This window comes from Hyaena hyaena, unplaced genomic scaffold, assembly GCF_003009895.1.
Source record: "Hyaena hyaena isolate Hyena2069 unplaced genomic scaffold, ASM300989v1 scaffold_239, whole genome shotgun sequence".
NCBI lineage: Eukaryota > Metazoa > Chordata > Mammalia > Carnivora > Hyaenidae > Hyaena > Hyaena hyaena.
In genome coordinates, this window is record NW_024080871.1 from 176,181 (window position 1) to 320,359 (window position 144,179).

At 35.1% G+C, this 144,179-nt stretch overlaps 3 long non-coding RNA genes and 1 pseudogene across 3 annotated transcripts; 2 read left to right on the forward strand and 2 right to left on the reverse strand.

Moving 5' to 3' along the window:
- Positions 1–4,306: 4,306 nt before the first annotated feature.
- On the reverse strand, positions 4,307–57,077 carry LOC120239852. The gene is made up of 3 exons (XR_005530527.1): positions 57,020–57,077; positions 45,458–45,625; positions 4,307–4,380 (listed from the first exon to the last, which is right to left on the reverse strand). It is a non-coding gene; the product is annotated as an uncharacterized LOC120239852 (long non-coding RNA).
- A 246-nt stretch (positions 57,078–57,323) lies between these two features.
- LOC120239851 lies at positions 57,324–64,046 on the forward strand. Its single transcript, XR_005530526.1, has 3 exons — positions 57,324–57,379; positions 58,661–58,773; positions 63,703–64,046. It is a non-coding gene; the product is annotated as an uncharacterized LOC120239851 (long non-coding RNA).
- Positions 64,047–69,773: 5,727 nt separating this feature from the next.
- LOC120239850 lies at positions 69,774–81,418 on the forward strand. Its single transcript, XR_005530525.1, has 4 exons — positions 69,774–69,903; positions 72,508–72,571; positions 77,121–77,219; positions 79,909–81,418. It is a non-coding gene; the product is annotated as an uncharacterized LOC120239850 (long non-coding RNA).
- Positions 81,419–135,779: 54,361 nt separating this feature from the next.
- The window catches only part of LOC120239853, a 22,975-nt pseudogene continuing 14,575 nt past the window's right edge, over positions 135,780–144,179 (reverse strand).

Genomic DNA, 144,179 nt, shown 5'->3' on the forward strand with positions numbered 1-144,179 from the left:
TAATACATGATATATATTTTTTAGCATTTCATAAGGCATTGATCTTATCCAAATAATTAAATTATTTTAATTTTAGCAAATAAAAATAGCATTTAAGAATGAACTGGGTTCATTGATTATGTCTTCACCTTCAAATATCTATACGTTTATCTGTCTTTATCTTCAAATATCTACATAAGAATTAAAGTTAGGGGCATAAAATCAGCATTCACTACTTTATTTAAATATATTTAAAGTAATACAGAATTCCATATCCAAATGCTTGAAATAGGGTGCGATAATTTACAATGCCATCCTATTTCTCCGAGTGTTTGAACCACCTTAAATATATTTGTTAGCACATAAAGAAATTGCTATCGTCCCACTTCTCTGTGTCTATTTGAAACAATGCACAAACCATCCCACTTTCCTTTGCTCATTCCTGAAACACTACATAAATGTACATACATACACCCACTCCTAACAAAGCAGCCAAATGAACTAGGCAACAGATGGGAAACTGAGAGTCCATGTGTTCACATTTCTACTATGCCAATAACTTGCTGGGTGATCTTAGGCAAGCCACATATCTTCAGCTAATTGCCTTCTCTATAAAAGAACAGAGCCATAGGGCCTGAATATTAGCTCTCAGAAGCCAGTAATGAATTTGTCCCATCATCCTTCTTAATGCGGAAAACATATTCAAATAATAAAGAGCTAGAATTGATCTTATTATTATTGTATAATCTCACTAGGTCTTCCCTGTTGTTCTGAAGGCTATAACCAAATGCTGTGCAAAACCCACTTAAATAAAAAAGAGTGTTCTTCACCCCCACTACTGTAAAAATTATTTTTTATACTCACACAAGCAACAAAAGAAAAATAGATATATCTGATTTGTTCAAAGAAAATATACAAACAAGCAATACAAGCATGAAATAAACCTCAATCATTAAGGAAATGGAAATCAAAATCACAATGAGATTTCATTACACAGCCACTAGGATGGCTCTTTAAAAAAAAAAAATATATATATATATATTTTAATGTAAGGATGCTGAAAACTAGAATTTTCATACATTGATAATATGATTGTACATGGTACAGCTACTTTAAACAACTTTGAATATTCTTCAAAATGGTAAATGTGGAGTTACCAGAAACTTCACTATTAGTATATATTTAGGAGCATTGAAAAATGTTTGTCCACATAAAAACATATAAACAAATGCATATAGCAGCAATATTAATAATTGTAAAATCAAAGCAATCCAAATATCTATGAACTGATAAATGGATAAATGAAATGTAGTATATTCATATAATGGAATATTATTCAGCCATAAAGAGAAACGACATACTGAAACATGCTACAACATAGATAATCCTTGAAAACATGCTAAGTGAAAGGAGCCAGTCATAATATGACACATATTATATGATATCACTTATATGAGTGTTCAGAATACGAACATCAACAAAGACAGAAATTAGATTAGCAGTTGACAGAGCCTGGCTGGCTCAACATTGCCCAATGTCACCTCAATTTACCTTATGGACTTTAATAACTGACTGTAAGGATGATATTGGGATGTCCGAGTCTGCTTTTTCTAGATAGAAGAGCCTAAGAAAATGGTTTTGTGCAGGCTGCATTATGGAGCAAATAAACACTGTGGACAACTACCACCCAATCCTAGTGGAAGCACGTGCAACCCTCCATCGTCCATGTCATGATCATGTGAAATGTAATACAAATTATCTGTCGAAGGGAACAAAGAACATAATTTACCTGCCAATAACAATTACCCATTGGTCAACTGAGGCTTTAAAGAAGCTCCTATCCAGAAGCAAGTGATACAGGCTATACTTGAGATTAGGTGCTGTCAAGTTACATGTGCTTTAAACATTATGCAGAATTGGAAAAAGAAAAGATAAATTAAAAGGCTATTATGTCAAGCACGAGGAGCATGTAATACAGAGTTTCTACCTCTTAAATTAACCCAAATATGTGTAGTGGTGTATTAGAGCTGTGTGTACCAACTCGTGAGAGTCTACTGTGTACATCACTTGCTAACTGTGCTTCAGCAACTCCTTTTAGTAGCTTGATATTGACCATGATGAGAGTATTTGAACAACAGAAATGGGCAGACACTAAAATTCAGATTTTAGGGGAACATTAACCTTTTACCACCATTATCTCTTGTCCATTATTCTTCAAAGTTTCTGCTAACTAGACACTGTGTTAGGGAAATCATATATTTATCGATCCTAGAAATAAGAAACTACCACTGCCCTCTTTCTTTGGTCTTACTGAGACAAAGTTAAGGAATTGAAGGGAGGAAGACAATGGAAGTATATATTAACAGCAAGAAAGATGTTGACACATCTGAAGTATGCATTTATATATTATGGATTTTTTTTCTATTGCTACTCTGAATTTAAGACATGTATGTTACAATTTAAAAGTAAATCATATGTACCAAATCAGAGAACTCTAGATGCTGGCGAGGATGTGGAGAAATGGGCACCCTCCTGCACTGTTGGTGGGAATATAAACTGGTACAGCCCCTCTGGAAAACAGTATGGAGATTCCTCAGGAAACTAACAATAGAACTCCCTTATGACCCAGCAAAAGCACTGCTAGGAATTTACCCAAGGGATACAGAAATGCTGATGCATAGGAGCACATGTACCCCAATGTTCACAGCAGCACTCTCAACAACAGCTAAAACATGGAAAGAGCCTAAGTGTCCATCAACGGACGAATGGATCAAGAAGATGTGGTTTATCTATACCATGGAATACTACATGGCAATGAGAAATAATGAAATCTGGCCATGTGTAGCAACATGGATGGACCTTGAGGGTGTTATGCTGAGCGAAATAAGTCAGGCAGAGAAGGACAAATATCATATGTTTGCACCTATAGGAGGATTAGGAGGAACTTAACTGAGGAACAAGGGGGAGAAGAAGGGGGGAAATGGTGGGGGAAAGGGAGAGAGGCAAACCATGAGAGACTCTTGAATGCTGACAAAAACTGAGGACTGACAGATGTGGGGGGGAGGGGAGGGGGAGATGGGCATGGAGGAGGGCACTTGTGGGGATGAGCACTGGGTGTTATGTGGAAACTAATTTGACAATAAACTATTTGTAAAAAACAAAAAAAGTAAATCATATGTATAGAACACTTCATATATACAAAGCACTGTACTAGATTTTTTTTTTTTACTTAAGGTATTTTTTTTGTCCTCATGATGACCCTATTCAATAGGTAATTTTATTATCCCCATTTTGCCAATGAAGAAACTAAGAATCAGAGAGACAGAAAAATTTACACAAGGTGACAGAGTTAGAAGTTATTTCACAACAATTTCAGATTCTGAATATCAGCAATTTTTCTACTATTCTTCAGACTTCACTTTTAAAACATATGATTATCAAGAATTAAGGTAAGGTTTCATTAAAGGAATTATTTTTGTATCTTTTTCTAAGCAATCAAATAGATATTTGCCTACTTTTTTTCCTGGTATGTGATGAACTCCATCAATAAGTTTAATATCAATTTCATTGATATGTGTGAATTATGTTTTGGTCTGGAAGAATAAATTTTTAGAGAGCAAAGCAGTTACTTTTTGTTCCTTCTCCTCATGAGGAAGAACAAACACTGTTATCCATACTCTTTGCTGCTCTTACTGCATTATCACCCAAAAGGTTTTATCTATATTCAGAAGCTAGGACAGCATGAAGAATCATGGTGCCATAAAGGCACGCTGACATTCCTCACTGCTCCGCAACTTCCCTGTTTCCAAATTTGTTGACCCTGTATTTTCTTTTTCTTTTTCTTTTTTTTTTTTTTTTTACTGTCCTAGATATTCCCTCACTGCTGTAATGTCTCCAACATTAATAGTGGGCTAAGCTACTACCAAGTTCAGAACTAAGTATACCAGGCTCAAGGGTCAGGGGATAGGTTCCCTAAGACAACTTACACCCAAAGTGAGCAAAAATATGCTGTTCTTGCTATATGCTTTATAACTGGGGCTGCACATAAGGCTGGCCTTTTCATTTATTGTAGTGGTATAAATTTACCTTTAGTTTGTGGAGTTAAAAATGCAGGGATTCAGGGTACTTGGGTGGCTCAGTCAGTTAGGCATCTGATTCCTAATTTCATCTCAGGTCATGATCTCATGGTTCATGGGTTTGAGCCTCCACATAAGGCTCTGTGCTGACAGTGTGGGACCTGCTTGAGATTCTCTCTCTCTCTCTCTCTCTCTCTCTGCCCCCCTCCACACTCTAGACAAACAAACAAACAAACAAACACACTTTTAAAAATGGAGAGATTCGATGAGTGAAAATAAGTCTTCCTACAGGCCAATGGGCAACTCAATCCAAAGAATTCTCAAACTAGGAGATGGGCAGGGAGGGAATACAGAGGGAAAAGGATTAAAGGTTTGCCAAGCCATTTAAAAAATCATCCTTTGTTTTCCTCTTGACAAGGAAGAAAAAAAACAACAAAGATATATTCCATCTGAACCATGCATATATCACAGGTTGATTTGAAACCATATGAGTGCATTTATAAAGAAGTAAACTGTGAAGCAAAGTTTTGTGAGACAAGCCTAAAGATCTTCATGTGGCAGAGGTGATACCATAAATAACATGTTGTTGCATTATTGATGAAAATATTTTCATCCCAGTAAAGTTCATCTCAGAAAATGCAAATATAGGCAGATTCTGTGACACTGATAAGTAGAATAGTTTTGGGGTTTTGTTTTGTTTTTGTTTGTTTTGCTAACACTTTTAATTTTTCTTACTCAGGTATGTAAAATAAGACTTAAAAATGAAAATAAACAAATAAGAAAAACAAAGATTATTCATACATGATTTTAGGCATACATTAAGATTAAGAGATTGTTCTATAGCATCATGGGGCATGGCCTGCTACATAGTTTTCCTCTATATCTTTGAACAACATTCAAGGCCAAGGAAAGAATTGTCTTAAATCCCTGAGACACTCCTAGAAACTCCTGTGGTCACTTCCCACCTGGCTTTCAAACCAGTTCTGACATCCACCCAGATTATAATTGTCAATTTCAGGAACCCACAGCCTGTGGATGAATCAACATCACAGTGGGATGGATTTGTTCAGTGAACAGAAAATGTGCATGGAGATTTGATACCATGATATACCATACAACTAAGATGAGATAGAGAAAAAAAATCATTGTAATTATTATAAACCCATGGGCTAAGTGATAATTTAAAATTACTGTTCTCATAACACTTTGTCAGTTGGATTTAAGATTGTACAGAGACATAGTGAAGAAAGAAATTAGTTTAAAAAGCAGCTTTTTTTTTTTTAGTCAGAATTGGAACTGTGTTGAAAATGAAAACAAAAGCAAAGGAAAGCAAGTTGATTTAGCAAAAGAAGAGATTTGCTTAGAAAAAGGTGAAAGTCTTAAATAGAAATATATAAAACAGGAAAAAAGAAAGATAATATACCATACTTAACTATTGAAATTAAAACTAGGAAAGTTGAAGCCACACTTGCTTTCTGGATCAGGATTCAAAAAGATTTCATATATAAGAAAGAGTCAAGATGTTAAAGGCAGTAACAAGGTGAAGACATCCATAAGAAGGATTGGAGGCAAAAAAGTATAGAGTTGTATATGATGACTGTCCTTTACTAATTGGAACAACTGCACTAATTTATTGGGTAATATGTGGACACATTTCAAAAAAAAAGTTAGAGAACATTGGGGCACCTAGGTGGTTTAGTCGGTTAAGTGTCCAACTCTTAATTTGCGCTCAGGTCATGATCTCACAGTTTAGAGTTTGAGCCCTACATCAGTCTCTGTGCTGACAGCGTGAAGCCTGCTTGAGATTCTCCCTCTCTCTCTGCCCCTTTCCTACTTGCACTCTCTCTCAAAATAAATAAATAAGTAAATAAATAAATAAATAAAACATTTAATGTAAAAAATTTAAAAAAAGATTTGAGAGTATCAGCATGAATTCAAGCATTTTTTTGAGTTTCTTGATTAAAATAATCCTAAGTGAAGTAAAATAAAAATAGAATAATAAGTAGTAAAGCTAAGAGAACAACAGACTCTAAGTGGGACTTCATGGACGATGAGATGCTTAAGTGAAGCCATATATAAAAAATAAACTAAATCCAGCTTTTTGGGATTCTATACAAGTAGTTGGAAATCTTCCCAGTGGAATTACCCTATTTGGGGAATCAAAAATTTTTTTGAAATAATTGGATGCTTTTATAATCAAAAGACATATAATACAGAATCATGAAGAATATATTAACAAAACAAATGCATGGATTCAAAGCAAACTGAAAGACAAAGAAAAGATAATCCTTCAATATCAAATAGTGTCTTCCTTCACCAGGTAGAGAAGGATGGAGCTAAGTTTGAAAGCAAATTAATTATTAAAAATATTTCCAGGTCTTGCCTTAAAGATATAGGAAACTAACAGAAAGTAAATGAAATACAAAAGCATTCATTTGTAGGTGTAAAAGTGTCCTGCAGCTACCATAACAAAGCAGTACAAACTCAGTGGCTTACACATTACAATTTTTTTGTCTTACACTTTTGGTGACAACTAAAAGTCTGAAATGAAGGTGTCAGCAGGATTGGTTTCTCCTGAGGGCTGTGATGGAGAATCTGCTCCATGACTCTCCTATCTTGTGGTAGCCACAGGCACTCCTTGCCTTATGGATGGCATTCTTCCTGTGTCTCCATATGACCTTCCCTCTACCCATGTCCATCTCAGTGTCCAAATTTCCCTTTTTCATAAGGACATCAGTCACACTGTATTACAGCCCATTCTACTGATCTCATCTTAACTTGATAGTTGCAAAGAACCTATTTCCAAATAAAATTGCATTCATAGGTACTGGGAGTTAGGATTGGACAATTTTTGAGAAAACATAAAACAATCTGTAATGACAGGAAATAATGTAATAGATAGGAATGTTTCTGATGTCTTTGAAATAGCTCAAATTACTCAAGTCTTACCAATTTAAAAAGAAAATACAGAGGAAAAGTAAAGATTTTGTTGTACATATTACAGTACAGCCTACAGAGGTTCTCATCAGGTCTTTGCTTCCTCAAGCTTCTGAAGCCAAGCAGTTTTAATTAGGAACAGCATTGAGGACGATTCTGAAATACAGAAATGATAAGATTAGGAAGAAAATATCTTCGGAAGCAGAATTATGGACCTGGAATTATCTTTTAGGAATCTGCAGCAGACTCATTAACACTGAGATGAAACAGAAGTGTTATGGAATGTTTCCAGAAAAGGAAACAGAGAAAAGGCATGAGAAGGGCATGGAGACTTTGAGGGGTACCACAGTTTTATGTTTCATAGTGGGGCATCTTGGTAGTAGAATTAAATACAGTATGTTTCCCCACAAAATCCTCATACATATTTCAACTGTCCAGTGGCTTGAATTCACAGACTATTTCAAAGTATAGATTTGTAAATACATGAGATGAGAACCAAGAAAATGCCAGAGCCTCAGGGGAACACAGGAGACAAGTATGTCCCTCTAAAAATTCACATTTGGGCAAAAGCACCATTTCAAATGCTAAGAGAGAAATGATGTATGCATGCATGCAAAACTTTTTAAACAAAATGTTATAATTGACATTTTGATGGGTGATTTTCTCCAAGTATAGTATAAATTCAAAACATTGGGCTGGCATTTTGTAAAAGCTGTAGCCTAAATAATTATTTTCTTCTTTCTTATGTTGTCTATACCTACTTTTGAATAACACTGAAACATCACTAGTTTTTTGGAAACATATTATAGTGGTTGCATTGAGGTTAACTTTGGAAGAATGGTTTTGTTGTTTCAGAATTTTTGGAGTGTGAGAGATGTGAAGAACTTTAAGTTGATTTAATTCAAATTTTAAGGTGTTATTCTTAGAAGGACAAAAGCAGAAGAAAGTACCCAGAAATCTCACAAGCACTGAAACAAGACCTCTGTGACTGCCTCATGAAGTGAAGCAAAACAAAACAAAACAAAACAAAACAAAACAAAACAAAACAAAATGGAGAAAAAAAATTTTTGAAGTCTTAACTGCATTAAAAAGGTTAGAGTTAAATGTTGGGAATCAATTAAAATGGGAATATAAGCTTGACATTTTCCACTCAGGTAACGTAGGAGAAGGCAGTTACAATATATGTTTGAAGCATTTTAATTGTTTTATTATATTCACTGGAAAATTTCAAATGAGAAAGTTATCTTCTTAGAATATGACATGCAAATAGAATTGGCTAATCCTTGGCAAAAAATTAAGGTACTGTCTAACTTGGACCCAGGTTCCTATGGGAAACAGGTGAAATATTTGCTACCATGTATTTGGATAATAAACCTACAGTGCTGAGGAAAGAAGTTGAGTATTATTACAAAGGTAGTTTTTATTTTTAATTTTTTTAATTCTTTTAATTTTTTAATTTTTTTTTAATGTTTTATTTCTAGGAGAGAGAGAGAGAGAGAGCGTGAGCAGGGGAGGGTCAGAGCGAGAGGGAGTCACAGACTGAAACAGGCTCCAGGCTCTGAGCTGGCAGTCAGCACAGAGCCCGACGCGGGGCTAGAACCCACAAACCGCGAGATCATGACCAAAGCAAAAGTAAGAAAATAAACCAACTAAGCCACCCAGGCGCCCCTATTTTTATTTTTTTTAATACAGACACTATCTTTCAGTATATTTACATAGTACACTGTGTACACACACAATAGTCTACAAACCTATTCTAACATAAAGATAGTTTCGTATCTTATCATATTTGGTATCTTATTTAGTTTTGTAGCCGATTTCAAATATTTTGATAAACTATAAGCAATAATCTCTTATGACACTTTATTAGAGAAATTTATAGAGGTCTGTAGAAATAACTTACCACTTATGCCTAAGTTAAAAAAGATTGAAGTTTGTGTATTGAGGTTTTTAAAAAATTTTTTTAAAGCTTATTTATTTTTGAGAGAGATAGAGACAGGATGAGACGGGGAGGGATAGAGAAAGGGAGAGAGAAAGAGAGAGAATCCCTAGCAGGCTCCATGCTGCCATCACAGAGCCCCATGGAGGATTTGAATCCACATAACCACGATACCATGACCTGAGCCAAAACCAAGAGTTGGATGCTTAACCGACATGAGCCACCCAGACACCCCTGCATACTGAGCTTTAATTAGGCTATTTGCTTTGACTGTTTTCATCCCCCAAATCATAAAATATTGCATGTATCAGTCAACTATTGCCATATAACAAATGACCCCAGAAGTTACTGGTCTACAATAAGCATTTTTTTTTTCCTGAAAGGTTTATAAGTTAGCTTGCATAATTCTGCTTCAGGCTACAGATAAGCTCTTTTTGGCTTCAATTTTTGGATCAGATTCATGTCAGCTCTGCATGCCTCCACATACCTCTTGCTCTGGCTGCTACCTAGGTGTATTGCCCTTATGGCAAATCTTATGATCATCAGAGTACAGTATAAACCAAATAAGCATGTTTCATCCTCAGCTCTCAAGTCATTGACCTCTGCCACCAGCTGAAGTAATTTATAAGACCAAGCCTAAAGTCAGTGGGACAGAGAAATATACTGATCTACACCATTTCGTCAAATGACACCTATTGCAACTTTAAAAACTTTGTGAAAGTTTTATTTGTGACATATATTATTTTGTTTATGATTTTTAAAACTATAATTTTCTCACCTTAATTCCATATTTATCTCTACAGGTTATTTTTTTTATTTTCAATTACATATATAATAACCAATTTGTTTTACAATCTATAATACTTTACTATCCAGAAATTGCCTCCCATTGTTTTAATTTGTACTTTTATAGGTATCGCTATTTTATGGTTCACAAAGACCCACATCCCATGTTTTTGAGTTTCTATTTCCTGTAATCAAATGCTCTGATTGAAGCTCCCCTCAAGTATCCCTCATTTGTACCTTTTCGTCCATCTTGCTTCTTTTTGTTTTAATGCTTATTTACTTGGGGGTAGAGGGGGCAGAGGGAGACAGAAATTTTATCTGTGAGCTCTGTGCTGACAGCAGACAGCCCAATGAGGGGCTCGAACTCACCAATTGTGAGATCATGACCCGAGCTGAAGTCAGACGCTTAATCAACTGAGCCACCCAGGAGCCTGATTCTTTTAATATCAATATCCTTCCCATCATTCCAGAATCCTTGCTCATGGGAATTCTATTCACTCATCAAAATCTACCACATCAAACTTTCCAACAAGAAATGGCGTCTTCCTCTTTTAAACTCCCACTACATATGTGTTTCGTTTTTTTTTACTTAATGATCATATTTTGCCTTAAAGTATAATATAGGAAAGTTAATTGAGTCTGGGAGTTATGTCTTTAATGACAAAAATCATAATAAATAAGAATTATATATAACAAGCCTTGCCAATTAAAATACTACTTACCAAATTTTTATTATAAGATATTCAATACTTGATTGCATGACTTAGAATATAATCAAGAGACAGATATTTGCATTAATTGGTTTAACAGAATTTACTATAAAGCATTCTAGATACTGCAGGACTGAAAAGGCCAAAGCAGATCACTGAGATATAACAAAAGTAGCAAATTCCAGAAGCAGCTACTGCTCCTAGGGTTGGAAAAGAGAAGAATTTCTGATGATTATTAAAATTTAGAGGCTTGCATGAAGGATACTGTGGAGCTGAAACTCAAACTTGTTGCTTGATTATACCAGTGCCTCTGAGCAGAGACGACGGTGACATGGAGCTACACCAAACCTCAGAGAAAGGGACACTAGCCACCTGGCGCTGATTGCTCTCCGAGGTCACAAGAGTAGTTCTCCGAGGTGGAAAACTGCGAGGTGGAAAACCAGAGTGTAACAAACTGCTGATTTGGGGGTGAAAAAGCAGGATGAGTGACATTCACAAGAATAGGAAGCACAAATAGGAAGAAAATTCCAATGGAAAGAAATCTGTCCCTCTCTCAAGCTTTGCAGTCTTCTTTACAGAACACCTTATTGGAAGAGCCTAGCAGGAAACAAAGTGACAAAGCAGAAATAGAGTTTTCCCAGTTACAGATCTTGTGTCACAACCCCCACTTTAGAAGGAAGATTTGGAATTATTTGATCATTTTTTCCATCTATAAAAATATTCAAATATGAAGAAAGTGCTTAAAATTTGTTTTACCTTAGGGTGTCTGAGTGGCTCAGTAGGTTAAGTGCCTGGCCTTGGCTCAGGTCATGATCTCACGGTTAATGGGTTCAAGCCCCTCAATGGGCTCTGTGCTGACAGCTCAGAGCCTGGAGCCTGCTTCAGATTCTGTGTCTCCCTCTCTGCCTTTTCCCTACTCTCTCTCTCTCCCAAAAATAAACAAATATTTAAAAAATACTCAAAAAATAAGATTTGTTTTATCTGATTTTACATTTTCCAGAAAATATGTAGTCTTCATCACTGTAGGTCTTTGAAAACTAATTATCAACATTTATTAATACTAATGTGATTAACAGTAATAATTTACTGACACTGTTAATAAATAGCATAATAATTACTTATATTTAGGGATGAAGAATATCATTATATCAAGAAGTTGCTGAATCTGTTGAGATGTAAGCCCTCCATATCTCTTAGCTTTCTATAACTTACTGTTAGTTTTCTAACAAGATATAAAGAACAAATAACATTTTATTTTCTCTAGCTTATGTTCTTATAAGAACACAGAATTGACTGTTTATGCAATTTGTAAGGCTTTTGGTCAACAGTGGGTTTTCAGTACTTATGTTTTGGGGAAGTTAATAGTTATACAGTACCCCAGGGGCACCTGGGTGGCTTAGTCGGTTAAGCGTCCGACTTTCACTTAGGTCATGATCTCACGGTTCGTGGGTTCGAGCCCTGAGTCGGGCTCTGTGCTGACTGCCAGCTCAGAGCCTGGAGCCTGTTTCAGTGTGTGTACCTCCCTCTCTCTCCGACCCTCCCCTGCTCATGCTGTCTCTCTCTCTCTCTCTCTCTCTCTCTCTCTCCTAGAAATAAATGAAACATTTAAAAAAATAAAATAAAATAAACATTAAAAAAAATAGTTATACAGTACCCCTAACTACCACATTGTTCTAGAGTTAAATCTACATTATAAATATTGAAGGGTAAGTTTGAAAAATGAAGCAAACAGAAAGCTGATATTGAGAAATGTGTTCATAAATTTAGAAACTCATGGTCGGGCTAGAGATACATAAATAAGAGATAAAAATAGTATTCTGTATTCTTCAAGGTTTTGCTGTTTGTTCCATACATTTCAAAATGGGAGATAGAATTCTTTAAAAATTATTTTAATTCACCATCTTTTATATAGTGTGCTATATATCTTAGGTTCAAAAGAAAAATCATTCATTTATTATCATATATCATTTACTAATTATGGGGAAAATAGTTTATTTGTAAATAAATGAAGAATACCCATGAGTTCCTGGTAGTACTACTCTTTTCCCACCACAATTAGATCATTGTAGGCTCAAAAAAAATTGAAGATATATGTACAGGTTGTTTTGAGCTCATAATTATTAATTTAAGTAAGCTGAAAGTCATGTTTACCGGCATTCAGTTATATGGACAATATGTACCTACCTATAAGTATGAAATGCTTAATGATCTGGTAACCACCTTGGTACATTAAATTTCAAGTACTTATTTAGCTGGCAGAAATCATTAATATTTAAAACTGATGGAATGAATACAAAATATATAAAGGACAATGAATGATAAAATTTTGGATCAAGTCAAGATATTTGAAAATCGTAAGATACATTAATGATTGATGTTTTTAAGTTATAAAATGAACCTGTTGACATCATAAGACTTTTAGAGTTCAAAGGATTTTTTATAATTTTCTATTTACACATTATACCAAACATTTAGTATTATCCAAAAAAAAACTAATGAATGGTTCCAATTATGGAGGAGGTGTTATAATTATCTCAATACTTCAGAGCTGAGAAATAGTAAGCTGAGAATAATTATAAATCTAAAAGTCTTGAATTCACTATAACCCTAAAAGCAAATTCTAAAAGAGCAACAAAAATTCCTAAGAACATATACGTTTCCAGAAGAAGCTAACTGACTTTGGATTCAATTGAAGGTCAGTTCTCTATTACTGATTAAGTCACACTGCTGATTCTGGACCCATAAAAACATTCTTTCACACAAGTAAATAATTACAATATGTTTGGATAAATATTTCAATTCTCACCTACTAGTCAAAATTATTTCATTCAAATAATAACCCTTTTAACTCTTTTTACTTTCCCTTCAACTGTGAAAAATTCTGTAAAAAACATGAATCAGTTTTAAATTAATTTGTAAAATTATTACAAACTATTTTCTAAATAGTTTTGACAGTTCTTTTCTTCATGAAATATCACAGGGGATTAAGGAGAGTGTGCACCATGAGCAAGAGAAGAAAGTATTTACAAATTTGGAAAACCTGAGAATGGAAAAAAGGGATTGAGACCATAGCCAGTTAAAGGATTTAGTATTTTCTTGCCACAAATTAGAATGCATGGTTAGGCACTTGTAACTTTCCCCTCAATATATATTCTGCCATTTACCTTTAGTAAAAGAACTCATATGTTACACTTAGCAATCTAAAACCTGGCTAAATCATTGCACCACACAATCCTCTCTATAGCTAGATATGGCCTTGTGCTCAAGTTATCACAAATGAGATGCTATTGTTCAGTGATATTTGTATCTCTGTGACATCTTAAAAAGATGAGAGTGTCTTCTCTCCTCTTTCTTTGCCATACTTCCTGGAATGTGAATGGAATATCTCAAACAACATCATGAACATAACGTGACCTTGGGGAAAAAAAACAAGAAGAAAAAAGGACCGAGTCCCAGACATGGTAGGGTGGCTTTGATAGCTATCTATGACTGCCTAACTACAATTTTGTTTCTATTTGTTTTGCTTTTGTTTTTTAGAATTTTAGCTTATTTAAGTCCCTACTTTGAGGTCAGTGTTATTTGCAGCAATCCTAATCCTAGGAGTAATTGTGTATCTTTAGGCCAAAATAAAGTGAGAGGGAGAGAATCAGAAATGCGAATAATATACCAAAAACAGGGATAATAAACATCAATAGTATCAGGAATATGTATGTCAAATCTTGGATGTTAAATAAAAATACTAGTCATTAAAAGAAATATTTAAAAAATGAAGCAAGAAGAAACAGAAATAAAGGCCAGTGGCTTAGATCATCACTATATTAAAGATTCATTTGGGAAATTAACTGAAAGAATGAAAATCATTTAGAATAGTCAATGAGGGAGATAAAATATAGAGAGTTAACAGAGGATGAATAAATGGATAGCCATGGAGTGGTGTGGTCTAAATCACTCCTCTTAGGACTCTGTTGACCTTGTCATATTCACTCCACCTTAACTTTTTTTTTCTTTTTTAAAATGCTTAAATAACCCTTCCTATGCAAAAACCTTTCTCTGTAAATAAAAGAAGATTCACATGCACATTTAGCTCCAGTAACTGACTGTCCACTCCTTCAAGACTATATTATCCTCCTTGCTTACCACATTACCATTGAAATAGTAACCCTAAAAATTGATTTTTATATCAACAGGATATTTCCATGTGTCTGTGCAGGAACAAATATATATACATACACACATGCGCACATATACATACACACACACACACACACACATACTTTATGTAGTTTAAAACTATCTAATTTAAGTTAAAATGACTTTATTTGGAAACACACATCAACCATTTTGAGGTCTGTGATTCCAGGCAAATTTCCAAAGTAATGCATGCTCAGTTTTCTTATCTAAAAAATAGGGCTGTACAAACCATCTTGAAGATGTATCGTTATCAGAATTAAATGAATCTTTTTGTTTGAATGTGTACAGTCTTGTATGTAATATAACATCTCATTATAAAGTATGAATTTAGGACACCCACGTAAGAATAATCTGCAGTATTTATTAAAGAAAGAAGATCTTAAATCTTGGTTGAGCACAAATCTGGAATTGTTTTAATAGCATCACAGTCAGTTGTTTTTCACAGTCTATACTGTATGGTACACAGTAATTACACAATAAATGATTACTACTGTGTTTTTTTAATCCCTTTTCTTTGCTTTAAAGTTGATTTATTATGACAACTGATAAAAGATTTAAAATGTCTAGATTGATATAGATATGGATAGCTGTAGCTATATATTTAAACATGAATGTTAAGATTTGTATCATCATTAAGTCAACTAGCATATAACTTAATTTTACATTAAACTTTTACATTGGCCATAATTTTTACATTGATTTAAATTTCACATTTTTCCTGTAACTAGCAAATGATATTAATCATGTAAACATTAAACAGGCAATGTTGTAATTAAATGATCCCAGTTTATTCAGTACTATCCCAAACCAGAAAATTATATGACAGAGAAGAAACATGAAAAGAAAGTGATATACCGTTGATGATTCTGTTATATATAGTTTCTCCTCTAAAATGCTTTTCATTGTGTATCAGATTAAAATAACAATGTATAGATAATGTCCATAGATACACAAATACCATCTGTCAATTTTAGTATGCATATTAAAAATAATGAGTGTAGAAAATTAAAATGTGTCATTAACAATAAAATTTTATAAACATGCACAAAATGGCAGATGGTAGACTTTAAGTAACATTATGCCAAATGGTAGGTCACATTATAGTTACCACTATTACTTATAAATCTAAAATAAATTATATTGTCAATAACAAATATTTCAAAATATAATTGAGCAAGTTAAAAAATAATACCTTCTCTGTATTACCTGCAGTACAATAAATTGAGAATTGAGACAGTTTTGACAAAAATTAAGTATTAGAAAATAAACCACTCAAATAATGATCACATAAAAAGAGAAACAGAAAGTATGAAGCATAGAAAGTGGCAATGAGAGTGAAAAGTTAGTGCAATCATTATCCTGAGGGAAATTCACTATGCTATTTTTTTAACTTCACAAAGATAAGAAGCATTATTACGTTCACTAAGGAATTCATTAGTTTTCATTTATTCTTTTGTTCTTTTCTTCTCCATGCTGTGACAATAATTGTTCACATACCTAGTTAGAATCTGCTACATTAGAGCTTGAAAAGTTGTTTTTTTCAAATAACAAACAAACAAAAAATGTGTGTTTTCTACTATCTGTTGTTTTTAATTGTTTTAATATGCTTGCATGTATACTTTGACATTGAATAAATAGAAATAGGAACTATGGTCAAATTAGCTACCTTGTTCTGACTATATAGAAGAGTAACAAGGATCTAAATGGACTTTTTCAAAGTCCGATGACTAGTAAGTAGTAAATGAGGGTTAAAACAGAAGTGTTTTCACTCAGACAAGTTCTCTTTCCACTGAAACTTAGCATATTTTATTAATAGTAAAACTATAGCTTGTAGGACCACATAGTCTTGAGGGAAAAAAATTTGGAGGTTCTAGGGAATCCATACTGAAAAAAAGGTGAGTTTGAGAAATAAAACAATCACTTATAAGGCTGAATTTAAAATGTCTTCCTAAATCAACTTTCTATAAAATAAGAGTGAGCAATTAACTAGTAAGATATTCCTGATCCAAAAATTATTGAAGGGAATTAATGAAATATACTTCTCTCTCAGTTGATACACATTTAATCTCTTGCTATATCATCTTGGAAAGCTACCCAGTTATCAGATAGCTATCAATCCCAAGGTTAACAGACACACACACACACACACACACACACACACACACACTGGCAAAGAGGCTTTTCTTTGCAGAACAATTGTCACATACCTTAACTTTCCATTGAGGAAATGTCCTGCATTAGAAAAGCACTGGTTTTGCTAAGCATAACACCCATCCATGTTGCTACACATGGCCAGATTTCACTGTTTCTCACTGCCATGTAGTATTCCATGGTATAGATAAACCACATCTTCTTGATCCATTCGTCTGTTGATGGACACTTAGGCTCTTTCCATGTTTTAGCTATTGTGGAGACACGTGCTATTGGGGTACACGTGCTCCTATGCATCAGCATTTCTGTATCCCTTGGGTAAATTCCTAGCAGAATAAGTCAGGCAGAGAAGGACAAATATCATATGTTTGCACGTATAGGAGGATTAGGAGGAACTTAACGGAGGACCATGGGGGAGAAGAAGGGGGGAAATGGTGGGGGAAAGGGAGAGAGGCAAACCATGAGAGACTCTTGAATGCTGAGAAACAAACTGAGGACTGATGGATATGGGGGGGAGGGGGGAGATGGGCATGGAGGAGGGCACTTGTGGGGATGAGCACTGGGTGTTATATGGAAAACAATTTGACAATAAACTATTTGTAAATAAATAAATAAATAAATAATGAAGAAAAAAAGAAAAGCACTGGTTTTGATTTTCAACTTATATATGATATGAGAAAAAGTATGTTATATCATGTTGTTGCTATATACTTGTGTTGCTAATTAAATCACCCCTTCTTCCCATGTGATTGCAATGCTAGGTTATAATTACAAATAATGAATGATTTATTCCCAATACTGATGCTACTTTGAATTTAGTTGGACTTCACAGTCACCTCCCAGACCTGTAGTTACTAGAGGAAAAAATGACAAAGCTTATTACCAAAACTAGCCAATAGGTAAGGAGCAAGGGCGATTTAGAAAGCAGAATTTTCTTCAACAAATTATAAAATTTTGGGTACCTGAGTGGCCCAGTGAATTAAGTGTCTGACTTCGGCTCAGGTCATAACCTCGTGGTTTGTGAGTTCAAGCCCCGCAACAAGCTCTGAGTTGTCAGCACAGAAATGTGCTGAGAGCTCAGAGCCTGGAGCCTGCTTCAGATTTGTGTCTCCCTTTCTGCCCCTCTCCTTCTCGCACTGTCTCTATCTTTCAAAAATCAACACACATTAAAAATTTTTAAATACATAAAAATTAAAAAATTAAGCTATACACATAGGTGCATGCTCTCTTAAGTACACACAAAAGTTTACAAATCACCGGACTCTGGAATTGACATACATATGCTTTCCATCCAGGACAAACTGTGATGGCCTTCGGAATGTAATTAATATGACTAGCAGACATAGCATCAAAAGAACATTTCTCAGGTAAAAAAGCCAATCATCATTAGATCTTCTAATAAAGTCTGTGGAATCCACATGATAATAGGTTTTAAAAAGAGAGAGATAACACTTATGCTTTGAAGGACAACGGTGTGGTTAACTTCATTCTAGCAACACTAAACAGGTAGTGACAGAGATGGCTCTGTGCAATTGAGTCATTAAAATTAAATCTTTAAAATGCCTATAGACTAAGAAAGTCCATTTTTAAAAAGTAACTGCATCTTTTCTTCCACAGCGGATGAGGAAGACTCTGCTACCCTTCTATATTTATATTGTTCTTATTTTCTTTTCCTCAATAAGCTGGACAAGGAGATGTAATTCCCAGTTTTCAGACTGGCATTTATTATTTTCTCATGGGGACTCATTTTGATTGATCTTCAAAATGGAAAAGCAAATTCTGTGCAACTTTAAGGCAACTGCAAGAAACAGGGAGATAATATTTGAAATTATAGATAAAAATACTAATAATATTAATTATGTAACATTTAAGGAACAAACTAGATATAAAGCACTCTGAAAACTTCTGACTTAAAGAATTAAATGCCCGGGGTGACTGAGTGGCTCAATCTGTCGAACATCTGTTTTAGGTTCTGGTTATGATCCCGTGGTTCATGGGTTCAAACCCCACATTGGGATCTCTGCTGTTAGCACAGAGCCCACTTTGGATCCTCTGTCCCCCTCCCCCTGCCCCTCATGCTCTCTGCCCCTTGTGTGCTCTCTCTCAAAAAATAAATTTAAAAAACACACAAAAAATTAAATGCCAGAGCAACTACATGGCTCAGTTGGTTAGGCATCCAACCCTTGGTTCACTCAGGTCATGATCTCAATTTTGTGGTTCAAGAGTTTGAGCCCCACAACAGGCTCCAAGCTTGGGATTCTTCCTCTCTCCCCCTATCTCTCTGACCTTCCCCTGCTTGCACTCTCTCTCTCTCAAAATAAATAAACTTAAAAAAATCAAATGCCAATTGGAGTTAGAATTCTCTGCTTCTAGGATGATGTCTAGTATCCTGATTAAATAGTTCATCAATCTCACTTATGCTTTTATACTTTCATTACTTACATATCTACCCCTACCCAACGTACACTGTTGTTTTACCTATGGTAACATTACATCAATAGTATCCTACTGCATATTCCAGCTCCTTCCCTCTCTTTCCACCAAAGAGAGGAATGCGGGTTAGCACATTTGATATAAAAAATAATCACTCTTATAATTAATATTTCTCTTCTGTATTCTGGTGAATTTTTCTACAGAAATAACTACTTGTTTTAACAATACTTATGGTTTTACCTTGAAAACTAAGTGTATAGCATTGGAAATAAGGGGGTCCCTTTCCATTCAATGATATTCAGATATAGAAAAAAACTTCCATAATTTTAGAAGAAGTTTACAAAATGTTTCAATGATGTACAGATGTGTTCTTTTAGGATGATTCAATGAAGACTACATTAAATTGAAAGAAAGTCTACTGCTAACTGATATGAGCCCCATGAAGAAGATCTCAATGCAAGGCTTCATTGTGGAGAAAGCTGAGATTTAGTCAGTAAGAGGCAAGGCCACATAGATTCCAGTATTTCATGTACAGATGCTGAAAGCAGGTTCCTACACTGGGAACTCAAAGGATTACGGTACCACAAAAACAAAGATCTGTAGCTTTCTCTAGTGGTTGAGTCTAAAGAAGATTGGCCATGGCAAGTCTTGTTACTCTTGATCTGAAGTTCCAGGTATTAATTTGAGATTAAGAAGAATGCAGCATGCTGTTTCTGAAATAAAGGTCCACTAAGGGCTGGATCTAATAATTCAGGTGAATAAATGTATCATTAAACTTGCTAAATGTATTCATATATGTTAGGGCAACTGAACTTATATCTGGTCATAATATCAATAATTTTTCACAGGGTAACCTTTACAAAACAAAAAAAACATACATTTTGGTAGTACCTATGGAAATTAACTGGTGGAAGTCAAAAGAAATACCAATTTCTAAGTAATATGAATTAGCTGTAAAAAGGATTAATAATAAGCACTGACAAACTTCTCCTCATATCATGTCATAAATTCATCAAGTGAAGCCCTCCAGGTGGTACAATCAATACCCCATCTGTGATTGTTTTCACATATTTTAACACCATCAAAAGGGGCAAAGATGAATGGCTTCACATTGTAATACAAATATATATGTATATGTACACCTGTGTGTGTGACAGAGTGGCAGAGACAAATACAGAAAAAGAATATATACTATAGCCCAAACATATGTTCAAATAGTTGTATGTGTATGTATATTTGAGCTAGCTATCATATATTTAATTTTTATTGATCAATAATGTTATAATTACCCTTCTTTTTGTGCTATTGTGCCAGCTTTAGATACGTTTTTATAGAGAATTAATTATATAAAGGAAGGAAATTTAAATAAATTGATTTAAAATAAATAAAAAATTCCCCCTATAAATAAGACCAATAGCATTTATTAGTAGTTTTATTTTTAATATTTTAAGAGTTTATCATTAATAAAAATACTAATATAAATAATGCTTTCTCTATAAAAGGATAAAGTACATTGGTATGCCCCATTTTCCCAAGAAGTATCCTACAAAATGAAATAATATCATTATAGAAAGCATTAACTTCTAAAACTTTTCTCTTTTTTTTTACTATCTAGGTACAAATCACACAATTCTTTTAAACGTGTACTACAAATATTTTTACAAGATCTCCCTCTTCTGGCTACAACAGTTATTTCATTTCCATTTATCCACAGTGGTCAAAGTCAGTTGCAAAGTTTGGACAAACCTAATTTATACTAATCTGGCATCAAAGAGATAAATAGACAGACATTCCTAAAAATGAAAAATATAAAGTTCTTTTCAATATCTCTAATACACATACTGTCCTATTGAAGTCTGTTTATCTAATTTCATTTAAGTTTTCTGCCTCACTGACAGTCTGAGGATTCATATGCCAAGCTTGATAATAAGTTAATAAATGAATTGAATGCTTGAAGTGTTCCAGATGGACTTAAATTGCAAATGCTGTCATTCACAAAAGGGACTGAGTTCATAGAACAAGAAAGCAAGTTTCCAAATGCAGACTCACCTATGCACCTTAAAATAGAGATGAAGATATACATTCCATTTAAATTTCCTTTCAGAACTTAACTTTTCCTCTCGAATTTATAAATTTGATTGAAACAATAAAGTAAATCTGAGGAATATTAATAAATGAAAGATAATAAATGTTTACCATGCAACTTGCAAAACAGTGATATACTAAAATTATTTTAAAAGGGTGTGCTTTTGTCACAATCACATATTTATTAGTCTACTTCAGTCATTACATTTAATTGTGTAAAATTTCAGAAAACCATGCACAAAAAGCTTGGTTAGAGCTATTGTTCCTAAAAAGCATATTGTATTAATGCACTAATATTCCCAGTAGCCATCACTTGATAAGCTCTTCCATTTCTTAAAAAAACATTCCTTATAAAATGTCATTTCAAAATAAATAAAATATACTCAGTACTCTCAAGAAATGCAGATTTGTAAATGACATACCTGTTAAAGGGTAGTATCCAAAATATATAAAGAATTTATAAAACTCAACACCCATAAAGCAAATGATCCAATTAAAAAATGGGCAGAGGACATGAATAGACATTTCTCCAAAGAAGACATGCAGATGGCCAACAGATACATAAAAAGGTGTTCAATATCATTGATTATCAGGGAAATAGAAATCAGAACTAGATTTAGAATGGCTAAAATAAAAAAATGCAAGAAACAAGGGTTGGGACGGATATGAAGAAAAAGGAACCCTTTTGCAATGTTGGTGGGATTGCAAACTGGTGCAGCCACTCTGGAAAACAGTCTGAAGATTCCGCAAAAGTTAAAAATCGAACTATTCTGGGGTGCCTGGGTGGCTCAGTTGATTAAATGTCCAGCTCTTGATTTTGGCTCAGGTCATGATCTCATAGCTTGAGCCCTGTGTCAGGTTCTGTGATGAGTGTACAGAGCCTGCTTGGGATTCACTCGCTCTCTCTCAAAAAAGCAAAACAAAACAAAACCAAAAAACCTACCCTGTGATCCAGCAATCGCCTTACTAGGTATTTACCCAAAGAATACAAAAATAGTAATTCAAAAGTATACATGCAACCTGATGTTTATAGCAGCATTATCTACAATAGCCAAATATCTCTCATTATGGAAGCAGCCCAAGCGTCCATCGACTGATGAATGGATAAAGAAGGGAGTGGAATATTACTCATTCATCAAAAAGAATAAAATTCTGTGATTTGCAATGACATGGATGAAGCTAGAGAGTATTCCGCTAAGCAAAATAAGTCAGAGAAAGACAAATACCATATGATTTCACTCATATGTTGAATTTAAGAAACAAAACAAATGAGCAAAGTGAACAAGAAAGACAGAGAGAGAGAGGAACCAAGAAAAAGACTCTTAACTACAGAAAATGAACTGATGGTTACCATAATGGAGGTGGGTGGGGCAATGGATTAAATACGTGATAAGGATTAAGAAGTGCACATGTTTTGTGATGAACACTGAGTGTTATACAGAAGTGTTGCATCACTATATTGTACACCTGAAACTAATATTATACAGTATGTGATCTAATTGGATTTTAACTAAAAATTATAAAAAGCACTATACATACATATGTATAAGAAAGTATATATATACACGTATATATAATATTTATTTTATATATGTATATATAATACTTATTATATATATATATGTATATGAAAGAAATCTATGATATGGTGCCAACCTTGGATTACACTAACAAGTCAGCAAATGTGGAATCCCTTAAAATTACACTTAACTTGCTATGATACCTATAGTCACTTTTAGGAAAGGGGATTTATTTATAGCTTTCCTAAGATGCTCAGAGATGTCAATGACTTCAAAAATTTAAGAACTGAGTGAGATAAACAAATAATTACAAACTCTGTAACATTTGGTATTTTAAAATACCAGTGTGAACTAAAGTTCAAATAACAACAAACTCTACAGAGGAGCATCAAGAAACATTCCTAAGAAATGGTAGCAGTACGCCCTGAATTTTGAAACTTAAGTAAGGGTTTATCAGGAAGAGAAGAAAGAAAGGAGGACTTGAGAACACCTCTAGAATATGCATAGATACAATGTTGACTGCTAGAGCCGTGGTATGGTCATTGGAGAGAAGTGGGACTAAAGGATGTACATAGTGAAGTTTTTACTATTGCATCCATTGCTGTTTCTTACATTTAGAAAAGTACTTGGTACATACTATGAAGGTCTATAGATGTTTGTTGAAGGAGAAATAGGAATAGGTTTAAATTATAGGATATTGACAGATTATGAAATTTCTTGAGGATGTCATTAAGAACTTTGGCCTTAACAATTTGGCACAAAACTGGTATTAAGTTGGTTGGTGAATGCAGCCAAAATTTTCTAGTCATTAGATGTCATTAGATGAGATAAATTTTAGGTTTTAATCTCATATTATGTACATGAGAAAGAAAACAGGGGAGATTACATAAAGTTCACTGTATTTTCTGTTTTCTGATGTGTTAGAAAGGCTTCTTTTCTTAGACTATCTCCAGCCACTTACACAATGTCAGCAATGTTACCATCAGAGAATTACTACTTTTCTTAAATCCTCTGTAAAAATGCAGATCATACTGGGTTCTTTCTAATAGGTAGTATGGCTTCATATTTAGATGTTTTTTTCTCATACAAGGAATGGATCACTTCAGTGATGCTGAGCCACAGATTCCTCATTTAAGCTTTTGCCTCCTAGTATAGTTTAATGAGATGATAAAGAGATAAAGACTACACTGTCTGGCATATCATTTTAGATATCAGACAGGTAAGTCTCCATACTTCAATTATGTATTGATATATTTCAGTTTCATATACAAGCACACTTATGTATATACGTATGTATGTATGTATGTATGTATGTATGTATGTATGTATATATGTTTTAAAGTGAGAGAGAGCACAAGCAGGGGACAAGGGGAGAGGGAAAGAGAGACAGAATCTTAAACAGGCTCCACACTCAGCACAGTGCCTGATGTAGGATTCAATTCCACAACCACGGGATCATGATCTGAGCCAAAATCAAGAGTTGGATGCTCAACCAACTGAGCCACCCTGGAGCCCCAACAAGCATATTTACTTAATTGGTTATAAAATAGTTTATTATTAGATTTCTGTGAACCATGTGAACTAACAGTTTACTAAAAAAGTGTTTTAAAAGTTATGTTACATTCACCTCACTTGAAAAATAACATAAATAATAGATGATAATCCAGCCTATTTTTGTTCCATTGTAAACATAATATTAAAGTGTTCAGTTAGCTTTCTGTGAGAAACTTAATATTTATACCTTGTGCTGACATAGCCAAATCAACAACACCTTGAATAATTAGGATTGTGGAGTCATGTTAACAATTTATTTTTCTGCAATTGATCAAATTAACTACATTACATTTCAAAAAGCCAAGAAAAAAAAAAACCTGAAATTTCATTCTTTTTATTATGTGGCTTCCACATAAAAATGATAATTCTGTTAAAGCAGCTGGACATTAGGAGGGTGACTGCCCAGTGTAGAAATGCATTAATCCAATAATATCTATTTAGAATTCTTGAGCAGGGATCAATTAGGGGAGAAGACAAAGACAATAATGTTTCCAAGGAATGCAGAATTTCAGTCTATCCCACAGAATTTCAATCTATCCCAGAAGTATGTGAAGTGTGATGCAATAAAATATGCTGAAGTGCTATTTGTTGGTGATTCACTAAACCAGTTGCCCATTTTCATCAAGAATAGCACATTTCCCCAACCCATTTTCCAAGAGAAAGTATCTGACCCACCTTGCCACTTTCCCTGGGATTATATCTCTATTCCATAGTATGCAAAACCAACTTGTTCAAAATAATCTCCCTCTCTGGCATAGCAGTTTTAGGCATTTATTTTGGCCTTTCTAAGGCACTGACCTTCTATAGCCACTGTCTGCATATCACCTAAAGTCTCCATTTGCAATTTTACATCCCTGTACTTGCAGCAGCAATAACAACAACTATAGTTTGATTTTAATACTAACCTTATGGAGTGAGATAATTCAAATGGTCCTACTCCAATAAGGCTGCATTAAGCTATGAACAAAATAAAGCAAAGGGAAAAAATGTGACAAAACTTGGTAAAGACTCTTTTGGTAATGTAAGATTTGAGCAAAATAAAAAGAAGTGAAGGAGCAAGTCATTCAGTATGGGAGAATAATATTCTATATATAGAAACAGTAAAGTTCTTAAAAATTGGGGCATGGAGACTTTTTTTTTCTTTAGAGAGAGAATGAGAGTCCAAGCAGAGGAGAGGGGTAGAGGGAGGGAGAGAGAATTTTAAGCAGAAAGAGGGCTCCATGCTCTGCACAGAGCCTGATATGGGGCTTGATCCCAGACCCTGGAATCATGACCTGAGACAAAACCAAAAGTCGGATGTACAATTGGCTGAGTCAACCCCCTGGAGTATAGGGATTCTTAGGCACGTAAGTATAGTATGGAGCTGGTGAAAGGTTTTAAGCAGGAAAGTGGCACAATCATGTTGATATTTTAAATATATACATAATATATACATAATAAATCATTACCAACTATATTGTAATATTATTATTTGTATTTAATTTTTTATTTTTTGTGTGGGATAACTGATAGCCTATCTTGCATAGAGCACTATATACTGGATATCCCCATCCTCACTGATGTTATAGCATATTAGAAATAGATACGGGGTGGGGGCATGAGGCTGCAGATAAAGGGTCATTATGATGCATGATGAAAAGTCAAAGATAGTAATACACAGATGGTATCAGGAAATTACAGAAGAGAAAACCCCAGCTATGAACATGTGATGCAGACAATATGCATATGATATTAAGGCAATTTAATATTATTGGAGTGTAAAGTGTAAAAGTTTATATATATATATATAAAATGTGATTAAGGAGACTGGGATGCATCCAATAAAAATGGAGAGCCATCAAAGTATTTAAATAATTATTTAAAGTTTCATTTGATATGCGCTCTGTCATAAGTGAGAGGTCAGATGTAAGAAGAACCAATATAGGAGACAAGAGTTGTTTTCTTTTCTTTCTTTTTTTTGCAGTTATGGTAGAATGGGACTCTGTAAGAGGGCCAAGAAGGGTAGAGGATATGGATTGACTGTAAAAATACATGGAGAGTAAAATCAGGGAAGCTGATGATGAATCACAAGAGAAGATAGGGAAAAAATAAGAAGTCATGAATGACTTCTAGGTCTTAGGTTGTGTTAATAGATCACACACAATGCCGCCAGTAGAGAGAGAAAATACAGAAGAAATAGGCCCTGGGAGGAAGAATATTTGTTCAATTTTGACATTTTTGAAGCTCCTCTGTGTTGCCTATGTTTGTAGAGCAAGCAAACAGTTTGATTAATTAATCCTAGACTGCAGAGAGGTCTAGGAGGACAAATACATTTGGAAAAAAGAGGTATATAATTAGTAGTTGGAACAATGTAAATCAATGAAATCACTGAAAGGTAGTATATGAAGAAAGAAAAGCATTGTTCAAGGACCCGAATTTTAGAATGAATAAATAGATCCTCGAGAGAGAAACAGAGAGAACAGAGAGACAAAGAGACAACAACATTATGAACTTGAAAAACTGAAAGAATAATGAAGAGTTTCCTCCATCAGAAAAGCTGAAAGAGTGGAAAATGTTAAGGAAGAGAGATCCTCCAAATTCCACAGTGAGCTTCTTAAGGGCAAAGGTTAATGCCTTTACTTCGATTCCGCCAGATCCTAGCATACATCCTGGAAAATAATGAACTCTAAGTACAAAGTAGATAGAATGAATAAGAAAAAAGAAATAAAAGTAAAGAGATACATTTAAATAATTTTTTTCAAATACAAGAACCACTAGATGGCTGAGAAGATGGAGATTCTAGTAGAGTTTCCTAACACTAACAGGGAAGCTAGGAGAATTATGATCACTTATCCATCTTGAGTCCACTTCATCTATTTTACAACTACCTCTACTCCCTATCAGATTTGCATACCAGAAAAGGAAAACATTTTTGAGGAAAATACAAAAAATTAAAAATTTTATAGATAAAAGCTCATCCCAGTATTTGTCATTCCCAGTTAGAAATAAATTGAGTCAGGGGCGCCTGGGTGGCTTAGTCGGTTAAGCGTCCAACTTTCGCTTAGGTCATGATCTCGGGGTTCGTGGGTTCGACAGCCGGCTCAGAGCCTGGAGCCTATTTCAGAGTCTATATCTCCCTCTCTCTCTGACCCTCCCCTGCTCACGCTGTCTCTCTCTCTCTCTCCTAGAAATAAATAAAAATATTAAAAAAAAGAAAAGAAAAGAAATAAATTGAGTCAAAGAGTAACATTTAAAATCAAGGAAACAAACAGAAGAGTTCAAACTCAGCAACCTTAAAATAGGAATCCATCATGACAAGCTTCACAGGTTGGAGGAGTGTAGCACTTCAGAATTATTCCTTTGTAGAATGGGGAGGGGTCATTAGGCATTTAAGTGTCTGGATTATTATGATTATTATCCAAACTTGAGACTAATACATTCTTACCATGCCACCGTACCAAAATTCAGTTGCACAACATTTTTAAGCGTATTAGGTTCAGCATCTACTTTCTGGATTTTGAGGCCCATCTGAGATCTTCTTGCAGCATAACTAGCCATTTAAAAATAAATTGCTTCTGGGTACCTGGGTGACTCAGTTGGTTAAGTGTCCAGCTTCCCCTCAGGTCATGATCTCATAGCTCCTGGGTTCGAGTCCTGCATCGGGCTCTGTGCTAACAGCTCAGAGCCTAGGGTCTCTTCATATTCTCTCTCTCTCTCTCTCTCTCTCCCTCCCTCCTCTGCTCATGCTCCCTCTCTCAAAAATAAATAAAAACACACACAAACACACATACACACACACACACACAAAGTGCTTTGCTCTGTATAACCTACCTCATTGTTAAAAGAAAGAAAGAAAGAAAGAAAGAAAGAAAGAAAGAAAGAAAGGAAGAAAGGAAGGAAGGAAGGAAGGAAGGAAGGAAGGAAGGAAGGAAGGAAGGAAGGAAGGAAGAAACCCTAGCTTCTGGTATGTTTCACTTCACTGAAACTCCATTTTCCATTTTCTCTCTACCTCTCAAGATTTTCTTAATTTAACAAATACTGCTAAACATGTAGCACCTTCATTTTGCCAGTCAATTCTTCCACCTAAACATGTTTTGACCCAGTAACAATTTTAGCTATCTAAAGATATAAAATACCATTTGTGTAAATACCATTAACACAATGTATCAACAGTATACATATCATGATGGTTTTCTTTAAGGCTTTTTTTTTTTAATTTTAGAGAGAGGGAGTGCAAGCTGGGGCAAGGATCACACACACACACACACACACACACACACACACACACACAGACACACACACAGAATCTTAAGCAGGCTCCTCCATGCTCAGCACAGAGCCCAACGCAAAGCTCAATCCCATGACCCTGGGATCATAACCTGAACAAAAATCAAGAATCAGACATTCAAGCAACTGAGTCACCCAAGCACCCGTACACAAAACATGTTAGACACTACCATAAAATGGATTATAAATAATTTTCTACACATGCCACAAACTGAAGATGCAGTTCAGAATAAGTATACTGAGTCTGACAAAACCGTTTCCATTTTTCCTATATTTAGATCCCCCTGAAACAAAAAACAAACTAATATATTCTACTATCTTTCTCAATTTAACCATAATTTTGTTCTTATTATTGTACATTTTATTTCCCTTAACTTTACATTAAAAATACTATACTGAATATCCACCAGATGTCAGTATATGCGCGCAAATGTTTTACTTTGAAAAACAAGTGCTAGCAGAGTCAAATCTTTTATTAAAACGTACTCTTCTAAGAAATATAAAGTAGGGGTGCCTGGGTGGTTCAGTTGGTTAAGTGTTGGTTAAATTCACCTCAGGCCATGATCTCACGGTCTGTGGGTTCCAGCCCAATGTCGAAGTCTGCAGACAGCTCAGAGCCTGGAGCCTGCTTCCGGTTCTGTGTCTCCCTCTTTTTCTGTCCTTCCCCTGCTCACGCTCTGTCTCCCTCTCTCTCAAAAATAAATAAATATTCAGAGCGCCTGGGTGGCTCAGTCGGTGAAACATCCGACTTTGGCTCAGGTCATGATCTTACGGTTCATGGGTTGGAGCCCCGCATTGGGCTCTGTGCTGACAGCTCAGAGCCTGGAGCCTGCCTCCTGTTCTGTATCTCCTCTTCTCTCTGCCTCTCCCTCGCTCCATTCTGTTTCACTCTGTCTCTCAAAAGTAAATAAATAAAAATAATAATAATAATTAATATTAAAACAATTTTAAAAATATAATGTAAATGCTTTCTCTTTGAAAAATTAAAATTCTTTAATCATCTATACTCTATTCATAGACTGTTGAAAATCATCATTGAAGTTTTTATTCTGGCCAAAAGTAACATATTAGTCAACTTAAAATTTTTTCTGGTACTTTATGAAATATTTACTTTAAGAAACATAGCTAGACAACTATCATTTGAAATTCTTTACAGAAATGAATGCAAAAACTTATAGTTAATAAAATTTTACACCTGGAAAATTACAGAAAATTATTTGAAAACTCAATCAAACAATAAGGTTACCATATAAAATAACCAACTACAAAATTATGAGATAAAATATATTAATTTCCCATATCCTAGTTAAAAACAGAAAATGTCAGAAAGAAAATATTTCATGACACATAGGGGAAATAGCATATGTAAGAGGAAAAATAGAAGAGTATTGTACCCATCTGAGGAATAATTGAAAACTACTTCAAAACATTAAACAGTACTAAAAAAATAATTGTAAGAAAGGATGAGTCACTGTGGGAAAAAAATGTTCTCTCTAGATTAAACTGTGTCTTTAATGGCATACCATTAAGATGTCATTAGATATTATGAGTATTGTTAAATTTCACTAAAATTATATTAACTTCTACTTTAAGAAAAGTTTAACTCTACAGTTACTGAAATTCTTATAAAGCTGTAATTATTTTTGGAAAAAAAGCTTTGAGGAAGAAGCCTCTGAATGGAAATAAGTAATATTCATAAATTTACCTAAAATGATAAAAGTGGTGTGTCAGTGAAGAAAATATTTGTTATTCAACAAATATTCTTAAGATAACTGTCCTGCCATAAAAATTAGTATATAGACAACTAAGCTTCACTAAGAGTAAGTATAAATATAGATACCTGAATTTATATTCTGGAAATATATTCAGGAAAAGTATTGCAATGTTGATTTTTTTAATTTTTTTATGTTTATTTTTTACAGAGAGAGAAATAGAACGTGAGTAGGGGAGGGACAGAAGAATGGGAGACACAGAATCCAAAGCAGGCTCCAGGCTCTGAGCAGTCAGCACAGAGCCCGATGTAGGGCTCAAACTCTTGAACCATGAGTTCAATGTGAGCCAAAGTCAGAAGCTTAACTAAGTCACCCAGGAACCCTACAATGTTGATTATCTAGAGGCTTTTTATCATTTTACAATTTTACATATTAGTTATATAAGCTTAAAATTCAAAGAATTAAAAATGCTATGTTATCTTAGTGAAAACAGAAGTTAGCAAAATAGGATAAATATAATCTTTAAATAATAAATTATAAGATAACATGATAAATATACATGTTAATATAACAGTGAGCAAAGAAATTAATAAACTGGAAGAATGTGAAGAGATCAAGAAAATAAATCCATAGTCATGGGGGAAATAAGAACAGATAATTGGACAAGAAAATACCTTGTCATTATCACAAGAAAAATAAAAAGTCATCCTTTCTGGATTTTATTAGTCAGTTTTGACAAGTTTCAGGCACCATTACCAAAGCAGTAAGATTTTAAGACACTAGAATTTTTCTAACTGAAACTTTTACTATTCACTGTGCAGAAATACCTTAATACACAGTGTGTTATTCAGTCAGTTTTTCATGCAAACTCATATGTTGAGTTCCCACTATGTGTCAAGAATTCTACAAGAAAATTCCATAAATACGTGAGCGCAAAAATAGGCATTTCTGCCTTGGGACTGATGGTATTTATACATGATGTATTCAGACTGAGGAAGTAGTACAGAGAACCAATAACTAAAGCTTTCCCATTCAGAACTTAAACTTTTTTCCAACCTAGGTATTTAACATATTTAAAGGCCATATTTCATAAAATATTTTCCCTAGTCTTCAATCTTCTGACCACCACTCTGTAATGTGCATATGACTTAACCTAGAGTTTTCCAATAGTGCATATCCTCTGTGTTTTTTTACTACCACTTCCTTCAATGTCCACATTCTATATTCCTTTATTGTCTCTTCCTTACCCTCTATGTCAGGAAGAATATGCTTTTTTTGCTAAAGCAGCCATTTTCACATGTACCATAGATACTAACTTATCTCAACACTTCTAAAAAACAGTTCAGTCTGTTATACCCTAGTCCTTTCATTTTCTGTATCTCTCAACGTAAAATAAATCTTCTCAGGGGAGAAAAATACAATAAATTTTCAAATGTAAACACCCATAAATACACATGCATACATGTACATCACTATCCTAGATATACTTTGGAATTAATATATTTTCCTTTTTCATTTTATAATAGCTCCAATAATCTTCATTTTCTTATCTACTATTCATTTCTTAGTGTCCTTCTCCAGTGTTTATGTGATAAACATTTTACATAAAAATGAATCTATTGAATATGATCATTCCATATATAAATATATATATATGTTATTTTTCTGACTGAACAGGTATTTCCATAATCTGTTTATGTACAAAAAGTATATTCAAGAAAAACTGAGGATAAAAACATCATTCAGATTTCCATTAAATAGAAAATCATTGTTTTAGAAAAGTTAAAGATAAACTAGATTTATCTTAATGTACAGTTATTCTTTAATCATTCCTAATATTAGTGAAGGTTTTCTTGTGTGTGTGCGGTCAGGTTTCTCCACTGTAAAATTACTGTTTTTCCACTTATGACTAATAAAGACTTGGATTGAAGGTGATATTTTGAAACTGCAAATACCCTGTTGCTCCTTATATTTGCCCACTAGTTTTAGCACCCATCAGAGGATCACGTCTATTGCAAATGTTACTCTCATGATGATCTAATGGCGGCTTTTTATTTTATCAATTCTTTATATATTCATAATTTTGAATCCTTCTGCACAAAACAGATCTCCTTTCTTTCACATATAGTTTTATTGAATTATTTTTATATCAGTATGGATTCATACACATTGTATTAGTTGATTATAATCCAGTACTATTATTATTTACTTTGTGGGTCAAATTGTTTCAGCTATGGCTTTTGGGGCCTTTTAATTTGCTCCTGTGTCTCTTCAATATAACCCAACTTTCAATTATTTTAAAGCACTTCTTTTCTGTCACTGCTCTGGGCTTATCTTGCATTCTCTATTCCTTGGCAGGAATCATCCACTTCTCCAAGGAATCTGGGTTCACTTTTTTGCAGAGTGGTATTAGAAATCAAGATCTTGATGCCTGATGTGCTCATTATTACTGGGGTGTCACTGAATCTAAGCCCTTTCAGTTGGTAGAGCTAAGAAACACAGGTATGTATGCTAACCCATGTATGCACATCTATATTTCTATATCTAATGTATACTAAAACAGCAACAGTACATTAAAGCATGCGGTCATACTGATATCTGACTCTAATCCAGCGTGAGAGCTCATTCTACACTCTCTGCCCACCCACCTATCCCAGTCCCCTGCACTCCTTATTTATAACTTGTTTCTCCAACAATGAAAAACCTGGAACCCATTATGTATAATATATTTACTCATTTGTTACATCTTCTATATTTATTAATTTTACAGGAGCAATTCGACTATGGCAAAAAATAACTTTTAATAGAGGAAATCTGCATTGACTGAATATGTTATTGTTTCCAGTGAAGTGGAGGACACATGATTTAAGTTATCCAATGTTAGTTATAAAATATGCTGGACAAGTTAAACATTAATTTTGCAATTCTAAGTGAACCTATTTTTGGGGAGAACAATTTAGGTACTTTGTGAAGACTTATTTGGGTAGTGTTTCAATCCAATAAATAATTTAGTTGTTTGTTTGTTTATACTAGAAAGAGCCCAGCAATGAAGAGACTCAGGTGACTGAGGCTGGAGAGAGAGATTTATTTGTCTCTGTGGATGGTTGTTTGGTTAGATTTTTAAGTTGTCATTATAGAGAAAGGACACTAATATTAAAAGGAAAAATTCTGGTATATTTTTGGAGAACTAAGACAAGAGTGTGATCAAGCTTTGCCTCTGGGTATAGATACTTCCAATCAAACATAGTCCAGTTAAGTAGTGAAATTCCCCCCTTAACCATGTGGGATACCTTCTACGACCCCTAGTGTACATTTAAAACAATGTATAGCATTGAACCCTATATATACTATGCTTTTTTTTTCCTATGGTAGCTTTTACATACATACTTATAGTAAAGGTTAGTTTATATTTTAGGCACAGTAAGAGATTAATAATAATAAATAATAACAAAATATAACACCTATAACAGTATATGGTAATAGAAGTCATGTGAATGTGATCTCTTTTTAAAAATATCTTATTATACGATATTTATCCCTCTTATTCTTGTGATGATGTGCTATGATAAAAAGCCCACATGAGAAAATAAAATGAGGTGAATAACATAGGTATTATGATGTAGGTTAGGCTACAATTTACCTTCTGACCTTTCCAGATTATAGGTAACCACAGGAAACTGAAATTGTGCAAAGTGAACTGCAGGTAAGGGGTAATTAATGTAAATTCTCTAGTCTCTTCCTAATGTCTTCTCAATATTTTCCCTTAGTTATTTTTGTATTAACCTCTCAGTAAAATTAAATACATCAAGCATTACATTTTTTCTCAAAAATATAACATAGATAGTAAATCACATGACAGAAGGGTTCTATGTTGTCTGTCATCATTCATAAAGGTCAATTTATTTGGATTAAAAATGTTTTCTTATGGCATAATTTTTTTTCTTTTAAAACTCAGTTCTATAATACTAATGCACAATGACATTGATGCTACAAAACAGAAGAGTAATGAAGAGTATGCATTGGTGGTTTTATAGATAGCTATATTTTTTTAATGTTTTATTTATTTCTGAGAGAGAGAGAGAGAGAGCAAGCGTGAGCAGGGGAGGGTCAGAGAGAGAGGGAGACACAGAATCCAAAACAGGTCCCAGGCTCTGAGCTAGCTGTCAGCACCGAGCCTGAAGCAGGGCTCGAACTCAGGAACCATGAGATCATGACCTGAGCCAAAATCAGACGCGCAACCGACTGAGCTACCCAGATGCCCTAGAAAGCTACTTTTTTGTTAAGCTATCTTAGTGATGGATTGCCTTGCTCAAGAGTAAGGTCTTCAAGTTTGAAAGAGCTCTATGTTTAATTTCATTGTATGTTTCAATTTTTAGTTTTCTAATATTTTAAAGAAAGATAGTTACATATATACATATATCATAAGAACTGAATGAATAATATAAAGTGCACGGTACAAACCATATAGTATTTAATTGATAATTTAATACATGTTATAAAGTATTTTTAATACACAGTAATATATATTTGTTTATATACATTAAGCAAGATGTAAAACAACAGTTTATTCTGGAAAAGTGTTTATTATATATGCATAGTCACATTATAGTTTGCACCAAGAAAATTCTCCATTTATACCTTTAGATGATGTTTTTCTATCATTTTTTTTACCCTTACCTATACTGCTCTCTCACAAACACACATACACACATACACACACACACATACACACACACACACACACACATACATGTTCAGGAATAAGAATTACTCATCAGTTGAATCTATATTTTCTTATCTCTAGATGTATCATCATCTCCATCACAATTTTAATCTCCTTGTCATTTTGTCTTGAAACTTTAGAAGAATGCTTTAGGTTGTTCCTTATATCTCTGAAGTAATTTTCCACATTGTCAAATCTGTTCTTTATAATTCAAATGAGAATGCTCACTGTTACTGCACTGTCATTCCTTTTAGTTCGTTTTCTTGAAGATTTTACCATTTGCCATTATATGTAATCAATTATCTCCTTAAAATTTACTGCTCATTTCATCTTTTTCATGAAAAAACTACTTTATTTTAACTACAGGGAATGCTCAAAAATATTGTCTAGAAATACATACATATTTATGTATTTATGTATATATGCTTATATATACATATACATGTACACACACAAACACACACACACACACACACACACACACACACTTAGGTATATCATGCTAAGAGAAAGTCCTTACCAGTATTAAGGAACACTATTATGGCATTTGGTAGTTGCACTATTATTGCAGTTCTGCTAATCTGAAATGGAAAACCTACTATTGCTACAATTTAGCCAATTTAGGGTTCCGATATTCTGAACTGATACTATACTTATATGACTACAACCCCTGGTACACAGCTATGTCCGGTTTGCAGTCTTGCCTAGATTGTAATATGTGTTTATGTGAATATAGACCATCTTCTGTACTATTTTCTATTTCCTGCACAGTTGCTTTCTAAGAGTTGTATACAAGTGATGGCAGAGCATGGCACCCCAAAGTATGCCACTTCAACAAAGGGTCATTTTGATCTAGAGACACTTGAAAAGCAGTAAATGTAAGAAGCATTATCTGCCCTTTGTTCCCAAAGACAGATAAAATTCCACGTGAAAGGTGTCCTCTCTATACCAGATAGAAAGTAACGTTTTTATCAAGGATGAGAAGTTGAGACCAAGAGAATTCTTCTCAAAAAGATCTTGTTAAAACAGTGTTTATCTTCCCTTATCCTCACCATATTTCCAGTTACTCCAGGTTTTGCCACTTCTTTGGGTTATTCCTTTGGAGGGCTCCTCTGTCATGTAAAACTTAAATTTGTATACTTTTCTCATGCCTTTTGTTATGAAGACGTAAAATGAGCAGACAAATTTGTCCTCCCCTACATTATTCTTCAAATCCACGGAGATGCTTATGACTGAGATACACAGTATCCTGATGAGATGGGCTGAATAGTGTCCTCACAAAGATACCCACACCTTAACCCACAGAACCTATAAATATGTTACCTTAACATGGCAAGGGAACTTATTTGATGTCATTAAATTAATGACCTTAAATCGGGGAGATTATTTTGAATTGTCCAAGAAAGTCCAATACAATCAAAAGGTTCCTTATAATGGACAGAGGGAGGCAGGAGAGTGAGAGATAAATAAATGTTACCACAAAAGCAGAGTTTGAAGTAACATGTAAACACAATTCAAGGAATGCAGGTAGTCTCTAAACACTGAAGAAAGTCAAGAAATGCATTATATCAGGCTTCCAGAAGGTACTGTCTACCTATTTTAGACTTCTGAGTTCCAGAACTAAAATAGTTTCATTCTGTTTTAAACCACTAACTTGGTTTCTAATTTGTTACAGCAGTAACAGGAAATTAATACAGGTGCCGTGAAACACAGCTTTCATATAGCATAAAGAAAAGGTTTTAAAGTCATTTCCTATCTAGTCTGGTTTTACAGTGCTGAAGAAGCTAGTGAACACTGGGTAAGATATGAAATATCTGTGAATGATTTTTTTAAGGTGTGGACAGTCATCATGCTGCTTCTGAGCATTAGTCCATTTACTGTTTCAAAACAGCTGCATTAGCCTGCTAGTTAATGAAAACTGTTATTTCTTTTTTTAATGTTTTATTTATTTCTGAGAGAGAGAGAGAGAGAGAGAGAGAGAGAGAGAGACAGCATGAGAGGGAGACGTTAAAGCTACTTTTGTGTCTTATTTTCACATTAACTGCAGCTTTTTACAGCTTAGTTAAGATTTAACTTTACAGAATCTGAAACAGGCTCCAGGCTCTGAGCTAGCTGTCAGCACAGAGTCTGACATGGGGCTCGAACCCACAAACCGTGAGATCATGACCTGAGGTGAAGTCAGATGCTTAACTGACTGAGCCACCCAGGTGCCCCTAATGAAAACTGTTCTAAGAGTTTACTAACAATTTAAATGTCAATAACTCAAACAAAATTGTGTTGTTTTGTTTTCTTTAGAAGTTTCATCATAGTGTTTATAGCACCCATTTGTGTTTCCTAGTATATTGCTAAAGACCTGTGAGGTTTGTTTATTTTTTATTTTGATGATATTTTAAGTCAAAGGTGTAAAAATTATTGATCTCATCATTTAGGTACCAATAATATTATATTAAATAGCAATTGGATTAAAACAATCATTGCACCTGACTTCGTGGAGTTTACAGTCTCAGTGAGAAGAGAGCCATTGAACAAGTATCTGTGAATTAATTAATATTTCAAAAGGGGAATATACTTGGAGACTTGGAGACTATTGGATAGGGAGAAATTACCTTGTCTAGAAAGGTTCTTGAGAAAGTGAGAGTGGTATAATTTCCTACATGGAATTAGATGCAAAGTGGTCTAGCAATAAAAGCAAAAGTTTCTGAATGTGAGAGATTAACTCCTGGGAGCAATGGGAAGTTATTGAAAAATTTGCAGCAGTAAAGTAGCATAATCAATCCTCATCTTTGAAGAAATTATTCTACTTGCAATCTGAAAAATTAATTGAAGAATAAGAGTGCCTTCTTAATGCACTGCTTTAGTAAACACAAAATATTTAACACAATTCAAGTACTCTTGTGCTTAGGATTGCTATAGTTGATGCAACATTTGTGGTTTTCTTTACTACAACTCGATTAGATGTGAAGGTAAATATTTCTTCTTAAGACTGTTCATGTCTCACTACTGATATGTCTCACAAACCCAACCCTCCTACTCAGTTGCTAACTTTTATCCGGAAAGGCAGCATGTGATACAAATGGGAGCCAGAAAATCAAACTTCTTCACTCGGCTTTATAAATATCATACTAGCTGCTAAATAAAAAAGAAACACTGAAGAGTAAAGCATATGTGCTTTATGAGACTCACTATAATTTTTTGCTCAAACATTACATATATATATTTGTTTTTATTTATTTATTTAATTACTTACTTACTTATTTTGGGAGAGAAATAATGTGAGAGAGAGCTGGGAAGGGACAGAGAGAGAAGGAGACAGAGAATCCCAATCATGGGATGTGGGACTAGAACCCACAAACTGAGAGATCACGACCTGAGTCTAAATTAAGAGTCAGATGCTTAATTGACTGAGCCACCCAGATGCCCCTAAAAGATTATGTTTTTATTTTCTGTATTATGCTTTTTGTGTATTATTGTATATAAAATTGTATATTTTTTCACACCTCCATTAAAATTATAAATTGCTTACTATTTTACTCTGAAACTATTAAGAGGAAAATATTAATAAAGCATTAATATTTTACATATTATTTTCTTCCCATGAAAATGACATGTTAGCTTTTGGGGCTGACTAGGTATGCTAAAAACTAGGTTTCATTATGGAGTGCGAAGTTGTACATCAATTTTAGACTAATACCAAGAAAAAAAAAAAACATTCCAACAAATGGATGACACTAATGCATAAAATTCACTATGGCTTTGAAGATTAAAATAGCCCTCTGGAGGCACCTGGCTGGCTCAGTGGGTACAGCATTGCAACCATTGACCTTGACTTTGTGAGTTCGAGGCCCACATTGGGTGTAGAGATTACTTAAAAGTAAAAATCTTAAAGAAAACAAAATAAAAAACACTTAAAAAAATCATATAAAAGAATACACCATTATGAGATTTTTCTCTCAGCTAAAATGAAATTTCTCAATATTTGTACATTTCTAGGAAAAAGTGAATGGATAAATATCCATTTGTTGCTAATACTTAAGATTGAACACTTTAAATCTTTTTAATATGTATAGTCCAGATAAAGTCAACTTTCTGCCTCATGCTGTTTTCTCTTCTGATAGTAAAGAAATGTGAATTACTTGGCTGTATCTCTGGTGGTTCCTTCTATAAGATATCTGTGAATTAAAAACAACAGCAATAACAACAACAACTTTTGTCTTTCCGGAAGCATGGTCTTCAAAGGGCTTTAGATTATTTAAATTTCCCAGAGTCTTTGGTTCCTCTAGTTTCCTTCCTGGAAAATATTTGTCCTCATTAATCTATCCAGGAAAATCATCTTCTAGTTTGTAACTTTATTTAAGTTATACTGTATTTTAAATGTCACCCCTGAAACAATATTCTCAAACACAGTGTTCCTATTGTCTTTTCTACCCTTAGCATATCGTTATACAGATTATACCACAGCATCTATAAAAGATTTTATTGCATTTGTTTTCATTTCTTTTTCCCTCTATTTAGCATGAAGCTTCTTCAAAGCAGTATCTATATCTCTAATTGTTTTTGCAGCCCTCAAACACGTGGGGCACAGATAAGTCATTAAGTAACATTTAGAACTTGGGTCCACAGTAAACCCTGAAAGTAAACCATGTTGGGGCACCTGGGTGACTCAGTTGGTTCACCATCTGACATCAGCTCCGGTCATGATCTTGCAGTTCATGAGTTCAAGCCTAGCATTGGGCTCTGTGCTAACAGCTCAGATCCTGGAGCCTGCTTTGGATTCTGTGTCTCCCTCTCTCTCTACCCTTTGCTCGCTCACACTCTGTCTTTCTCTCTCCCAAAAATAAATAAACATAAAAAACTTTTTTAGAAAAGAAAGTAAAACATGTTGATCCCAATCTAGATTAGGCAAATCTTCAGTACACATAAAACACTGTAAAGATGCAGTCGATGAACATAAGTGTAACACAAACCATGTTTACCAGTACAAAACAATCTTGTACATCTGAAAACTTTTATACTTTTATCCATAATTATTTAATAAAGCAGTGTATATTATATGTAACCTATAATTAAATAAAAAAACATTTAAAAAATAAAAAAATAGAGGTGCCTGGGTGGCTCAGTCAGTTAAGTGTCTGACTTCAGCTCAGGTCATGATACCACAGTTTGTGGGTTTGAGCCCCACGTCGGGCTCTGTACTGACAGCTAGCTCAGAGCCGGAAGCCTGTTTCAGATTCTGTGTCTCCCTTTCTCTCTGACCTCCCCTGCTCATGCTGTCTCTCTATCTCTCTCAGAAATAAATAAAAAACATTAATTTTTTTTAAAAAATAAGTAACCTATAATTTAAGGAGTATCTTCAACCTTCTCCACATGTCAATAATTATATATATATAATACATAATTTATGTATATTTATAATGAGGAATATATGACTATTATATACTCACATAGAGCTATTATGAATCATTATATATGTATGTTTTATATACTCATATATATTATAGTAGGAGTATATATGGGCATTATAAGTATTTATGTGTTTGTGTGTACATGTATGTTTTATACAATTTTGTTATGAATATCCTCACATTGTACAGGGAGTGTGGACATTTAACTTTATAAGATAATGATAAATAATTTTTCAAAATGGTTTTAGCAATTTACGCTAACAGTAAAATGTAAAACTGACTTTTGCTCCACACCTTCAATAACCCTATCCAAGGAAGTATGTGATCTTCTGTAAAGCAGGCTGGGAAACTGATCATCGCACTCAATGGGTCCAAAGGTCTAGAGTGATAGTGAAAGAAATATTAAAAAGATCATTTTGGTCTCAGGTACAAGCTGCAGTCTCCTATAATGACATACTACAATGGGAAACAACACATCATGTATATTTTTACCTCTCTATCTCATTCTAAATTGACTTCCTACTTGTTTCAAAATGTGGATTATAGGAGTGTAAGCAAAATCATTACCTTCACACTCTAACACATGGGGCCTTGGCAAGGAAACCTTGAGAAACTGGCAAGTGGATCCCTATTTGGGGACCAAAATACTCCATGGTAAGAACCCGCCTCTTGATGCAGCTGTCACAGCAGGTGCGTGCAGACTGGTGAATGTTTATGACAGGTGCAGGTCTGAGCAATGCAAGCTGCAAGGGTCGGGTGAACAGATTGTGTGGACCTTTGTGTCCAACAAACCTCAGCACTTAGCCACAGCTGGTTCTGTAGGTATGGGGGATAGACAAGGCAGCATTTTGATAATTAGAGAAAGAGTCTTTAATGCAAGACAGGCTCACTGTAAAAGGGACAGTTTCAGTGTATAGGAATTTCAAGCATTGTTGGGTTAAACAATTTTTACCAACATCAGTCTTCTCTGTGTCTTCAGCCTGCGTTTGGATTTGAACTACAGCATCAGCTCTGGCCTGGTCTACAGCCTGCCACCCCACCCTGCAGATTGAACTTGGCAGCCTTCAAAACAGCATGAGCCAATTTCTTAAAATAGATCCTTTTATTCACATACACACACACACACACACACACACACACACACACACACACGGAAAAGACTAATATATCCATTATGACAGAATACAGTTGAGTTTGCTTGTACTGAATAAATCTCAAATACCAGGACACAATATTTTGTGAGTGTCAACTTTTTGTTATTGTTTTGCAAACATATTTTATTATTAATGACTGAAAAACATCTATAAACCAGCAGCTGTTAAGTTTGAGTAAAGAGCTAAGTTTAGAAAGAGAGACAATGAGCTAGAGAAAGAAAGAAACAGAGACAGCGAAACAGTGATTTTGAAAAGGAGCCATATAAGCATATGAGAATGTGACACTCATAGCTTAGAGCCTGGATCAGAGTACAAATTCAATAAAAGTAACCTCTATTATCATAACCATTGTCAAGTGCAGTTGTTATTGAATACAGAAAGGAATCATATCAAAAGGGGAAAATTAGACACCCTGTGGCTATGTTGATTAAAAAATATTCAACCATGAGAAAGCTGAACTAAAGTTGCACTTTTCTTTCCTCCTTTATAATTCATCATAATGAATGTGGGGAAGAAAAAATATTCCTCTAAAAATTGATTGGTTTATGCTTCCACTGATTATTATCCCATATACAGAAATAGACCAAAATTGAAACTCTTTCTACTTCATAAAACAGAAGATGCGATAAGCATGGGCAGAAATTTGAAAATAAAACTCTTAATGCTATAATTTGATTCTAAATTTATTTTACTTCATATATATTCAACCTTGAATGACCTAAAAAAATAACCAAGAACCACATATACCATATTACATTTTCTTATAATTCTTATAATTGTTTTCTTTAATCTCTCGGTCTGTTTAAATTAAACTGAAATATGTAAACAACGGTAACCCCAACACTCCATCAGTTAATGCATGTAGCTCAAAGTCAAGAAAATCTAGATAATGAATAGTTCTCTTCACCAAGTCTGGATGTGGCACAAAGATGACATAAGATATAATAGAAAATTATATCAAAATTTCAAACATTAATTATACCTTATTAGAAATTATATTGAATATAAATGTGGTAAAATGTGAGAAACCTATAGAACAGATAATTTAAAACAGATTATTAATAAAACATTATTTAAAACTTATAAACCAGATTATTATTATCCAAATTGTATGCTGTGTATAAGAGACACACTTTACCCTCAAAGCTTCAAATAGGTTGAAAGTGAAAGGATGTGGAAAAAATACCATAAAAACAGTAAATCAAAGAGAGTGGGGCTCCTCAGATACATATAATGTTGCTATGTAGAAATTGTGAAACCAGTACAGCCAAAACTACTGATTCTGAAAGAAAAATCAGAAATGTGCAGTTTTATTTGATGTATTTTAAAATCAAAGGACTCACATTTTTACATTATGTAAAACAAATAAGTGTATGGGCCACATATGACCCCTTGGCTATTAATTTATGACCAACTTATGACTTTAAAAAAACAAATAACTCTAAATAATCCCCTCACCAAATGGAATGAGACTCTCTTAATGTTACTGGAAATGGAGAAAGGATATATGTTATATGAACCTTACAGATGAGAAACAAGCCATTTAATTTCTCTACTATGTGACATTTGTAGATGAGAAACAAGTAATTTAATATCTCTTTCCAGCTCTTCTACCATAGAGACTTAAAACTTAAAACTTTACTTCTTTATTTATCATAACATTTTTTTAAGAAGCAACTTTTGACTGCTCACTTGATAAAAGGAGGAATTTACTGCCTAGCCATTAATGTATTTAGAATTTTTAGTTCTAGATTAGTACTACGACTTGTATATGCCATACAGATCTTTTATAGAACTTCATTGGAAAAGCTGTATTTCCAGATCAGTGTCTAGCATAAAATCAGTATATGCATGGTTCTTAGCCACACATATATCCCACTTTTTAGTGGCACTATTCTAGAGTGCGATGTGAACACTCCCTAGGAAATGTTCAGGTCCTGGAAGGCATTTATCTAAGTCAAGTCCTCTGAAACAAAGTATAGGATCATTGTGCTGCCAGGTTCTCTGGGCATGGTAGTGCCTAAAGATGATTTTATTATTTATTTTGTTTTGTTTACTAGTACAGTAAAAAATAAAAATAATAATCACCAGCTTTTGTTGCTCATTCTGATCATATTGACCTCACCTCCTATATGCTTTTTCACAAATAACTACGGTACATAACATTACAGAATTGGCATTGTCTATTTCCCTCTATCCTCAGTCACATTCAATACCCTTGCACTCTATGAATAGATGCAGAAAAAGAAGAGTTTAGTGAAGGTGAAGAATAAATGGCTGTCATAGGTCATACTCAGCAAAAGACTGAATCTGCATTAAAAGGGGCCAATGGGGCACCTGGGTGGCTCAGTCGGTTAAGCATCCGACTTTGGCTCGGGTCACGATCTCACGGTTCATGGGTTCGAGCCCCACATCGGGCTCTGTGCTGACAGCTAGCTCAGAGCCTGGAGCCTGCTTCTGATTCTGTGTTTCCCTTTCTCTGACCCTCCCCTGCTCACACTGTCTTTCTCTCTCTCAGAAATAAATAAAACATTAAAATGTTTTTTAAAAAAAGGGGCCAATATTACAGTGAGGAAACAATAAATAAAATATTCTTTATATCTTCCTTCCCGTCATCAATGCTGCTTCCCTCCCTCCTTCCCACCACATGGCAAATTAGAGAGGCCATAAATAACTTTCTCAACCATCATAAAGCCTGTCATTCATAATTATTTTTTCTGAAATACACCATCTTATCATTTATCTCAATGATCACTTTTTTGTTTTTGTTTTTGTTTAACTCAATGGTATTTAATTGGAAATTTTAGTGATATTGCATTAACTTTGCAACTACAAAGCATTTATATGAATTTAATGCAGAGAATTCAGTAAATATAGATTAAGAAAAGTCAACCAACTATAGGTTTAAGATGATAAAAATATAGTGACATTTCAGAAGAAAGTATGACAGATACTGGAGGTTGCCTCACTCAACAGAAAATGGCTTTTTACCCTGCCTCCAAAAGAGAGGCCAGAAATCTTTTTTTAAAGCCCTACATTTATTTTAAATCTCTTTGAGCCAAAAAGTGTTCCTCTGACTCACTGCTGAACTGTGAAATGAAAAGAGAGGTCAACTGGCACTAGCTTGATGGATTTTCCTTCTTCCTTTTCTAGAATGCTGGTGATAACTGGGAATATAGTAGCATCAGTAAGGAAAATGTAGCAAAAGATAGAAGGAGACCATTTCCTGTCATCATTGAGGAAGAAGTATCACCAGTAGATTTATTTTTGCATGAGGTAAACAAATCCTTTTTGCTTGAGCTACTGTAATCAAGTCTTTCCTGTGAAATACAATCTTTAACTGATACACAGTAAAAAAAACAAAAACAAAAAACAGATCTTCAAGGACAGAATCATCATGGACTCAAGCATACTATTTTCTCTAATTTCTGGGCCATGTTCAACATTATTTTGAAAATGTCAGCTAGATATATTGCTATCATTTAGAAAAGACAGATTATCCTACAATAATATTTTAGTAATATTTCTGCATTTAGCCCTTATTGCTTGTCATACTGAGTTCTACTCACCCAAACTGTTAGTAATCATTTATGACAATAAACAAAACTTGTCAGTTCTGGCTCTTAGTCTACTCACTGATGTGTGTTCAATTCTTGGTGAGCAAATCACCTCCTCTGACTTTTCCTGAAGTACTGGTATCTCTTGTTAAGTATACCCTTGTACATTATAGACAGACACTCAATTTTTAAAAAGGTCTGAGTCTGGGTGTGATTATAAACCAGAAGTTAAAGAGCTTTCACATTCTTGAATTGAGAAAACACTAGAAACTTCACACTCACCCTGGAAGGTGACTCTCCTGATAGAAAGGGGCTGCTGGTCCATATGACCTTGACCATCAATTGCTGAATGTCTCAATGGGGATCCCTTATTGCATGTCAACACTACACCAGCAGTACTCAGAGAATCAAGCATGGATAAAAACCATCCCATTCTTCTTCCTTGAAGAGCTGAAAAGAAGAGGAAATTTTACAAAAGCTTTATTAAATAATAATAACAATAATACTAATAATACACGTTACCAAGTAACAGATATAAAGCATTTAAAATGCTGGTTTTTAAAGAACAGCTGTGTATCACAGCTAACATATATCTCACTTAAATGATGAAGTTAAAAAATAAAAATGTCCTAGCCTGGGTCCTTCACTTCTTACCTCCCATCCTATCTTTGATATCTTATACAAAGAGAATCAACCTTTACTATAGTCTATTGAGGACATATTTATTCAATTCTAGTCCCTGGTAATAAGATACATGTTGTTTTTGGTAGAAGGATTATACAATTTCAACATTTGGCAAGATACTCAGATCTATTTAAAAAAAAACTATGATTTTTCAATACAGAATGCATTTTCATTACAGAATTCATTACAGAATAATATTATAGATTGATGAAACAAACATTTTTTAGTAAAACAGAAATGAAACATATCAAACAAGTTATAAAATCATTCAAGCCAAAAAAGTAAAAAAACTGCTTAGGAAGTCTTTGTTTTACTTTTTTTAAGTTTTTTAAATTTATTTAAGTAATCTCTCTACCCACTGTGGGGCTCCAATTCATGACCCTGAGATCAAGAGTCGAATGCTCTTCTGACTGAGCCAGCCAGGTACCTCTGTTTAGAAAGTCTTTGTACTTGTACCATCTTGTATGACACTCACTCATTCATTAATTTTTAATACAACAGTATGTTATTATATTAGCAAAAATGTGCCCAACAGTAAGCTTTGTGCTTCAGGGAAATAAAAATGGGTAAATCATTGTACGAATTCCCAACCTATCCAAAAGAGTAAAAACATTAATTGATTAATTAATTCAATAGAATATGTTAGATGAACCTTTAAAATTTATTTATTTATTTTGAGAGAGAGAGCACGTGCATGAGCAGGGAAGTGGCAGAGAGAGAGAGAGAGGGAGGGAGAGATTGAGAATCCCAAGCAGTCTCCATGCTGTCAGCAAGGACTCCTAAACAGGGCTTGCACTCATGAGCCATGAGATCATGAGTTGAACTAAAATCAAGAGTTGGATGCCTAACCCACTGAGTCCAGGCACCCTTATGTTAGATGGATTTTTAAGGTAACCATTTGGTATAGCAATAGCACGTTAGAGTATAGCATCTTCCCTCTGCATGGTAGAGAGAATCAGTAGGGTGCATTTAAATTTGACACTGCAGGGGCACCTGGGTGGCTCAGTTGGTTGACTCTTCATTTCACCTTAGGTCATAATCTTGAGGTTTGTTGGATCAAGTCCTGTGTCAGGCTCTGTGCTGGCAGCACGGAACCTGCTTGGGATTCTCTCTCTTCCCCTCTCTCTTTGCCCCTCTGCTATTCTCACTGTCTTTGTCTCTCCCAAGATAAAGAAATAAACTTTAAAAAATGATATTGGATTTGTGTCTTAAAAACTGAATAAAAATGCATTGTGTTAGAACAAGGAAAGCATTCCAAGCAGAAAACGATCTCATGGTCCCCATCTCAGAGCTAAACAGACCATCAGAACTAATTGAAAGCATGATTGTACCATTTTTTAATTAATGTTTTGGCTTGAAAAATCACCCTAATCTGAAACAAAATCCAAATTTTGGACAAGAAGTAATTTCCATGAGAAATTGTTGGCATTGTAATAGATAAGGAATATCAAAAGAAGAGAATACTCTGTAAGTTCTTGGAAGAGGTGGCAATTTCTTTCTACCTAAAAAGATGACACGTGTTGCATGATAATTTTCTCCAAGGGTAATCTCCATGGACATCTCAAATTTTATTTGTTTTGTTCAATTCTGTATTCCCAGTGTTTAGGACAGCACAGTAAATAAGGTCACACTTGATACAAAGCAATAAACCAGGGCAAACAGGGATCCAAACAATAAGGAGAAAGCCACACATATACTAGAGGAACTCCAGTTATAACTGAGGAATGGAACATATGCAAAACACAACTAAATAATTATCAGTGAAAATTCAGGATGGTCAAAATTAATGTATATAAACAAAATAGGTAAATGGGAAGGATATGAAAGATAGAGGCAATATTAAAGTGGTATTGAGCTAGGGTGCCTGGGTGGCTCTGTCCATTAAGTGTCTGACTCTTGATTTTGGCTCAGGTTATGATCTCAGGGCCGTGACACCACATGGAGCCCTGTGTCAAGCATGGAGCCTGTTTGAAATTCTCTCTCTCTCTCCTTCTCTCTCTTTCTGTCCTCTCCCCCACTCCTATACATGCTTCCTCTCTCTAAATTAAAAAAAAAGTGGTATTGACTTATAACATAAAAGTTTTCCAAAGAGAGTAATATCTTCATTGAAAATTCAAATGAAATCAATTTAATATTTTAATGTTTATTTATTTTTGGGAAAGAGAGACAGAGACAGAGCATGAATGGGGGAGGGGCAGAGAGAGAGGGAGACACAGAATCTGAAGCAGGCTCCAGGCTCTGAGCTGTCAGCACAGAACCTGACACAGGGCTCGAACTTTCAAATCTCAAGATTATGAGCTGAGCCAAAGATGGACACTCAATCTACTGAGCCACCCAGACACCACTCAGATAAAATCGATTTAAAGCAGAAGTTTTGACTTCATATCTTTGATATAATTTTCTAACTAAAATCATTTGCGATGCAAGGATAAAATTGTAGAAGAATATACATATTTTTTTAGTATCTTATTTAATTTTTTGACTTCCGGGACATTTTTATTACAGTTCTTTAATAAGTGAAGATTATATAGACAGACAGACAAATAAATGTATAAAAAGATTATTATTAAAATGTTTGCAGTGTACATACTTTGTAAGCAAATTTCAGCAAAATAAGCTCTTTAGTCCCACTGTGAAAAATACTGAGTCACACAGATATGTACAAACAACTGTATAATCAAAAATTAGAGTCCTTCAGGGGCACCTGGATGGCTCAGTCAGTTGAGTGTCTGACTTCAGATTAGATTATGATCTCACGGCTTGGGAGTTCAAGCTCCACAATGGTCTCTCTGCTGTCACCACAGAATCCGTTGCAGATCTTCCATCCCCTTCTCTCTCTGCCCCTTCCCCGCTTGTGCTAGATTTCTCTCAAAAATAAATAAATCTTTAAAAAAAATTAGAGCCCTTCATACAAAGAAATATATACAGGGAAAGGTAGAGAAGAGAAAATTTAAAAAAAAAGATATCTAAAAATACTTATAAATGTTGAACAATATTGAGCAGCATTTTGTGTATTTATACTTACACAGTATTTATACTGAGTAGAAATACTCGGTATTCATACTGAGCCACAGCTAGCATGAGAAAAGATTAACGTGGCAGATTTGGTTTCACAGTCCTTGCACGTCTCTAGTCACTTGAAACCAAGATTGACTCTTGGCCAAACACTCAAAATATGATTTTGAGAAATCTTTTTATGTTACTTATGTTTCATATACCCAGAAGAATGAGGCATGCCATACCAGATTTTCAGGACATGTGAGAATGATTTTTATGCAAACATTAAGATTAATGATGCACTTGCTTTCCTTGTTAGGATCTTGAGCTTCTTTTATCATTTCTGGTTGTATAGTAGAACATGTCTCTGTTACCAGTAATCCATAAAAATATTTGCACCCTGAGTTTCAAATAGGCTTCCTTGAACTGAGACATGTGGCATGGGTCAACACAGTTCACCACAAGAGAGAAAAATGTGTCCCGTGAGACTTGGTAATGACTTGGAAGCCTCTACCTGACCCCTGTGACCTCCACCCAACGCATTTTTTTTTCATATTGATCTTGTTCTGTACCTTTTGATATAACAAATTTTAGCTACTACTATAATATGCAACTGAATCCTAAGAATCATTCTAGTAAATCAATTAATTTGAAAGTAGTTTTGAGACACCAGAATCATCAAATGCTGCTGTGGCTGGTAAGGAAAGTATATGACATGGCTGCTATGATACAGATGTTGCATATTTAAAATTAGTGTTTTTAGTGGAATGCCTATGCAGGGACAAAAGATGTAAGTATTTAAGATGGAAGCTACCTTTAGGTTGCAAAGGGTAACACAGACCTTCTAAAATACAAGTAATTCAAAATTACAAAAACATAAGGAAGCAATCAACCATAATTTAGAATAATCAGGTATAACAAAAATGTTCAAACCTCCAATGCCTGAAGCTGAAAAATATTATAACATAATAGGAAATGTTTAAAAATGGGTATATATAAAATGATTAATAGATTAAACGATTAGAGCTATAAACAGAATGAGACAATATGAACAAATACAAATAGAGGTGAAATAGAACCAAAATTTAATTTCTATTACAGAAAAATGTAGACATTCAAATGTAAAACTCCTTGGGCCAGTTAATTTAAAAAGATATGCAAAGAAATAAAATTAATAAACTAAAGGACAAAACTAAGGATTTTATAAAATGCAATATGAGGAACTGGAAAGATGAATAATAATTAAAAGAACTTAAGTAACCTAGAATATAAAAGTGTCAATGTATGTACAAAAAGACTTAAAGATTAGTAGTAAGGATGATGAAGCAAATGCAACATTGAAAATAAAATTTTGACAAGAAATTTCTAGAATTGGTAAAAGATATTAAAACAGAATGAAAGTCAGAAAATAAAATATATTTTTAAAATGATCAAGATTTAAAGCAAGTAACAATATTACTGTTTTTGATATCAATACTGGCAATATTGAGATGAAGACACATCCAAATGTGAAAGGTAAAAGGTTTGAGATTTTACTGTACTTGCGACTTAACAAATTAGTCATCCAATTTTTTTAATAGCGGCAGAAGACACATGACTCCTAGGTCAAAGACAAAGAATTTATTACAGCAACAGCAAGAGCAGAGAGTATCAGCATTTGTATAAGTTGCCCAACGCTCAATTCACATCGGATGACATTAAGTAGACTTGGTGACATTGCATATGCAGCACTGTGTTATGGGAAGAGAACACTATACAGTGGAAATCAAGAGATAAGGAAGTCAAAATCAAGGAGCTGCAGTTACCAGAACTGTCCAAACACAACTGCCTCTTCACATTCAGAACACTAGAAAAGAGCACTTGAATAATGGCATAGAAAGACTTGTAAAGCAATCTCTATGTCCAGCCTGGAGCTTAAACTTACAACCCTAGATCAAGAGTCACATGCTCAAGGGCACCTGAGTGGCTCAGTCGGTTAAGCGTCTGACTTTGGCTCAGGTCATGATCTCACAGTTCGTGGGTTTGAGCCCCGCGCTGGGCTTTGTGCTGACAGCTAGCTCAGAGCCTGGAGCCTGCTTCAGATTCTGTGTCTCCCTCTCTCTCTGACCCTCCCCCATTCATGCTCTGTTTCTCTCTGTCTCAATAATAAATAAACATCAAAAAAAAATTTTTTTAAAGTCACATGCTCTACTGACTCAGCCTGTCAGACACCCCAAGCAATACAGTAGTAACTTTAACTAATATTTTCTTTATGTTCTTTATTAGCAGAAAAATAAAATGAACAGGTAGATGATCTTCAATTTACCTCTAACTTACAAATCTCTCATAACTATATCAAATATGGACACCTCAATTTCATATAGAAGCTTCAAAGACTTTTATCTTCTATATGTGAGATGAGGATGGGGGATTCTAGGATGAGTAAGCCAATCCAACATATCATTTTCAGCCATCAAGTCATTATTACTAATCAAATTGTAGAGACAAGTATCATACAAAGTCCTATCTGGATAAAGAGAAATAAATTTCTAAATATATGGTGTTAAAAGTACAGAATATCAAAAACAAAGAGAAAATCTTAGAACTTACTGGAAATAAAAGATTCATTTCACAAAATGGATTAACAAGTTGATTCAAAGTGGGTATTTTTGTAAAAACAGACACCAAATATAAATAATATCTTCAATATGGTGATATAAAATAATCATATTATTACCTTCAAAATATTCTTCAAGATTTTAATTAATTATTGATATCTAATCAAAAAATTCAAGACCATCTATGAAATAATTATTTAAAAACTTTACTTCCAAATTAAATTGAATCCCAAAATAAAGATGAGGCTGCAAGGAACAAGGACACCACATGGTTTTTCATTGCAAATATGTTATTTGTTTGAAAATTTTATAATTTTGAAAAACATTATCAAATAGATCACCTCAATATTAAAAGTATTATATCTTGAATCAATATGATTTAGTAATTGAGATGTGAGCAATTTGTAATCTTATAAAAGGAAAGAAAATGCAAGCTTATTTCATTCATACCATGTAGCTCTCTACTTCCAAAGAGTCTTAAAACAAACAGAGAATTATGGATTTACACCATTTGCTTTAATGTTACTCACATGAAGAATTTTAGCATACTTTTCCTCACCTTTAAGAAAAAAGCCATTGATTTACTTATTTTTATTTTTTTACACCATAGATTGCAAAAATAATTCATTTTAAACATTTCTTATATTCTATTTGGCAGAATGGTAGAAAAACCAGAGTGTAATATAAAATACACACTCTTCTTTTTCTTTGCAGACAAAAATTGTTCTACCAAACATTCAAATAATATGTATCCTTCTCTAACTCTCCCAGAAAATTGAGGAAAAGCTTCCAAACTGATTTTAAAAGACCATATTACCCTGATATCAAAACCAGACAAGGACACCACAAAAAAAGAAAATTACAGGCCAATTTCTCTGATGAATATAGGTGCAAAAATACTCAAAATATTAGCAAACTGAATTAAACAGCACATTAAAAGGACTGCACACCATGATCAAATGGGATTTATTCCAGGGATGCAAGGATGGTTCAACATCTGCAAATCAATCAACATGATACACCATACTAACAAAATGAAATTAAAAATCATATGATCATCTCAATAGACGCAGAATAAAAAAAAAACTGCCAAAGTTCAATATCAATTTATAATAAAAACTCTCAATAAAGTCATTATAGAATGTACCTCAACATAATAAAAGCCTTATATGAAAAACCTACAGCTAATTTCATATTCAATGAAATTAAAAGCTGAAATAAATAAATAAAGCTGAAAGCTTTTCTTCTAAGATCAAGAACAAAACAAAGATGCCACTATCCCTACTTTTATTAAATACAGTACTGAAAATCCTAACAAGAACAATTAGGTAGGAAAAGGAAATAAAAAACATAAAAATTAAAAAGAAAGAGGTAAAACTGTCAGTATTTGTATATAGCATGATACTATCTGTAAAAAGCCCTGAAGATTCCACTATAACACTGTTAGAAGAGACAAATGAATTCAGTAAAGCCACAGGATACAAAATGAATATCCAAAAATCTGTGTTTATTTTTCTATAAACTAATAAGGAACTATCAGAAAGAGAAATTTTAAAAACCTGATTTTCAATCATATCAAAAAGAATAAAATACCTTAAAATAAATTTAACAAAGGAGGTAAAAGATCTGTATGTTGAAAACTATAAGACACTGATGGAAGAAATTGGAAAAGACACAAATAAATGGAAAGATATCCATCCCATGCTCATGGATTGTAAAGATTAATATTATTAAAATGTCCATACTGCCCAAAGCAATCTACAGATTCAATACAATTCCTATCAAAATTCCAATGACATTTTTCATGGACTATAGCAAATAATTCTAAAATTTGCAGGGAGAAACAAAAGACACCAAATAGCCAAAACAATCTTGAGAAAGAAGAACAAAGCCAGACGCATCATACTCCCTAATTTCAAACATTACTACAAAGCTATAATAATCAAAACAATATGATGTCAGCATAAAAACAGACACAAAACAGACACACTGATCAAAGGAAAAGAATACAGAGCCCATAAATAAACCTACACATATATGGTCAAGTAAATACAACATAGGAAGCAAGAATATATAATGGTGAAAAGACAATCTTCATAAAACGTTGCTAGAAAACTGGGAAAGCTCTATGGAAAAGAATGAAACTAGACAACTATGTAACACCATATACAAAAATCAACTCAAAATGGACTAAAGTTTTGAATGTAAAAGCTAAAATCATATAAATCCTAGAAGAGGGACACCTGGCTGACTCAGTCAGTAAAGTATGTGACTCTTGATCTCAGGCTAGTGAGTATGAGCCCCATATTTGGCCTAGAGCCCACTTAAAAAAGATCCTAGAAGAAAACATGCCTAATCAGTTCCTTGACATCAGTCTTAGTGATGTTATTCTGGATCTTACTCCAAAGGCAAAGACAACAAAAGCAAAAATCAATAACTGGGCGTACATCAAACCAAAACTCTTCTGCACAGTGAAGGAAACTCTCAACAAAACAGAAAAGCAACCTACTGAATGGGAGAGAAGATATCTGTATATCCAAAACAGGGTTAATATCCAAAATATATAAAGAATTCACACAACTCAATTACAAAACCAAAAAAAACAAACAAAAACAAAAACAAACAAAAAACAATCCAATTAAAAAATGGGCAAAGGAAAAAAATGGGCAAAGGATCTGAATAGACACTTTTCCAAAGAAGACACATTGATGGCCAACAGGCACATGAAAATATGCTCAACATCACTAAATCATTAAAGAAATGCAAATCAAAACCACAATGAGATATCACCTTACAATTGTCAGAATGGCTATTATCAAAAAGACAAGTGTTGGCAAGGATGTGGAGAAGTAATAGTAACGCAGTGTTAGTTGGAATATAAAATGGGGCAGCCACTATGACAAACAGTATGATGGTTCCTCAAATAAAAAAATTAAAAAAAATAGAGCTACCATACGATCCAAATATGCCACCACTGAGTATCTATCCAAATTTTTTTAAAAAAGTAATTTGAAAATATATAGGAACACCTATGTTCATTGTTGCATTATTTACAATAGCCAAGATATGTAAACGACCTAATTGCCCATCAACAGAAACATGCATAAAAAAAGATGTGGTATATGCACAAAGGAATACTGCTCAGACATAAAAAAAGGATTTTTTTGCAAGAAGGATGGACCCTGAGGATATGCTAAATGAAATAAATCAGACAGAGAAAAATAAATACTACAGGATTTCAGTTATATATGGAATCTAAAAAAACAATCAAACAAACAAAACATAAACAAGCCAGACTCATAGATACAGAGAACAGACTACTGATTGCCATAGTGGAGGGAGGTTGGAAGGGGGGCAAAATAGCTGAAGGAGATTTAGAAGTACAAACTTCTACTTATAAAATAAGTCATGAGGATGTGATATATGGCATGGGTAATGTAGTCAGTAACATGCTATTTTTGTAAGGTTACAGATTATAACTAGACTTATGATCATTTTGCAGTGGATACAAATGTCAAAACACTACATTGTATAAAACTACTATAGTATCCTATGTCAATTATTTCTTGATTTAAAAATAAATAAATTAGTAAAAACAGAGGTACTTCCCTCAAGTACTTTACATCCTGGTGGAGGAGACAAAGACAAAACATTGTTGATTTCTGTGTAATATAATATATGTAAAAAGGCAAATATTCAAAGTGCTTAAAAGAGCAGAAGAGGAACATTTAAACCACCCAGATATTCTTAGAAAGCATTAAGAGCAGAAATGAGCCAAGACTTGAAGAAAAAGAACTATAAATGTTAAAGAAAAATGTGGAGCCGGTACTTCTGTCAAAAGAAACTGTATGAATAAAAGAATAGAACTATGAAATGATATATTGTGTGAAGCACTTTGTACAAAGTTTGTGATGTAAAAGAGCAAGAAATGAGGCAGTATCTATAAAAAGAGACCAATTTATGGAAGGGCTTATGTATCATGCTTAAGGATTTAGACTTAATCTTTTAGGTGACAGGGAGCAATTGAAGACTTTAAACAGGGAAGTGAGTGACATGGACAAATTTTTATTTAAAAATAGATTTCCATACAAAAACAACTTGCCTGGGTAAGTTATCTCAGTCATTTGTTAATGAGAGATATTTAGAAGTTTGCTTAAATCTCTGAATTTAAGATTCTTCATTGCAGAGAGACTTAAATGAGATATATAATAAATCAAAAGATATATGGAATCAACAAATGCACATAATTGCAAGATGCAGTAAGAATTCAGAAATGTGAAAATGGCAGCCTCACATTCTACAAATGAGGAGGTGTGCTGCTATAAGAGTCACAACAGATGATCAAGAGAATGTTCTCAGACTGAAATCCATATGATGATAGAGCTACCATGAAAATATTCAATGAATTCCTTATAGCAACTATGGAACAGGGGGTCAGGAATACCATGCTTAGAGGAGAGACAGAGAAATTTTAAATGATAATAAGGATAATACTGCGATCACAGCTTGGGATATAAAGAAAAACCAGGTAAGATTCTTATGAGCTATAGGGCAAATATCTCAGCATTAAAAAAATAAAAATACAAGCATTTAATTAATGGGGACCGTAAAGCTAAGATCTTAGGAAATTAATCACTAACCATAATAATGACAGGGATCCCTAAGGAGTAATTATTTTAAGAAGAGAACAAGAACTGGAGAAGATGGAGTGAAAAAGAACTTCCTCTTCCATGCCATAACTTGTTAATTCACTCATTCCACACATATTTATAACATTCCCCACTGATACTACAACAGTCTGTAATCACACATCACTTTGCTTCTGAAGTGCAAAATTAGTTGAAGAAAACTCAATAAACATAAAAACATTTAGTGTTATATATGCAATGAAGATAAAAATAATAGATTTTTAGGGGCACCTGGGTGGCTCAGTCAGTTAGAGGTCTTCTACCCTGGAACAACAATTAAATTTGAATCCGACATCTCCCTGGATTTCCAGGCCAAGTATAAATGTCTTTAAAATTCAGAAAAGACATAATTTTTCACTACAGGATGTTACTAAACTCTTAATTAATTCAGAAGACAAAGATATTTCTCTAAAACAAAAGATTAGAGAATAGAATTTCCATGTATCCATTCTAAGAAAGTTTTTTTTTTAATTTTTTTATGTTTTTTTTTTTTTGAGAGACAGAGAGCGAGAGGGGGAGGGGCAGAGAGAGAGGGAGACACAGACTCTGAGGCAGGCTCCAGGCTCTGAGCTGTAAGTACAGAGCCTGATGAGGGGCTCGAACACACGAACTGTGAGATCATGACCTGAGTTAAAGTCGGACACTTAAACGACTGAGCCACCCAGGCGCCCCCAACAAAATTTTTAATATCAATTAAAAATTAAGCCAGTCTACCTTGACTGAAAACTAGGGAAATATTTCATTTCATGTAAATGAAAAGTTCATTTGCATTCAAAGTTCTGGATAAAATGGAAGAAAGGGATAATACAACAGAAAAGAAAAAATCACTGGAGAAAAAAAATAATTGGAAACAAAATAAGACAGTCATTGCTTCATACCACATATCCTGTTTCAAAGAATAGTATAAGCTTTTTGCCCTGACAGTGGGATGATTCCTAGATATTTTTCTGGAAAAACCTTCTTTGCCCACATCGTAGCCCCCCATGCCTCTTGGTTCCGGCCTCTAAAAGGAGTCCCTTATTTAGTGTTATCCATGACCACATCTAAAATGGGAATTGGAAAGAATGCCTATTCTGGGTACTGATTTTCTTCATCATTTCATTCCTGCAGGTTTTTGTGTATATGTCTTCATTTGTGTGTGAGAAGAGCAAGTGTGAATAGGGGATTGATTGCTAAGTGGAAGTTCAAACATAATCTCTTAATCCTATACGCTGGAAAAACAACTCCCTTAAAAGCAGGTATTGTGATGAGCCATGTTTCCTGATTCTAGAGCTAGAACTTGGAGTTATCTGTTTCCTAGCAACAAATCTGTTATATGCTCGCCTCCCTAACTCTTAATTTAATGACCTCCACTGAGGCATCTGCTTTGGACAATTTGAGACAATGGTTCAGGACGGAAAGGCACAGTTAATCTCTACTTCTCCCTGCTATCTGCACTTACACCATAAAACTACTTGTCTCCTGTGTCTGCCTGGTAGTAATATAACAGGAGATTCATGGAAAGGGCCTGTGGGAATCAGGTTCCTCACATAACTCAATCTTACTGCCAATTTTTGTTCTGACTTCCTCAATTCTGCTAACACTAACAAGCTTTTGTTAAATAATTTAGGTTTTTTATCCAAACAAGGCTCCAGGTTATTATATTCTCAGCCATCCTTGGAGGTTGGCCAGAGGCAAAAAGTATGCCTATTCTTTCCCAGGAGTCAGTTTTAACCCAGGTCTGTATCTTTATTACAGGATATTACTAAATCTATAGGAAAGTGAAAAGCTAACAATCCACTCTGACATCTTGAATTTTCCCTATCAAATCTCATAATGCATAATCATGTTAGGTACATGGCTTTACTGCAAAGCATAACAAGCATTTTGTCCATCTGTTTGATAAAAATAAGAATTGCAACTCCCCTACTTAGGATTATTGTGATTCCCACTGCCTCTCAAACTACTTCTTCCTAAGCAACTTCCACTTTGAACTATGCCAAATTTCAGCAGCAGTTTAGGAATGGTACAGACGGTTAATAATTATCCTGAAATGTGATAGTGGTAACTTTTTTACCCACCACACTCCATGTTTCTTAGACATATTGTTTGTTGCTGTTGTAATTTGTTGTATTTAACTACCATTTATCTCGAGTTGTTTCCTGTTCAACCTTAACTTTAACTTAGCCTTCAATTATAGTTTGAGTAAAAGACATTCTACTTTCTATTATAAATATGATAATATACAACAATGAACACTTCAGCTTTTTAGTTCCATTTACAAGGTAGCTTTTTCTAAGGTAAAAGGCTGCAAAGACAATTTCCAAAGCAGGACAGGGAGAGAGACAGAAAGAGAGAGAGAGAGAAATATACATTTTTGTCTGGGCATTTTTGTCCCAGGATAGCCAAAAATAAAGCTGTTGATCAAAACACTCTGAAAATAAACTCTGTAGTCTCTTTATTAAACTCTTAAGTACAAAAGCCTAAGTGATAATAGTGTCACTCTGTCTCTGACCTGCTGAAGTCCATTCCTTCTCCAGACTTTATATCCAAATACCTCAGGGGTTGCGTTCCCAGGACCTGAGAGTCCTCCCTCAGATGAAGAGTGAAGACACCCATCTGGACACCCATCTGGAGACCTCTTAGATAAAATGTAAGAGTATAAAATACTGAGAACATTTAACTTTCATAAACAAAGAGATGATTTAGTCTACAAATAGTAGGCCTATCATTGGAACAAATTTAAAAATGCTTTTGATGCTATTCAATCCTATGCTAAGCTCACCAGATATTGCAGAAGGATACTGTCTTATAATGGTATCTAGAGTAACTCTTGTAAACAATGCTTTCAAATGTTGCAGCTGACACTGAAGTTATTCAATTTGCTCTCTCGGAGACTCAAAATTTCCCGTTTCCTTTAACCTTTCTTCTCCAATTTGTATCACAGTTTAATATAACTGGTGTGATTATGGGTTTGAAGTGAGTACATATTTAAATATTGCTTAATCTCTGTCCCATATCTGTACCAAAGTGACTTTTCTTTTAAAAATTTCAGAAGGTTTGAAATGGAGAGAGTTGCAAAAGGTTTACAAACGAATAAAGAATAACATTAAATATCAGGATTAAAGCTAAATTAAAATTTAAAACCTAAATAATAATAAAAATAGGAAATATAATATCAACCCTATATTTACCATTAAATACATGAAGAGCCATTTAAGCTTGGCTTAAATTATTATGAATTCTAAATTATAGACAATCCCCTAATAACTCATTAGTTACAGACAGACAGCATAGATTCCTGGCACACCATAATTACTCAGTAACTGTTTTTTGAAAAGAATTGGCCTTGTGACCAAAACATTACCATACTTTCTCTATTTGCTGAGTATAAGATATGAACAACAATTATCTAGATCTTTTACTGGACCCTGGCTGTAACGATGCAATCTGAATTCTGGCTATGAAATATAGTACTAAAAACCTGTGTCACTTTCAGATCTGATACATTAAAAACTTCCAGTAATGTCATTCTTTTCCATTTCATTGTGATTTTGAAGACATGTGTTGATTATTTTGGAACAAAACAGGAGAAAGAGCCTGGGTCCCTGAATCTACATTTGGAGAATAGGTTTCCAATCAGGAATACCTGTATTAGACAGTTGCATGAGTGAGACATGCTGCTTGCATCATTTTTAATAATTTACTATTTTTGGATTTGTTACAGCATACATAGTTACTTCATCTAAGTCAGACATTATTAAAAATAATAAGAAACCTTGTTCCACTCTAATAAAAGAAATCAATGATGTCACTCTTTAGAGACAGAAAACACTCACTGTCAACCCTTAGAAACATATGGCACTCTGTGAGTAATGGAGCTCCTACCGCTCTCTCTTTACAAAATCCCTTCCCTAAACACCCTAAACACAATGGTTCTTTTAGGTGTGGGGTATATATTATTATATTATTTTCCTATGGCTACTATAAGAGTGAACTACAAACTGTGTAGGTTAAAACAACATTTACTTTCTAACAGAAGTCCAGATAAAGGACTTATGCTCCTCCTCCTTAAATCTCAAGAGAAGAATCTTTCCTTGCTTCTTCTACGTTATGGCGGCTAAAGGCAATCGTTGATTTTCCTAATGTATCTGTGATTCTATGTCCAAATTTCCCTCTTCTTATAAGGACAACAGTCATACTAATAAGGGCTCACCACAGTTCATTATGACCTAATCAAATTTGATCACATCTGCAAGGACCCATTTTCAAAGGTCACTTTCTAAGGTTCCTATGGACGTGAAGTTTGATGCAACATCAGCCCAGTATGGTGTGGGAGAGAATAAGAAAATGGGTTAGAGGGAGAGTTCTATTGTGGCATAAGTATGTTCATAAAAATCAGGATAAATTTCCCTACATAAATAGTATCATAAAAAGTGCTTATTTTCTGTATTTTGGTAATGTAAATGAAGGGTACACATTGAGACAAAGAGAATGCCAAGAGTTGCCAATACTACACCTGACAATGATTTTATCATATTACATTTTTGAAAAAAATTTCAGGGTCAAGATTGCAGATCTCAACAAATTGATATAAGTCTGACTTTTAACTTGTTGTTCACACTGGATTGGATTTTTGGAATCTAACTTACATTTATTAACTCAAAACACTATTATAACATTAGTTTATACATTCATTAAATTATATAATAACATCAGTTCTTAATTCAAAATAAAAAATAAATGACCAGAAAATATATAATGCCATGCAAAATTTTATCTCAAGATGACTAAGCATAAAATTTAGCTTTGCTTTTTAAACTTGAAAATGAGTCATATAAATATGAATACATGTCACTTTCTCATTTTCCTAACATCTTCATTTGTTCAATGAATAAACAAGTACATTTTCCCTTTGCCAATCTTATTCCGATATTTGACATGTTTTTGAGTGAAGTAAAATAAAAAATTAATCTTCCTTGTGTCAAAAAAGATATTATAAATGTATTCTATAAATACTTAGTCAGTATACACTATGGCCCATGCCTTAGACTAGGTACATGGGATATAAAATTGTCCAGGTATACCTGATGGCTTACTGTCTTCTTCTGTGACTTGCCACACTGTATACACAATTGGCTCTTTCATTATCCCTAAAACTTTCCTCTCAACAAGTAAAGCATGTTAGCTTTCCCAAGGTACACATTTAAATCAGAATTCTACCCTAATATGAAAAGTGAGACTTGCGCTGGCTTAATTTCCTCCTTCAATTTTATGATGTTTAATTAGCTTTTTCAGATTGTTATAATAGTAAACTGGATATAACTGAGTGTTTTGAAAACTAGACCAGCATTAATATGAAGACTAAATTACTCTGATTCTCCTTCTTCCTAAAAATATATAAGTTAAACTCTCAGAATTTGAGACGGTTCCTAATTCTATTTCTGATTTGTACAGATGGGTTTGCATGAATAATTGTCTGTAACAATGTTTCTTAACTTATGTCAGAAACTGATCATAATTTAAAAAGGGATTATCAGGGCACCTCAGTGGCTCAGTGGGTTAAGTATCCGATTCTTGCCTCTTATTTTGAGCTCAGGTAGTGAGATGGAGGCCCATGTCAGCCTCCTCTCTCTCTTCCTCTGCCCCTCTCTCTCTCTCTCATACACATAAATAAATAAATAAATAAATAAATAAATAAATAAATAAATAAAGGATTATCAATTCAAAGCAAATCCAAAGGCTACTGCAACAGGGTGAGGCAGACTTTGACAGTAGAGGAAATACTCTTAACTTAAAACGTCTATAAACCTCTCAAAGGTTTATAGAAATGAGTAAACAAGGCTAGAAAGAACCCCATGGGGGGTGGGATTAACAGGTGGTGTGCTCAGATAGTTGACCAAGAATGTTCTTCTGTAAGTGAGCTAGCTGATTCTCAGGAGGGATTTATGAAGGAGGGACATGGGCCTAGGGAAAACTGACTAAATGTGGATCAAGTCAGGTTACCAAGTATTTTGTCCGTATTTCTCAGTAACATAGTTTATGAGCCATAGCATAGGAATTTGGATAGCCTACCACTAGCCTTATCATTTATAAACAAGAGGGCTACCCATGAATCTTATCTAAGTCACATGGGGATAGTTATTTGCAGTAGAGCATTTCCTAGACACAAAGTGGGGAGGGGCAGGGGATGGGAGTTCCTTAACTGTCATTTTCCAGAAGCACAGGGCTCAGGTAACATTCAACACTGCCAGGGGTTAGTTAAGCCAATACAAATTCAACTAATCTATAAAAATAAGTTTGTACTCCGGGGTGCCTGCGTGGCTCAGTCGGGTAGGCGGCCGACTTCAGCTCAGGTCATGATCTGACGGTTCGTGGGTTCGAACCCTGCAACCGGCTCTGTGCTGACAGCTAGCTCAGAGCCTGGAGCCTGCTTCAGATTTTGTGTCTCCCTCTCTCTCTGACTCTCCCCTGCTCACACTGTCTCTCTCTCTCTCTCTCTCTCAGAAATAAATTTAAAAAATTAAAAAAAATAAGTTTGTACTTTAACTAAAACCTTATTCATCGGATGCTTACACCAAGTCATATATTTCAGAAGGTAAACTGCATTCCATGCAATTAATGCACAAGTAGTTATTAAACACTTCCCTTAAAGTTAAAAATGGAAAACTTTTCTTAGTTTACTTTTTATATACAATCTTCAAGCACATAAACACAAGCTTCTTGTCTGCAAAATTACCATATAAATCATACAGTTAGGCCTAATGCCTTCCTTAGGAAGCAATAATTTTAACAGCAGTTTTATTAAGTAAAAATCCTTCTTCAAATTTTAGATTTTTTGTCAGTTGGTTAGAAATAATTTTATATGCTGTGTGATTAAAACTACTTACAAAACAGTATATGAAATATAGCACATAGCTGAGTTACAATTTAATAATCCTATTTAATCTTTTGAATTTCATATTACTTTCTCCATGAACATGATTTGTTGAAATGGAGTCACTTACATCTTATAGGAAGGTTATATTTAATACACATTAACAAGCATTTAATATATATTTTTTCTCCATGTTGAGTAGGAAATTATGTATTTTTCTATAGTCTTAATATGAAATACATAACAGTTATCTTTATGTGCACTTCATTAGAAATTGTAAAAATCTTAATATATAACTTTAACCATTGAAAAGAGATGCAATTAAGGCTAAAGAAGAATTAAATCAAATCAAACTAGGGGCCGAAGAAGTGCACAAAAGTCAATGGCGGGGTGGTGATTTACCTTACTATTTTGCCTTGGAAACATTCCAGAAAATGGATATTTCATTAATTTTTTCTATGTACCTAGGGTTGTAGAAAGAATATAAGAATCTATTTTCCTTAAATACAAGATTAACTAGACCAAACATACAAAAGATGCTTACTTCCTTACACTTTTGCATGTATAATAAATGCTAACTGGAGATTTAATAGCAATAAGAGAGAGAGAGGTATTTTGTCAAATAAGGTTTGAGAAAGTTTACAGGAATAAATTTGCCTGTGTTGTGACTAACAGAAAATCTTCCATAAATTCTTCACCCTTTAGGCATCCGATGTAACCAATGAAGAATTGTTGCAGTAACCATTTTCCCAAATGCACAGTACATGGGAAGGAAAAAATATTGCAAATACAAGAATCAACACTTTAAACAAAAATCACAAACATAACAGCTGGAGGGGAGAGTAAAAAGAATAATGAGAACTTCATTGTCCATTTAGAAAAAGTCTACTATCTGTCTGGTCATCATTCAAGGCTCTCTGAAGACTTCCCTAATGTCCCTAGGCACTCTATGTTTCTTCCTTCTATGTGTGTTTATTTATATAGGGTTTGCTATTTCTCCTTTATCTGGGAGATGAAAAAGAATGGATGTAATGAAACAAGTAAGCAAAAGCAAGATATGTAGAATATAATTTTTGAACGTGGCAAATAAAACTAAATCTTGCCATATCAGCCCTGCTTCTGTATTAGCTAATAAATAAAGTTAATATTTAGTCTATCTTTCTAGTATAAGTTTTTATCCTTAGGGTATCTCTGACAACATTCTAATCAAGTAATTTATGTACTTTATGGCCTACAACACCTGAAAATTAAGGGAATTGCTCACACTCTTTCTTGCTTTGTGGTGTACAAAATTGGTTAAATATTATGCTTCTGAAAATAGCTTTAAAAATTGAGCATTTCATGCTAAAAGCGGAAAAAATATGAAAGCTGGTATGTCTGTGACACATCTGTGCTGTCATGTTTGTGACATCTCTGTGCTGTATGTCAGCATATGCCCTTTCTGGCCTGTGACACAAGAAATTAAGAAGTTTAATAATCTCAACCAGCTCATAAATAACCAGTTGCTTCAGCAACTGGTTATATTTTCTACATTCTTTTTGGGGTGCCTGACTTAATTCTTTATAGGGGTCCTTGATCAAGGTCTACCTGTAGAAATTATCCAAAGTTTGGAAAGCCTGACATGGTTTACTAAACACATAAAAGATCTTGAATCTCTGTAGATTTCTAAACACGAAGTTACGAATAGAAATTTTCATCAAGTAAGTATAAAAAGCAATCATTACAATTAAAATGGGAAGAAAAAGATTAAAGCCTGAATTTTAGAATCAAATAAAAACAAAAATCAGGGATCACACATTCCCCTTGTGATCCCTGTGAACCAACTTTAGTAATTATAGATTTTAGTTCATTTTGGAAAAAAGTATTATTTTAACAATCCTAACCTTGGGATGATGTGCTACTTGGATATTTTTCAGCAATATGGGCAGAACAATAGAGCATGATTGTTCAACAGTGTTTTATTTATCCAGATATACTTTTTTTTATTATTTAAAATGTTTTATTTATTTCTAGGAGAGAGAGAGAGAGAGACAGTGTGAGCAGGGGAGGGTCAGAGAGAGAGGGAGACACAGACTCTGAAATAGGCTCCAGGCTCTGAGCTGGCAGTCAGCACAGAGCCTGACGCGGGGCTTGAACCCACGAACCGCGAGATCATGACCTAAGTGAAAGTCGGACGCTTAACCGACTAAGCCACCCAGGCGCCCCCACATATACTTTAAAATGTAGAAAACAAATGTGCAGAGTGTCTGTTTATACATATTAAAAATACATATGATATAGGAGTGAAAGAACAGTATTTTATTTCCAGAGTTGAATTGCAAGAAAGATGAACATTTGGACAAAGACTGTCTTAAGTTTGGGGACACTGATTACTCTTTTAAAACATATTTGTTTGTATTCCGTGACCATCAATTGAAAGAATAAAGAAATGCTAAAGAGCAATGCAAGTATCAATTAAGAACTCAAACATTTTACTTGTTTTACACGATCCATACCACTTTGAAAGTGGAGGGTATTTTCCTGTAAAAATGTTTATGCCTTTACATAACTGGATTTCTTTGGTTCTTAGAAAAAAAGAAGCAATGTTGCCAACAAAGTTTGTGTTTTTATTTTTAGTATAAATTTAGACCTATCTGTAGCAAACGTATGTATCCTGCAAAATAGACTTGAGTTTATATTTAAATAATGACTGCCTTAAAACACTTTATAGATTAAAATTTCTGTAACTTTTGATTGTATCATTAGTCTGTGAAGTTGAAAGAGTTTCCCAGAAGACCAGATGTATATTTAAAGTTTTATATCCATATGGTTTGTATAAAATTTGACTTAAAATCTGATTTTCTTTTTCTCTGAGGGAAATATCTCAAATGTAATGTCCTCTACAAAAATGTAGCCTACTAAAACACTGTGGAGTTGCTTTGGAATTTTAATAACCTTTTGGAGCTACCAGACTTATTTAGCAATCTCTAGTAGAAAAGTGCTCTCATTATTTTAATTTGTCATATCCCTTTCTTTGAATAGGAAGGCAGATATGGATAGAAGGGAAAAATAATTAGGATGGTAGAATATTCTTACCACAAAACCAGAGATGCACAAAATATATCTTTGCTGGATAGACAAAGATCTATTAGGTCATAAAAAAGCATTGATATAAGGAAAAAAATTAAAAATTGAACTTTGTCAGAATTAAAAATTTCAGTTAATTAATAAGAATACCATTAAGAAAATGAAGAAAGGAAAGAAAAGGAAAAAATACAGAAGTAAGTCACAGCAAGGGGAAAAAAAAGACTATCTGCCATATATATATATATATATATATATATATATCTGACAAATGACTCATATTCTGAGTATATATATCCACAATATATATGACTCTTAAAAAGCAGCTATAAAAACTGAGAGTAAAGAATACAATAAATATGGGCAAACATTTGAACTAAAACTTCGCAAAACAAGATATAAAATGACTAACAAATACATGAAAAACTCTCAACACCTTTAAGCATCAGAATAATGCAAATGGAAATCACCATGAGCTAGAATGCACAAAGTTCAAAAGTCTGTTGGTGAAGCTGTGGAGTGACTGGAACTCTCACACACTGCTGGTGAGAAAATTCTCCAAATATTTTGGAGAAAACAACTGTCATTTCTTAACAGTGTAACAGAATAACATACCGTTACTACATAAAAATATGGCTTGCACATTTACCTGCTCCATTCTTTCTGGTACTTTCAGGAGATGGAATTGGAAATTCAGTAGGTACTCTGAGTTTTATCTTTTCTACTATGTATTTATCTCCTAATAAAAATGGCTATAGAAGAATAGCTATAAAAGAACTAATAAGTATAAATGATTAAGTATTTACTAAATGCCAGGCATCACAAATTCTTTTGATGAAGTATTTCATTTAATCCAGCAAGTTATTTTTTGAGGTATTATATTTAATTCCATTTTTGCAGATTAGAAACCAGAATATTCATAAAGTTGTTCAATGTCCCACAATACAAAAAATTACAGTGATTGAAAGATAGATTAGATGGATTGTATACCTAATTGCTACCTTTTTTCTTTTCATATAAATATACATATTCCCCAAACTTTATTTTCTAATTATCTAATTTAGTCATCATGCATATCTATTATTAACAGTATTTCTGTGAAAATATATTGTTTCAGTGGCACCTGGGTGGCTCAGTCAGTTAAGCATCGGACTCTTGATCTTGGTTCAAGTCATGATATTGTCTGTTGAGTTCAAGCTCCACATTGGGTTCTGTACTGATGTTGCATAGCCTGCTTGGGATTCTGTCTCTACTTTTCTCTGATCTCCCCACCACAAGCACCATCACACACACACTGTGTTCTTTCTCTTTCCTAAAGTAAATAAACTTCAAAAAATAAAACATATTGCTTTGTCTTTATTGATATTTAATTTATGTTCAATAAAACACACAGAGTTTTAGTGGATAGTTTGATAAGATATGATAAATGTGTATACCCATGTAGCCAACAGCCACTTCAAGATAGAGAACATTTCCATCACACCAGAAATTTGTCATTCTCTTTTCCAGTCAATCACTGCTACTATTACTGCAACTACCACCACCACCAACACCTCTATCACACCAAAGGCAACACTGTTCTAATTTCTCTCACCATAGATCGTTTTTGTCTGGTGTTAATCTTTATATAAATAAAGTCATCTCCTATACACTTTTTTTTTTTTGGTATGGCTTCTTTCAATCAACTCTCCTTCTGTGAGATTCTTTCTCTTGGCTTTATGCATCAAAAATTAATTTCTTTTGGTTTTTTGTTATGTAGTATTCACTTGTACAAATATAACAATTATTTTTATACTCTTGTGACAACTCTGTTTTGCCCATTATGAATAATGTTGCTAGAAAATTCTTGAACAATTCTTTTGTGGACATATGGTTTCATTTCTCTTTGGTGAATACCTTGGCATAGAATTTCTGGGTCACGTCGTGGGTAAACATTTAATAGTATAAGAAACTGCCAAAATTCTATTTCTTTCTCTCTTTTTTTAATGAATGGAATATTTTCTGTAATCTCTCTAAAGATCCTTTAAAATCTGACCAATAGGATTAAACTACTGACTTGAATAACAAAGCTAACTTCATTATTATCCTGGGACATGTTTAACAACTGCCTTCTGGGACTAATCAGGATAAATAATCCCATCATAGCCAATTTCAAGCTACCAACGTCACATCATCCAACTCCCCAAACTCCTGAAAATTTGACAATCAGTCCTTCCAATGGAAGTCAACCTCCGTACCTATTGTACACTGGATCAGGTTATTTTAGGCAATGAAAAATAAGTCAGGCAACTCACTACTAACCTACCTCCTTCCCAAATTTGTCTGAGTGTGGAATAGGTAAATACTAATACTTACTGAATGCTAACCATATGGCAAGTAACACCTTAAATGGCAAGATCTCTGTAAGACACTTAAAATACAATGTTAAGTGCATTTTTATTGATGAGGCACACTTAAATGAAATGCTTTTCCAAATCCCACTCCTAGTACCTCACAGAGCTCGTATTTCACTCCATGCATTCTAGCCGAACTTTATATTGCACAGATGCCATTCTTCTAGAGATAACACAAGATTTTGGTTTTGAACTATTAGTTTGTCACTATTTAAAATTGTAAATTGATATGTAAATTGTTTAATTACATTTTATACAGACGTTATGAATCTGGCTAATATTTTATTTGTGGAAACAATGAGAGATTATAATTATATACAAAGACAAATTTGGTATCTAGAATCAAGCAATCATGAGAAAAGAATGACTTTGTATTGCATTCAAAAATAATTCAAGTTAAATTACCATGATCTTAGGTCAGTTCTAAAAATGTTTTGGAAAACTGGATAAAATACGTATTTGTTTATTCATAAGATATCTGCATACATAACAAATTGTTGCTGTAAATTACATATATATGTAATTACATACACACACACACACACACACACAACTTCTCTATAGAATAACAATTATGTCTCAAGTGCACCAAAGTTCAGCTCATGGAAAAAACTGAAACATCAGCTGTCCTCAGTAAGAACTGATCCCTGAATGTCAAAGCCCCAAGCAAGTCTGACTTGTGCATTCTAGATAAAGGCGGCAAGGAACAGTTAGCCTTGTCAAAAGGCCATCGGCCCCCAAGGTGTTCATAGTAGTACGGAGATACCCTTCTAACCTTTCACTGCTTTGACCCAGACGTCTTGGAAACTTTCCTGCACGAAGGAGGCTTCGAGCAAAAGCAAAATTTCCCGGCACTGACCAGGCCTCTAGGCAGCAAGAAAAAAAAAAAAAAAAAGATTCAGAAAGGATTGAGCGCCTACGGTAGCTGAGGAGGGACATGCGGAGCTGCCCGCTGCACGTTGATGGGATTCTGCGGCCGTTCAGCGGGCCTGAGAAGTTGAGGCCGCTCAGTGGTACAGGGCTTTGTCAGACAAGCAGCGAAATAAGGGGGCTTGACAACTTATGCAGGTCGTTCTAGCTTGCAAGCCCAAGATGTGCGGCTTCCTGGAGTTCGGGGTCCTCAAAATCGTCTGTAAAAGATATGCCGGCCTCTCCCTCTGCTGTGCTCTTATTGGGCGGCGGGGACAATGAACCCCTCATGCTCGAGCCGAGTCAGCGAGATGCCGAGCTCCTGGACAAATACTTCCCCAGCATGTGCGAGATGGACCTCGTGCTTAACTCTGAGACAGTCTGCTTCCTCTAACATGAGAGGGAAGAGGTCCAGGACAGCTTCGAGAAGCGTGTGCTGGAGTCTGTGACTGACGCAGGAGGGGTGGCCGCTCAGCATCGGAGACATCTGGGGTAGTCCCGCAGCTTTCAGAGATGTGGGGAGATGGCGGAGAGGCAGGACGTGAGTGGCTGCTTCTTGTATGTCTCTCCAAGGGCCCTTAAAAAATAATTTATTGGGGGGGGGGAGACAGTATCCCAAGTAGGTTCCTTGCGGCCATCACAGAGCCCCTTCAGGGCTGGATCTCACCAACCCTGAGATCAGGACCTGAGCCAAATTCAAGAATTGGATGCTTACCTGATGGAGTCACCCGGGCACTGCTCCCAGTACTCTTTTCTTGGTGGGACCCAGCTGTCTGTCTTCTGCTGCCTCGCCTTTCAAAGTGAGCTGTGGGCTCAGGACCCTCAAACATTCCCTCCCTCTACTTCCCACTTCTTGTTTCCCCCTTTCCCATTATCGGGAAATTATGACCAAAACAGCTGCTATTTGGCTTTCATTCCCTGACTTTGAAGTGTTATCATCATTCCAAATCTCCTCCCCTCCCGAAACACTGACTACATAAATATGTCAGGTTAAAAGAAAAAGGTTTTAGAGGTTTTCTCTTCTTCTTGGCCAGTATCTTACCTCCACCTCTCCCCTGACTGGAAAGGGGCTTCTGTGAAGTGAGAAGGAATTCCTTTTTCCACATCTGCCTCCCCAACTTCCTTTTTGGATGTAGTGGGGTCTCTGTCCAGTGCCAGGGGAAGAACAATACAGTTAAATTTTTTCTAATCTTGACACTTTGTGGGAAGGAAGGGTTGGAGGAAGGGCAGACTTTATGGGAGACTTGGCCTGTCCCCCCTTCACTCCATGTTCTGAGTGAGGCAGTAGCTTAGTGAGTGGAGCGAGGAAGTGTCTGACCTTATTTCCTTCCCTCCCAAAGAAAAGGAAAGAGATTTTGGGGGGGTGGGGGGGGTAAAATGTTTAATTTAAAGGGCATCACTTGGGAATGCCATCAGAGCCTCTTTCAATTCTTCGTAATAATCTAAATCTCCTAAAGCTGGAATCCGATATACTTTCTATTTATCCTTATACAGATGAAAGTAAATTCAGACTATACAAAATTGTGCCCTTGGATTAAATATTACTTCACCATTTTAACCCCACTTTTCTGCCACCTTATACTTTCAGTAGCAGTCTCTAAATATTTTTCGATGTCAGAACCTTAAAAGACCATATATTTCTTACATGCAAAAGCAATACTTTTCACAGTTTAAAGTCTGACTCTTGTCACAATGTCAGCACGTTGTAAGGAACACAATATTAATTAACGTTTCTTCATACCGGAGGAGGCTTTCTTCCTCTCATGTAGAACAAACGGGCCTTCCTACACAATACTGCTTTTACTGTATATCTAGTCTTTTTATTTGTTTTTTTTTTACTTTGTCAGAAGTGTAATGTGATTTGTATAGGAATAAAACATGCAGAGTTTGATTAGGATTTTTAGCCTGGCTCTGCTACTTCTTATCTTACCTTTTTTAAAAAAAAATTAATGTTTTTTTTATTTATTTCTGAGAGAGAGAGAGACAGCGTGAGCAGGGGAAGGTCAGAGAGAGAGGAAGATAAAGAATGTGAAGCAGGCTCTGAGCTGACTGTCAACACACAGCCCCATGCGGGGCTTAAAACCAAGAACCATGAGATTCATGACCTGAGTGGAAGTTGGACGCTTAACTGACTGAGCCACCCAGGTGCCCCTACTTCTTACCTAATCTTAAACAAATTAATTAAATGATTTCACCTTCATATTCCTCATATATAAGATGGGATAGTAATATCATTTCATAAGATTGCATTTGTGTTGTAAAGTATATTTAAATTAATCAACACAATGCCAGGAACATAATATAAGTAACATAAGGTACATAATTAACAGAAATTACATAAGCAACATAATTTACCAAATTTTTACCTTCTATTTTCTGTCTCAAAATAAGTTATATAAGTTATAGCTTATATTAAGTTATACCCTCAATGTCTTCATAATGTCAGTGATAAATATTTATTTACTTCTTATTTTATTCATGTAGTGTGGTCCTCCAAGTTCAAGACATAAGTTGACTGATCAGTCTACTTTAAGCCAAAACATACTGAACATTCAGTGCTATCTAGCCAGTTTTATATCCCTTCCTGTTTCTCCTCAATTTAAACTTCTTAACTATAGTTAAATTTACGCAAACATGTCCAAACCTTGTAACCTTCCATTTCTGCCTCTAGCTTTCTATTCTTCTCAGTCCTCCTCATATTTTTGAAAGAGTGTCTCTATACACTGTGTACTATTGCTACTTCTATCCAGGACTTTGCTGGTTATTTCTGAATTAGTGCAATAAATTTCTACCTGCCATACATGCTCCTAACTCACTCCATTGTCCACACTAATGGCAAGTAATACTTTTAATCAATCAAAAATAAAAGTCCCGTAGTTAATTTTTTTGCCTGACTCCTATGAAAACTCCAAACATCTTCACACTAAACACCAAACGCTTTTCCAATCTAAAGTCTATCTTTCACTGTTAACCATGGCATTGACTACCACTTCTCTATTACAGTGAGGGGCTCTAAGTGCAGTGGCTCCCAGGCTTCCTGCATTCATGTGTGCCTGTATGTGCCTGAGACACTGCTTCTGCATTTCTTTGTTGCTCACTTCTACTAGAACTCTGTAACTCACCACATATGTTACTTCTTCTCTAGTGCTTCTTCCACAATATTCCTGATCTCCTATGTGCCTTACTCTCTTGTGGCATCAGACACAATGGTATGTATTGATATTATATTTTTGCTCCCTTGATAGACTAGAACTCCTTGATGGAAGAACTAACTAGAATATTGTCTGGCACATATAACACCAAAACTAATCCTGGCCTCCTTTTCCTACCACTACACTCATGACTACTAGTAGAATTTTTTTTTTTCTAGGAGAGAGAGAGAGAGAGAGAGACAGCGTGAAGAGGGGAGGGTCAGAGAGAGAGGGAGACACAGACTCCGAAATAGGCTCCAGGCTCTGAACTGGCAGTCAGCACAGAGCCCAACGCGGGGCTCGAACCCACGAACTGCGAGATCATGACCTAAGCGAAAGTCGGACGCTTAACCGACTAAGCCACCCAGGCGCCCCAACTACTAGTAGAATTAATAGGTAAAATGTGCTGAGATTACTATGTGCCGTACATCATTCTGACTTCTTTTCATCCATTTATGCCTCACTCTGACACTCTATATCAGGTACTATAACTGTCCCCATTTGACATATGAGGAAATGGAGACATGGAGACAAAAAAAAAGTTGAAATCATTTGCCCATGGGCACAGAACTAGTAAGTAGCATATCCAAAAGTCAAGTTGAAATAGTTTGATTTTGGAGCTTCAGAATTGGTCACTTAACCACTATAAATTACTGCTCATAACTGCTCCATTAACTTCTCTGAATAAATGGTTTTCCAGAATTGTAAATATGGTTGAAATAATCTATATCTTTGAGAACACGCTTCAGTAATGTAAAGTATTATCTTGTTTTAAGTTAAATTAGTTTCATAATAAGTTATAGGTTAAAAATGTCAAATAGAAATTTGAACAGTGATATAGAGAATGCTGTTAATGAAGATAACTGCAGTGTATGGATTTCATCTCCAAATACTTGTCCTAATATTTCAGAAAGCTAAATTAGTGATAAGAAAATATGCTACATTATAAGGGTAAAGTAGAAAATTAATAGTGCTCATCTGAGGTGGGTTGGGGGGGAAGCCTCACAGAGGAGATCATAGTTAGCCCAGGAATATGTAATAAACATATCAGGGAGAAAAAGCAAACAAGCAATTCAAGTTGACTAAAGTACATGAATAGATAAAAGGGTGCTATGAAAACAGATTCAATGTATAAGGAAGAGAAACTTGGCATGTTGAAAATACTGAAGGTGTCAAAAAGAATGATGGATAGTCCTAGAATAATAGAGAAAGATAGGTTTGGGGATAAATTATGAAGAGTCTTCCTAAAGACTCTACTAAGGAATCTGTTCTATAGTTTGCAGGAAACAAAAGTGAAAAGATTTTCTTTTTTTTTTATTTTTTAGTGTTTATTTACTTTTTGAGAGAGAGAGAAAGAGTTTCAAGCGGGGGAGGGGCAAAGAGAGAGGGGAGACAGAATCTGAAGCAGGCTTCAGGCTCTGAGCTGTCAGCACAGAGCTCGATGGGGGGTTCAAACGCTCAAACTCGGAGATTATGAGATCACAACCTGAGCTGAAGTTGGTCTCTCAACAGACTGAGCCACCCAGGTGCCCCAAGAGAAAGGGTTTTCAACCAGTCTTTATTCACTGTTTTGCAAATAACTAGTTTACTATATAAAGCAGATACTTATACAAGGAAAATAAATGAATCTAACAATCATTGTCAACACCTTAGGGTATGAAGTATATATGTGTGGTAGTTATGAATCAGAGTTCATAATCTCTATTATTAAGAAATATAACTTTATTTTCTAATAAGCTAAAATGACTTCTATTTTTATGCCCCATTCTGCCAGAATGACAGGAATTCAGTTACAGTCATGGGTTTTAAACTCTTCCTGGAATCATGACTAACCTCTAAAGTTTTAAAAGATAACTAAGCATGAGGCAATTTGATCCTCTACCACTATTTTATAAAGTGCTTCTCAGTCTACACTCAAGCCTGGAACCCTACCATATCCTTTTATCTTCCTGAATTTCTACCTTTGGCCCTTACTAAGATTATAATTAAAAATGTAATTATGTAAACTTCTCTATCCTTCTGGACTATAATCTCCCTGAGATCTGAAGCAGAATTTGTCTGCCCATCACTGTGACCTTGTACTTAGCCCCAGTCATAGAGAGTTTTAATTGTTATATACATTTTTTAAAAAATTAATAAATGAATTAAATGAAACCTCAGTGGTCAAACTTTAAGCAAATTCTTCCAGATCAGTGGGAGATTATTTCAGGACTGAAGTAATTTAATTCCCATCTATTTACTTTAAAAAAAAAATATCTAAACCATTTATATGGTGAAATTTTATTGAAAAGGTACCTTTCCACAGAAACTGTGTCTTACGCATAAATGACTAAGACAAGAAATAACCTGAAGAAAGAGTGTCAGCCTCATTTATATAGCTGTGGAAATAAATGAAGATAATCCAAATGCGAAGAAACAGAACCTATTAATTCAGAGTTTGCTAAGGCAAAGGAATCAGCCATCGTTACTTGGCAAAGACTTAGAGGTAGTCAGGGCAATGAGAAAGCTTTATGGTGGAAAAAGAGATGACATCACATATATCCTTATTGAAGGTGGTTGGCCAGGGGAAGCTAGGGGCAGACTCACTAGAAGCTCAGCATCTTATGTGATTGGTTTGAGGAGCATATTTGGCTTTCTTTGCCTGGTCGTGAGTTAGAATGTTAGGGCAAAGATAGGGAAGCTGGTGGTCACTGACTGGGTTCTGACTGGGACTGAGTGCTTGCAGAGGTTGTGATCTGCTTTCCTGATTGGTTGCTATAGAGGTTGTTGGTCAGAGTTCTATTTTCATTTACTGCCTGGTCATTGTGCATGTTTATATTCAGTTTCTCACAGCTCAAAACATATTTTTAAGGCAGAATTAGCTGATAATGATATTCCAGTCATGCTTTGTACATTTTATATTTAGTCATCAACCCATTTCAAAAAATACTTATTAAACACCTATTTGCATTTGTTAACAGTGCTAGAGAGGAGGATACGATGGGGAGTGTGACAGGCACCGTAACCATCCCTACTTACACAGTTCTTACTAATCAGTTACACTGGTTCAAATCAGGACAGCTTCCTTCTTGTTTCATCCAGCTATGAAATCATATTAGATATTGTATTGAAAAAGTAAGGTTTTGTGCAAAGCTATTACATCAGCTGAGTTGCATTCAATGCAAGTAATTGAAAAAATCTGGTCAATAATGAGGAATTTGTAAGCATACAGAACTGAAACAGTCCTGAATCATTGCAGATTTCAAAATTTTTTTTAATGTTTTATTTATTTCTGAGAGAGAGAGAAAGACAGCGTGGGCAGGGAAGGGTCAGAGAGAGGGAGATACAAAATCTGAAGCAGGCTTCAGGCTCTGAGCTGTCAGCACAGAGCCCAACACAGGGCTCAAACCCCATAAACTGTGAGATTATGACCTGAGCCGAAGTCGGACTCTTAACCTACTAAGCCACCCAGGCACCCCACTTTTTTAATTTTTATTTTTAATGTTTTATTTTCATTGCAGGTTTCAAACATGTTTTGACCAGGGCTATGCTCCTGCTTTTCTGTACATTTTTAAAATTTTATTCTCCTATATTTGTCAGTTTCACATTCAAGGTGTCCTCAATCATATGGGTTAATGGCTAAAATAGTTTCATACCTCACATCTGTTGTTTATACCATAGAGAAGAAATGAAATTTGTTTCGTAACCAACTACACAAGAAAACTCCATGGATTGAATTCTAATCCTATATTAGTTTTCTATTGCTGCTACAACAAATTACTATAGTGTAGCGGCTTAAAAATAACACAAATTTAGTCTCTTACAGTTCTAGAAGTGTGAAATCAGTTTCTTGCGGCTAAAGTCAAGGTGTCCGCTGAACTGGTACCTTCTCAAAGCTCTAAGGACACAGTCTGTCTCTTTGCCTTATTCAGGTTTTAGTGGCTTCTTCTAGTGTTCGTTGTTCGTATTCCATGCCTTGTGGCACCTTTCTCCATCTCCAAGGTGTCCCATTCCAGATCTCTGCTTCTATCATCCTATAACCTTCTCCTTCCCTTCTGACTCCATCTCAGTACTTCTACTAAAAACCCATATGATTATACTCTGGACCCAAGGGAATAAATGCAGGATAACCTCCAATCCTTAATTTAATCACAAATGCCAAATTTCTTTTACTGTATACGATAACATTCACAGATTTGGGGAATAAGGCCACGCATGTCTTTGGGAGGCCAGTATTCAACCTACCACACATCTCCAGCCTTGCTTTGTGCTAAATGAGATAGGCATGGTTAAAATCAATCACTAGGGCAAGAGGATTGAGATTATAAAGCAAACTCGAATGTTAAGACTATAGTCAAACTTAACTGTATAGCTGCCCACCATGCACAGGGTGGATACACACTGGGAAGGCAACAACTCTTGTCCATTTCTGCTGTTCTCTGTAAAATTAATAATAAAAGAAACATCCCTGGCTATGCATGGATACCTAGGGTGAACCCCCACATAGAAAATTAGAGGGAAGCTGGGCACTGAACACAGTAAGAACAGAATGATTTCTAGAAAATATTCTGTATTACTACTTTTTAAGGAAGAAACATCTGTCTGAGTCTGAATAACAGAAGCAAGGAATTAAAAGTAAGAATGAAGTAAAGAAAAGAAAGCAACTGGAGGAGCTACCAGGAGATATGTAAGTATAGAAATGTTTTCCTAAATAGGTGTGTGGTTAGAGGGGTAATATAAATGTTGGAAGATGAGAGAAAATGTAATTAACTGCATGGTGTTGATCTCTCAGTATTTACTGCTTAAAGAAACTTGAGCCAATCAATGTCCTGAACTAGAAGACTAAGATAAAATACTTCATAAAAGAAATGGATTTTTAAGATTTTTACCACGTTTAAGTCTGGCCCTCAGTGCCTCTTAGTAACAGCTGTGATATTTGATTTTTCAAAGATAAACCATGTTTTAAAAGTCTAAAATCTTCAAAGATATTATGAGAATTTTGCTTTGATAGAAATAACAGTTTTGCCTCTCCCCACCTCTTACAAAATGTAAGGAGCATGAAGGAAGAATTTTGAAAGTCAAAGAGAAATCAGTAAAAACTGTGTAAAAACAGAAATAACACATTTTTTATTTATTCTGAGAGAGTGTGCAGGAGGAGCAGAGAAGGAGAGTGAGAGAGAGAATCCCAACCAGGGTCTGCATTGTTAGTGCAAAGCCCAAGGTGGGGCTCAAACTCACAATATGACCTGAGCCAAAATCAAGAGTGCGACACTTAACATCCTGAGATACCTAGGCACTCTGAAGAATAATACACTTTTAACTGCTATAGAAATGTATATGGAGAAATTTACTTAAAATGATTCTATAAATTATTAATTCAAAGTAATTATCTCAGACTCATTCAAAGCAAGCCATTTATTTATAGGGAAAAACAAATGATTTTTTTTCAGATAATTTAATGTCAAAATAAAGTTGCTTTAGTTTTCATTTAGGCTCAGTGAGAAAGAACTGTTATCCTATAGGCTAATGCAACCAATTCTCAAAAAAAAAAAAAAAACCCCACTAATCTTCAAAATTAATAAAATAATACTTTCTTCCCGAAAGTCCAACACTTGTTGAAAGCTTTATCTTTTTGATATTCACTCAGTGAATATTAACAGTTACCCAGGTCATAGTAAATGCTGTGGTTAAAGGGGCACTTTTCATGTGGGCACCCCATATGCCCAAGGGACAGACAGAATTTGCTGCTTCAACTTCCCCTTCTGAGTCTTACAGATACAAATGAATAAATTAGGTCAATTAACAAGAGAATCGGAAGAGAAGCCTGGGGAAGAATCAAGGGGTTCTTCCCAATTAGGTAGAAATCTGTAAGAGGTTATTTTAAGAAATAAAGCGGGTAAAGCAAATGTGACAGGAGTGAAACAAAGAGGAAACAGGAGGGGAAGAGTCATAGAACTCATGGGTAGAAATCTGGAGGTGGTTGTTAAGAAGTGGGAGAAATAAAATGGACATTGATGGGTTAAAACAGGTTAAAATACAGTACTACCAGAGCTTTGAGGTGCCAAAGGGATCCCCATTGGTCCCCCAACATTAAAGGGCCCCAAACACAGCTCTTCTTTTTTATCCCAATTTGAAGAAATTTTAAGAGTTGTAAGGTAGAGATTGCTATGAAAAATGCGTCCAGCTATCACTTAGGACAGTGATTAGGCTAATAAAGACAAAGACTGACAAAGGGCCAAGGCCCCTCTGCTCCTTACTGGGGGACCCAAGCCTATTGCACAGGAGTAGGTAAATCAGTCAGGAGTAGAGAATATGCCAGAATTCCTTAATACAGATGTTCCAACAACTGTGGTTCATCCTGACTTGAGCTACAATTGAACTGAGAGAATATAAAAAAAATATAATGGTTGATAGGATTATGAAATTCAGAATATTTAAGCAAGCTTTATGTAAAGAAATTGTGTCTCCTTTACCAGAATGCTTTTGGGGAATGAATATTATGTCTGGCTGTGGAATACTTCCCCTCTAGTATTATAAAACCAAAACCTGTAGATGAAGTCTTAATAGAGGCTACAGTTAGGAAATAGAAGAGCTATGTAAGAATAAAAGTTGGGGAACCTGGGTGGCCTAGTCGGTTAAGCGTCCGACTTCAGCTCAGGTCATGATCTCACGGTTCGTGGGTTCGAGCCCCGCGTCGGACTCTGCAGATAGCCAGCTCAGGGCCTGGAGACTGTTTCAGACTTTGTATCTCACTCTATCTCTGACCCTCCCCTGTTCATGCTGTCTCTCTCTCTCTCTCTCTCAGAAATAAATTAAAAAAATAAAATAAAATAAAAGTTGATGGAATTAAGGTAAAAAAATGTGTGGAGAATTGGTATGTTTGAGGCTTTAAGTGGTTGAAAGGGTTTTATGTGAAGTCTCTTTTACCTGATTTTACTGCAGAGATAGATATTGTATCTCACTGGGGAACATTTCCCCTACCTAGTGTTAAAAAATAGAAGGCTTGTAAATCTGTCATTCAGGCACTGTTAATTGGACATACTAAACGAGAACCAGTAAGACTGCCTGAGCGCACTCAGCGTAGAATACAAGTTGGAGTGCTGGGAGGGACAAATTCTGTGTGCTAGCCCTAGGCGAAACATAAACTGGGGCTTATGAGCACCTCTCAGAAATACTACCGGGGTTTTGGACTAGAGGATTTCTATTTGAGGGGCATTTACCACCTTGTTATTGAACATTATTAATTAAAGCTACCTCTGTGGAGCAGATATAAAGTGATCTTAAAATCTGAAGTAGCTATAATGTCTTGGATGATATCCTTAGGGGGACAGCAGTGGCCCCAAAACTCCACAATAAAATTCAAATGATTTATACAGGATCATGCTGCCTGGGGAATGCAAAGAAGAGATACTAGCAGGGAGCCTCTTTTCCCCCTTGGCCTGGCTCTGGAAGTGCCTGAGAAGCTGCTGAATTCTATTAGCATGGACAATGCCCTAAAGCAGCTCTCAACTGACCAACAAAGAAGTGGCAGTTCCAAGGTGAATGGACAACATCCAATATAGAAGGCTACCACTCTGAGTGAAGAAGGTAAAAACAAATCAGCTTGGTGGGCTTAACTGCATGCTGCTTTCCCCGCAGTGATAGAAGAATCGAAGAGTTGTAAAATCTCCTCTGTATGGGTTTTTACCAGGAGGTGCTCAATGGCCTAGTCATATGGACAGGCAGGAGGATAATGGAAAGAGGAGCACAGCCCTATGCAAATCACTGGGAATTTGAGGAGTACATTCAAGTAGGACAAGTTGATGCCCATCAGAAGAATCTTCTTCCAGATTCAGAAGGTGATTGGAATTAACAAGCATATATCCCTGTGTGCTTACCTAAGGTGGCCACCTGGATCCATGAAATGAGTGAAGCTGGTGATACTGCAGCAATTCAGAGATGGGCTGAATCTAAACATATCCCTCTTGCACCCTCTGAGACCAAAAATGCCAATAATAACTGTTCTGTCTACCAAGAGAGACAGAGACTGTCAATGTTCTGTGGCAGATCCGCTGGTAGAAAAAGGCCTTGATCACAGATGGCAAGTGAGATGGATACTGGTGTCACTGGGGAATACAAAAGAGTCCTGATAGGATTAGACACCTACTCTGCATTGGGCTTTCCTTCCTTCATGTAGATATAAATGCTGAGTATTATGAAAGATCCAGAACAGAAGATACTGTACCAGTTTGGATGGTGGACCATCATTTTTGCAGACCAGGGAACACATTTACAACCCATAATGGCCAGCAGTGGACAGAGATATCATCCTCAAAGTAATAGTTTTAAAAGATTTGGAATGGCCAATTAAAACATTGGCTGTCTAAAACAGGGAGATAAAATCATGAAGGGCTGGCACACATATCTTCATGAGTGTGTGCTCACACTGCACATCAACATGATTGGGGCTAAAGGAGTGTCCCCACTGGATAAATTTCCTCTGTGTTTCTCGTGGATCTGAAGAAGAGGAGGTGAGCGAGGAAGCTGGTGTTTTTTCTTTCCACATCACTGCAGCTTCTCCCCACGGCCCCTCACCCCCCGCCCACTTGATGCAGTGGTTGTGGGACCAGGACCACTACTACAAGGGCTGGGAGCAGGGGTGATTCCTAACCAAGAAACTGTAACTATTTTCAACCTTTTTGTCAGAATTTCTAAGGGCCTGATGGGGCAGGATGTACCTTCACTGTATCTGGCAAAATTGGGGTTAACCGTGAAGAGAACGCACTAGTTGTGCACCTGAGCAGCCTCTCCCTATCTGAATAGAAGTGAACTGGAGAGGCACCGGGATGGCTCGTTCACTTAAGTGTCAGACTCTTGATTTCAGCTCAGGTTATGATCTCACGGTTTGTGGGTTCGAGTCCCATGTCGTACTCACTCATGTGCACTCTCTCTCTCTCTCTCGCTCACCCTCCCTCTCAAATAAATGAATAAATAAACAAAAACTTTAAAAAACGAAAAAGAAACTGAACTGAAGAGAAGAAACTTGCTAGACTAGTGTTGCCATGTGCTTGCTACACAAGCACAGTGGCAAACCTAACATCCCATCCGAAGGTGGAAAAGTTTGAGTATACATGCAGAGAAGGAAAACTAGTAGCTGTGGGTAAAGGAGTGAATAAATAAATGGGTTATATAATGAGGTAAATCCAGGATGACACTAACACCTCAAAAGAGTCTCAGAGCAAGAGATGATAATATCTCTTAGGTCAATTATACCAGATGCTGAAAGGGGGAAGCCATATATTGCTGATACCACTCTTGCTTCTGTTATGCCCGAATCCCGAGTCCCCAGAGACCTCCAAGGAGCCGGTACCGATGCAAGAACAAAAGGGTCTTTATTACAAGCTCGAGCAGGGGCTCACCCGTCTCCCAGCACAGCAGCAGCAAGGTGAAGCCCCGAACAGTGGCGAGCAGGGTTTTTATGGGGAAAGGGCAGGGGTGTTACCATGCACACGTTGTACATTTTGCATCGTTACGTAAGCACCAATCATAATTGTGCAATGCCCATAGTAACAACATAGTAACAGTTTTGACCATTCAGTATCTGCTAGGCATCCATTACATTTGGCGGGACCCAAGCATGACCTTTGAGAGTCTTTTAAAATGACCAATTATGAGGTGGGCTCAGAGAATCTAGTGGGGCTCCTGCAAGTGGTGACTGATTGGCAAGTTTGTACAAAGTAACTACCTGCAGTTCCCAGCCCTGACTCGTCTCCAAGACCACAGGAATGTTACACATTTCTTTTGATTGGCAGATCCGAGGGCGGTCGAAGGGTGGCTTCAGCTGAGGCTTTTCCTGGAACTGGTACTACATGCACCCTGAGGTTGTTTCTAATGGAGGACTTAATTTCAGGCTCCTCACTTCTAGAACTGGACAAATAGTACAGCCTGCAAACTCAAACAATATTGCTCTGGGAGACATTATAAAATATGTTGATAAACTTGACCCACTATTAATTACTAAATAGAATGTAGCAGTGAGTCACACAGAGATTCGGGACACCGAGGCTTTTCTATCCAGAAAGCAGCTTTATTTGTGCCAGCATGGGCTCAACAGGCTAAGAACCAAAAGGTTGAACCCCTAGTGCAGTGAGGGTTGCCTATTATACAATTTGTGCTCCTTTGTGTCCCATATATGGTAACATACAGTCTGAATGGGAGGTCTGTGTTACAGAGTCATGAGGAATGTCACACATGTGCACACAGCCAGGTTGCCTTCCTTTGTCTTGAGGTTTTCACCACTTTCCTTAGCAAGGGGCTCTATCACCAAAATTCTGGTAATGTGCCAGTGTCTTTTGACTCTTATTTTTCAGGCTCTATCTACAGGTAGCCATAGATGAAGGGAAGAAAACAATAGTCAAACTAATATAAGAATATAAAATATTTGTAAAGGGTTTATAGAACAAATGAGTTGTTTCTTTAAATCTATCCCTACCCTACTCTGGCTTCTCCAAATGTTAGGCATATTTATGTAGTTACTGATGTGGGAAACAAAGGCAGATAGAAATAGGAGATAAAATGAAATTTCCTTATTATCTGTAGCCCATTGACAAATATTTGAGGCAGGCAGAGTTTCTCCAGGAACTTCCTACTGTCTTAATGTTAATGCTTTGCTAGAGGGGAAAACCACCTTAGCTTTACAATAGCTAGTCCTCCAGTATCCTGAGTCTTCTTTAGTATATGAAAATCCCTTTGGAACCTTCCCCTTGACTTTACCTCCCCCAACTCCATACTATATAATCAGTCTCTCCTTATGGTCTGGGGGCAGTGGGTCCTGTCCCCACGCTTTAATAAAATCACCTTTTTGCACTAAAGATGCCTCAAGAATTTTTTCTTGGTCGTCGGCCCCGCTTGGTCGTCGGCCCCTGGAACCCCCACCACTCCAAAAGCCTCATCTGATAGTATTGCTGTATCTGTTGTATAAATGATACACAGTAATACTCTGACAGGTACTACTGTTTTGCTATAAGGAATCTTTCTTTGAAGACCAGGTGGTGGACTTCAATATTATGACTTATAAAATATATATACTTGGTCATTCATAAGAGCAATGAGAGCATGTTTTGTTAAAATGTTTTGTCTCTTGCAGTCAGTTTCTCAAATCACTTCAGAGGCATAAAGTGAAATGAATGTCTTGTTATTCATAACAAGCCCTTATCATCACACCTGCATTTATATTAATGAGATGACTTTTGGAAAGTACCTAAGGATGGGGGCTGGTTGCCAGGGGAACCACCTGTGAATAGAGAATTGGAATTTTCAGTAACACTGCCCCCGCCCACAATTTCCCAGAAGGGGAGAGGTACCAGAGGTTGAATCAATCACCAATGGCCAATGATTTAATAATCATACTTATGTAAGAGACACCCCAGAAAAACCCAAAAGATTGAGTTTGGAGAGCCTCCAGGTTGATGAATATAGGTGGAGATTAGAGGAGACTGATTTGCTCAGAGTGCACGGAAGCTAGGCATGCTTCCCACATACCTTGCAGTGTGCCACTTTTCCCTCTGGCTGTTACTAGTTGTATCCTTTTATAAGAAACCGGTTATCTGTGAAGTGAAATGTTTCTCCGAGTTCTGTGAGCCAGTCTAGCAAATTAATCAAATCCAAGGAGGATCAATGGAAACGTCACTTATAGCAAGTCATAGCAAGTTGGTAAGAAATACAGGTAAGAACCTGGACTTGCAATTGGTACCCTGAATTGGAGGGAATTGTTGGAACCTTCAATCTGTAGCCAAATGGTCAGAGGTAGAGGTAACCTGAGCTTGAGATCGGCATCTATAATGGATGCCTATCTAGTGGAACTGAACCCCTTACCTATGGAATCTGATGCTATTTCTGGGTTGGTGTGGAGATTTTCCAGTTCCACATTGGAATTGGGTTCAGAGTCCATTAACTACAAAGTGTATCCCTGTTTTTAATGTCACAATGTATATTAATCATCTTTAGGTATCTGAGACATTCTGAATTAGGTAAACCTATTTAACTTTGTTTAAACCATGATTTCCCAAAATAATTTCTGCCTGAAATACTTTTTTTCCTCTCATCACCCAGTAGCACCTCACAGAACTCTTAATCATGAGCTATGCTTTAGATTTGCTTGTGATCTTCCCTCCATATGAAAGTCTTCTTGACTTCATATGCCTCAGAAAATTCATTATACCTTTCAGATGCTTGACTTCAGGAGCCAGGATCTGGGTGTGAAGAAAAGAGCTAGATGACTCCAGTTTTCACCCATCTTTTCACTGTTTCCCCATGTGCTCATGGGGAAGTTCCTGCTCACTAGCTCACTGGGCAGTAAACCTAGCTCAGTAGATTAGGGGAAGAATATGGATCACAGAGGTAATATTCTTTTCTCCAAATTTATTGTAGCATTTAGGTAACTACCTTCTGAGCTGGAAGGGGAGAATAAAAATTAATAATTGCTGTCTACTGCTATGCTTGCTCTAGAATCTGTGTCACATAAAAGCCAGAGCCAGCATATTTAAAATAAGAGAGGCAGATACTATGGCTACTTTTTACTACTCTAATTTAGTTTCTAAACCAAAAGCAAATAACACATTTTTAGGACATCTAAGCATTAGTGTACTGTGAGAGTATCATTACTGGGGGGGGGGGGGGTGCAGTGAGGAAAAAAATGATATAAAGTAAAATAAACCAACTCAATTAGGTTTCAGAACAGCTTTTCATTTCTATAGGTAAGCATAGATCAGATGCATAAAAAGTGGGGAATGCATAAATAAAAATGCATGCACAAAATAGGATGACTTGAGTTCTAACCAGCTTAGCCAATACACTTTGCTCCAAATGGACTGCCGCTTTGGGCATAGTAGGCAAAAGATCTTTTGAAATATCATGGAGGTATTTCACTTTTTAAGAATATTAAATGAACATTGACCTAACAATTTTTATTCTGGTTTCCCAGATGGATAGCTTCTTAACTCCTGTGCTGAATAAATCAAGGTCTTCAGTGTTCCATAAGGCTGCTTTCAGATTTATATTGTATAGTCTATATATTAATTGGAATCTCATAATTACTAAGGTATAACTGTAGCTATTCAAAGAATATTTACAAAAAAGTTTGAATACTAGAAAATTAAGATATGGAACCGAGAGTATGATGACCACTCCTGGAAATATAATCAATTCCTACTTGTGTGAAAAAAGATAATTAATTTATATATCCAAAACTAGAATTTTTTTTAGTTCGAAGATTGAAGAATTCTGAGAAGCTTCTCAATGAATAAAATTTACAAATCCCAAAGGCAAAGTCCAGAAAGACTTCTTGAAGATAAATCTCCAGCTAAGAGATCTTAAAATTGGTAAATTATTTGTAGACACTTATGACATGGAGCCTACTTGGGATTCTGTCTCTCCTTCTCTCTACTCCTCTCCCACTTGTGCTCTGTCACTCTCTCTCTCAAAATAAATAAATAAATAAACTTTTTTTTTTTTTAAATTGGAACTAGTTGAAAAAAAAAAAGGGAGAAGGCACCTCGCTGCCTCAGTCCATAGAGCCCATGACCCTTAATCTCAGGGTTGTGAGGTAAGACTCATGTTAAGAATAGAAACTACTTAGAAAAAATTAGAAAATAGAAATTAAAAAATATTGGAAGTAGGGGTGCCTGGGTGGCTCACTCAGTGAAGCATCCAAGTCTTGATTTCAGCTCAGGTCATGATCTCAGGGTCCATGGATACAAGCCCTGCTTGGACTCTGGGCTAACAGCATGGAACCTGCTTGGGATTCTCTCTGGCTTTCTCCACCCCTCCCCCCTCACTTTCTTTCTTTCAAAATAAGTAAATAAAAATCTTTATAAAAAATTAGAACTAATCTAAAACCAATGTATTAGTTGACATCAGGTATAAATTGAATACAGTAGTGATGGCTGGGTGGCCTAGTCAGTTGGGCGTCGCACTTTGGCTCAGGTCATATTCTCGCATTTCCTTGATTCAAGTCCCCCATTGGACTCTGTGCTGACAGCTCAGAGCCTGGAGCCTGCTTCAGATTCTGTGTCACCTCTCTCTGCCCCTCCCCTGCTCATGCTCTGTCTCTCTCTTTCTCTCCCCCCAAAAAATAAACATTAAACAAATAAAAAAAATTGAATACATTAGCGCATGTACAAACACACAAATACATACACTCATAGGTAGGACCACATTTATCCAGCTCTTTCAGGCTATATAGTTTTCTGCTTCATTGTTTTTTAACTGATTCCTGCTGCATGATTTCTATATGCTATGGGTTGAATTGTGTCTCCCCAAAAGATATGTGGAAGTCCTCATCCTTGATACCTGTGAATGTGACTTCACTTGGATGTACAATCTTTGCACATGTAATTAAGATGCAAATTAAGATGAAGTCATAGTAGAATAGAGTAAACCTTTAATCCAATATAACCAGTATCCTCATAAGAGAGAAGGGTGCCTGGGTGGCACAGTCAGCTGAGTGTCTACCTTTGGCTCAGATCATGATCTCATGGTTCGTGGGTTCAAGCTGCATATCCAGTTCTGTGCTGATAGCTCAGAGCCTAGAGCCTGCTTCAGATTGTGTCTCCTTCTCTCTGCTCCTCTCCCCTGCTTGTGCTCTCAAAAATAAGTAAACATTAAAAAAAGAAGAAGAAGAAGAAGGAAGAAGAGACACACAGGAAGAATGCCTTGTGAGGATCGAAGCAGGTATTACAGTGATAAAACTATAAACCAAAGAAATTCAAGGATTGCCAGCTGTCACCGGAAGCTTGAAAAAAGAGAAAAAGCAAGGAACAGATTTTCCATCAGAGCCCTCAGAAAGACCCAACCCTGCTGATATCTTGATTTCAGACTTCTATCTTCCAGAACTGTGAGATAATAAATTTCTGTTTTAAGCCACCAATTCTGTGGTACTTACTACAGTAGCCCTAGAAACAGTATATAGCCTGAGACATGAAAATTGCATAGAACCTCATGGCTATTGTTCAAATACAATTTTTCTATTGTATTCTAATACAATTTAAAGGATAAAGCTTATGATTGTATTCAAAATGTAGGTATTACATTTTTAACATAATGTCAAAATGATTAAGGATTTCTCCTTTTTACCTAATGAGAGGGACATATTCTTTTTTTAAAATGCTTATTTATTTTGAGAGAGAGAGAGAGACTGAGCTGGGGAGGGGCAGAAAGAGAGGGAGAAAGAGACTCCCAAGCAGTTTCCACATTGACAGCATGGACCCTGACTTGGACTCAAAGCCATAAACTGTGAGATCATGACCTGAGGTGAAACAAGAGTCTAACACTTAACTGACTGAATCACTCAGGCACCCTGGGAGGGAGGGATGTATTCTAAAACATTTTTTCCTTATGATGAGAACATCAAGTAAATGATCCCAATAACTTTTAGAACCAGTAAGAACTGTAAAGGACTGAGCAGAGATTTTTTTAGGTCAATAAAGTATGAGTCTGAGTCCATGTTTAGCTTTTTCTTAGCCCTGCTCTTTTAGGTAAATCTTGTGAGTTTCCAGTCCCTTATCTGACTCATTGACATTGTTGACAAGATAAGCTATATCAGGTTAGTAAGATTCCTATGAAAATATCAAAGTAGTATGATTTTTCTCCCCATTTTTTCCAGTAAAGAAAGTAAGGAAAGTAAACACCTTTATTCTTAATGTGGAGGGTGAAAAAATGCTGCTTTAACGTTTTGACTCATCACAATTTATGTTAATTGATTAGTATAATTCACTCAGGCAAGAAATGTTGCTTCATGCTCAGCAAGATGTTTTCTAACAATAATGAATCTTGTTTATATAGGAGGTAGCATTTAAATATTATTGGGCTCTCTGGTCATTATAGCTAATGTTTATAAATCTGTGGCCTTCTAAAGAAATGCCAGTATACCAGAAATAACATGCTGTGGTGTTATTGCTTTAAGTCAAACTCACAGCTTTTACAGGGACACTAAAGTGGAAAGAGATCGCTAAAACTCAATTTTCCTATCTTCATAACAATATTTCTAACCTTTGTTACAGAAATGGTTTGATTTTTTTAACGCTTGTGTCCACAATGTTAAAACAGTTGAAAGCTTCCAGAACTATAAGTCTAACCATCCCTTCTTCATATCCTCCATAGCAAATCATATTACTTTAGGGTATCAAGGAACCACAATGGGGAAAAAAAGAACAAAGATTGTTTTTGCTTTTATAGTCTTTGCTTTCACAATTCAACAGTAAATCAACAGTGAACATTTGGTTTGCCTGAGGCAAACATGAAATCAGCTTGCCTGTTTGGAGCTTATATTGTCTTTTGTTCTTATCTGATAACTCTTCAAAATAAGCACAAACTCTCCCAGTCTTGAAGACCCTCAGCACCAATGGGAGTCCCCACTGAATTTATTCATTTCATCAAAATGATATGAAATTCGGCTGTCCCATTTTGTATTTGTGAAGAACATTGGTAATATAGTTCGAAATAAAGCCACAGAGAAGAATTCATTTCAGCATAGAAATAATTTCCCCTACCGTTAATCCTGTTCTTATTCAGACACAGAGACTTGTCTCCGCAAGGCCACTTCTCTCCCTGGCAAGATTTTGTTGAGGGAAAAAACACCATCTGACTCAACAGATATTTAAGCACACAAGGAAGAAAACTCTTTTTCAGGGTGATTTTCTTGCCAACAAATTCTGAGTATCCTCCTGGCCATACCCATGTTCAGTGCCAGATTCAAGCTTTCCTAGTGAGAAAAGAAACTGTCAAGAAAGTGGAAGATGTCAGTAGTGATTTGAAAACACAATAAGACAGAGGAAACAAGGGGAAAAGAACAAGACATGAAGAAATTCAAACTGATAGCACTGATTTAGCTAATAGCTGCATCATGAAGCAGCACTTTGATTTGTTAAAGAGATGTGTAAGACTTAGCTTAAAGTTATTTCCTTTTATAATTCTCTTATTTTTCCTATACATAAGAGGTTTCTGAAGATTATTCATTTCTTAAAAGAATGAATCTTATGTGAGCAAAAAGGATTTGTAAGGGATAAAAACACACAAGTGAAATTCAAAGTATTCTCAAAGTGGCTAATGAAATGGCTCTGTTAAATTAGGGAAAATAAGTTTAAGTGGTTGAAAAACAAAAATATTGGTTAAGGTTTCTGTTATGTCACACTACTGAGGACTAATGGGAATTAAGGTCCCATCCTCCATTTTCAAGAGAACACACATAGCTGGACATTTACATCAGGCTTGTGGCTTGTGGCAGTACCAGAGTCTCTCTCATGCCTTCCATAGAAAGGTGATTCTATGCCCCTCCTTCCTGAATATCCCAGAGCTGTGTTATTTGATGAATAGAATTTGAGTCATGTTGTGAGGAACCCAAACAGCTCATGGAGAGGCTCATGCGCCACAAAACTGTTGCCAGTGCTCTAGCACCACCTCATAACAAGCACCAACCTGTTACCCATGATTATTGAGCCAACTTTGGAGGTGGATCTTGCAGCCCCAGTCCAGACACTCTAGCAATGCCACATAGAACAGAGACAAAATCCCCCATAAATCTCTGATCAAATTGCATATGTGTGAGCAAAAGAAATGATTCTTCTTGTGACAAGCCAATAATTTTGGGGGAGGGCTGTTACACAACATTAAAAAGCCAGATACCTTTATGGAAGGTGGACTAACTAGGTCTATGATAACTCCAGCACCTCTCTTAACTGTATTTAAAGGAAAAATACTAGGAAAAGCATAGACTACAGAGAGCTCTCAGAGTTGTAAATAACAACCCTAATCCTCTGGGTACCTACCTTAAGAGGAGGTGAGGGAAAAGGTAGGAATGAATAGGCTTCCATCCCTTTTCTGTTTCACTTCTCAACTCCTCTACAGATATTTACCAGAATTATACTTTAAATAAATTACTTGCTTTTAAATTATTGTCTTGAGAGAACCCTAACAAAGACGACCTTAGCTAGTGATGCAGGGCACACTGGTCGCATATGCATGTCTTAGTTATCAGTATTTTTGCTTGTAAAATAAAAGATGTAGTGTATCCTGCAATCTGGTGTCCCACACTTTGGTTTTCTCATATAGAACTAGTTTATTAATGCAAATTCAATGTGTATAAATATAAGTAAGTTTGGACTTGTTTCAATGTTTATTTTTGATTAGTTTTTTTTTTTTTTAATGTTTATTTATTTCTAGGAGACAGAGAGAGAGACAGCGTGAGCAGGGGAGGGTCAGAGAGAGAGGGAGTCACAGACCGAAACAGGCTCCAGGCTCTGAGCTGGCAGTCAGCACAGAGCCCGACGCGGGGCTCAACCCACAACCGCGAGATTATGATCTAAGCGAAAGTCGGACGCTTAACCGACTAAGCCACCCAGGCGCCCGTATTTTTTATTAGTTTTTAAACATGTCCCCAACTGGAAAACTTGGAGTCTCTCTTCTCTAAGGATTACTAAATTCCTTAGTGATAAGATTATATCACACCTTCTATACTTTCTGTCACTGAATTCCGTATTCCTTCCAGCAGTTTTGTTGTTCTCAGTTACTTGCATGATGGGATCTGAGCCTGCAGATGACCCTTTCCGTGTCAGGCAACAGCCGATACAAATACTCATTTACCATGGTCAGTAGACATTGAAACACCAATCCCATGAGTTTCAGACATTGTTTTCTCTATGCTTTCTATAGTAGAATCATCAATTCCTCCTGCTGGTGTAGTGACTTTTGCCATTTGGTCTTCTGGTATAAGGATCTCAAAGTGACTAGGCAGTAGCTGCAGTTTTGGCTTACTGTGATCCCTGGAAGAAAAGTGCCTTTAGGGACCAGGGCCTTTAGTCAAGCAAAATCTATGTTTACAGGGAGAAGGAAGCAGAAATTTCACATGTGACTCACGATAATGATGGTAAAAGGTTTCTTCTACTTCCAAACTTTGGATCTCAAAGCACATAACGGCATAAATCAGCATGTACTGGCAATTGGACCGTTGTATATTTTTCATCTCAAAGGACACTACCCTGATGAAAAGGATGCCATAATCAGGACGTTAACTATATCTTCAAGAGTACATTCCAGGGGCACCTCGGTGGCTCAGTCGGTTAAGCGTCCAACTTTGACTCAGGTCATGATCTCACAGTTCATGGGTTCAAGCCCCGCATTGGGCTCTGTGCTGACAGCTAGCTCATTGCCTGGAGCCTGTTTCAGATTCTGTATTGCCTTCTCTCTCTGACCCTCCCGGGCTCACGCTGTCTCTCTCTCTCTCAGAAATAAATAAAAACATTAAAAAACATTAAAAAAAGAGTACATTCCAATGTTCTATCAGGTTAGCCGTTTTCCTGATGATGTTGAATATGATACTAAGACCCATTTTATACACTGTGAGATGGATTTGGAGCAGTACTTCAGTTAGCATCTGGAATTTGAAATCCCCACTCCATTGGAGCAGTACTTCAGTTAGCATCTGGAATTTGAAATCCCCACTCCAACTAGGAGTCCCTAATATCAATGACAACTCAAAGTATACTCAACAATCCTTGAGATATTTGAGTATTCTTCTCTTTACTATACAATTACTCTGGTGAATGACCGTAGGTCTCTTTGAAATATACAGGAATAGTTACTACTACGTATATGTGTTATAACATTGAACACTTATTTTTCAGAGTCCTGGCCTCCCCTCAGTCTAAGGGACTTGTGTTTGAGGAATGTTAGAGGTCTGGAAGTGAGGCTCACTATTACAATTTGCATTATAACAATTGCCATCAGCCCACTCTTTAAAATTCTCCGTTATAAAAGTTAAGAAATCACTGGCTGCTCATTGACCATTTCTTGAAGAATACCGTAGTCTGTTAGTCATCCACAGGTTCCTAGGAGTCACACGTGTCATTTCATCCTTTCTACAACTACCATAATTATGCCTACCTTGTCTCTGATGGTTAAGTGCTGAAACTTGATCTTTGGGTTTTTTTGGAATTCTGTCCTCACTGACATTGTATTACCCAATGGAACAGTAGACTTTTTGCCATCAATCCTAGCCTGCAGAGAATAGCCACCACTGGCTTCTCAACAATACTGGTGCCTCCTCATTGCTTTACAGACATGATTATCCTTAAAGATAATCAAACTACTGGGTTCTCTAATTTTATATAATATATTTGCTCTAACTTGCTATGTTTTCAGCCTTTTGACCACAGGCAGTTCTGGCATTTCTACTTCATTTCTCCTAATCATCTAACTTTTTGGGGTTTTTTCCATTCTTGAAAAATTCATCCTATCAATATAATATTAGGGCTACCTCCAGGTGTTCTTAACAGGTATACTTTATGAAATCATAGGAATCCAATTACTAATAAACTCTGTTCAGCTTTATGTTCGTCCCCCATTGACTAGCACCATCACAATCCAGTCCTAATCATGACCTCTGCGCTCTGGTTGGTTTCTAATAACTGGGTTCTCCAACTCTTTCAGTGAATAATCCCTTACCTCCTATAGCAGAGACCTTACTTCCTTCATTAATCAATAGTGAGACTTGGTCATATGTATTACTCCAGAAGCAATAAAGGTAAGTGGAGGAAGATATCATCTTGACAGATATCTACTTCCTGTGAGACCTCTCCATGGTTGTTAGGCAAGAAATGAGAGTTCTCCCAAAAGTTATCCTTAAAACAAGGATTTAAGTACAAGTTGTTTCCCTGAAAGATGATCTTAAGAAACACTATATGTGGGAAAAACAAATGAGAAAGTATACCGAGTTTACCAGTGTTCCCCCAAAATTTATGTCCATCTGGAATGTGATCTTTGGACATGGGGCCTTGCATATGTAATTAGATTAGGCCATACTAGCCCTAAATACAATAACTGATGTCTTTATAAAAGAAAGGAAAGAGAGATTTGAACACAGAGACACAGAGGGGACAGAGAGGAAGGTCATGTGATGATAGCATCAAAGGTTCAAGCAATACAGATGTTAAGACAAGGAACATCAGGGATTTTTGACAATCATCAAAAATAAAGAAGCAACAAAGAAAAATTCTTCCATAAAACCTTCAGAGAAAGCATGATCCTGCCTACACCTTTATTTTGGATTTCTACCCTCCAAAACTGTGAGAGAATAAATTTCTGTTATTTTAAGTCTCTTAGTTTATTTGTTTTATATATCCACCCGTGTTGTTTATTCACATTCAAATTATATGGACCATCCACCTAGAGATCTTTCTCCAAATTTCCTAGAACTGCTGGGCTCAGTTGGCCTGCACTGAGTAATCTTCTAGTAGTCCAGACTTTTGGCCGCAGTTGCTTTTGTTACGATTCCTGTAGAAAACTAGTCCTTCACTAATCAAGAGAACCTTGCTCACTTCTGTGCTGTTTTTCTTACAGGCCTCAGTGGTCTTTCAGTAAAACACAATACTACACCTCCTGGATTAATTCCAGACAGTCTTCTCCAAAGAGATGGTGGCTGTTTGATTTACAGTTCCATGAATGACCATATTTCCAAAGTTCCTCCTCCATCCAGGGTGATTGTGTCAGTAAAGTGTTCCAGAGCAGCCACATGTCATACCAGAGCCACCCCTTTCTAATTTGCCTTGGGCCCTGGTACTAAACCTGGATTACTTACCCAGACTTCCTGTTTCTTCATGGTCATTTCCATTATGTGGTCCTAGTGTCTCTCAGTTTGGATAAACTTTTCTCATCATGCCTTAATAACATTAAAAAGAGGGAGGATGTCTATTCCTTTACTCTTAAGAGATCCCCTGGCTTTGCACGAATTTGTCTATCCCTCCATGGTGACCTTCTTGAGTTTCCTACCAAAGGGCTATTAGGAGGAATTATATTAATGACATAAATTTGGTTCTTATGTAAACTCAAAATGTACTCATGATTCTTAAAAGCCAACTTGTTAATGAATGCTATTAGTCACAAGAGGAATAAGGCATGAGAATATGAGTAAATTGCATTCATATTCACCAAAGCTATTAGAAAAACAGTGACTTTTTCTATCAATAAAATATCAATTTTACACTAAGCAGGATTTTTAAAAAATACTTGTCCAGATGTTTGGTATAAATTATTTATTTGATAAAATATTTACTATTCACCTGCTTTGTGCCAACATTGTGCTGAATACCAGGTGGATAAAGACAAACAAATATAGCTCCTCTCCTTATAAGGCTTATAATAGGGGAAAGAAGAGAGAAATACAATTAATCGGCCAAAAAAATAAAATAATAAAAAATATAGTAAGTGTATTAAGATAAGAAGAAATTGCAATGACTTAAAATAGTTACAGAAGCCAAACAATTCTGGAGGAGTTCAGGGAAGAAGTTTCAGAAGTTAACATTTATTAAGAACACCAATGGAATCAATGGAATCAATCTCATTTTGCATAGAGGTTGGAATAATACTGAATCTGAAAACAGCCAATGTGTGTGAAGCAATGTGCTAGAGATCAGGGTACAGTGCTATGCAGGACCCAGAAGATACAGGGCCTCATAGGTAATGATAAGAAATGTCATTTTTTCCCCAAGGATATTAAGTTTTAAGCAAGTGGATAACATGACACAATTTATGGAGAAATTGGGATTTATTTAGGAAAAACTCTCTGCTTTTTTCACAATCCACTGAAGAAAAGTATATGAGAAAGCAGAGAGCAAAATTTGGAGTCTATGGAAATGTCCAAGTGAGAGGCCAAACTTTTAAAACTGGGAATATTATTGTTTGTGACTATTTGTTTTCTGAGTTCAACTTGATTTTTGACTCAGTATTTACAGCTTGATGCACTATGACCATACAAGTCCAATGCAGTAAGAGGAGACCACATGTTTCACACTGATTAAGAAAGACGAATAAGTTTCTTCACTTCTGAATTCCATAACCAGGAATTTACTCCAGCATTGTGGAAAATGTGATTCAATGATTACTAGAACTGCAATTAGAACCATTGGATTGGTGCTAAGTGAATATATACTTTAATTCTTATCTAAAACCTTGGCCTAAATACATTTATAAGATACAGGTGATGTATACAGTACATGACAATTTCTCTTTACCTAGGGCTCAGATTGATGTGAATAAATATAAATTAAATGTTAAAAGCTGTCATCAGAAGGGAATGTTTCCATTTAAACAGATACATCAAAGATCAGGAAGGTACTTAAATTTCTTGGTTTATATTTTTATTTAGCCATGACTGACTGTAATTTTATTGTTTTCAATAGTAACTACAAAAATTTTATTTTCAAAGTTATAAATTCATTTGATGAATAACTCTGTGATGACTTCATTTTGATTTCATAGTAAACAGTTCAATAGACAGTGAATTTCTTGGCTATTGATGTGTTAAGTTTTGCCACTGGAAATATTCATTCAAAGGGAAATTAGCATAAGGGTTTGGAATGTTCATTTAATGAAGCACATATTCATTTAACAAAGTTCTTTAGCAACAACTGCCTTTCCTCTTTCAAAACTGCACAACACAATGGTTATAAAAACTTCAGTACCACATCATGTTGATCATTTTTGTGGTAACATAATACTTAAAGCTACACTTATTTTCATGGTTGGTTTTATTGGTAGTTTAATTAGCTATGCATAGATATAATTTAAACTGTATATCAATGTGTATAATAGATAAAATTGAATATATAATATATATAATTTGAAGGCTTATTGGGCTATAAAGGTACCTAACAATGTACTTTCCTGGATTTCTCATTTTATATTTTCTCTCCTTTTTGATGAAGATACCAAAGAATTTACTGTTTTGTAAAGGACACCCAATTAGACTTTATTCCCAGGGAAGAGAACTCAAAAATGTAAAAATATTTTAAAAATGCATCCAAGGTATATGGGAGGTGATAAAAAGTTGTGGAAGACATAGATGTTCTTAGATCATATACATAAAGCTGTTTGTCAAACCTAAGGATTAGAAGGAAAAGACTGAATTACTGAGGAATGTTGGATTCAATAAAAGAATAACAAAATGACTTAATGAGGTACTGATAAATCAGTCTGGCAGTTCTGAAACTAATTTTGGAAACATTAAAGGCTCTGTGAGTCTTACTTTTCTGGACAGGTTGATGCACAATGTAGACCCTTAAACTCACTCAAATAACCCTGACCTAAAAGTGGAAGCACTTTGTTAAGGCTTCATATGCGGAATGTGTCTTTTCTTTTATGAAAACAACCACTGAAGCATCTAAGGTGATCTATAGCAAATGTTTGAGACCTCTTCCCTGTTTATCAGTGTAGATTATTTGAAAGCATGATATAACATAATGACTTGTTATTCTAAAAATAGTCTAGGTAATGTTAAAATTATTATCTTCCAGGTTGAGAGAAAGATACCTGAAATGAGTGTAGATATCCATTTCAGATGACATCTAACACCTCGTCTTGCACCTGTTACTGGATGGGAGCCTATGTGTATGGGGAGAGGAAAGGGTAATACTATAGCTTGGTGAACCTGAATGATAGCCACTGGCTTTAGATGTTTGCACCATTTTGGTGTCATTTCATCTACAACCTTTTGTTATAGAATTTGAGTTAACCAATATATAACTCATGTGGGTAAATAGGAATGAAGCAGTTGTACCTAACAGATTCTCCTTATGCTGGGCTGAAGAGCAGCCTCGCGTCAAAGAAAAGTTTCTTAAATAGGACAACAAAGTCCTTTAAAAATTCTATAGTGAGTTTTATCTTCTGCCTCAATGGGGACAATGAAGAACATATTCTCCAATATGATGAATGAAAAAGGGGACATCTCTGAAAATCCTATGGACAGTAAAAGACTAATAAGGGAACATTATAAATAACTTAATGTAAATACATTTAGTAACAGACAAAGCTCACTCAAAAGAGGTTAGCTCTGTGGTTATTAAATGAATTGAATATGCAGTTAAGTATATTCTAACAAAACTTTTAGACCTCGTTGGCTTTACTTGTAGGTTCTGCCAAGCATTTGAGGAAGAAATAATATGAATTTTACATACATTCTTCCAGATAATTGAAGATAAAGGCATATTTCTGAACACATTCTGTGAGGCAAGCAATGTCCTGGCAGAAAATCAGAAAAGGCAAGACAGGAAAATAACTTAGGAGCATTGATGCAAAAATTCTCAACACAATTTTAGTAAAATAAATCCAAAAAATTTATCATGACTAAATGGGGTTTATCTTAGAAATGCAAAGTGGTTTGAAGTTTTAAAATTAAGCAAAGTAATTCAACATGCTAATGAGATTAATAAAGAAAAATGGTAAAATTATCTCAATAGGGGCAAAAAAAAAAAGAATTTTGCAAAATCCAACCTTCATTGATTACAAAGCTCTCAGAAAACTAGGAGCGGAAAGGAATATAAACTGATAAAGGGCATGTAGGACAAACCCACAGTTACCATCATACTTGATAAAAAATTGAATAAATTTCCCCTAAGATTTTAAAAGAGGTGAGAATATCCCCTCTCACTTTTTATTTTCTGAATTTTATGAGAGCACGTATCATTTTACAGTTTTGTAAAGGGAAGGCACAATTACACATATTTAAATTGAATAATTTCATAATCTTTCATATAAACAGCTTGGAATAATCACCCTAACAAAGAATTAAGTAGATCTGTCACTGACAGAAGACTTTTTGTCTCCCTTTGTTATTTAACATTGCATCTCCAACCCATGTGCATGCAAACATGAAGGCACTTTCTGTCATCATAGATTAATTATGTTTTCTTGAATTAACCCCTTTATCATTGTGAAATGGTTCTTTTATTCTGATAATATCCCTTTCTCTGGAATACACTTTGCTGATATTAATATGTCCATTCCAACAGTCTTCTCTTAAGTAGTGTTGGCATGATAGTATATATTATCTATCCTTTTATTTTTAACTAATTTGTGGTTTTATATTTGAAGTTGGTTTCTTGTTAGTAACATTTAGTTGAGTTTTACTTTTAAAAAGCATTCTTAATTAATTAATTTCTTTTAATTGGGATATTTAGACCCAATTTCATTTGATTATTGGTATGATTTAAATATACATTTTGCTGTTAGTTTTGACTTGTTTTATGTGTTCTTTGTTCTCCTTTTCCTCCTTTTCATTCTTGTTTCAGATAAATAAGAAAAATTATTTTTGCTCGTACATTTACCATTTTCAGTCTCTCTATTCTGTGGTGTGGATACAGACTTCCATTTGACATTATGCCACTTGTCATCCCTCTGCTTGAAAGACTCATTTTACTTTTCTAATACTACATATCTATTAGTGATGAATATTTTCATTTTTGTATATATAAAGTAGACTTTAATTCATTTTTTTCTTGAAAGACATTTTAAGATATCTTTAAGATATATATAAAAATATATAGATTTTTTAGGTTGATGATATTTTTCTTGTGATACTTTAATATGGTTCCATTGATGTCTGGCTTGCATTGTATGGTTTTTGGTGAGAACTAGTCATTCTTATTTTTATTACTCTGCTTATAAAATCTCTTTTTTGTACCTGTGGCTTCTTTAAAAATATGTATTTAACACTGGTTATAAGAAATTGGATTACAGCTTGGTACAGTTTTCTTCATGCTTCTTGTGCTTTGGGTTCATTGAGTTCCTGGTTCTAGAGGTTTAAATTTTTCATCGTATTTGGAGAATGTTTAGCTATTATTTCTTCACATATTCTATTTTGCTTTCTCCTCTGATTCAAGGATTCAATTATATGCCCATGTGCTTGGCTGAAGTTATCCCAGACTGGAATCTCTCCCATGTCGGGAATTATTGTCCGCTGTTGTGTTTTGTCTAATGTCTGAAAACCACTATGTCTTATATTTTCTAGTTCTTTATTTGTTTAAGTCAAGAGGGTAAACCTCTGTTACCTCTTCATAGCTAAAAGCAGAAGTTAGTATGCATTATTTTTATATTTAGAGAAAATGTAAACTCATTACCTTTTTGCTATGATTAAAAACCCTTAGTTTAGTGTTTTCTCTCTGAAATACATGCCTCAGAGATGACATGTAGTCTTCCCAGAATTGCAATTCGGTTAGTCTCCCAGAATTGCAATTCAGTGACTGCTGTCCATTTCTTTTGATTTAGAGGGAATGATTAACTTCAACACAAGGATTCATGATGTATTTCCGGAAAAAGTAGAGTTCAGATCATCATTAAGAATACTTTAATTTTTTATATGCTCAATATGGATATGGTGTGGATGAGTGTGGTGAATATATTTGTCAAAACATTCCTAAAATATTTAAAAGACTTTTCTATTTGTTTTAACTGAATATGATTCAGGAAAATAGTTCAACATGTAGATAAATCTGTACTATTAAAATTTTATGTACTTTTTAGAAGAATAAAAATGGAAGAAGTTAACATGTATGAAAAAGTACTGGTGGACTTTAATGCCTACATATCAATGACAGATAATGAAGTAGGGCAAAAAAAAAAAAGGAGCTAATTAAAGTTGAAATTGGCAAATTCATTATATATTTGGTCTACATTCTGTGATCATAATCACTGAAAGCTATGTACTTATTCAATTAAATTTACTTTAGGGTGCAAGGACAGATGGGGTTGCAGTGTTTGCTAATTTTGGCAGAGAACCCTGGAAAAAAATTTGGCCAAAAATTAAAGAAAATGTTAATGCAAAGAAGAATATGGTTGTTTGTTTCCAAGACTCTGATAGAAATTATTTCTCATAGTTGTCTGAAATATAACTGACACTTTTCCTTTTTCAAGTTTTTTAGAGCTTTTTCAATTAGAGTTAACCCAGACCTTAAAAAATGAGAAATTGTTTTAAATATATATCACACATTTGTGACTCTAGTGTCTGTGTATTTTAGGGTCAAAGTTGCTATGTCAAAGAGACCTTGAAATACAGTGAGTGGTTTATACAACATTAAGTGTAATGTCTCTCATTAGAATTTTGAAGTGTTTCATCTTTGTACCTCAGAGACCCAAATGTCATACAGATAATTACCTCAGTTCCCTATAATACTACTGTCTTTATGGTTCAAATCCATAACTGGGTTCCAATCACTAGGGAGAAGAAAGATTGCTTCCAGGAAGCATGCCTCATGTCTTAAATCCTAGATGTGTAATTAACATACATTACTTCTGCTTGTGGTCCAGAGATCAGAACTTAACTCACCAACTTAAGATGAGAAGACTTAAAAATATCTAGTTAAATAGCATTGTCCAAGCGAATAGAATTGTCCAAGCAAAAATTATATTATAATGGAACAAGAAGGGAAGAAAATTTGTTACATGATTAGCAGTTTCTACCATAATTATCTATGTCATTAACTTCCAAATTTATATTTCTCGTTGTGAATTAACTTTTCATTGATCAGTTATTTTATTCAAACTGTCCATTAATATCTCCACCTATTATGTTTTATAAATTTATAAATATTATGATGTCCACCTAGTTTGCATCCTGCGATACTCACTGACTTTCCTGTCTCTACTGATGAAAAATTTCATCCCTCCCAACCCCCACTCCCATGCTCAGATGCCATTGTTTAACCTAATTCACCATGATCCAACAAGATTTACTTGAGGAAACAGAAACCACACTAGGTGATTTAGTTTTGTTTTTTTTTTTTAATTTCTTTCTTATGTAATATTGAAAGTAACCACAAAGATCTTTAAAATTTTGGCCAGATATAAAAGTCCTGTGCCATAAACCTGAATTATCTCTAATTTTACATAAAGAAAAGCCAGAGTCCTTACATATCCTTAAAGTACTTTCAGAGTCAGCTCTCCATTATCACTGTATATTTTATTTTCTTCATCTCACTTTGCTGCAACCATACTTATATTTTTCCTTCTCCTTTAGCTGTTTTTCTAATACTCCTATTCCTCTCTCACTTTACAGTTTGAGCATTGGCTATCTGCATAATAAAGAACGATCTTAGCCTAGACAAATGAACATCTTCTTCAAATTTCACCTTTATGGTGATATCTAATTTGATCCCGTATTTTAAAGTCTAATTTGATCTCATATTACACTCTATCATTCTCTCTCAACATTCTCTGTTCTCTTAACTCTTTTACTACCTTTTTTATTTCATATCATTATGATATAAAATTCAGTTACTTACCATATGTGTTATTTATTGTCTATTCCAATTTATTGCCTATCACTAAAATGGAAGTCATGTACAGTCAAGAAGCTTTGTCTCCATTGTTCACTAAGGTATCCTAGTACCAAGAATGATGTCATATAAGAATACTCAGTAACTATTTATTGAAATGAAAAATAAACAAGTGAATTTCCTGTATAGAAATTTTCATATGTATTTTAAAACTACTTTAAAGAATTGTTTCCTTTTGTCTTCCTAATAAAATCCTTAGATCCAAGACAATCCTTACATTTAAGTATGAATTTCAGTGAAAAACAATCATCCACATTAGCTTCGTTAACAATAGAATTTGTCCTCAATGTAATATACTCAAAACTGTTTGTGTTTAAAACTATTTCGTGAACAGCGTATAGAAATAATGGAAATTTTAATACCTGAAGTTCTCTAAAGAATAATTATGGAGTGCATTCTATTTCTAGAAAGGAGATATTTTTCTTTAAAAAAATCCATAGCTGTGGAAGAAAAATCAATTTTCATTAATAACTATGTAAGTAGGAATCCATTTCATTTTGTATGTCAATTTTTAATCACAACATTCTAGTGGCAGAACTTAAATCACCCAAAAACATCAAGTTTCTTAATGTAAATGGAAATATCTCTTAAGATATTTTCATATATCTTTCATTCATCCAACAATCCTTCAGCAAACCTCTGTTAAGCTAGTTTAATACTAGTTACTAGTCTAATCCATGAAGACATATCACTTTTAAAAAATGGGTCCTCTGGAAAAAAATGGGATAATGGCATTACTGAAGACTAATATTTTACAAGAATTCAAGATGATTGAATATGAATGGTACAGGAGGATAAGATTCCTCTCTGCAACTGTAAAGATCTGGTGCTCTTCACCAGACACAGATATCAAGGGTAGAGGAGGTTTCAGAGAAATGATAAAGTTTGTTTTGGGAGGTGTTAATCTTGTGATTCATGTGAGAAATTTGGGTAGATGATTGTGAATGGAAATATAGGTTCAGAGCTCAGGCAGGAGTTCTGGGTAGAAAAGTAATGAAGTTATTATCATACCAGGAGGAAATTCAATGATATATACAAGAAAGAATCTATATAGAGAGAATAGCCACTGAGTCTTAAGGAACAGCTAAATTTAAACTACAGACAGAAATAAAAAACAGTAAAGGACAGCAATCCATCATGATCAAAGAGTAGGAGTAGAATGAGGAAATACACACACTTCCTTTAGTTCATTGAGGATAGGTGCTGTGTTTGTGTATCTATATAATATGATGCTCGGGAAAGGGAAAAGATGCAATAAATTATTATTGAATTAATTTTTTTTTACTTTATGTGGTAATGTGTTCATTATCTTTTAATAACATTGGACTTTTTTTTTCAAATGTTGACAAAAGTGATATATTTCTGGATTGTTAATTATCCCTTGTGGTATATTTTAATAAATAAAATGCAACAGTCAAAAGGTCTAAACAACTTTAAGATTGTTGATATACATTTTTTTTAATTTCAAAAAATGGGGGTGCCTGGGTGGCTCAGTCGGTTAAGCGTCCAACTCTTGATTTTGGCTCAGGTCATGATCTCAGAGTTTGTGAGAACAATCCCTAAATTGGGCTCTGCACTGAAAGCACTGAACCTGCCTGAGATTCTTTCTTTCCCCCTCTCTTTGTCCCTCCCCTGCTTGCATTTTCTCTCTGTCTCTCAAAATAAATGAATAAACTTAAAAAGTAGATTTCCAAAAATGTTTCACCAATTTATATCTTCACTATATTTTAATACAGAAGGGCATTACAAACATTGATTATTATCTTTTTGTTTGTTTTTAATTTCAATAATTTGGGTGGGATAAGTAAATTTGTATTACTCCTGTCATTGTAATTTAATTTTTTGGACTTCTGAAGGTGCTAGAACTTTTTTTTTTTCCATTATGCTATCTATAATAATTTTCATGTCCTTTGATTTAGGGAATATTGCTACCATGAAAAAGATTAAAGAATGTAATATAGCTTCCATATTAAGAAAATGTTTAGCAAAAATTTTAGTTGAAAAAAATATTAGTTTCTCTATAGTAAAAACTGATGGGGAAAAGCACAAAATCTCTTGCATAAATGTTATGAAACTGTAAGAGTAAAAACACAAGTCCCTGAATTTAATATTTCTGCATGTTATGCATTTATGTTCTATGAGAATAGAAATAATCCTTTTCTTTACATATGTATGTATGTGTGTATGTACACAGTTGTTTAGAGTGATTCAGTAAGCATCTAGTGTGATATACCAAGGATGTGTCCTTGTTTGTCATCCTTCCTAAATGTGAATTACTAATGTAAATAGTGCAGTGTCCAATGTAACCAGAAAATCCAGTTGAATTTAAATCTACTTAATCATTTCTACCTGAAAGATTTAATAATGTTTGATGGATTTACATTTTGTCTCATTCTTCCACCACCCTGCATCAAGCATGTTTTCCAAATATATTATGTATCATTGATTCTATGTGCCAGATACCAGAGATTTCACCATGGTGTCCTGAACCTAATTCGCTTACAATATGTTTTCCATTCCATTAATTTTGTTTTTTATAAGGATTTATACCCATGTCAATATTGTCTATGTATTATTTCTGCTTTGAGTTGGAATATTCAACAAAGAATGGTCACAAATATTACTTGACATATTTTCTGATACAATACCTAGCTACATTTAAAAATGAAGCCAAATAGGGGGTGCCTGGGTGGCTCAGTCGGTTAAGCGATTGACTTCGGCTCAGGTCATGATCTCACAGTTCGTGAGTTCAAGCCCCATGTCAGGCTCTGTGCTGACAGCTAGCTCAGAGCCTGGAGCCTGCTTCAGATTCTGTCTCTCTCTTTCTGACCCTCTCCTGTTCGTGCCGTCTCTTTCTCTCTCAGAAATAAATAAAAACATTTTTAAAAAATTAAGCCAAATAAATCAAAATGCATTAATAAAATAATAAATTTTAAATGATATTACCAGCTGTTTTAATACAAATATATTTTTTGAGGGGACCCTGGGTGGCTCAGTCAGTTAAGCATCCAACTTCACCTCAGGTCATGATCTAGTGGTCTGTTCCATGGGTTCGAGCCCCATGTCAGGCTCTGTCCTGACAGCTCAGAGCCTGGAGCCTGCTTCTGATTCTGTGTCTCCCTCTATCTCTGGCCCTCCCCTGCTCATACTCTCTCTCTCTCAAAAATAAACATTAACAAAATATTAAATTCAAATATATTGTTTTCTTTTTTTTCTTTCTTTGTTGTTGTTTTGATTTTTTTGCTTTACAAAGTCATATTCCACTCTAGGAATGGCTCACTCAGTGAATCTAAATTCAAGAAAATTCAAGTAATAAAAAATGTACTCTCTACATTTATAGTCTATAGTATATATATGTGAATGTAGGTATGTGTGTATGTGTGTGTGTGTATGTGTGTAGATAGCTAGATTAATCAATAGACAGATTTTCATTTTTACTGTAAGTTTACTTTTTATACTTCTGCTCACTCCTGATTCATGATTGGACTCTGACCAATTTCTTTGTCCTGTTTTACAATAAGTATTGGTAAAATAGTTATACCAAAGTTATAATTTAATTTTCAACTCTGTAACTATAAGACAAACATCTTTGACCATTAATATAGTAATATCTGTCTTTGGTCACTCAAGGGATGGGGAAGTACAGATAGTACTAGCATATATATTTCATGAGGGATGGTACCTTCTCTTTTTTTTCTCACCACCATAATTTTAGTGTGCATGGCAGTATCAAGGACAATAAATATTTACTCAGTAAGCAAAATGAATTATTGTTCTCTGAATTGATGAATTATAATGAGAAATTTAACATCAAGAGACAGAGAAAAAAGAAAGCATACCTAATTTTCCAAAGCATTCCATATTTCTATGTCTTAATGTTCTTTCCTCTCCATCCTTTTAGCCTCATCTCTGTCACCAAATTTCCAGGATGGCAGTAGAAGTGCTCTATCATAAGCATTATATTGGACAGTCTTAAATTTATTTTAGTAGAAAGAAATCATTTTTCACAACAGTTAATCTTTTTATTTTCAAGTTGATCTTCTTGGAAACCTCATCCTAATGCATGTGGCATCATTCTTATTGGAGATGTATTATATATGCCCTAGGGACCATTTTACACTATCATAGGCAAACAACCTTTTCCTGCAAAACCCTGACCTGCTCTACAGTTCATCCACAAGCCCCATAGGAAACAATGTCTAACTCAAGCTGAAATAATTCAACTGCCCCCCCCCATTACAGTTCCTTTCTTCTGCATATTATTCTTCAACCAGCAAAATTCCTGGTAGGTATTTATTTATTTATGCCACTCTCATTGTTGGCTTAGAGCACTTATAAAAGTAGAGCAGCTGTAGGATCTATATTATATCAATAATTGATAGTGCTGTATGGACACTGGGAAAGGTTTTTGTCTACAGATAGAAGCACCTGGGGAAAAGAAGCTCTGGATCAAAACAGGCTCAGTCAGATCTCTAACAAGATGGTTAATAAAAGGGAGATGGGAAACTGGGGAGAGGCTGATCTTAACTAAGCAGGTTTAAACAACGATAGTAGTTGCATTCCAATCAGAGATTGTTAATCTCTAAATGGTACCTTTAGAATATAACTCTAATTTTATCAGAAAATTTTTCTAGCTAAAGAACCATTTTAAGGACTAATTGTCTCTCTATTTCAGAAATAAAGTATGTTTCATGATATGTTATGATGTAAGGATGCCACAGTTCATCCAATTTCAAATTCTGTCAAATTTTACAGGTATTGACTCCCTTCTAGATTGTTTTTTTGCTGTTATCCAATGTTGTTATCTAATGCCACAGTAAACAATGCTGTCTGTATCTGCTAGTGAACAAGAACAAGTTTTTTTCCTATGTATGTACATAGGAATAAAACTGTAGGTTATATATATGTTTAATTTTACAAGATCATGTATATAAGAACTAAAGGGAAAAATGTGACTGACTCATAGAAATATAATATTGTGTGAAAAAAAAAGAAATTGCAGAATAATACACAAAAACTTTTAACACAAAGTTAAAAACAGGGCACAAAAAACAAAACAGAGAAATATTTATAATACATACATTAGTTTAAACTATTTTAAAATGCTTAGGAAGTATAAAAAAATTCTATTAGTGGTGACATAGAGGCAAAGAGAAGAAATGGAGAAGACTGCACAGTAAACATATTGGCAAGCTTCTAGTTGTTAGATTAGGTGGTTGGATCAGGAGTATTTCTTTTATTTTGTTTTATATCAAGCATGTTATATATACAAATACATGAATTATTTAAAAATAAATAAATTATGATTTATCCATTTTTTTCTGAAACAACACAAATAATTTTATTTTACTGTTGGTATATTGTGGACACCTATAAATGGCCAGTCAGAGAAGGTGATTAGATGTAAGTATAAAAATACTAATAGTCATGTATATGAAATGGCAAATTAATAAAACATGAAGAGCTGTAATGACCATGAGGAGCATTTATTTGATAATAATTTATAGAAAGTATCTGTTGTCATTTCTTTGTTGAACAATGGAGGATTTGTTTTGATTATGATAAGAAACAGCACAAAGCTCTGTTACACTAGCTTTCCTTGTGGATCCAGAGGACTTAGAAGAGAACACTCAAAAAGGAAGATTTGTAAAGTTCTCCTCCCCTGTAAGATCAATTGTGCCAAATACAGAGCCATGGAGAATACCATAAGATAAACCCTAAGAATCTAACGAGACACCCGTTTACTAGAGGAGGTGGCCAGCAGCTAGGAATAGGAATGCCGGATGCTGGACACGGAGTTCCAATGAAATCGTTAAGGGAGTATCCCAGAGTGTGTTTACTTTTTGGAAGAGTGATTTTTTTTTTTGAGAGAGAGAGAAAGAGAGAGTGAGCAGAGGAGGGGGCAGAGGGTAAGATAGAGAGAATCTTAAGTAAACTTGCAGAGCACAACCCAGGCCCAGTCCCACAACCTGTGCCTGATCATGACCTAAGCAGAAATCGAGTCAGATGTTCAACCACTGAGCCACACACCCATGCACCCTGTAGTAGTGATTTCTAAATATTAAAATGTTTATATGATGCAATATCTAAATAATACTTTTTATTATACTCAGATTTCACTGTATAAAACCAATGTTTAATGTCTCAATAAGTTTTGAATATTTTATGTACTAAGTAATCTTTGAGAGTTTCTTTACTCTTGAGCTATAAAGGAAATAATTAACTACATCTTAATCTGGATCCCAAAGTCTCTATTTTGTACATTAAGTATTCATCAAGCTAATTCTTTTGTAGTTCTTTTATATTATAAATGTTTTTAGAAGAGGGGCACCTTGGTGGCTTAGTAAGTTAAGCATCCCAGTTTGGCACAGGTCATGATCTCACGGTTTGTGAGTTTGAGCCCTGCGTCGGGCTCTGTGCTGACAGCTCAGAGCCTGGAGCCTGTTTCAGATTCTGTATCTCATTCTCTCTCTCTCTCTCTCTCTCTGTCCCTCCCATGCTCACTCTCTAGCTCTCTCTCAAAAATAAATAAACATTAAAAAAATTTTGATTTTTAAAGAAAGCCAAAACTTTTCTGAGCATCTTGGAGGCCTATGAATCTCTCCTTGCCTTTTTACACACACACACACACACACACACACACACACACACCAAGTGGCTCTACCACTCAGAAGAATATAGTAATGGCAGGTTCAGCTTATAGAAAAGATAAAAACTCAGCCTTTGGGGCTGGAAATTGCCATATATCCTATTAAGATTTTTTTCTCAGCATTTTTATTGCTCTGCTCTGATGGGAAAAAAAATGAGAATTACTGCCAAACAACAAAACTCATGGAGTTTTTATGGTACTTACTGTGTTGCCTGTTGTTTTAATATCTATAAAATTTCAGAATCTATCCACAAGAATGTAAAAGTAAGAAAAAGAACTAAGATCCTTTATATTGGGTGAAGAGTTGTTTAGTTTTAAACACTATATTAAGTGCTTTATTAAGATATGTAATAGAAAAGCGGATGCTTGAAGACTTTAGATACTATTGCCAAAACTATTTCATGATCCTTTTCTTTCTTATGAATTGGACAGCTAAGTCTAGACAAGTTATATTTTCCTCTATGCAATTTTAGAGTATATTAAAATTAGAGAATAATTATTATCCCATTTATTTAGCATTTGACTTTTTCTCTTTTGCCACCAGTTTAGACACAATTTAATCCCAACTGTTAACCTCCTAAGTCAGATCTGAGTGTGAAATTGAGTTTAAAACAGTTACTTCGTTGCCAGTGATGTATGCACCTGCATGCTGTAGTGGAAGGGAAGAGTGTGGAAAACACCCTATTAGATAAATCTGTACATTTATTTCATGTACTGGACAAGCTTTTCCAAATATTTTATTAGATTTTCCAGTATGATAATAGACCAAAAGATTTTACATTAGTGCATCCTTATCCTTCTCCAGAAATTTAGTGATGAAACTAGTAAGCATTTGGAATTTAAGCAAACTTAAATAAATAAATATATATATATGTGTGTGTGTGTATATAAGAACTTGTTTTATGGGTTTGTTAAAGTCAAGAACAGTACAAGACACTAACAGTCTCTACATTATTTCAAAATAATGGAATGTAATAATGTATAATGTTGTCGTCAACTTTCTTTTCTTCAGCACAGAACACAAATTTCATAGAAATTAGAGGAAAATTTTCCACTATCTACCCACATTTTCTCCCAGAGCATACCCTAGGGGACATCAAAGCAACTGTTATATTCACTCCTACTTTCAGCCAGCTGAGGCTTGACAGGAATAATCTACTTGAAGTAATTTTCTCTGCTAACATTTTATACTTATCACTGTCAAGTAGTTATTTTCATTGACATCTGGCAGAATTTCAGAATCTATCATGTTGTCTAACACCTGCCAAGGTTTATGCATAAGACTCGGAAGTGTATTAGAAACTACTCAAATTAATTACTATTTCATTAATGATTTTACAATACTCATATACACCCATACTCTAACAGTCACATATCTTTATGCTTATTATTTCTCGATAACATTTTTAAAAATATATACACCATTGTTGAATGTTAACATATTTATTAGTCTAAAATCTATGTAACCAGTTCAGATTTTTGGTCTTCCTGTATTTAATTTAATTCCAAAAGAGGAAGAAGGGGGAATAAAGCTGTTAAAAATGACTCACACATAACAAAACTTAATTCATAATATTGTTATCTAAATCTTTTATCACTCAGTGCCTTTTGTTGTATAAAATGTATTTTTAAGAAACCAAATGAAGAGTGTATCTAAAATATAATTTGTATTAGGTACTATTTATTTTTAACATTTTATCTACATTGTAACCATTAGTTTTGTGTTTACAACTTTTTATTCTGTACTGAAACTGGAAATTCACATTTTGTTTTATCTTCTCTATATGAAGAGTCAACATATACAGAGTAGATTTTTAAGATGGATGAAAATATGTGTATTCCTTAACTTTGGAAACTTTAGGGATTAATACAAGATTATGGCAGGTATAGATTTTGCCCTATGGAAAGCTAAAAGTATCCTTGTATGCTGTTGTTAGCTACACAGATTATTATATCTTTAACAATCAGGAAAGCTTTTACTTACTTGATTTTAATTTTTATAATTTAAAGTGTTTCTCCCAATATTTTTTAATACCTCCGAATGAGGATAACATTGGTCATTTGGGACCTTTTGCAGTTGCATACAAAGTTGAAGATTTTTTTTTCTATTTCTGTGAAAAATGCTGCTGGAAGTCTGATAGAGATAGCATTAAATCTGTAGATTGGTTCATTTAATCTGGACTTTTACACAATATTAGGTCTACTAATCCGTGGATATTGGATACCTTTCCATTTGTTTATGCTTTCTCCATTTCTCTCATCAAAGTCTTATAGTTTTCATTGTATTGATATTTCACTTCCTTTGATTAAACTTATCCCTAAGTATTTTATTGTTTTTGATGTTATTGTGAGTAGGAAAGTTTCCTTTATTTCTTTTTCAGATATTTATTGTTAATATTTAGAAATGCAACTGATTCTATTGATTTTATACCCTGCAGCTTTCCTGAATTATTTGATTAGATCCAAAAGCTTTGTGGTTGAGTCTTTAGGATCTTTTCTATATAAGATAATATTATCTGAAAATAATGACAATTTTACCTCTTCTTTTCCAAAGTGAATGCCTTTTATTTCTCTGTCTTGCATAATTCCTCTCGTTAAGGCTTTAAGTACTATGTTGGATAATAGTGGTGAGACTGGGAACTTTTATATCTGTCTTGTTTCTTATTTTAGAGGAAAATCTTGAAATATTTTCACCATTAAGGATGATATTAGCTGTGAGTTTGTCTATAAGACTCCCAGTATCAAAACAATCACATGAAAGAAGAACAAAGCTGGAGGTATCACACCTCCTCACTGAAAAGTTTACTACAAAACTGTAGTAATTAAAACAATATGGCACTGGCATAAAAATAAATATGTACACCAGTGAAACAGAATAGCAATCCCAGAAATTACTTCATGAGTATATGGTCAACTAATATTTGACAAGGGGAATGAATAGTGTCTTCAACAAATGGTGTTGGGAAAACTGAATAACGACATGCAGAAATTTGAAATTAACCACTATCTTACACCATTTCTAAAGTTAACTCAAAATGAGTTAAACACTTAAGTCTATGATCAGACACCATAAAACTCCTAGAAGTAACATAGGAAAGAAACTCATTGACATTGATATTGGCAATTTTTTTGGATATGACACTAAAAGCGCAAACAACAACAGCAAGAAACAACAAATAGGACTATATCAAAAAGAGCTTCTGCACAGCAAAAGACACCATCCACAAAATGAAAAGGCAACATACAGTATGGGAGAAAACATTTACAAACCATATATCAGATAAGAGGCTAATATCCAAATATATAAAAGACTCTCATAACTCAGTAACAGAGAAACAACCCAATTAATAAATGGGCATAGAAACTGAATAGATGTTTTTCCAAAGAAGACATCCTGGCTAACAAATTCATGAAAAGATGCTTAAAATCCCTAATCTTCAGGGAAATGCAAATCAAAATTACAGTGGGTTATCGCTTCACATCTGTTAGAATGGTTATCAGGAAAAGGTAAGGGACAAGTGTTGGTGAAGTTGCAGAGAAAGGCAAGACTTGTGCACTATTATTGGGAATGTAAATTGCTTCAGTAAATATGGAAAACAGCATGAAAATTTCTCCAGAAATTAAAAATAGAACTACCATATGATCCAGCCATTCTACTTCTGGGTATGTTTCTAAAGGAAATGAAAACAGCATATCAAAATTTGTTCTCTCTGTTTGTTGCAATATTGCTTACATTAGCCAAGTTATGGAAATAACCCAAATATATCAGTGGATGACTGGATAAAGTCCACTAGATCAGTGGATGACTGGATCAGTGGATGACTGGTGTATATACAATGGAAGATTCATTTGTGAGAAGGAAGGAAATCTTGTCATTTGCAACAACATGAAGGAAACTTGAGAGCATTAAGCTAAGTGAGATAAGTCGACAGGGAAAAGACAAATATTGCATGTCATCACTTATATATGAAATCTAAAAAATATGAACTCTGGGACCCCTGGGTGGCTTAGACAGTTGAGTGTACAACTCTTGATTTCTCTGCAGGTAATGATCCCAGAGTCATGAGATTGAGCCCCATGTTGGACTTTGTGCTGAGTGTGGAGCCTGCTTAAGATTCTCTATATATATCTCTCTCTTCCTCTCTTCTCCACTCAGGCTTTCTAAAATTCTCTCTAAAACTAATTAATTAATCAATAAATAAAATAAAATAAAAAAGCTGAACTCATAAAAACAGGTGTAGAATAATAGTTACCTGGGCTGGGGATGGGGAAATTCCAGAGATGTTTAAGGAAGGGTACAAACATGCAACTAGCAAATAAAAAGTTCTTGAAGTCTAATGAAAAGCATAGTGATTATAATCAACAATAACACATTATATTCTTCAAAGTTGCCAAGAGACTAGATCTTAATTGTTCCCACAAGTAAAAGAAATGATAATTATATGACTCAATAGAGGTGGTAGCCAATGCTATACTGGTGGTAATCATATTGCAATATATGTATCAAATCAATGAGTTGTATACCTTAAACTTATACAATGTTACATGTCTATTATGTCTTTAATAGTAATAAAACAAAAAACAATGAGAAGAGCAAAAGTAACTTGAAAAAAAGTTACTTGAATTAGAAGAACCAGTTAGATTCAGGTGTTAGACTGCAAGAGGTTTTTAATGGTGCAACTATTTGAAACATTTGCTTATTACAATCATAGCACTTTGGTACTCCTTGATATATTTAATTCTTTCTATATTAAAACATTTAAGAGCTTTTGGTAAAATCACAGAATAAACAGAGAACACAAACAAGACATCACCTTTTACAGTTCCCTGGAGGCTTTAAACTTGTCTAAATAAACTCTGTAAATGCTCTATGTAAACAGCAAATATGAATAATACAGAATATATAAACCAAATTCACCTCTACCACATTGTTAAAACAATAACATGGAGAGAAAACCAATAGTACTTCATTGTTATGAATCACAGGAAAATGAAAGTACTCATAGCTGTGCTTTAAAAATAAATTCACATGGGCTGAACTTTAACATACACATATTCTCTATAAGGTCAAAACAAATGTGTGATTATTTTGCAGGCTTTCAGATTTCTCATACTTTAATACCATATTCACATTAAACCTATTTCCCTCTCTCTCCTCTCTCTTTTGTGCATCCTCTTTCTATTTGGTAATTTAATGGGTCATCTATCTATACATGCATACATTTATATGTATATATATATATGTATATATATATATATATATAATAGGATAACCATTAAATTACCATATATATGGGCATATAGTATTTTTCATATATAATGTATATTTCATATATATTTGAGACATTGAATGGTTATGCAGTTAAAGACCTGAAAGCCTGAAAGAAAAACATGTAAATAATATAGCAGGTTTGAAGATGTGGTCAGTGCTGTTGACAATTTCCTACAAATTATGCCTTCCAATTTTCATCTACTTTCTGAAGTTATTGTTATTAACCAGATTTTATGCTGTAAGAACTGAATATCAGAATATTTAAGTGACTGATACATTTCTTAAATTCTATACTGTATTTTTTCTTTAATGGAACCACCTGAACTACAGTATGCAGCTCCTTTTATTTGGAAGTTTTACGGATGTTACAGGTGTCCAGGAAGAAGTAAGGAATGAATATACACATGGTGGAGGGAGAAGGGCTTGCAGTCTTTCACAATTGATCAGGATTATATAATACCTACATAGAAAATGACAGAAAAGAAATTTGAAACAACCCTTGCTAAGGTCTGAATGTTTATGTCCTCCAAAAACTTGTTGAAATTCTAAACCCCAAAGTTCATGGTATTAGTAGGATGAGGCTCTTGAGTAGTGATTAAGTCACGAGGTTGGCTCCTTCCTGGACTGGATTAGTCCTCTTATAAAAGAGATTCCAGAGATCCCTACTCCCTTCTACCATCTGAGAATACACTGAGAGGTCAGTGTCCCAGAAGAGGGCTCTCACCTGATCATACAGGCACCCTGATCTTGGACTTCCAAACTCCAGAGCTGTAAGCAATACATTACTGCTGTTTATAAGCTAGCCAGTCTGGTATTTTGTTATAGCAGCCCCAACAGAATAAGACACCTTTGCCAAATCCAAATCTTATGTTGCAAATATATGTCAGATAATTCTAATTTTCAAAGGAAACATTTTTAAAAGAATATCCTGTTTATTTTGCATAAAAATACTGGAGGAATTCACAGTAGTATGAAAGTGAAAGTTCCAGAATTACTAAAGTATGAAGACATGATATATTTTAGTTTATGCTTGAAATACTATAAAATATCATAGTATTACATATATAATAAGTATATTTATATATAATAATATATGAAATATTATTGAATGAGAGCGGGGTGGGGGAAAGGGAAACTTCAAAGACAACACTAAGTTTTTTGGCCTGAGAAATTACAGGGATGAGCTGCCATCAACTAAGGAACGACAGGCTGTGGCTAGGTCAGATACTGGAAGCGAAGTTGGGAGTTAAGTTGTGGACCTGTCAAGTTTAAAATGTTAGTTAGATATCCAATTAGAGGCATTATGGAGAAGGTTGGAAATATGAGTCTAGAGGGTTAAAGAACAATAGGAGTTTATGATATAAGAGTGAAATGTTAAGCATGCAGATCATATTTAAAGACATAAGACTGGTTGTGCTTATCTGGACAATAAACATACACAGGAATGATACCCTGAACATTAATAATATGTGAATAAGAGACGTAACCCTCAAAACACACTGCCTTACTTTGCCACATCCGAGTGACACTAATTTAAATGTCACAGATAGATCCACAGCCACCAAATTATGTTAAAGCACAATATGTATTATTCCATTCAATCTTATCAAAACCTTCATTAATGAATTGTATAATTGTCCCCATTTTTAAGTATAGAAACTTGTTGAATAACACATATTGATCAAGCAACTATCAGGTATTACTGAGTTTTTAACTGTTATATGGTATTGTAGCTTTCATTGCTCTTGGATTAATATCTTCTTTAAGGGAGGAGAGAGAGAAGAAGAGGGAGAGACAGAGAAGCTTTTTTCCAAATTAGATAGTGATGGGGTATCCACATGCATTTGTTCCATGAATAAATACACATATTTGTTGATTGAATAGACATTTCATTTGGGAATTTGAAAGAATAGCCTAGAACTATTTGAATCAAGTCTCAGAACTTTTTTTAAGTGTTTATTTATTCCTGAGAGAGAAAGAGAGATAGAGCATGAACAGTGGAGGGGCAGAGAGAAACACACACAGAATCTGAAGGAGCCCCCATGTTCTGAGCTTTCAGCACAGAGTCTGACGTGGGACTTGAACTCATGAACTGCAAGATCATGATCTGAGCCAAAGTCGGAAGCCCAACCGACTGAGCTACCCAGGCGCCCCAAGTCTCAGAACTTGTAATCAGCATTCAGATCCCATTAACTACTGTTATCTAGCATTGCTTTTCATTATATTTTCATTTGATTATTCTTTGTTAAATAATAACTTCTGATTTCCATCTTAGTTTTTTTCTACATTCTCTTCTTTTCTAGAGCCCTTCTTGTTCTTGACACTAAGTAATTTCCAGTACTCCTTCCAAAGTCTCAATTACATGAATCATTTTTATTCATTCAGTTTTATACACATTTGTAAGTGTATAAAAATAGATTCTAGGAAGAAAGTAAAATAATTAATCAAAACCAGGAAAGTAGCAACCAATAAGTAAGACCAACAGTCAAAGGTAAGATAATATGCATTTACCTTAAGTAAGAAAATAATTATATAAAAAGGAAGTATTCAAAGAATATTCTGCTACAAAATAAGTAAATAGAGGGTATAGAATGTGACATGTATAAACCTCTTCTGAAAAATTACCAATCAGAATATTTGTGATCATGTAAGTTTAACTCTTGACAATGCAAACTCAGCAGGTCTATGTTCTCATGCAAAGAATACAACATTACATATTTAATGCTCAATTTTATTTATTAATGCTGATTAGGTTTCAACTTAGCAATGTTTTGGATAACATGCATGTTATTAAAAACGAATATGTGTCCCATTTTTGCCACCAATAATTTATAATCTAATTGAGATAACATATAAGTACTTCCTGCCCTGAAGTAATCCAGTGGATTAAAAATTTTAATGCCTTTGCCCCTTTAATCATATCTTGTAAAAATATTTGGTTTTGAGTTTATGAGGGGAGCACCCTGATGTTTTCCAATCTCAGTCACTCAATGCGGTAAGAATAGTGAAATTAAAACTTATATATTTTTTAGCTGAATTCAAATGACATTATAAGGAGGCACTAAATAACTTTGTTTAGAAAGACTAATTCTACCTGTGAAGTGTGAGTCTTCTAAATGACCCAGGCCACATTTTATTTTCTATCAAAAAATTAAAAAAACAAAAAACAGAGAATCTTTTCTTGGTACTATCTGTTCAGGGGAAGTTGGCTCCATTTTTGTATTTGCCCAACCATAACAGTCTCATCCACATTTTGGAATCATGATGGACAACCCAATGGCACTTTTCTAGAATGTTAATAAAGACTGTAGATTGCTGATGAGAACAAATTGACATATCGCAGGCTTTTAAACCTTCTATCTCCTAAAATTTCCACTATGTTCCCTGGAATCTTAATGTCAGCTAATCATGGCTCGTCCCTTATCTAAAATAATTTTAGTTTAGGAGCACCTGGGTGGCTCAGTTAGCTAAGCTTTGGACTTCAGCACAGGTCATGATCTCACAGTTTGTGAGTTTGAGTCCCATATTGGGCTCTGTGCTGACAGCTCAGAGCCTGGAACCTGACTGAGATTCTGTTTCCTGCTCTCTCACACCACCCTCTTGCTCACACTCTCTCTCTCTGTCTCAAAAATAAACATTTTTAAAAATTTTAAAAATTAAAAAAAAATTTACTTTCACAACGAATCTTGTCTCTTCTCACATGCACTATCTAAGTTGATCTCACAAGTATTTTTCAACTTTAAGCTGTATTAATATACATTAATGATTCAATATCCATATAGATAATCATATCACAACCTATCTCTTGAGGTTTTGATCTTGACAATAACCACAGCTCTTTATTTACACTTCTATTTAGCCAACCATTGCAAGAGGACCTAAGACCTTGATATTCCTCAGAAATAGATCTCTAAAATCTTATATTTCAAAAGCTGAGCTTGGCTTATAGTGACTACACTTATTTCCTTCATCATAATTCAATGAACTGCTTTTGGCTTTACTGAGATCTATTTTATATCCAGCAATTTCTTCTTTCTATTGAATCTTTCATAACATTATTTCTTCCCCAATTTGGCTTATAAAGCATAATTTGGGGAAAAAGAAGATAGCCACAGAAAGTTTTAATGATATTCTTTGTATTATACATATAAATCTAAAATAGATGCTAAGGGAAATTTAAATAAATCAATAACAAAGTTATATTTAAAAATAAGTGAGATCAGGATTGGAGATAAGAAGTGGTTAGGAATATGAAATGAGAAGTTTTGAGGATATCAAAAAATGTAAAACCAAGGTTAAAATCTGTTTGCAAAGAACTATATATAAAGCATCGTTGCAGGACAAGAAATAAATTGTGGGGTGAAAATAAATTGTAAAGCTCAAAGGATGTGTTATGTGTAAAGACTCTCAAAATAGAGACCCAGGTAGGCTAGCACACTCTAATTTTGTAATCCGGGTACTTTTAGGTCCTGACTAATTAGCTCAGATTCTTGACTGAATGAATACTTGCTACTGGAAAAAGAGCATTCATGATAGTTTTAGGACGTCCATGTTCATCGAGCAATATAGTATTCAGTAGAGTTTATTCTGAATCAGTCATTGCTAACTAAACATAGTGTAATTTCTCACCATTAAGATTAAAAATTAATATGTGATTAATAAGGAATGTAACTATCATCTATCGTTAAATAATTATATGAAATTTCACCATTCAAAGGTGAACACTGCCAAAATCATTTTCCATTTATTTCCCTAAGCCAAATTATCCAACAGCAAACAAAAATAACATCGCATTTAAGGTTGGGCATATATTGAAAAACGAAATACATTATTTCTTCTCAAAAAGATCACGTCTTGGTTGCATAAGTTAGGAAAAGATTAAAGTAACTTCAAATAAAGTTTATTTGCATTCCTGTATCAAAATTGAGAGATAACTCAGAGAAACTTTCTTTAACACATATTAAAACAGTTTATTAAAGGGGCTCCTGGGTGGCTTAGTTGGTTTAGCATCTGATTTGGGCTCAGGTCATGATCTCGTGGTTCATGGTTTTGAGCCCTGCATCCAGCTCTGTGCTGACAGTTCAGATCCTGGAGCTTGTTTTAGATTTTGTGTCTCTGTCTCTCTCTCTGCCCCTCCCCAACTTGTGCTCCATCTCTCTTTCTCAAAAATAAATAAACATTAAACAAATTAAATTAAAAAAAAAAACAGTTTATTAAAGCTTTAAGAATCCAGCAGTACAGTTCATTTGTAAACACCTAGGGGGAAGGGAGAGAGACAGAGACAGAGCAAGAAACAGAGAGATAGAGAGATACCAATGAGCAAAGGAAAATCCTAAAACATTAACATTAAAGATCAGTTTCAGTACATTTCTCCTGTTTTCGTAAGGGTTTCCTGAATTTCTTTGAGTAAATCTTAAATAGATTTCGTGAAATAAACCAATTCGGTGGGGTGAATTTATAACCTGAAGTTAAAAAAAAAATCATCACATTCTATCTCTTTGACCACAATAATTGATCAAGGATGAATATATGACACAATCTAAACATGAGTCATCCAGAGGCTTTTGTTCCTGACACTGGGGAAGAGAAGTAATTAAAAACTGGAGCAATGTAAATGGCTCAACATAACACAAAAACAATGTCTAATCATTAGTGAACAAAGGGATGAAAATTTTTAAAAATTCATGATGTGTGTGTGTGTATACATACATATATATAAATTATGAAGCTAGATTTTGAAGGATAGTAGACAAAAGAAGAAAGACACAAAACACAAGGAACATTGAAAATAGTATTGCATATTTTTAAAGCTGCCAAAAAGTAACACTCACCTCTTCTTTTTTTCTTTCTTTTCTTTCTTTCCTCTCTTTCTTTTTTTTCCACATGGTAAGTAACTAAGTAAATGGTTGCATGGAAATTACTGTTAGCTGCCTCCAAATATCTTTTTTCTTTCACAATAAGATTTTTTTACTTATTATATGGATGTTCAAAAGAATGGTTACATTTCCTGGTGGCCTAGTAACAAAATTCTAGTCAATAGATGGAAATATTATGTGGCAACTTCTGGCAAAGTCCTTGTCAAAGACAAATTGTACTGAAGAAAATTAAACAGACAAGGAAAACTTTATTCAAGACTGTTGAAATACAGGAGAGATATTGAAATCAATGCCTCAGAAACAAAAGGCAGGAGGGTTTTTAAGCAATGGAGTAATTGTTAATATTTATTTATTATTTTTTAGAGGAGGAGAAGGGCAGAAAGAGAGGGAGAGAGAGAATCCTAATCGCTGGGCTGACAGTGCTGAGCCTGACATGGGGCTCAATCCCAGGACTATGAGATAATGACCTGAACCAAAATCAAAAGTCAGAAGTTGAACCTAGTGAGCCACCCTGGTGACCCTGAATGGAGTAATTTTTAAACAATGAAGTAAATAGTGAAAAACAGTAGAGGACAGGACTTTATTGGGGGTAGGTTGATCTGTGGGATGTATTAAGCACATTGAATTATTCCCAAGTTGGCAGATGTTTTTCTCTGTGATTCTTAACTAGTGTTCATCAAAGTTAGGCTCCTAAGCTCCCACAGAAACTGGGAAATAGGGACACTATCTTTCTTGATCGCATTTGAAAGGGATGGCTCCATGTCCCTGAGAAAGACACTTTTAGGTTCTAGACGATGGGAGATTTATATAAAATTCAGAGGAGCAGAGGAAGAATTTGCAGTTAGAAGTTTTCTAAAGTATTTGTTCTAACAAAAGAGAAAGTAGGAATTTACAGTCAAGAAGACATCTGTCTAAATTTTAACCAAGCTGAGGTAGTCTTGGTTATCCCTTAACAAAACCAAAAATGTTGATGACCTTTGCCCTCTATTAATTTCTTCTTCCATCCTGATGTCTGAGATGTAGATTATTCTCTTGACTAAGATAATATGGGATATACTTTAGGGGTAGCAGAGTAGTGAATTGAAGAGATCCTGTGTCGACCTCAATGGATCAGGGACCTGGGGCAGTGAAGGAACTGAAATAAAAAGATGGCAGTATAGTGAGACACAGAGGACCCCGAGCCAACAGCCTGAGGTCCAGAGCTTTATTTTGCAACATTGTATATACCTTCACAAAGATATGAATCAACAGTAATTAACTGCAAGAGCTTAGTGAAGTATGGCAACAGTGTACATCTGGTAAACAGGTGCAAGAGTGGTCTCAGCAGAAAAACAAGATTCAAGAGGAGACTTTTTGGCAGAATGAAACACAAAGATGGGAGTGAAAACACTGTGCTATTTAACTGCTGTCTTCCCTTAGGCAAAACATCCTTATCTGTGTACTAAAGAACAGGCCACATTTCCAAGGCCATTTCACTCAAGTCCTCTGGGTTATTTTTAACCCTGTGATCTCAAGTTTTCTCAGAGATCTTGAAGCCTCAAGGAATATGCACCTGTGGTCACAGTGGTGCTCTGTTTCCACAGTCCTGGGTCTGTGAGGACTCTGTGGAGCAGAGAGTGCTATATCAACTCTAGACTGCATTTTCTAGATATTTTGTGCGTTTAAACCATTGGACGATTTGGGTCTCTTTTGCTCTCAACTGAACATAATATAACTTACTGCTTGTTTGTTGAATTGTAGCAAATCCAAATGGATTCCCATATAGCTTCTTTGACCTTCACCAACAATAAGTGTTCTCGAAGGTCAGAGAACCAAGAACACATAGGGCTCATACACTGGGCCACACCCAAAATCCGGTTCTTGGGCCCAACAATAACCATAGAAGGAGCGAAACAAGGGTGGACCCAAAAGTCAAAGGTATAAGCAAGGCTTTCTTGGGGCTACAGCCGGAGCTGAAGTGAGACTCAACACTAACGGAGTAGTTAGGTAGGTGTCTCCAACAAAGGGGAGGTTCTGTTTATTTAGAGAAAGTTCCTGCTCAAGTTCCCATCCTGGTCCAATGCTAAAAATGAAAAGAAAAAAAAAAATGCCTCCTCCTGATTGGTTGAAAGATCTCTTCCTGTTTGGTCATGAGGAGCCTGAAATGAAGTCCTCCATTAGAAACAACCTAAGGCTGCACGTAGTCCCAGTTCCAGGAAAAGCCTCAGCTGAAGCCACCCTCTGACCGCCCTCCGATCTGCCAATCAAAAGAAATGTGTAACATTTCTTGGTCTTGGAGACGAGTCAGGACTGGGAACTGCAGGTAGTTACTTTGTACAAACTTGCCAATCAATCAGTGCTTGCAGGAGCCCCACATAGATTCTCTGAGCCCACCTCATAATTGGTCATTTTAAAAGACTCTCAAAGGTCATGATTGGGTCCCGCCAAATGTAACGGACACCTCGCAGATACTGAATGGTCAAAACTGTTACTATGGTGTTACTATGGGGCTGTACAATTATGATTGGTGCTTATGTAATGATGCAAAATGTGCAACCTGTGCATGGTAACACCCCCGCCCTTCCCCCATGAAAACCCTGCTTGCCACTGTTCGGGGTTTCACTTTGCTGCTGCTGTGCCGGTAGACAGGTGAGCCCCTGCTCGAGCTTGTAATAAAGACCCTTTTGTTCTTGCATCGGTGCCGGCTCCTTGGAGGTCTCTGGGGGACTCGCGATTCGGGCACAACAGTCAGAAAGGCCACATCTTGATTGGTTGATTTTGGCAGGCAACTCAGGCAACTCCCTGGTGCTTTTGGGAGTCAGGGTCCTCAGCCTCTGTTTTTAGTCTGGCTCATACACTGGGCTGCATCCTGATTTCCCTAAGAGAAGCAGGATAATAGCCAACAGAAAATGCCCCAAGTGCATAATGTTCTTCACTTGTGTTCCCATAGCTCCTGTCAATATGAGCTTCTTTTACCTTAGAGTTCCTACATTTGTTTCCTCTCTGTTCTCATTTATTATGTTTTATATGCAAGTATTTCACTTTACCAACCTAATTCAAAGGTAATCACATTTTGTACACGTCTTAGAAGATAAAGCGGTGACATAATTTACCCTCAAGTAATAATTGAAAAATTGTATCTTTTAATAATAAATGTTTTTAAAAATTATACAAAATTTCTAATATATCTATTTGTGTGAGTTTGGAAATATATCAGAGAACATGGAGGCTTGTGAATACGTAATTATCTTTACAATATACTATATTTTAAAAAATAAAACCAAAATATAGAGCCAAGCATGGGGGAATGGAGTACAATATTTATTGCTAATTGGTTTGATTACTGAGTGGTTTGGAATAATATCAAAGTAAAAGGCAAAAAAAGATATATAAGATAATTTTTTATACTTTAGAAATCTTTGAAGTTTTTAGCTCATCTTTTCTGGTCCCCTTTCTTCAAATAGAATTTTAGCTAATTCAGAATATAGAAAGCCTCAAGTTTAAAAATAATTGCCTTTCAAGCTCAAGCAAATAGAATTTTTTTTATTTTTAATATAGGTATTTTACTGAGACCTTTAAAACCAATATTAATAATGTCAAAGCTCAGTGAAATGTGGTGCATAATAAATATTAAACAACGAGATAATAATGATAATGATTTTTTCATTGAGGACAGCCTTTAAATTTTTGATTCATATAAACTATTAACTTGAAGCCTTAATAGAGTATTGATTACAAATAAGGGCTCTAAATAACAATAAAGAGACCCTTACAAATGAAAAACATCACATGAGAGTTTCTAATTAAAGTTGTAATTCATTATTATAAAATAAATGTTATGGTTATAATTTATGATAACTATACCTGAATAACTAACTCTGATTGTGATCAATAAGTATTGACTAATAGAACTGAGTTGTTTGCAATTTTTTCCAATGAATGCAAATCAGGACACATTTATAAACATAAAATTGTCTCTCTTTAAGCAGTACATTCTATTAGCAAAAGTGAAGTAGATATACAATAAAAAGAAAGCAATTTAATCATTGGTTTTATTTTACATGGAATCAAATTAAATTTAATTTAAACAGTATTGTATATTTGCATATCCAAGAGTCAATTTGTATATTCAAATAAGTTTAGATGAGTAGAGTAGGGAAAATGTGTTTGAAAAGTGATGTCTCAAGATAGAAAGCACATTTTAAAACGCTTTGGTTGGGAATGGAAAAAAAAACCCAGCTACTTCCTATTGCTAGATAATGATCAAAATTGAGATAATCACCTTTATGTTTAATCCTGCTATGGAAATTATTCTAGTATGGAATATATTCATTTTTAAATGAGAATGAAGGCTCTTCTAAATATTTTCACATTGCTAATTTTATCCACACATACTCACTGAGTAGTCTCTCTGTTCTGAGCACTGTTCTAATGTGTTTAGGATCTTATGTTTATCAATGTCTTAAAAAAGAGCTCAGACCTGAATTAAAGTGAAGAATACTAGAGTCACTATCGTCTTTGGCCTCTCACAGACCAGATCTCAAAAATCAGGGCCACTGTATGAATTTTGCCTCTTATTTAACTTTGATATGTCTTTCTTCCTTCTTCTACAACATTAGGATAATAATAAATTTTCCAGATTGTTGTAAGGGCTAAATAAGATGATATGAAAAGTGCTGGTATATGACAGAACATCAACAGATGGCAGCTGACTGTAATTAAATCATAAGTAATAATTATATGCATTGATAAATAATTGTGAGCATTGATAAATACATTATTGGTGGTTGAGATTTCATGTGACCAAAATATGTGGAGACGTTGATATAGAAGTTGAGCCACTTCCAATATTTATAAAAACTGTAGATGTTGTATCTAATGTTTGCAAATATTTTCTGATCAGATTCCATTTGATAGCATATGGGCAGTAACACTGATAATCCAATGTAGATAGCCTCCTATGCAGACAACCATCATATTTGATGGGCACTCTTATTGCTTCCAGAGAGTATCTCTGCGTTAGCTTAGCTCTACACTACTGTGAAAGATACTACAGAACAACTGTTGTACTTTTGCTAAATTATTTTTTTCAGCTAGCAGTGTCAACTACTGGAATTCTTAGGAGTCAAAAAGCTGTGTGGTAGTCTGTGGCTAATTGAAGAGAATATCACTTTGCATTTAGACTTTATTCTATTAGAGAATAATCTTTATCCTGCCAGTTGTGCCTCAAAATTTTAGAATTTTCAGTGCATCAATTCTTTAATGTACAATTTTAGCCCTCACTATGAAATTGTAGGATTTTCTAATTCAGTGTTTTAATTTATCTGACTTTTCACATGGTTTATCTTCTAATTTTATCAATTGTATATGTTGAATGGCTTTATTCTTTGAGGATATATTCTCCAAGTAGCATCAAATAGTCTCAAGTTCTCTGGTAATAAAATATCCAAACCCACATTGTTACTCTATTTCAGACAAGTGTTACCTACTATCTTATTTAAATTCTGAAACAGTATGTATATATTTTGTCAGTATTTTCCAAAAACTGCTACAGAGAACATTAGACCCACAATTACTCAGTTAGAATGCAAAATCACTGCAGGTAGGAGGTTTTATCTGTATTTTTTTCATTGCTTTATTACCAGCACCTAAAGCAGTGCTTACAAGACACTGAAATTTTTTTTTTTTTGCTGAGTGAGTGAATGAATGAATGATGAAAAGAGGAAAATTATTAAGGACATGCTGAATACTCCATCCTAATCTTAGAGATTTATAGTACATACTTGTATAATAAAGACAGTGGGGGGGGGGGCTGGATGTCTCAGTCAGTTAAGTGTCCGACTTCAGCTCAGGTCAGATCTCATAGTTCATGGGTTCGAGCCCTGCATCAAGCTCTGTGCTGACAGCTCAGAGCCTGGAGCCTGGTTCGGATTCTGTGTCTCCCTCTCTTTGCCCCTCCCCCACTCATGCTCTGTCTCTCTCTGTCTCAAAAATAAATGAACTATATTAAAAAAAGTGAGGAATCTTGCATTAAATAAAATTGTTAGTATAGGTGTTTGTACTTTATTTTCTACATAAAGCTTTCAACACCTTTAAAAATCAATTGAAATATATGCACCCCAAAAATAGATTTTTGAAAACCAAATTGTTTATACAATTTACATAAGGTTATTGAACAGGCTAAAGTTGATTTAAAAAATAATATTAATATTTTTTCATTTAGAATGTCAGATTTCAATATTAATATAGACACATTCAATAATAGTATTTTCACATCCTGACAACTCAATATTTTAGGTGGTTGAAATGATTTGCTTCTCCCTGACTACTTCTCTGTAATCCTTATTTTAAACTGACAAGCTAGTCTGATTTTCTTTCCTTCTCATACCAAATTACTTATCCAAAATTAATTGCCTGATTGTTTCCTTTTCAAGAAATGCTGTTTCTGTTTTTACAAAGAGATCCATGTTCATTTAAAATTCAGTTTGCTAAAGACTCCTCCTCTGCATGGTATTCTCAGAAGAATAGTAACAGCCACACAATTTTTTTCTTCTGAAACATCATTTAAAGAGCAGGTCCTGGCTCTTAGTTCCCATGCTGTTCTTTTTTCTTATTCCTAGAAACCTAACTGGAAATGTTACACACAAATTGACATTGACTGGCTACTCTGTTAGGCATTATAATGGACTGAAAAAGAGAAGAACGCTTTCTAATTCAACTGTTTTCAACTAGGGAAAAAAAAAGGAGATTCATTGATCCTACAGAGACAAAACATCAAGCACTCAGAAAATCCAATTCACTTAAAAAGTTAAAGCTGTATTGTTTGTCAGTCAAATCTTTATTTTATTCTGATAAAATACTTAATATAACTATTTTGCAAACACTTTAGTGAAAATATTTGTACATTGACACATTAAGTAATACTTCACTTTTCTACTGTCTTTGTTTTTCTTTCACTTGATTTCTTATTTAAATTGTAATGAAATAGTGAAAGGTATATGTTTTACTTCAACAATTCATACAAAGAGTTCAAAGTCAATCAAAAGTTATTTCTTAAATAAAAAATATTTCCCTCAAAAAATGTCCTCATATGTCAAAAGTTCAAGTCTATTGGTTATGTCTGCTACTGTATAAGTTGCATAGTTACAAGAATTACGTCTTGGATATGAACAGATTTAGCTGTTGACTGACTGTAAGATCTTGGTCAATATATTTACTTCCAAGCCTTGTTTTGCTTAAAGAAATGGGAACATTAAAATCCTTACAGGCCAATCAAACACCTGCTGAGAACAGCTAACCTGGACTCAGGCTTTTTGCTGTGCTTTACTACAAACTCCAAGCCCCTGTTCATTCATGGGACTGCCCTTCTTGAAAAAAACTGGCACCAGCCATGACATGATGAGGCCCTTCCCCAGAGAATTGGTGCAGATCCAAGTTGTGCTGGATTGCTAAAAATTTGAAGGTTTTTTTTTTTTTTTTTACATTTATTTTTGAGAGCACTAGAGGGGGAAGAGCAGAGAGAGGGGGAGTGAAAGAGAGAATCCCAAGCAGCCTCTGCACTGTCAATGCAGAGTCCAGTGCAGGGCTTGAACTCACAAACCATGAAATCATGACTTGAGCCACACAAGGGCCCCTAAAATTTGGAGTTTAGAACTCAGCAGGCTTGCCTGACATAAAACATAGGAGCACTGTGCCACCACGTGGGCAGATGGCCCAAACACAGACAAGGTGAAGTCAGGGATCTGAGGGATTCCTAGACACAGCAAGGGAGACTGTTAACTCTTCTGTGGGGGCTTCCTGAAGAATGGTGCGCATGAGTAATCCTTTCAGGGGAATGAGAGAACTGGATGGACATTTCCCTCACCCCTGGACATCAGCATGGACAGACATCAGTAAGCAGCCCAGCAACCACAATGAAGGCTTGAGCCTCTTACACCAGGACCTGCTTCCCCTCACACAGTACAAGTGTTTTTTGTTTGTTTATTTTTTTAACTAGGGCAAGTGTGCCTGAGTGTCAGAGCAGCAGCAGGACCCTCCCTAGAAGACCAGCACAATCCTCCAGCACAAAGTCTACTGACCAGAGTGCTGCAAAGCTTCAGCTCTACTGACATAAGATCTAGCCTCTTTTAATAAGTAGACCAAAGCACACCTAGTCATAATGTGCCATACAACGGACAAAGTCCAAATACTCCCCACTGCAGGTAGAGAGAAACTCTGCTGAGGACTGACCTGAGAGAAACACCAGCCAAAACACAACAGCAGAGTGCACACAACACACATCAGAACACTTCCTGAAGCATCAGTCCCTCCATGAACAGTATGAGACCTCTTCCTAATATAGCTATTACTCTCAAGAGCAGAAAACATAAAAAGATTTCCTAACACAGAGAAGACTGAGACCTAGCCACAATGTCAAGACACAGGAATTCATCCCAAAAGAAAGAACAAGAAAATGTCATGGCCAGAGATCTAATTGAAACAGATATAAGTAATATGCCTTAATCAGAATTTAAAACAACAATCATAAGGGCTTGAGATAAGCATAGGAGACACCAGGGAGTCCCTTACCACAAAGATAAAAGACCTAAAAACTAGTCAGGACAAAATAAAAAATGGTATAACCAAGATGCAAAAACAACTGGATATAAATGACTACAAGGATGGAGGAATCAGAGGAACAATTAAGTGATATAGAAGATAAAATTATGGAAAATAATGACGTTGAAAAAAAGGGAGGAATAAAGATTGGATTATGAGTGTAGACTTAGGGAACTCAGCACACCAAAAAGCATAATAACATTCATATCATAGGAGTCCCATAAGAAGAAGAGAAGGAGAAAGAGACAAGTTTTATTTGATCAAATTACAGCTAAAAACCTCCCTAATCTGGGGAAGAAAATGGACATCCAAACCCAGAAAGTACAGAGAATTCCCATCAAAATCAACAAAAGCAGGGCAAAACTAAGACAAAGTATACTAAAATTTGCAAAATACAGAGATAATGAAAAAATGTTGAAAGCAGAAAAAAAAAAAAGTCAAATAAGGTTAGCAGTAGATCTCTCCATAGAAACTTGACAGGACGTAAGGGAGTGGCATGACATATTCAATGTGCTGGATAGGAAAAATACATAGCCAAGAATACTGTCCATCATGGCTGCTATTCAGAATAGAAGGAAAGGTAGTTTCTCAGACAAACAAAAACTGAAAGACTTTGTGGCCACTAAACCAGTTCTGCCAGAAATAGTGATGGGGATTCTGTGAGTAGGAAATAAAGAACAAAAATAACTTGGAAGGAACAGGGAAAATTTCTAGAAATACCAACCATACAAGTAATACAATGGCACTAAATTCATATCTGTCCATAATCACTCTGAGTGTAAATGGACTAAATGTTCCCGTCAAAATACATAGGATCTCAGAATGGATAAAAACACAACACCCATCAGTATGCTGCCTACAAGAGACTCACTTTAGTCCTAAAGACTCCTGCAAGATTGAAAATGAGGGAATGGAAAATCATTTATCATGCTTATGGATGTCAAAAGAAAGCTAAAGTAGCCATACTTATTTCAGAAAAACTAGATTTTAAAACAAAGACTGTAACAAGAGATGAAGAAGGGCATTATATATGATGAAGGGGTCTATCCAACAAGAAGCTCTAACAATTATAAATATTTGTGCCTCCAACTTGAAAACACTCAAATATATAAATCAACTAAGAACAAGCATAAAGAAACTCATTGATAACAATACAATAATAGTAAGGAACTTTAAAAACCTATTTACAGCAATGGACATATCATCTAAGCAAAAAATCAACAAGGAAGCAATGATTTTCAATGACACATTGGACCAGATAGACTTAACAAATATATTCAGAACACTTCATCCTAAAGCAGCAGAATATACATACTTTTTGAGTGCATATGGAACATTCTCCAGAATAACTCACATCCGGTTAATGAATCAGGTATCAACTAGCAGAAAGAGTTTGAAATCATACAATGTATTTTTCAGAGCAAAACACTATGGAACTTGAACTTGAAATCAACTACCAAAAAAAAAAAAAAAAAAAGGAAAGACCACAAATACATGGAGCTTAAAGAACATCCTACTAAAGAATGAATGGGTCAACCAGGAAATTAAAGAAGAAATTTTAAAAAATACATGGAAGCCAATGAAAATGAAAACACAATTGTCCAAACCTTTGGCATGCAGTAAAAATGGTCATAAGAGGGAAGTATATGGAAATAGAAATACAGGCCTATCTCAAGAAGCATGAAAAATCTCAATGATAGTCTAACCTTACACCTAAATGAGCTAGGAAAAAATAACAAATGAAGCCTAAAGTCAGCAGAAGAAGGGAAATAATAAAAATTAGGGCAGAAATAAATGATACAGAAATAAACCAGTAGAACAGATAAATGAAAACAGGATCTGGTTCATTGAAAGAATTAATAAACTTGATAAAATCCCAGCCAGACTTAACAAGGGAGATAACCCAAATAAATAACATCAAGAATGAGTGCAGAGAGATAATCATCAATATCAAAGAAATACAATTTTAAGAGAATAGTATGAAAAATCATATGCCAACAAATTGGACAATCTGGAAAAAAATGGATAAATTCCTAGAAACATATAAACTACCAAAAGTGAAACAGTAAAAATAGAAAATTTGAACATCCTCATAACCAGGATAGAAATTGAATCAGTAATCAAAAATCTTCCAACAAACAAAAGTCCAGGGTCAGATAACTTCCGTGGGGGGGGGGGGGGGGTTCCTACCACACACTTAAAGAAGAATTAATACCTATTCTTCTCCAACTGTTCCAAAAAATAATAATAATAATAAATGGAAGGGAAACTTCCAAACTCATTCTATGAGGCCAGCATTATCTTGACTCCAAAACCAAAGACCCCACTTAAAAAGAGAATTACAGGTCAATATCTCTGATGAACATGGATGCAAAAAATATCAGCAAGATACTAGCAAATTGAATCTAACAGTATATTAAAAGAATTAATCAAGTGGGATTTATTCCTGGGATGCAAGGATGTATCAGTATTTGCAAATCAATCAATATCATACACCACTTTAATAAAGGATGAGAACTATATGATTCTGTCAATAGATGCAAAGAAGCATTTGACAAAATATAGCATACATTTTATATTAAAAACTTCAACAAAGTAGGGATAGAGGGAATATTCTTCAACATCATAAAAGCTAAACATGAAAGATCCACAGGTAACATCATCCTCAATGAGGAAAATCTGAGAGCTTTTCTTCTATGGTCAGGAACAAGACAGGGATGTCTACAATCACCATTGTTATTTAACATAGCACAGGAAGTCCTAGCCTCAGCAATCAGACAACAAAATGTAATAACAGGCATCCAAATTAGCAAGGAAGAAGTCAAACTTTCACTATTTACAGACGATATGATGCTCCATGTAGAAAACCCAAAAGACTCCACCAAAAAAATGCTAGAACTGACACAGGATATAAGTTAACATAAAGAAATCTGTTGCATTTCTATATACCAATAATGAAAGAGCAGAAAGAGAATTCAAGGAATCGTTCTCATGTACAACTGCACCAAAACCAGAATGAATCTAACCAAAGAGGTAAAATAATTACTCTGAAAACTATAGAACACTTATGAAAGATTCTGAAGAGGACATAAAGAAATAGAAAAGCATTCCATTCTCATGGTTTGGAAGAAAAAATATTGTTAAAATGTCTATACTACCCAAAATAATTTGCACATATAATGCAAATCCCTATCAAAATATCACCAGCATTTTTAAAGAGCTACAACAATTCTAAAATTTATATGGAACAAAAAAAAAAAAAAAAAAGAAAAGAAAAGAAAAAAGAAAAAGCAAAGACCCTGAATACACAAAGCAATCTTGAAAAAGAAGAGCAAAGCTGGAGTTATCACAATTCTGGACTTCAAGGTATATTACAAAATGATAGTTATAAAGACACTATGGTAATAGCACAAAAATAGACACATAGATCAATGGAACAGAATAGAAAACCCAGAAATGGACCCACAACTGTATGGTTACCTAATCTTTGACAAAGGATGAAAGGATAACCAGTGGGGGAGAGAAAAAAAAGAAAAAAAACAACATCTTCAACAAATTGTGTTGGGAAAACTGGACAGCAACATGCAGAAGAATGAAACTGGACCACTTCTTACACCACATACAAAAGTAAACTCAAAATGGATGTAAAGCTTAAATGTGAGACAGTAAACTATTAAAATCCTAGAAGAGAAAACAGGCAGCAACCTCTTTGACCTTGGCCATTGCAACTTCTTACTATACAGGTCTCCAGAGGCAAGGGAAATAAAGCAAACATGAACTATTGGGACATCATCAAGATACAAAGCTTCTGCACAGCCAAGGAAACAACAAAACATAAAGGAAACCTTCAGAATGGGAGAAGATATTTGCAAATTATATATCAGATAAAGGATCAGTATCCAAAATCTATAATGAATTTATCAAACTCAACACCCAAAAACCAAATAATCCATAAGCAGGGAAGGGGCAGAGAGAAGGAGACACAGAATCCGAAGCAGGATCTAGGCTCTGAACTGTCAGTGCAGGGCCCAACACAGGGCTCGAACTCAAACTGTGAGATCATGACTGGAGCTGAAGTCGGATGCTTAACCAATTGAGCCACCCAGGCACCCCTAGAATTTAAAATATTTTAACGTTTATTATTATTGAGAGACAGACAGAGACAGAGCATGAGCACGAGAGGGGCAGAGAGAGGCGGAGACACAGAATCCAAAGCAGGCTCCAGACTCTGAGCTGTCACCACAAAGTCTGACACTGGGCTTGAACCCACAAACTTCGAGATCATGACCTGAGGCAAAGTCAGGTGGTTAAATGACTGAGTCACCCAGGTGCCCCAAACTAGCTAAAATTTAAATAAAAACTTGAAGCAAATGAAAAATAATAAAAACTTGAAACAAAAGAGAATAAAATAAAAATAGTATTTTCCTTTTGAAATAATACTGATATTTATATGAAAACTTTTAATGCTGTATTTTATAACATAATTAGATTTCTATTAAATATATTAATTATAATGAGATGTATAGGTACTTTGTTATATAATCATAAATATATTATTTCATTTAGTCTAACATGAATGTATGTGCATGTATACAGGCATATATATTCAGGTTTATGTATATATATTCGTATTCCACACATAGGTGTGTGTTTATCTGTCTATCCATCTATTTTCTGTATGTGTACATTTATACATATATGTAGGATTAGATATACATACTAGTTAATATAGGTGTATATATGTATACATACATACCGGTTTATCAAACATATGAATTGTCCTGAGTATAAATATACAAAAATCATTGGGATAGTTGTTTCTACTAGTTGTTTTCACTAGTTATTTAAACATAAACACATATGCATATGTATGCATATATATATATATATCATAGTTAGCCATTTTTTCTTTTCTATGTAATGCGGTAAAATAAATGGACATTTATTTAACTATCAAAATTATGTTATTTTATACTCTATATTTGGCAATTGAAACTTCATTTTGATATTTATTTGGGAAAAACCTATGGACATCTTGTACGGAAATTATAGTGCATATGTGGGTTAAAAATACAATTGATAACAAAATGATTGACCTTGCAGACTGATCTGATCCCAACCACCACGATTTCTCTGTTTCAATATATTGGATGAGGAGTTTTCCAATCACTTAATTTTCAGCTTAGAAAATATTTAAAACTGCTTGAAACCATTCAGGTGAGATGTTATGCACTATACTGACATGAGGTTAATCTCTAGAGGATGATGTGGAGATGAATACATTAATTGAACCTATGACTACACAAATGCATCCACCGCCCCCCAATTCAAACTGTGTACCTAAACCTCTTCAAATCTACCTGTTTAGAAAGCATCTTCAACGTTGTTGGGTTTTTTGTTTTTTTTAGTAAAATTTGACATATCTTCAAAATCCATGTTAATGATTTGAGTAGTTATATTTTCATACAATGTATTTTTGTTCAGTTGTGACTAGCCTTCCTTGTCAAAACTTTGACTAAAGTTTTGGAATTCTGTAGCATGGTAATAATTGCGCGTCACAAACGATTCATGAAAAGGCTTTAAAAGATTATGGAATAAGTATATGCACGCATGCACACACACACACACACACACACACCGAGTTTTCTATCACTATATAACAGATCACCAAAAACCTAGGCGCTTACAATACCCAAGATAATACACCAAGATAGTACAAGTATTATATTACAGGTTTTCTGAGTCAGGAATCTGGGAAAATCAACTGAATCCTCCTCTTGGGTCTCTCAAGGCTGAAATTAACGTATTGGATGGGATGGAGATTGTCATCCGGAACTTGAATTTTCTTCCAAACTCATCCAGGTTATTGGAAGATCTCAGTTCCCTGTATTTGTCTGAATGCAGGCTCCACCCCACCCCTGCCCATTTCCTGCTGGCTGTCACATCTGGGCTGTTCTCAGCTTCCAGGTGGTACTCTGAGACCCTTGATATGTGACATCCTTCATTGCTTTCTTTAAAATCTCCCTAAATTCAGAAAGATGAAGATCCTTTGAAGGGCATGCTTGATTAGTACAGGCCAACTTACATAACCTTCCTTTTGATTAAGTCCTCTGATTAGAAACCTAATCAGGGGAATCTTTATCTCATCATATTCATAAATTATTCCTTATCTCAAGAGGAGAGTAGTCTACAGAGGACCGTGTAGGAATCAGGCATCTATCTCAGAATTCTGCCTATCATAATATAGATGTGATATCATAAGTTATGAAATAGTAGTTACATAGGAAGTCTGCACTATGCTTTTCACTGTAGGCCCTACTTCGGTTGGATTCATACTGGAAGATAGATTTAGTTTGACAGTCAGATCTATTTCTCTTTTGATAAACATCAGCCATAGTAATGTTTTGAAATGTATATTAAGTTACCAATCTCTTTCTCCCCTTAAAAACAGCTTCATTCCTGTCCCTTTTATTTATTAAGATAAAGAAGGCCAATTATCCCTAAACAAATGCAAAGTCCATATTATAGCACCACCTTCCTATACCAGGATCTCACCTGCTTTTATCCCTATACTTGCTCTGGACTGTAAACAAACTGTAATTCTGTTACAGAATCTGGTCTGGGTCACCTGGCAGAAGAACCAAGCAGCACTTGGAGACGACAGAAGGGCGGAGGCTTATTTTACACTGGTGAGCTCAGAGGAGGTCTCCAGAGGTCCTCTGGAGCATTAGCAGAGGGAACAATTTAGAGCCAGTTTCTTCCTCATTCCTCATTAATCAGGGACAGATATTTCATATTAGTCCTGTCGGGAATCTTCTAACAGATCTTCCCTATCACTGTTGGCCATTTTACAACAGATTTTCCCTATCTCTTCCACCATGGGGCATTGCACACACCCTTTTTTTCCCTTGGAGTGTCATCCTTTCCTTATTCTTCTAAGTAAATTATATTGATCCTCATTAAGCACCATCAGTGCCGTGAAGAAAGGTCTCTGATCTCTGTACCTGTAAAATTCTATTGATAGCTTTTTTCATAGATGTTTTCTGTCTATCTGTATGATTATACATTCTTTTCAACACTAGATTGTTACTATGTTTATAGTTATATAAACTTAACTATATAAACATAAACTATATAAACATAAACACTATGTTTATATCGTTAGAGCTTAATAATACTTTAAATTTATTTTATATGTTTTTATTTTTGAGAGAGACAGTGTGTGAGCGGGGGAGGGGCAGAGAGAGAGGGAGACAGAATCTGAAGCAGGCTCCAGGCTCTGCGCTGTCAGTGCAGAAACTGATGTGGGGCTTGAACTCACAGACTATGAAATCATGACCTCAACCAAAGTTAGATGCCCAACTGACTGAGCCACCCAGGTGCCCCAGAGCTTAATAATACTTTAAATGAATGATAGAATAAATGAATGAAATAATATAGAAAATTTAAAAATCTTAAAACCTCAAACGATTTCCTGCAAACTTTTTAAGTTTATAATTTTTTCCTATTGTCAAAATTTTATTTACAGGAGGTTGTAGGTTGGTTTGTTGCTGGAAATCTATTGGAAAAAGTCAAAAATTAAAATAATTGATTTATTCCTTGTTCCAAAAATACTAAGTCATAAGATGTTTGTGGGTTTTATCTAAAAGGATGGCATGAAAACTTGAAAGCAGGGACAGAGAAAGGGGAGTAGAAGCTCAAGAATATATTACTGAGAACTCTGTAAAACTAACTTAATTTATGATAAGTGGGTAGCAAAAGCAAACAAGCCTTCTTCATTTTGTTTCTCAGTCTTTGCTCTTGGATTAACAGGTGTGAATCACCCACTTCCTGAGGTAGCATTTAATGGAGAGCAAGAATTACTAGTAGCCCCTACAGATCTCCTTGTATTTATTCAACTAGTAGGAGATACAGCACAGCATTTTGAGCTGTCTGGAGACTGTACTCATATAATAGATATTTCAATTATCCTTTTCCCCTTCGGTCCGTGCTTTGTACCAGTGACAGCATAGGTGATATTGGTGGAGAGAAAAAGTTCAAACCAACAAGTATCTGCTACCCTGAAAGACTTTTCTATGAGCAACTATACTCTGCCATTTCATTCCTACAATCTGTTCCTTCATGCTTCCTGGTGTTAGAGATTGTGCTGCTGGAAAATTAGCAGTCATGTCACTTGTATGACTTGTCTTTTATTGAATCCCTGAAGTCCATCCCCTTGCTCTCCTCCTGGCAAAATATTATGGTTCAGATGTGTCTTGATAGCTAAATTCTGCAGTGTTAACTCAGCAATTTGTGCCATGAAGTCCTCTCTTCATATTGATGCCTCATTTGTTCTAAGCTATTGACCATCTCCCAATACTGGGAGCTCTTCTGAGAAATTGGGGGTCTGGCCTGCTAAATGTTTGAATGAGAACTTCACAGGGTCTGGAAGAGGCTTTAAAAAGGAACCTGAGTTTTGTTCTCCAGATCTTCCCCATGTGAGAGACCTCCACCTCTGAGTGAAGAGACAATTCTCTTTGTTTGAATTCTGATTGTGTAGTGGGTAAGGTCTTCTTTTCTCAATTTTGTTTTTTCTCAATTATTTTCCTAGTTGGAAGAATTTGTGGAGCAGGACAAATATGAACAGTCCTCCTAAGTACATCCTGCAAGGGAGAGAATACTGAGTTGATCTTCTGCCTTGGTGGTGTTATTCGAGCTGCCAGACTCAAATATATGTGCTGGAAAATGGTTGGCCAGATTCACACTATCTGGGAGGGGGCGTTGGCAGCTGGGATAGTTTAACAGCCACGTCTTCCTGTGGGAATTCAACCACTTCTTTCCTTCTAAACATCAATGGCACAGAGACATTAGCATTTAGAACAAGTTCCTCTGAATTATCTATAGTTTTTCTACCCAGGGATCCCCTTTCTAATGCCTAACTTTCCTTGTTGCTATTTATCATAGGACAATTCTTTATGGCTTGTGTGACTGATATAAGTTGCTTACCTATTGTACTCATATACTGCTGAAGTCTTAACCTGGGTAGTATTTTCCTCTCCAAGTACAAGAATTTCAGCTCTAAGAGCATTAGTGAGCTCTTGATGATCACCTAACACTTGTAGTAGCTACCTGTGTCTACTTTATGCAGCTGTAGCTCACTCTCTTTAAGGTATCAAGCCAGGAAACAGAGGGAGCTCACCAGCTACAGAGTGAAACACATAAGACCGACTACTCTGTAGTCCCTTGACTTCACATCCTGTCCACCATTCATAGTCTTCCATTTAGTGTTCCACTTCATGTATCATGTGTTTGAGGACATCTAGCCTGAATTTGTTGCTACTTGGTAAGTCGGTGGAGGCTGTGATACCTGCTACTGTGTTTTACTTCTGCTTGGACAGAACATACAAATCTAGTATTTCTTTCACTTATTTAACAACTGTTTTTGCTTCCTTGAGGTTAGCACCTGTCCCACAATATAGTTTGAGTCTACAGTCTCAGTAGATTTTACAGATTGAAGCCTGGCATGGATTCTCTTGGCAGCCCTGGTAGCATTTAGAGCAGCTTTTTGTTCCCCTGTTGGAAGGGCAGATGATGAAGTTCCTGGAGGTGTTATCTGTGACTGTGTTGCTATTTTTTGCGACTATCAGTCCACAGTTTAATTAAGTCAGAATTATCTTCCTTTAGTTGGGGGAGAAACCTGTGCATTCCTATTTAACAGAGTTTAGCGTTATCCAGTTCACTCTCACTTTCTTCTTACTGACTGTTAACAGTTCCTTCTTCTTCATCATCATCTACTTCATTAGGAGACTGAGGTTCCATGACAGATTCACTAAGCATGGCCTGGGTGACAGGGTCTTGATTTACCACTATGAGACCTTGTTAAAGATCAGGAGCCATTGCTACACTTAGAAGTCCTGTGCACCTATGAGAATCTTAGTTGATTCTAGTGTAAGTATAATGCCAGAAGATAGTTCTTCCTAGATTTCTCTGTTTTTTTGTTTTGTTTTTTGGGGGGTTTTTTGTTTGTTTGTTTGTTTGGGTTTTTTCCTGTGCATCTCAGATCTTCATAGGAAAAGAATTACAAGCTGTTGACAAAATATTTCACTCTCTGGACACATTTCAGGATACTAAAACTTCCTCCCAACTTCATGAAGATTTGCTTACATTCTAGAGTATTAATAAACTTAGACATACCATCCCTTGAAAGATATCTGATTAGATTTTAGTGTAATAAACCAAGAAGACCTTCCCCCTCAGATCACAAGAGTCTTTGACATTCTAGATCAAAATAGAGTTTCCCACACACACACAGGGCTAATGGATGGAGGTACCAGCTATCCAACATAAGCACTAAGTTTTATAATTTTGGAGCACCTCTCCTGTAATATGAACACACTGCATTCCCAAATAATATCTCACTCTGGGCAATTGGCTGTTTGTGTCCTTCCAAAATGTATATGTCAAAATTCTAACACCAATGTGATTATATTAGGAGGCAGGGCTTTTAGGGTGATTAGGTCATGAATGGAGCCCTCATTAATGGGATTAGTGCCTTATAACACAGGTCTCAGAAAGCTCCTTCCCCACTTCCACCATGCGAAGACACAGAAGATAGCTCTCTATGAACCAGGAAGTGGGCTCTCACCAGATACCAAATCTTTTGGCAACTTGATCTTGAACTTCTTAGCCTCCAGAACTGTGAGAAATACATTTCTGTTATCTACAAGCCACCCAGTCTGTGGTGGTATGTTGTAGCAGTCTCATTGGACCACAGCACTGTGTGTTCCAGTGAAGACTGGATCTCAAAGAATTGGCACTAAGATCCTACCCAAGCTGGTGTTTTTGATGTGAGGAACGCATGACCTGTTTTTCTGCAGTCTGATGCTTCTGTCAGGATATACATGAAATTACATAGACTAACTTGTTAATTTGCAAGTAGGGTAGTCTCAGACCCTTCACTTTCTATCTTAACATATGCTACATAAAATATTCTCCACAAACAAAGTACCTGTTCTGCAAAACAGAATTTAAAACATCAGTCTGAATAATATTCCTAGTATTTAGATTTTTTCCCTCAAGATCTTGGTGTCCATGATTTTCAGTTCATGACACTATCCACAAATCAAACAAGCATAGATGGCTGTGGTAAAGCTCAACAAACTGTGATTAAGTTGAAAGAGCATAAACTACCACATGTATATAATAATCATGAATGTATGCTATGACTTCTGCCATGGATTGGGGGTTGCTTAGGTGGCTCTGGTCAGTGGAGCACCCCTAACCACTTCTCGTTTGGCACTGCCCCATTGGAATTGATTTTTGCTCAAATAAGTCATAAAATATTTAATGTACCTTACTTTATCTTTTAACCATGCAAACCTGTTCATTGTATTCCTTGGTTAATTAAATAAAAAAAGGCATTGCTGCTGTGGGTTTGATTGTCTCCATTATCCGTGTATCAGTTCTTAGTTTTTCTCATTTTGAAAATACAAGTTCCTCAGTAGGCAGGGGAACAGCCTTGCCCTTCTAAGCAATAAATATTTTATTAAGAAATGTCAAGATCTTTTTGAACAGGTAGAGAAAGTCCTGTAAAACTCTACTTTACTTTCAAAATTGCTACTATCTTCTACAAAGGGCAGATGTTATCTGAGCATAAGAATATCTAAATAATGATGCCTATTTAAAATGTATTATTCTGTGTTGACAAAGCCAAGGGGATATCACTTGAGACATCTGAGCAGAAACAGTATAGCTATCATCATTAAAGATGATGGACCAGATAATTTCCAAGGTCTCTTTCTACTCGAAGAATATATTTGGTAATTGTGTGAGATAATATGCTTTCTCTTGCATCCATTTTGAATTTGTGCACGACACTGATTTTAGGGATGCCTAGGTGGCTCGGTCTGGTAAGCATCCAACTTTGGCTCAGATCATGATCTCACCGCTCGTTGGTTCAAGCCCCATATCAGGCTCTGTGCTGACAGCTCAGACCCTGGAGCCTCCTTCAGATTCTGTTTCTCCCTCTCTCTCTCTCTCTACCCCTCCCCCACTCACACTCCATCTCTCTCTCAAAAATGAATAAATGTTAAAAAAATGTTAAAGTATGGTTCTCTTTCAGTTCTCCCTACTGCAATGAATGGTATCAATATCCATTAAGTTTTTCCAACTTAGAAAAATGGGCATCATTCTTTTTATCTCTCCCCTGTAAATAGAATCCATCACTAAGCCCTTTGATGGATGCTCCAATTTATTCACATCTGTTCATCTTCACCAATACTAGCCCCATGAAAGATAGAATCGTCTCTAACCTAAACTACTGAATTACTTCCCTCTGAACTACAAACATGATTCAGTACTTAGGGTCGCAATTTGAGAAAATGCATATTTAAAGCACTTATGCTAATCTTATAAAAATAAACATGCTATAAATTCCCACTTCTAAATACATGCATATTTATGTCATCTAATCTCCAATCTTCATAATGTAATCTAAGTAGTGTCCTCTAATATATCCTAATCCAAGCCATCATTTCTCCTTTTGTTGTTCTTGATCTGGGCACTGGGGAAGAAAGAGACATTTAGGGAGGGAAGCAGGAATTTTTCTGTGACTTCTTACCAAAATTCCAAAAGGGTTAAATCTCTCTTTTGCCAAGAAATTTAATATTCATACATTTTAAAATTAATTTGAGTGTTCAGTTTTTCACAGTGGCCCATTTGGACTAGCAAATTACACCAATAGTGACTTTAGGCAACTAAAATTTCATAAATTTATTAGGAAAAAAGTCTTCCAGGTGTGATTAAGCACTACCCTTTTGCATTAGTTCTTCAAAGAGCATATGTTATAAAAGTTCATTCTGAAATATCAAAAGTGACCATGAAATTTGTCATGGTCGTACTTAATCCATCCCAGAAGTGACATGCTTTTGTCAAGATAAAATGATAATAGTGTATCCTCCTTTTTTCTCCACAGTGAATAACATTATAGAGGATATGATTGTCCCGTGATGCCAACGTCACTGAGGCAGTGAAATGAACTTTGTCACTCATATCTAATAGAGAGAGTCATTGAACTGTATTAAAATTAAACCTGCATTTTATTTCCTGGAAGAGACAGAGAATGAACAGAAACTGAGCTTCAGTAATTCCAGTTTTGGGGAAAAAATAATTCTCTACTATTTCAAAAAGTTTTGGAGGGCAGATAAACTTCATACAGATTTTTTTTAAAGACTGAATCAAATGGGTTATTGCTGGGAACTCTTTTAAAAACACTAAATTGTAGCTATGCAATAAGTTAGGAGATATAGCTTTCATTTTCTTCCCCCTTCCTGGTTTGTTTTGTTCTGTTTTTAGTTAGTCAAACTCTCCAGGATAAAGATTTATTTCAAACACTCTTATGTAGTTGAGTGTGACCCTGTAACAAAATTTTGGCTACTAAGTTTAAGATAGAAATGCCGTATGTCAGCTACTTGGAATTTCTTCAGTAGTTCACATGAGTGCTTCCTTGTTCTTATGTGTTTTTTTCCTGGCTGCTACCACCTTTATACAGATGTGGTGACTGAGCACTAAAGCTTTCATGTTCCCCGAATGGAAAACCAATAGAGCCTAAGTATTTCTACAATAGAATGGAAAGTGGCTGGGTATCTAGGGACTCTATGACACAGAGTTGTCATACCAGTCCTGGCAGGCATACCTTCAGACTTCATATAAAATAGAGACATACTTGTATCATCTCTGATTTATGACACTTTAATTTTAGTGTTAACACTACAATCTAAATCCAGTGGAGAAGGTAACATTTCATGGGAATAAAGATGTTCAGGCCAGTACAATATGCTATAAATTGCCTGTTACAAGTCTTTAACAAGGTAAGTACTGAAACAGAAAAAAACATTCAGAAACTTCTAGAACAATTAACATTGATGTGATGTTTTTACTAAAGTTTGCAAAATTATTCATCTGCATTAGATTAAAAAAAAGATAATAGGGATCCTTATCACAGATAATTTGAAATTGTTAGGCACCATGTTTTATGTGTATGTGTGTTTGCATGCGTGTTTAATAATTATTTCCATTTGTTAATATCTAATGGACAACTGACTTTATCTGAAGAGCTTAAAATTGTTTGACAGATATGAAGTCATTCTGTGTCTGCTCTCAGTTTCTATTGGGCCTGAAACATAACCAGGGCCCACTTTAGCTACTTTTGGAATTATATTTCTTGCACCAAACATATTCTAGAACCCAGGTGTGAGAACAGTCCCAAGCATCTGTGTGAGTATTGAGACTCTTTTTTTTTTTTTTAATATTTTTATTTATTTCTAGGAGAGAGAGAGAGAGAGAGAGAGAGAGAGATAGCGTGAGCAGAGGAGGGTCAGAGAGAGAGGGAGTCACAGACTGAAATAGGCCCCAGGCTCTGAGCTGGCAGTCAGCACAGAGCCCGACGCGGGGCTCGAACCCACGAACCGAGAGATCATGACCTAAGCGAAAGCCGGACGCTTAACCGACTAAGCCACCCAGGCGCCCCGAGACTCTTTTTTTTTTTAATTTATTTTAAATTTTTATTTATTTTTGAGAGACTGAGCACAAGTAGGGCAGGCTCCAGGCTCTGAACTGTCAGCACAGAGTCCAAAGTGGAGCTGGAAAGTCAGTAACTCAATTGACTGAGCCACCCAGGTGCTCCAAAAGACTCTAATAGAGGTAGTATGAGTATCTTTGTGCTAAAACCTCGGTCCTGATATCCTCGAAGTTCAGGATGTGAGTGCATAATAATAGGCCCAACTGGAGAGAAATATGTACCACTGAACAAGTTAACTTCAGCCAAAAAAATAAAAGGTCAATATAAATGACAGCTCTTGAATGACCCAAATGGATAGAGTTCAAGGTAAAACATTTTTCTAGAAGCGGAATGCAATTACTGAAGGGCAGAGAGAGGAGGGTGGAGGAAGGGAAGGACAAGAACGAGGGAGGGAGAAAAAGAAGACGGGATAGAATTTGTTTTATTTTATATATAGCTCCTACAAGTGTCTGGTGGTAGTGTGATGTCACACAGGAAGAAATTTAAATAGAGCAATGGTTAATTTATTAAATTATTGTATCATACCATAGCAAAAAGGGAAATAACTTAAATGTAACAATCACCATTCTTTTACCAAAAAAAAAAAAAAAAAAAATTTCGCCCACAAATAGCCCTTACAAAAAAGAAAAGCAAGTGATGCATACATTGCAAGCAACAGAATGTTCTTATTTCTTGTCTTCATGATTTTCCAAGCAACGTGCAATTCATTTCCATTTTGTTGTTTTATTTATTGCTCAATTTTGTTTTTTCTTATTTGCTATTGGAGATTGCTTTAGAAAGTCTATCAAATATACAACTTAATGGGTACTCCAGCTTCTGGTTTTACTGCTGACTATGAACAATACAGAGAAAAAAGAAAAAAGAGAGAGAAACAGTTTTATTATTACCTGCTGCCACTTAAAGATAAACCATGGCTCAGTTATTAGGGAGAATTGGATGTCTTTTCCAATGAGATTTGGAGAGAATGTAATTCTTGAGGGTAAATAACATCTAAGTAAGAAAAAGGTATAAATATAGTTAAATTACAATTCTCAAAACAAGTAAAACTGTGATGTTTCTCATGATATATTATACCTGACATATTTTAAAAGGAGTGAAGAGAAATAAAGTTTCATTAACAATGAAATAAATAATATACTTGTAATTACTGAATGTGTCTAATACAGTTAATGACTGATCTTTATTATGTACTTATTATAATATTTCAGGTATTGTATTAAATCACATTAAAGATTAGCAACCCCATTTCACACATAAGGAGCTTACTCTTATTTTATATGGCTTTCACATAAATAAGTTTATGTTAGAATGTGGCAGGGGGAAGGGAGGAAATTTTAAAAAATCTATATAGTAAATAATAAAATAATAATAATAATAATAAAATATTTTAAAGAGGGAAAAATGAAAATGTAGAGGAGGAAAATGTTTCCCTTGATCCTCTTAGGGTCCCTGGCTATACCTGAAAATTAAATTCATAAAGACAGATTAACAGGAGAAAAACATATACATTTATTTAATATATAAATTTTAAATGACACTGAGCCTCCATAAGGAAATGAAAACCCAAAGAAACACTTAGAC